The sequence below is a fragment of the Hyperoodon ampullatus genome (assembly GCF_949752795.1).
Source record: "Hyperoodon ampullatus genome assembly, chromosome: 9".
NCBI classification, from domain to species: Eukaryota; Metazoa; Chordata; class Mammalia; order Artiodactyla; family Ziphiidae; genus Hyperoodon; species Hyperoodon ampullatus.
Window position 1 is genome coordinate 38,633,077 of NC_136922.1, and position 144,179 is coordinate 38,777,255.

General features: G+C 36.6%; 1 protein-coding gene across 1 annotated transcript; it reads right to left on the reverse strand.

The window, feature by feature from the left end:
• Positions 1 to 46,256: 46,256 nt before the first annotated feature.
• AHR (aryl hydrocarbon receptor) lies at positions 46,257 to 92,989 on the reverse strand (the record flags this gene model as incomplete). The annotated part of the gene is made up of 11 exons (XM_079711629.1): positions 46,257 to 46,457; positions 48,908 to 50,156; positions 51,329 to 51,470; positions 52,302 to 52,411; positions 53,130 to 53,332; positions 54,741 to 54,871; positions 55,567 to 55,690; positions 58,244 to 58,333; positions 65,356 to 65,459; positions 82,025 to 82,212; positions 92,925 to 92,989. The coding sequence occupies 11 exons, from the start codon at positions 92,987 to 92,989 to the stop codon at positions 46,323 to 46,325; spliced, it is 2,541 nt and encodes an 846-aa protein (XP_079567755.1). The 3' UTR covers positions 46,257 to 46,322.
• Between the last annotated feature and the right edge of the window lie 51,190 nt (positions 92,990 to 144,179).

Here is a 144,179-nt window from a genome sequence, read left to right on the forward strand (position 1 = left end):
ATTGTTGGCCAGATACTTTGCCTTGCATGACTTTTTACAGTAAAAAAATTTAGGTAGAATATTTGGAGAAGACCTGGTAGAAATACTTAAAGGCTTAAAATAGTGATCAGAGGTTTCTTAGGTATATATGATATTTGTATAAAATACAGATTTTATTCCATTTCTTCTTGGCAAAAACCTGTGACATTCAATAAGACACTGCACCAGCACCGACTCTTGGCTTGATGACTTTAGTTTCTTCAAATCACCCCCAATGGCATAACATTTAAGTCCAAGTCCAATTGTAATAGGCTTTTTTGTTGTACTTGGATTTTATAAGACTCTCTAGTGAGCCCTCCACAGTGCACATATGTGATAAAGACAGAGCTCTTGCTATTAAGTGCTTAAATATTTAGAGAAAATAAATATGTTTTTCTTACATTTTGATCATTTTCTCAACCATGCTGCCAAATCAATAAATTGATTAGGGGTTGAATAAGAATTATTAGAAAACCTATTATATCTACTCTTTTAAAGTGAAAGAAAATAGACATGAATATTTCATAAGTCTCTGAAGAAGCAAGGGCTTCCTAGATTTAAAAAGGGTAGAAGAAATCACAATTAAAAAAAGCAAAAGATAAAAATCTTAAACTTTTATATTTCTGGAAATAACTGAAATAGATAGATTATATCTATGTTTAACAGTTTGGCTAAGTAATTCCAGTGGGAATATTATGTTACTTCTTTTATAGAACTGTTTACTCAAGCTGATAAGAAAAATAGTAAGATGTCTAATAAATTAATGTTCAAAGAACTGGAATGGACTTCACAACAGAAGATATAAAAAGGCATTTGCATAAAAGTATTTATCTCTACTAGCAATGGAAGGGACATAAATATATATAAAGATAGGTTCATGAAATTAACCAATTAAAGTTATAAAAAAACTCAGTGTTAGTGATATGTGCTCACTAGAGTACTCTTTAGTGACTGTATCCAGGAACCATAATTTAAAAAACTTTTTTGGTGAACAATTTAGTACTATGCATTATAAGTCTTCAAATAATCATATCTTTTGATCCAGTAGTTCACTTGGATTGTTACTTTATCTTAAAAAAAAAGTCTTGGGCACCAAAATGATAGTTACAGTGCCGTTTTACATGACAAAAATAAAAGCAACTTAAATGTCAATATCAAGAAAATGGTTAAGTAAATTATGGCACATCAACATGACGGAACACTTTGCTTCTACTTAAAAAGGATGCTTGATTCTTTTAGAAAGCAGTGTTCTCTGAAGCCTGACATTTTTCAAATCCCCACTTAGTAGCCATGTGTCCTTGGGCACGTGTCATAAACTCATAACAGACAATGATTGTCTTAGTTTAAAAAAGGGGAAATTATTGAGGCATTTGATGTAATTTAATAACGAAGGACATGATATCTATCCTCATGAAGTTAAGAATTCAACAGAGGACTAAAGTTAAGAATTCAACAGAGGGCTAAAGTTAAGAACAGGAAAAACTGTCATTTAGGGCAGAATGTATTAATTACTAGCACAGAGAAAGTAGGTGATTGATTCAGCAGAGAACAGATGAGATGCTTCACAGGGAAGTAGCATTTGGCTAAGGCCTGACTGAATTAGATTTAAGTACATGGGAAGATTTACACTTTTCAAACGGTGACAACAATGAGGACAAAAGCAAGAATGTAAAAGGAACAGTTGCCGACAAGTCACTTGGCCTGGTTGGAACATAAAAAACTTGGACAAAAATTGAAAAAGCTGTTTGGAATCCATAGTGGAAGGTCTTAAATATCTTCTGAAAGCAATTGGGTATATTCAGGTTTTTATTATCCGCCATCTATTTAGAGAAGGATATAGATGAGGTTTAACTCTCACTGAAATATTATCTTCTACCTAAAAATATTAAACCATAAAACAAACAACATGGCCGCAGCCTTTTGATTCTTCACAATGAATAAATTCTTAGTGAGCTTGCTTACATTAGTAGCTAAAGTCCTCTGGGGTCTGCTCGCATGCAGCTTCCCCACCCCTCTCTGTGTTTACCCACACTTTCAGGCCTACCGTCCATCTCCTGAACAAATACTCCTCCCCACATTTCCAACTGTGGTCAAGAAACCCTTTTGTCATCCTGCTTATCTTTTTTTTCTTTTTTTTTTTTTTGTGGTACACGGGCCTCTCACTGTTGTGGCCTCTCCCGTTGCGGAGCACAGGCTCCGGACGTGCAGGCTCAGCGGCCGTGGCTCACGGACCCAGATGCTCCGCGACATGTGGGATCTAACCGGACAGGGGCACGAACCCGTGTCCCCTGCATCGGCAGGCGGACTCTTAGCCACTGCGCCACCAGGGAAGCCCCTGCTTATCTTTTTGACTGCAGTGCTGATTTATTCCCACACTCAGCTCAGTTTTTCGTTCCACCTCTGCCAGGGCAGTCCTCTGTGACTCTCTCTGCTTGTTCTCTCCTAAGACACATACATTTAGTCTGTTGTGTACTGCCTTGAGATCCCTCAATATTCTGACCATGAGCCTGTGTTTCGGGCCTGGTATTCATTTTTAGGAGTTAAAAGTATATTTGGGTTCAGGGTCATTTGCGATGCTTCTTAGTGTCCTCCATGGACAATCATTTACACCCAGTCAGTGTTCAGCTCATTTTTCCAGTGCTTATTTCTTTGACCCTGTCAATAAATTACTGAGCAGCACTCTGGATATACAAGAAGAGCTAACTTTATGGATCCCATTCTGTTTCTGCTCAGGTCTGTCAAGAAATAGACTTAATTTTCTCATGAAATCCATGTAATTTTCAGATGTCATTAGTGTTTCTGCAATTCTTATGAAGAGTTTTAGATATTTAGCCATCGTTTCCAAATACTGTAGCCAAACCAAATTGGTTTCTAGTCCAAGATTATTTCTACTTGTATGAGTTTTAGATGTAAATGAAGATGAGATCTATATTTAGAATATTACTGGATTTAAATGCATTGGATAATATTTACAGTTTAAAGCAACCCATTTGGAGACAGTTAAATTCAGCTTCAGTTTTGCAACTAATAAAAAAAGATGTATAAAACCGAGAAAAGGTCTAGTTGATAGTGGGAGGATACTCAATTAAAGTCATGTCATGATAAATGCCCTGAGAAGTCACACTGAGACTTATGCCTGATCATTTTTCCTTGTATCCTTGACACAAGCATGCGCATGAAATATTTGTAATTTCAACACAGTTTCACATTAAAAATAGCACTGGCAAGGAGTTTTAAATGACAGAACTCAAGAGATTGGCAAGGGTGTAATAAATGAGCACTTTCCTACATCACTAGTGAGGGTGTCGATTTGTTCCATATTCGGCAGCGTAATTGAATACATGTTGCCAGAAGCTTTAAAAAGAGCATATCCTTTAATATAGCCGTCTTACTTCTAGGAATTTTTCCTAAGGAAATAATTCTGGATGTGCACGCAAATGTAGCTATCAAGATGCCTGTTGTGGTGATCATTTTTGTAATGTGTAGAATATCAAATCACTACGTTGAACACCAGGAACTAGCATAGTGTTGGAGGTCAATCATACTTTAAATACAAACAGACTCGTAGAAAAAGACATCAGATATGTGGTTACCAAAGGTGGCGGGGGGGAGAAGGAATTGAATAAAAGTGGTCAGAAGGTACAAACTTGCAGTTACAAGAGTAAAGAAGTACTAGGGCTGTAATGTACAACACGATAAATATACTTAGCACTGCTGTACGTTATATATGAAAGTTAAGAGAGTAAACCCTAGGAGTTCTCATCACAGGGAAAAAAATATTTTTTCTTTTATTTTGTGTCTATATGAGCTGATGGATGTTCATTAAACCCACTGTGTTAATCATTTCAGGATGTATGTAAGTCACATGATTGTGTTGTACACCTTAAACTTATACAGCACTGTATGTCAATTATATCACAACAAAACTGGGAGAAAAAATGATTCGAAGTGGCAAAAAAATTTAATAATGTAATATGAAAAACACTGTACACTTGAAATGGAGGAATTGTATATTTCATTGAGAGACTAGACATAGATAGGTAAGTGAATTATGTCTCAGTAAAGTTGTTTAAAAACAAAAACAACTGCTATTTGGAAAACCATGGCCCATGGGCCAAATCTGGCCTACCATCTGTTTTTGCAAATAAAATTCTATTGAAACAACAATACCACAAACAACAAAACACATAAAAACCACAAGAAAAAAAGATGCTTATCACTGCATGATTAACATAGTGGAAAATTGGAAACGACCAAAATGTCCTGCATTTGAAATTATGAAATTTTAGAATGATTGATAAAAATAATTTATGACACACCCATACACACCTACATACACAAGAGCCACTGGATATAGCCACTGCATGATGTTCTGGGAAAATATTTTCTGACATGGAAAAATGTTCGTGGTGTGGTCAGTTCCAATTAACAGACCTACAAATACTTCCTGAAAAACAAAAATGTGCTTGACATTGGTTGTAGGCTCAGCTGTTATAAAAATGTCGAGAGACATACTACGACCACAAACAAATGAATTTCAGGTACCGCTATGGACTATAAAGAAAATAAAATTAGGGTGATGTGATAAGGAGTGACAGGGAGGCTGCGGAGGGGCTGCTTTGTCTAGACCTGTCAGGGAAGGCCTCTCTAAGAGGTGACATTTGAATTGAAACCTGAATGAGGCAGGCACACGTAGATCTGGGGAAGAACATTTTAAGCAGAAGAAACAGCAGTGGAAAGGCCTTTGGACAGGAATGAGCTTATAAGGTCTATAAATATGTGTATCAGAATGCTAACTCATAATGGTTATTTCCTACTGGTGAGATTACAGATTAATTTGTACTTTATTGTATTTGCTTACCTGTAATAGTCTAATATTTCTGTAATCAACATGGATTTTTAATAAGAAAAAATGAAAGGTAATCTAATAATAAAATACCACTTTCATCTACATGCTTTAGGTGGCAGTTTCCCAAAATGATTGTCTACAGTAACAAAGATAAGGTCTTAACTCTAGAAAGTAAGGCATGCTTTGCCAACTGTATGACTGAAACGGCCTATTTTACAGGTCATTCTTATCTTGTTGTTTTCTTTGATTGAGAAGTAATTCATTTAGCCTAGTTAAGGTAGTCTATGGAAGCCTAAGGGTAGTGTAGAGTTGCACATTTGCTGAAGAAGCTAGGTCTGGAATTAACATGACGGCCGTACATAGATTGGGGCAAATTTATTTTGGTTCAGTGTTATGATATAGAAAATGCAACTCACTTACCTAGTGTTAAAATCAAATAGGAGTGGGACAGCAATCTTTCACACGCGACTGCCAGTAACACAAATCCACACTTAGATGCAAACATGCTAAATATCATCTTCTGTAGAGGACTTATATAGTACCGATTGCCAGGGAAGAAAAATAAAACATCTGCTTTCTATTGATTCTGTAGGGAGCAACTCACTGAATCATCACATTTCTTCCTAGTGAAATAAGCACTTTGGTCTTTGGTCCATTTTCTGATAAGAGGTTAATAAATAATCCAAAGGAAAATGCACATTTGCATTCACACTGTATAGCGATTCTGAATTGCTTTTTATTTAAATCAGTTTGACTTAATCTCTAAATACTGGTTGTTTGCTGTGGCAGCAGAGAGAAATGTGATAGAACCACACAGCTGGTTAATTCACTAAAGATGCAGAAGGTCTATGGAGAAGGGAACTACTCCTTTGCAACTAATGTAAAGTTAACAATGCAAAAGTTCTTTGGCAAAAGGAGAAGGCTTTGACCTCTACTGGGCTAAATTTTTATAAGCAGTTGTACCACAAAATTGAAATTAAGTTACGTGTGGGATTTGGAGTAAGTACACGTTTGGGGATACAGAAGAAGGGAAGGATGGATGTTTTGGAGGAAGTCCAGGGGAAAAACACTTTGTATAAAATTTTGCTTTAGTTTGGCTCTGCCTAAGGGATTTTTAGGATTTATTTGATCTCTGAATTTCTATCAGACTTTACCTTTTAATGAAAAGCAGGTTAGACTTAGAGTCATAAGGGGCTCACTTGGTAGAAACTTTAATTAAAATTGAAGGTTTGTAAGAATATTTATATTAAACTTTTCAGTCTTCTCATTTTTCTTTCAGATGCATCTATTGTTAAAAAGTTTTTCAATATCTCTTAAGAAATGAGGCTATGGTTTAAACCAGTTTATAAAGCAGACAGAGCTGCCTACTTTCTGTAGACCAAAGGACTTGACAAAGTCTTAGTAGGACAGACAATAAAGAATAGTGTTTGCTTGGATTACATGGAAATCAAATAAAAATGTATCAGATTAATATCTTGAATAATGGAAGAGACAGAACATTTGGTATTATTTTGAGGTGCTAAAAAGGGTTATTGTAGTTATTACATTTATAAATGAAAAAGATTGGCCCTTCAGAGGCATGATAAAATACGGCGTTTTTCAAATAATGGAAATTCCATGGATATCATAGAATCATTAAACAAATTGCTGATTTGAATATATTTTTACAAAGGTTGCTGGGAAAAAGTCAAGTTTCGAAAAACAATATTATTTACCCCAAAAAACTCGTTAGAATTAATAAAAATAATTGGAAAATGTAAACCAGATGAAGTAGTTAAATAGAATAAATAAATTAAACGTCAAATATGAGTCCATTATTGCAGATTCTGTCCTGAATGTGACCAGCACCAATCAATTGGTGCTTATTGCGTGCAGCTATTAAAATGAACAATCCTTTGAGCCTTTTTAACTTTTTTTTTTTTTTTTTTTGCCAACTAAAACCCCTCTGTGACTTTACTAAACGAAGGAGCTCTGGACAATTGTACCCGCAATCGAAAGACAGCATTTATGATGAGTCTTTTGATAGTAATGAAAGGTATAGACAACATTCTTTTAAACACATAAATAAATACACAGAATATGTCCAGGAGCAGCTCATTCTCTAAATTTCATTAAAGGAAGTGCCACCTCCAGGGCAACCTGAAATTGTAGACTATTTATATATTGTTGCAACAGTTACATATTTATGTCTTCTTTTCAGGTTTGTCTTAAAAATGGAGTATTTAAACGCACATGCCAAATTAGATTTTCCTTTAAAGAATTTAAATATAATGAGGTGGTTTGCCCATTGCAAAGTTTTTTAGGCCTTGGAAGAGGTACGATGATACCTTTTTTCTTTTTTCTTTTTAATTGAGATATAATTGACACAAACACGATTGTTTCAGTTATACAACATAATGATTCGATATGTTTATATATTGTGAAATGATCACCACAATAAGTCTAACTCATATCCATTATCATACCTAGTTACAATTTTTTTCTTGTGATGAGAACTTGAAGAATATTTTAAAAAACAGGGAACCTCAAACTCAAACAAGATATAACATTTATTTAAAAAGTTAATAAAGCTCAAATACACCATTTTAAACTGTAAGTTGTAAAGATACTTAGAACATTTCGATAAAACAGATGAGAAACTATAGATGCCTTTTTTTGAACTCTTATTTGGTCATTTTGAGATTTATTAAGGAACTAAGGGAGAATGTCAATAAAACCTTTAAAATTATAACAAAAGCAATAAAGTTGAATAATAAAGTAAAGATAAATTATTCTGACACCTAGAAAAATATTGTAACAAAAAGTTTTCATGGGTAAACTGCAGTTATGTCTCTAAGTTCTAAAAGGCTGTGAAGGACTAAGGATGCTACTGGCTTGTGGAAAGCCCTCAGGACAGTCACGTGTAGTCCATGACTTGTGATTGCAGAAATGCACTAAGAACCCAGGCATTGGTGTCAGACAGTGGATCAAATATTAGTAAAGTGTAGCTTGTTCTCTATTCACATAAACAGTACATTTAAATCTAAGTTCTGATGTTAACTCCCTTTGCTCTGTTGGATCCTTCAGTGCATTTCCTGGGAGGCAAGAACAATGCTTAGAGACTAATGCTCTTAGGTGTTTTCATGCTTTAAAGTTCTAAGATCAGGTCACTGTAACACGTCAGTCCATGACTGATTCATTAGACTCTGATCCAAATAATGTTAATTTTTCATCTGGCTAACATTCCTTCTATGACTAATGATCAATTTTTCCTTAATATGAATACTTAACATTAGACTCATATTAATCCTTTGGTCTCTGGGGAAGAAAAATAAAGATGCTTGACTATTTTGCATGTAATTTACCTAAACACTTCACACTTTTCCCCATGTTTAAAATATTTGGGGATATAGTAACTTATAATTAATAGAAAGACATTATTAATGGAAATATACCACCCATACTGAAAACTGCACTGGAAGAAAGTGCTTTGGGATAAATTTTGGGTTAGAGGTTTTAGCATAAAGCCTAAGAGCTGTGTGATTAAAAATAGTAAAACACAGTCTGTTAGACATGCTGCCCAGCATTTCTCAGAACCGTCTAGTAATCTACTGACCACATTGTTAGAGCCGAGAGATGGGTGCTCATTCAACTGAACTTTGTGATTCAAGTTAATATAGCTAAATAAATTATATTTCTGTAAATGTCCTTTTCAGTTTGTCATGTTAATCATTAAGATAGGCAGTGGTGGATGCATGTAGATATCTAAAAGTATACACGCCTTAATGTTTGGTAGAGAGAAGGTAAGAGTACTTCATTATTTGATAAACTTGGCTAACTTTCTTTTAAATTACCTTTTTAAACTTGACAATTTTAACATGCACTTCAAGGTCGTATAGGTGCATATTCTTGGTCCAAATTCCATGATATTTTAAATAAACCTATAACATTATGCATTACTGCAGATATAACTGTGATTTCTTTTTAATTTTATTATTATTTATTTTTGTCTGTGTTGGGTCTTTGCTGCTGTGCACGGGCTTTCTCTAATTGCAGTGAGCGGGGGCTACTCTTCGTTGCGGTGCGCGGGCTTCTCATTGTGGTGGCTTCTCTTGTTGCAGAGCACAGGCTCTAGGCGCCAGGGCTTCAGGAGTTGTGGGGCACGGGCTTAGTTGCTCCGCGGCATGTGGGATCTTCCCGGACCAGGGCTCAAACCCGTGTCCCCTGCACTGGCAGGCGGATTCTTAACCACTGTGCCACCAGGGAAGCCCTATAACTGTGATTTAACAGCCATTAGAAAAAAATCTTTTGCCTTAAATGCTTGTCATTTTGAGTACGATTTTGATTGTGAGTGCACCTCAAAAAATTGCACACTCATCACCAGGATCATCCTCCCACCCTCCCGTGAAATTTCCCTTTCTATGAGAGTCATAGAAAGTCTCAGATGACATGTTGCTGCATGTAATACTTGGCTGCAGAAGGGGTAGAAATTTAACTCTTTCCTTAATATTTAGCAGTTTTCATTGCTCAATGTTAAACCTACCTTCCAGTTTAAGGAGATCCACTGTTTTGTGACGTTAATCCCCCAAGTGGATAATTATTTATTTTATAATTTGAGGCACAAGATCAAGAAAGTTAAAAAGAGAGCCATGAAGAGGTAGAATATGCTCTGCTACCTATAACCCTGTTATTATTACTATTTTTTTACTTTGGGAAAAATAGCAAATATTCCCACAAATATTAGAGAACAGCAAATAGCAGTTAAGGAAACACCCTTTGCACCACCAGTATAAAAACTAAAGATGCATCATTTCTGGAAATGACAACCAAATGAAAGGTATTCCCAGGTCCTTGGAAGAGAAGCGCCATGAGAGGGGTGGGAGGAAAATAATCTTCGTTGGGAAAACATATGCACATCCACACACACATGGACATCTATACAGTAACCCATGATAATCCACTCATGTTCCTCCACACACGTGTATGTTGGTACCTCTGAATGTTCTCATTACTAAGTTTAGCTGTGTATTTTATATGGGCCTATTCATTTAGCTATTTTTCTAAGTCAACAATTTATACAGAGCTCTTCAGTCTGTCTGAAACACACAAACCAAAGCTCTAGAGCACAGACCATTCACAATTAATAGGTTTCATGCACTTTTGTTTCCAAGCAATTGAGTTGTGCCTTGACTGAAGTTCATTTTAATTTGTCTCAAACCTGTAATTACAAATATTAGAAGTGAAGTAAGTGTAACAAGGAAGAATTTTGCTGTGCCTGTAAAAATTCAGTTAAAAGTTTTGAGAAAGGGAGTCATTAAAAAATGCTTTTGAATTAAGTGTGGGCGGGAAAGTTGTTAGAGATCAGGGAAGAAAATGTTAAGATTCTACAGAGATTCTGCACTCTGCTTTCTTTACAAGTGTCTCTGAGTTCTCATTCCATTTTTAAAAAATGGGGCTAGTACAGAATATGATATATATAAGAATGACAGTGACAAGCTCCATCAGTAGATCTTTTTCTAAAGACAAGGGCTTGGCTCTGTGTCAAGAGATCAATTAAAAGATGCACAATTTTTATGTTTTTAGTTAAAATAAAAATTTTAAGGTGTGTATACATCATATTTTCATAAAACCCTGCATTTAATTGCATTTTTCAACTAATCAATTACCTATTAGCCTGGATCTCATCGTAGAAAAGTGCTTCTAATGTAATTAACTTATGCTGGTACCATTCCACAAAGTACTTGAATCACCTTACAAAAACACAGACAGTCTTATAAAATTATATAAAATTTATGTATGTAAAATGTACATAAATATTATATAAAAGTATAAAGCAAAAGCTGAGATTTTTAAGGAGGAAAGGGAAAAAAGGGAGAGAAAATAATAAAGCCAGTTTTATTTAGTTCTTGAGATTTGGGTCACATTAGTTTTCTAATGGCCAGAGCAAAGAGAGAGATTGACCACAAGATTCATAGCATCCAAATTAAAATAAAAGAAAAATGAAAACAGACTAGTTGCTTAGGGGAAGCACAGCTTTTCCTGACATTGAGAAAAATCTGATAAATAGCAGGTCAATCTGGCATGGTTGTTTGGATACTAAAATATACCTGAAATGAAATACGTTTACAAAGTGCTTGAAAAACCCAAGAGGACTTTATTACCTGGCAGTATTTCAGTGTAAACGTCCAAGATAACCCTATATGAATACCAGTTCATTTCTGAGTCTTTAAACATTACCAGAAACAGTTTATGGCTTGTATGGATTATCTCATTATTCGTCACTGCAATCACAGAGGGTAGGTGGCATCATAGTGCCATTTTAAAGACAGGAATCTGAGGCCCAGAGGCCAGGGTTAGAGGGCTAGCAAGCAGAAGACCAAGCCCCAGGATGCCATACCCCTGCCCATCATAATGCTGACATTTACCTTCTCAAGTATTTTTAGTCGATTCCACTGAACCTAGTCCTTGGACAGCTTCCTTGAGCTACTTTTGCTTGTATTTCTAATCAAAGCTGCTGGCACATTAGAATCACCTAGGCAGTTTTAAAAAATACTTTGGGGCTTCACCCCCACCCCTTGCCCCAGAGATTCTGATTCAGTCAGTCTGGGGTTGGGACTTGGCATTGGTTTGTTTTTTTTTTTCACGGTACATGGGCCTCTCACTGCTGTGGCCTCTCCCATTGCGGAGCACAGGCTCCAGACGCGCAGGCTCAGTGGCCATGGCTCACGGGCCCAGCCGCTCTGCGGCATGTGGGATCCTCCCGGACCGGGGCACGAACCCGTGTCCGCCGCATCGGCAGGCGGACTCTCAACCACTGCGCCACCAGGGAAGCCCTACATTGGTATTTTTTTAAAAATCACCCTATGTTGAGTACCTGTGGAGGTGGGACAAGCATTTCCTTATTCTTAGTGAGAAATGATGCTTTGCAAAGTAAGTGTCCTGATCCTCATCTTCTGAGGTTACTGTCACCTCTGGACATGACATAATCCTCCCCCCCTCCTCCCCCCACCTCCTTCCCACTCTAAGCACAGATGATTGGGCTAAGACAACTGAAGTTATTTCAGTCTCCTCTTTGGTGAGCTTTGCTGATATCTAGCAGTAATTTTCTTAGAACCACCTTTTACCTTGGATTCATCAGGCATGACCTTAGGAAGGGAGGGGAAAGTTGCTTGTTACAAATCACAAAGGATCCATCACAATTCTCCTCTACCTCTTCCCCACCCTACTTCTCTATCCTGTCCTTAAATACCCTGGGGATCAGGGTGATTGTAGACGGCCTATTCTGCTGCTTCTTAGTCTGTGCCTATTTTGGGCAACTCTCATTATAACTGATATACTTATAACACCTTACTTTTCCAGCTTTATGGCTTTAGTCACAATTCTAGGGTAACACAAAAGTTTCATTTCCCATCCCATTATATTAATTTTTAGTCAACTTTGAAGACTTTTCTGGTTATTTATTGCTGTGTAACAAACCACCTCAAAACTTAGTGGCATAGCTCATGAAAAGCCTGTCAATGTCACTAATCATTAGAGAAATGCAAATCAAAACCACAATGAGGTATCATCTCACACCAGTCAAAATGGGCATCATCAGAAAATCTACAAACAACAAATGCTGGAGAGGGTGTGGAGAAAAGGGAACCCTCTTGCACTGTTGGTGGGAATGTAAATTGATACAGCCACTATGGAGAACAGTATGGAAGTTCCTTAAAAAACTAAAAATAGAACTATCATATGACCCAGCAGTCCCACTACTGGGCATATACCCTGAGAAAACCATAATTCAAAAAGATACATGTACCACAATGTTCATTGCAGCACTATTTACAATAGCCAGGACATGGAAGCAACTTAAGTGTCCACCTTCGGATGAATGGATAAAGCAGATGTGGCACATATATACAATGGAATATTACTCAGCCATAAAAAGGAACGAAATTGGGTCATTTGTAGAGACGTGGTTGGATCTAGAGACTGTTATACAGAGTGAAGTAAGTCAGAAAGAGAAAAACAAATATCGTACATTAATGCATATATGTGGAACCTAGAAAAATGGTACAGATGAACCAGTTTGCAGGGCAGTAGTAGACACATAGATGTAGAGAAACAAATGTATGGACACCAAGGGGGGAAAGTGGTGGTGGTGGTGGTGTGATGAATTGGGTGATTGGGATTGACATGTATACACTAATGTATAAAATAGATAACTAATAAGAACCTGCTGAATAAAAAATAAATAAAATTCAAAAAAAAAATTTAGTGGCATAAAATACCACCATCTCATGACTCCCTCAGATTCGATGGGTCAGGGATCTGGACAGGGATGGCTCCATGGTGTGGGCTCAAAGAGCTGCAGGTGACTTGAATGGCAGTGGGCAAAAATCATCTGGAGGCTTCTTCCCTCAGGTCTCTGGGGCCTGGGCTGGAATGACGTGAAGGCTAGCTGCAGCTGGGACTATCACTGGTACCTTACATGAGGGCTCTCCTTGTGGCCTAGGCTTCCTCACACCTTTGCAGCTCTGCCTTATGTGGCGGCTCAGGGCTCTGAGAGCAAAAGTTCTACCTGATATTCAGTGACCTTTCCAGCTGTGGACAGTCACTCTGTATCACTTCTGCTGAACTCTATTGACTGAAGCAGACACAAACCTCAGAATCCAGAAGAGGAGACCAACACCCCACAGGTGCTTTTAGACTCAAGAATAAAATCTATCTTTATGTCTCCCTCAAAGTACATAATGCCTACCTTAATAGGAAGTATTTAAATATTTGTTGAACTAGTACAGCTGATGTCCCATAGTTTATAATGATGTTTTACATCTATTGGAAGATAATAGAACTGAATTCTTTAAAGTACACTTTCTTAGCAAGCAAAATGTCTAAGCAGCTCACTCAGGTAATCAGAGCAGAGTACTTAGTGAAAAGATATCTGCACTATACTCTAATTCCAAACCCTTTTCTTCATAAATGTATAGCATTGGTTATAAATGGGGTCTGGGTAAAAAGAATGGTTCAAATCAAACTAATCAATCTATCTAGAAAATAACTCAAAGCCAAGGTTGTATGGTATTGTTACTTAGCAATGTCTTTGATAAATGGAGCCAAGTTCTGGGTTTTTTGGATCATTTTTTAGTTTTCATTTCATTTCCATGGAACAAGTTACAATTACAGGGCGTCTCAATAATCTTCTCAGGAAGCCTCACTCCTGGGTTTAATACAACACTGAAAAGTCCCAGATGTACATTGGATTAAAATTAATCACTCAGTGAATTTTTTCCAGACCTATTTCTTACTTACTTAGACTGGTTTAGGTAATTAGTTGGATGCCTACCAATTCTTAACTAAGTTTAGTTTGAAGTTTGTTTCAGCATTGTGATAAAATGAATAATAGCCCCCCAAATGCCCAAATCCTAATCCCCAGAACCTGTGAATATGTTACTTTACATGATAAGAGACTTCGTAGATGTGATTAAATTAAGGATCTTGGGATGGGTAAATTAGCCTGGATTATCGGAGTGGGCCCAATGTAATCATGATAGTCCTTATAAGAGGCAGGCAGGAGATCAGATGAGTAGTAGTAAACAGAAGCAAGAGGTTGGAGTGATGTGAAGAAATCATGAACCAAAGAATGCAAGTAGCCAATAGAAATTGACAAAGGCAAGAAAATCATTTCTTCTCCTGTTGCAGAAGCAACCAGCCCCGTCAACACCTTGGCTTTAGCCCAGTGAGACTGATTTTTAGATCTGTGACCTCTAGAACGATAAGATAATAAATTTGTGGTGTTTTAAGCCATTAAGTTTATGGCAATTTGTTATAGCAGCAATAGGAAACTAATAAAAAACATTTAGGACAGACAGCTATACCTTCCATTAGATTGGCCTGAATATTGGTGTTAATATTTGATTCCTACACCATCTACTTCATCACTGTAAAAACATAATCTGTTGTTGGTTTAGATTTCATTGATGACTTGAGAAAATATTATATATGTCCATCTTTGAGAAAACTTTTAAAAGTTCAGAATTAAAAATCAGAAAAAAAAGAAAAAGAAATACTAGGGTTTTATGTATAAATATGATTAATACAATGGACACTTCTGTATGTTATATATGAAAATTGTTGAGAGAAAATCCTGAGTCCTCATCACAAGAAAAAATATTTTTTTCTTTAATTTTGTATCTGTATAAGATGATGGGTATTCACTAAACTTATTATGGTAATCCTTTCATGTTGTATGTAAGTCAAATCATTCTGCTGTACACCTTAAACTTATACAGCTGTATGTCAGTTATATCTCAGTATAACCGGAAGGGAAAAATATTTAATATGAAGAATGAATGAATGAATAAGTAAGTAAATAAATAAAAGTCGTTATTGTGATTCAAAAAAAAAATAAAATAAAAATCAGATAAAGGGTGGCTTGTCATTTTCCCAAAGGATGTCTTGTTTAATCAAAGGCAGATTTATTTTATCAGTCTTAAATATTGAGCCATACTAAAACTTTTCAAAAGTGAGTCAACTTAGAAAATTGCAATTTGCTTCCCAATTTTGGGAGCACATCTACTGCATAAAGGAATCAAGCAAGGAAGGAAGTGATAAATAAAGATAAAATTAGAAATTTTTTTTAAATGAAAGTAATTTTTTTTGAGCACAGAGAACTCTAAAACAGGTTTGACATTATTAGCCTTAATGCTTTCCTTATGTTCCCCAATAGTGCCCAAATATATTGAGTTGTAAAAATTAAGATAAATTTTGTGGAGGTGCCTGGATTAGCATCTAGCATATAGTAGGTGTATAAGTAATATTAGTTGAGTGCGAATAGAGATAGATGGTGTGAAAGCTGCAGGGCAGCAGACTGTTTATTGGAAGGCAATGGATGTCATCCCCAGCTTAGAGCTGAGAGAGAGACCAGCTTTTCCTTTTTCTTTTCAGTAGAGGAGAGGGGAAATAGGGCCCCTTTAATCTGGCTCTGTGCCAGGGCCTTAAGCTATTAACATTATCTACCATAAATAACTTGTGTTGACACTGACACACTTCTAGGCCATCACGTTTTCATAATGTTAGAGAAGCCATGAACATGAAATGAGTTTTTAAATACTTAACATATGTGTTTTACTTCAGAGCTCTCTTAACAGTGAGCTAACAAATCTAATAACAAGTGGTTCTTTTAGTAGACCATTGTTGTTCAGCATTTGCCAAAAGGCAAATGTCTGATTAACTGCTCGCTCTCTCTCTTGCTCTCTCTTTTGTCAATAGTATTTGTAAAACATTTGTCACTAATACTGCAGCAAGAAAACCTCTCTCAGAATCCTGTGGTGCATGTTGTAAGCCGACCTACTGTGGCTGAGTATAAACACAAGCTGCTCCAGAATTTACCTAGCTAACTAGAGGGCTAAGAAGCCGTGCGCAGAGGGTGAGGAATGTTTTCTTGAAGTAATGTTTGTACATTTGCACCTTAGAGAAGACTGAAGACATTTCACACCCCAGCTGGATAGTCCCTGATCTGGGGACATGTTGGCGCCCCCATACAGCTCAGGTCTCACCTTTTCTAAGCTTGTACTGATGACAATGGAGAAAAGTATTGACTCCTTCCCACTCCCTACCATATCAGCAAAGACTCCATCTTGACCTGGAATCTGAGATTTTGCTTAATTGAAGTTTGTACCATTGAAAAATGCAATATTGATAATACCTTGACTTCACTGTTCGAACAGAAAGAAACATGTCCGATAGTAATAACCGTGCTTCTGACTTAAGTTCAGTGTGTGACCCCAAGATGCAGGAAGAGCTCTAAGACTGCTTTCAGATCTAAACTTGTATAATTTTATGTTTTAAGCTAGTTGTCTTTTCCAACATAGTACTATTACTCTTTAAAGCAGTGGTTTCCAGCTGTGGGTGATCTTGCCTCCTACGGAAGGAACATTTGGCAATTTCTGGAGACATTTCTGGTTGTCACAACTGGTGGTGTGGTGCTACTGGCACCTAGTGGGTTGTAATGGACTGTTAGTGCCCCCCCCCAATTCATATGTTCACATACCTTATTCATTCACATACCTAATGTGATGGTATTTGGAGATGGGGCCTTCGGGAGGTAATTAGGTCATGAACCCCTATGATGAAATTACTGTCCTTATAAAAAGAGGAAGAGAGCTAGCTCTTGATCTGCTTTCACCAAGTGAGGATCTGAGAAGACACCTCTCTCTAAACCAGGAAGAAGGCCTTTACCAAGAACTCAATCATGCTGGCACCCTGGTTGTGGTCTTCCAACCCCCCAGAACTATGAGAAATAAGTGCACCGTGTTTCAGCCACCCGTTCTAGGGTATTCTGTTATAGCAGCCTAAACTAAGACATGACCACAGCCCGGAGATGCTGCTAAACACCCTACAATGCACGGGACAGCTCCCCAAACTAAGAATGACCAGTCCCCAAATGGCATTAGTGCTGAAGTTGAGAAACCCGTGAATGAGAGCCTGCAGGAAAGAACAGAGTGGCTTAGGGAAGGGAACTTGTTATGAGCGAAAGCTGGCAGTTTTATTTCCAGGGAAGATTTTGCTAGTTGCAATTTTGCAACGTTGAATGTTACTTAAGAGGAAGCAAAGCATGCTCCGAGTGAGTGGGAGAGACAGGCATGCACTTTCTGAATTATGAGCCTCCTGTGCTAAGGATACTAAGAAATGCAATTTGTGTACTTACACAAATAGGAGACATGTAAATTCATCCATCCTCTTAGTTTTACTTTTTTTTCTGAAAGGAGCACTCACAAGAAATTCTGTTCGCCTTAGGCACAGCAAAATAATTTTCTGATGAGAACTCCTTACCTTACCAGGAAAGAGTTAATTCTCAGTGGGAAGTCTTGCATACCTTTCTGCTGGAGGCTGAGGTCCATCCACACAAGGCCAGGGCGTTGCGTATAAACACTTGATATTCAAAAGTAGAGGCCAGCAACGTGGGCGCCACGGGGGAGCTTGTTAGCAGTGCAGAATCTCAGGCCCAGACTTGACCTACTGAATCTGAATCTGCATTGTAACAAGGGGTAACAACAGGGGTGAGGTGGGGGGTAGATAGCTATGCATGTTCAAGATCAAGAAGCGCTGCTAGATAATCTTCATTCTATGGTAATCAAGCCCTAATTTTTGAGCCTGTGAATAAAATGCATTTTACTCTTTTCAAAGTATAGGGGCATTTGTTTATGACTAGTTCTGTTGTATTGGGTAAATTGGTTCACCTTTTGGGCTTCAGTAATCTCATTTTTGAAAAGAGGGAGTGACGAGGAGTGGATCTCTAAGTTCTTTTCCACTTCTAACATTGTCAGAAATAGATTTTTTTCCTCCAGTGTAAACATCATTTATAACTGCCTGAGTTATCCTGGTGAATGTAAACTTAAGAAAAAGAAGGTCTCTGGCCAGTACATACCATAGATGCACATATGCATAGACCCTTGTCAATTCATAGTCACTGAATTTTTATGCAAAATATTCCACCTCCAACTTGGAAACTGAACCCACTGAAGTCAGGGGCTGCCTCTTGACTGGCACTTGGATCTGCTCTTTGCAGGAGCATTGCTTGCCTCCCTGGTTAAATGAGCATCCTGTGTAAATGAACCATCACCAAGCACCAGCCTTGTGCGTACAAGCAGGCTCTACCTGGGTGTGCCACGTGGGCCCCTGTGCAATGTCTACCTGCTCCGAATCACCCCACTTAAATCCCAAAGCAGAGGTCACCCAGCTCCCTTCTTGCAGTCTGCACCATTTGAAAACAGAAAGCCTGGGTGTAGGAAGATCTTTCAGCACAACTCACAAAGATGAAAAGTGTCTGCAATTCAGCTTCTTTCCAGAGCTACCTCTGGAGTGTGATTTGGGGAGACGGTACTTTGGCTTTTTTGTTTTGCACAATTCAAGAGACCACAAGATCACAAACGCCAGCCCAATCACAGACACCACCATACCTCTGAAGCACAGGAGGGACCGTTGAAGTTCTTTTTCTTCTGGAAAAGATGGAATAATTAAGTGGAAAAGTGAGATTTATTTTTACTATAAACCAGAACATAGAAAAAATATAATAGTTTATTATTGTCTAGGTAGCCAGTGTAAACTGCTCTACAATAGAGAGTTGAAAATAATGTCACGTTTCTTCACTTCCCAAATTAAATTAGAACTGGGTCCAGCTGCCAACCATCGGATGAACAAAACATTCAGTATCAGTGTCCTCTCCCAAGGTTAAGAACTCACAGGGCTGGTGCCTTGGCAGGTAATGAGGTGGGAGGCCTGGGATGGCATCTGGACTGTGGCTACTGCAGACCTAGCAGGGGTCCTCCTGTCTGCTCACACACCGTCTGCCTGGCCTTGCAGCTCACCCACGTGCAGCTTCCTGCCCAGGCCAGTAGGGTCTCCACAGATGGAGTTAGTCCACTTCCACTGTTTCATGAGAAGGAGGTCAGACCTTAGAAAAGGCCAGCTCTTCCATGCCTCAAGAAGGAAAAAATGTATCTTTCTTTCATTCCTTGACACAACCCAGTCTGCCTTCTATCAAAATGGTAAAAATTATAAAATGATTATTAACACTTCGTGCATTTTTAAACACTGTAGCAGGATTTACATTGCTACAATCTTTTCAGAGGGCAATTTGGCTGTTACCTTTCAATATTTTAAATGTACATATACTTCACTGTACTAAGAATTTATCAAACAGAAATATCTCCAAAAGTGTATGAAGATGTACATAGAAAGATTATTTCTTCTTTGTTTGTAAAATAGTTACAAAAAATTGTAAACAACCTAAATTTCCATTAATAGGGGAGAGATTGAATAATTTGTGGCAAATGCATATAGTAAATCACTACCCAAATTCCTAGTGAGGAAAAATTGAGATCTATATACAATCATTCAGTAGACAATGTGGTAAGTGAAAAAGCTTCATACACCCACGCACACACACGAAACACTGAAACGATTGCATATAGAGTATGAAAGTATATACATTCGTGCAGCAGGCCATTAAAAATGACAACCTCTGGAGAATGGTTTGGAGAGGTGAAACTTTCACTTTCTGTTTTATGCATTCCTTTACTCTAAATATTATGCAGTAGCAGGAACTACTTTTGCAAACATAGTTAATATTTGGCTTTTTACATCTATAATCTGAAACAAATAATAAAGATGAACAATTTTTGATTATATAATATTACCAATCCCACCACAGTTTTGTAATGAACATCCTATCAACCCTTACTCATTGTGCATAATTTATTGTCTCAAAGGCCTCTCTTCTTGGTCTCTGTGTGAATAATTGGCTCCCTTCTGATTGACCCTCTCTGCTAGATGATCTGTTACAGCTAGGCTCCACACAGCTCTTCACTAATCTCAGGGGTGCTGTTGGGAAAGAGAAAGATATGAGTTAGGTAGGACCTCTCAGAAACCACCATTTAATTTCATTTCCTGGACCATCTCCAACACACAAAACTGTGTCCTTTTGGAAATCCTCCTCCTTCTATTAGTGGTTTTGAACCAAGGGTGTTTCCCTCCCTCCCCGCCACCCAATCCCTAGAGGCATTTGGCAATATCTAGAGGCATTTTTGGTTTTCACACCCGGAGGTGGGACTGTTACTGTCATCTAGTGGGTAGGGGCCAGGAATGCTGCTAAGCATCGTGCAACACACAGGCCAGCCCTTCCCACAAGGAAGAATTGTCCCAAAATATCAACAGTACCATGAGTGAGAAACCCTGCTCCGCATCAAGATAAACTGGGCATTTTTTTAAAGCTGCTAGGCAGACTCTATGCCTGCCTCAAAAGGTTAGCTTCTACCATTCACACCTATCTTTGCATCACAGCTTTTTTGAGGTATAATTTACAAGTAAAATTTTAAGATATTTATAGTGTACAACATTAGGATTTGAGATATATATATATATACATATATATATATACACATATATATATATATATATGAGAGAGAGAGGGGGGAAAGAGTCCCCTCAAATTAATTAACATAGCCGTATTTACCCCCCTCCTTCTTTTGTAGTGAGACCATTTAAGTTCTACTCTCTTAGCGAATAGTGATTACACCATGCAGAATTATCAACAATAGCCATCATGTTATACATTAGATCCTTAGACCTTATTCTTATAGCTGAAATTTTGTACCCTTTACCAACCCCTCCTTATTTCCCCCATACCTCATCCATTGGCAACCTCTTTTCTACTCTCTTCTTCCTCCCTTCCTTCCTCCCTCCCTCTCCCTCTCTCTTTCTTTCTCTCCTTCTCTCTCTCCCTCTTTCTCTCTCTTTCTTTCTCTTTCTCTCTTTTTCTTTCTTTCTCTCTCTTTCTCTCTCTCTTTTTCTTTTTCTTCAACATTTAAGTGCTGTCATGCAGTTTTTGTCTTTCTCTGTCTGGCTTGAACTTAGCATAATACCCCCCAGGTTCATCCGTGTTGTTGCAAATGACAAGATTTTCTTTTTTTTTAAGGCTGAATAATATTCCATTGTATGTATATACCACATTTTCTTGATCCATAAATTTGTCAATGAACACAGGTTGTTTCCATATCTGGGCTATTGTGATCAATGCTGCAGTGAACAAGGGAGTACAGATATCTCTTTGAGATAATGGCCTCATATCCTTTGGATAAATACCCAGGAGGGGGCTTGCTGGATACTATGGTTGTTCTATTTTTCTTGAGGAACCTCATGCTATTTTCCATAATAGCTGTACCAGTTTACATTCCCAATAATAGTATAAAGGATTCTGTTTTCTCCACATCCTTGCCAGAATTTTTTATATCTTTTTGATAATAACCTAAAAGGTGTGCAGTGATATCTCATTGTGGTTTTGATTTGCATCTCCATGATGATTAGTGATGTTGAGCATCTTTTCATGTGCATGTGGGTCATTTGTACGTCTTAGGAAAAAACATCTATTCAGGTCCTTTCTCCATTTTTTTATGGAGTAATTTGTTTTTTTCACTACTGGGTTGTATGTGTTCCTTGTATAGTTCGGATGTTAACCTTTTACTGGATATGGGGTTTGCCTTTTCATTTTGTTGATTGTTTCCTTTGCTGAGCAGAAGCTTTTTGGTTTGCTGCAGTCCCATTTGTTGATTTTTACTTTTGTTGCCTTGGCTTTTAGTATCAAACCCAAAAAATCATTGCCAAGGCCAAAGTCAAGGGGCTTACCACTTGTGTTTTCTTTTAGGATTTTAAAGGTTTCAGATCTTAATTTCAAGTCTTTAATCCATTTTGAGTTGTTTTTTGTGTATGGTATAGGATAGGGGTCCAGTTTCATTCTTTTGCATGTGGTTGTCCAGTTTTCCCAGCACCATGTATCGAAGAGACTGTCCTTTCCCCATTGAGTGTTTTGGATCTCTTGTAAAATATTAGTTGACCATATGTGCAAGGGTTTATTTCTGGGCTGTCTATCCTGTTCCATTCATCTATATGGCTGGTTTTATACCAATACCATACTGTTTTAGTTACAATAGCTTTATAATGTAGTTTGAAATCAGGGAGTGTGATGCCTCCAGCTTTGTATTTAGTTCCCAGGATTGCTTTGGCTATCTGGGGTCTCTTGTGGTTCCATACATATTTGAGGGCTGCTTTTTTCTATTTCTGTGAAAAATGCCATTTGAATGTTGATAGATATTGCATTGAATCTGGAGATTGCTTTGGGTAGTATGGACTTTTTAACAATATTCTTCCAATCCATGAGCACAGAATATCATTCTATTTATTTGTGTCTTGGTCAATTTTTTTCATCAATATCTTATAGTTTCCAGTGTATAGATCTTTAACCACCTTGGTTAAATTTATTCCTAGGTAGTGTATTTCTTTTTTTTTTTTTTGATGCTATTATAAATGGGACTGTTTTCTTAAATTCTCTTTCTGATAATTCATTGTTAGTATGCAGAAACACAACTGGTTTTTGTATATTGAGTTTGTATCCTGCAACTTCACTGAATTCATTTATTAGTTCTAACCATTATTTGGTGGAGTCTTTTGAATTTTCTTTATGTAATATCACATCATCTGTAAATACAGAAAATTTTATTTTATCCTTTCTGATTTGGATGGCTTTTTTTTTTTTTTTTTGCCTGATTGCTCTGGCTAGGACTTGCAGTACTATGTTGAATAGAAGTAACAAGAGTGAGCATCCTTGTCTTGTTCCAGATCTTAAAGAAAAAGTTTCAGCTTTTAACCTTGAGTATAATATTAGCTGTGGGCTTGTCATATATGGCCTTTATTATGTTGAGGTACATCCCCTCTCTAGCAAGATTCTTGAGATATTTCATTGTGAAAAGATTTTGAATTTTGTGAAATGCTTTCTCTGTGTTGATTGAGATGATTATATGATTTTTATTCTCCATTTTGTTAATGTGGTGTATCACAATAATTGATTTGTGCATGTTGGACCATCCTTGCATTTCTGGAGTAAATTCCACTTGATTATGGCATGTGATCCTTTTAATGTATTGTCGAATTCAGTTTGCTAATATTTTGATGATGATTTTTGCATTTATGTTTATTGAAGACATTGGCCTGTAATTTTATTTTCTTGAAGTGTCTTTGGTTTTGGTATGAGGTTAATGCTCCCCTCGTAAAATGACTTTGGAAGTCTTCTCTCCTCTCCTATTTTTTTTGGAATAGTTTGAGAAGGATAGCTATTAATTCTTTTTTAAATGTTTGTTAAAATTGACCAGTGAAGCTATCTGTTGGATAGTTATTTGTTGGAAGGTTTTTGATTACAGATTTAACCTCCTTATAGCAATTAGTCTGTTCAGATTTTCAATATCTTCATGAATCAGTCTTGGTAATTTGTATGTTTCTAAGAATATATCCATTTCTTATAGGTTGTCCAATTTGTTGGCATATAATTGTTCATAGTAGTCTCTTATGATTCTTTGTATTTCTGTGGTATCAGTTATAATGTCCCCTTTCATTTCTAATTTTGTTTGTTTGAGTCCTCTCTCTTTTTTGTCTTGATTAGTCTGGCTAAAGGCTTGGAAATTTTGTTTATCCTTTCAAAGAACCAACTCTTAGTTTCATTGACCCTTCCTATTGTCTTTTTAGTCTCTGTTTCATTTATTTACATTCTCATCCTTGTATTTCCTTCCTTCTATTGACTTTGGGCTTAGTTCTTCTTTTTTCTAGTTCCTTATGTCGTAAACTTAGGTTGTTTATTTGAGATCTTTCTTGTTTCTTAATCTAGGCATTTATCGCTGTGAATTTTCTCAAAGAACTACTTTTGCTGCATAGCATGAGTTTGGTATATTGAGCTTTCATTTTCAGTTATTTCAAGATATTTTTATTGCACTTTGATTTCATCTTTAACCCATTGATTGTTCAAAAGTGTATTGTTTAATGTCCACATATTTGTAAATTTTCCAGTTTTCTTCTTGTGACTTCTAGTTTCTTACCATTGTGGTTAGAAAAGATACATGATATGGTTTCAATCTCCTTAAATTTATTAAGACTGAGAAGAATGTGTTCTGTGGCTTTTGAATGGAATGTACTATAAATGTCTGTTAGGTCCATCTGCTCTAACATAGCTTGGGTTCATTTTCTTATTGATTTTCAGTCTATGTGATACATTTGCTGTTGAAAGTGGGATATTGAAGTCCCCTAATATTATTGTATTGAAATTTATTTCTCTCTTCAGATAAGTTAATATTTGCTTTAAATATTTAGGTGTTCCTCTGTTGGGTGCATGAATATTTATTAATGTAATATCCTCCAGATGAATGGACCCCTTTATCATTATATAATGACCTTCTTTGTCTCTTGTTACTGTTTTTTTGGTTAAAAGTCTGTTTTGTCTGATATAAGTATAGCTACCCCTGTTTCTTTCTGCTTCCATCTGCATGGAATATATTTTTCCATCCCTTCAGTTTCAGCCTATGTGTGCCCTTAAAGCTAAAGTGAGTCACCTGTAGACAGTATGTAGTTTGGTCTTGTTTTTGTAACCATTCTGTCACTCTATGTCTCTTGATTGGAGAATTTAGTTCATTTCTATGTAAAGTAATTATTGACAAGTATGGACTTACTATTGCCATTTTGTCAATTGTTTTCTGGTTGTTCTATACATCCTCTCTTCCTTTCTTCCTCTTTTGTTCTCTTTGTGACTTGATGATTTTCTGTAGTGATATGCTTAGAATTCTTTTTCTTTATCATCTGTGTATCTACTATAAGTTTTTGCTTTGTGGTTATCATGAAGCTTACATAAAACATGTTATATTTGTAACAGTCTATTTTAAGCTGATAACAACTTCAAATGCACACAAAAGCTCTAAATTTTAACTCTCCCTCCTTGCATTTTGTGTTTTGGTGTCAAAATTTACGTATTTTTACTTTGTGTGTCCACTAACAAATTATTGTAATTAAGTTATTTTAATACATTTGTCTTTTGCTCTTTGTACTAGAGTTATAAGTGATTTACCCACCTCCTTTACCACATTAAAGTATTCTGAATTTAATTATATATTTACTTTTACCAATGAGTTTTATACTATCATCTGTTTTCATGTTACTAATTAACATCCTTTTGTTTCAGCTGAAAAATCCCCTTTAACTTTTCTTGTAAGGCTGGTCTCGTGGTGTTGAATTCCTTTAGCTTGTGTTTGCTTGGAAAACTATTTTTCCTTCAATTCTGAAGGATAATTTTGCAGTGGAGTATTCTCATTGGCAGTTTTTTTCTTTCAGCATTTTGACTAAATCATGCCCCTCCCTTCTGGCTTGCAAAGTTTCTGCTAAAAATTCTGATGATAGGGTTCCCTTGTATGTAAAAAGTTGATTTCTCTTGCTGCTTTTAAGGGGTTTTTTTCTTGTTTTTAACTTTTGACAACTTAATTATGGTGTATCTCGGTGTGGCTCTCTTTGGATTCCTCTTATTTGGAATTTTGTTGGTTTCCTGCATCTGAAAGTCTGTTTATTTATTTAGGTTAGGGAAATTTTCAGTCATTATTTCTTTGAATAAGCTTTCTGCTCCTTTCTCTCTACTTCTGGGATCCCTTATAGTTTGAATATTGGCTGCTTGATGGTGTCCCATAAGTCCCTTAAGCTATCTTCATTTTTTTCATTCATTTTTCCTTTCACTCCTCAATTGGATGAATTCCACTGCCTTGTCTTTCAGTTTGCTGATCTTCTCTTTTGGTTGATCTAGTCTGCTGTTAAACCCCTCTATTGAATTTTTCAGTTCAATTATTATATTATTTTGCTCTGTGATTTCTCTTTGGTATTTTTTAATATTTTCTTTCTCTTTGTTGAAATTCTTCCTTTGTTTATGCATTGCTCTCCTGACCTTGATGAGCATCTTTACCAGCATTATTTTGAACTCTCTATCAGGTTAATTACTAAAGTTTGTGTCATTAAGATCTGTTTCTGGAGAATTATCTTGTTCTTTTATTTGAAACACATTCCTTTTCATTCATTTTCCTCGACTGTCTGTGTTGTTTTCTACGCATGAAATAGAGTAGCCACATTTCCCAGTCCTGACAGAGTGCTCTCATATAGGAGATGAACCTCATCAATCAGTCCAGCCTAAGATCCTGGTTTTCTCTCAAGACTTTGTAATTGACCAAGCTGCCCTCTTTGTTCTTAGTGACTTACAGTAGTTGAGGGTGTGCCAAGACCTGTCAGTGTCCCTAGAGGGAGGATCGCATTCAGTGTCTAGAATGTGGACCCCCATAGGTGGAAGGGAATGTATGTAGTTAAGTCCGTTTCACCGAGAAACCGGAGATGGGTATTCTTCTTCCTGCTTCCTCTGTACTGGATCCATGTGTATAGCTGCAGGGGTTACCTGTAATTGCCATAGTCCTGTTGGACCTGTGAAGGGAAGCCCCACTGGATGTCAGCGCCAGACATACCACGGACTTGCCTCTTGTGCAGCAGCTGCAAAAGCTGGGACACAGACATATGTACAAGCTTCTTCCAGGAAGATACTGGTGACTTGGAGCAGGCTACCAGGAGTCAATGAGAAAGGTGTTTGTTAGTTTCCCTGGTTTCCAGGAATTTCCAGCTATCCCCTGTATGTGTGCTAAATCAAAAGGCCTAAATCTCAGGCAGCAGCTTTCAGAGTATGCAGATAGACTCCTTTTTGGGGAAAGACTAGGAGTTGGGCAATTTTGCTTGCTCCCTCTGTACTGAACCCTGGGAGAATAGCTCTATTGCAAGCACTTGCATACCTGTTAACAACTATTCCTTTGTTTGCTATAGTCTTGCAGATACAAACCTCATTGGCTTTAAGAAATAGATGTTTTAGGGGCCTATACCTCAACTGAGAGTTTTAAAAGTTTGGGTATTAAATGTGGGAGCAAACTCTTTGCTCCTCAAGGAGAATCTGGAAATTAGGATTTCCCTTCCAATAGTATGGTGTTGTGCAGGGGTGGAGTTTATGGCATGTGTATATCTCAGCCTTTTCTACCCATTTTGATGTGGGCAATTTTCTAATTTGCTTGATGTGTAGAAATTGTTCCCTAGTTTCAGATTTCTTTCAGAGGTAATTGCTCTTTGTGTAGCCATAGATTCAGTGTGTACATAGGAGGGGAATTCAGGAGCCTCCTATATTGCCATCTTGGTTGACCTCCCTGTTCATAATTATCTTGGTCACACCTTTAGATACTCACGGATTTTTAACTGAAGCAATTAAGGACGATTGAAGAATTTGGTTCCTTTAATGTGTATGCTAGCACTATTATAAAACCAGAAAAAAATTAGCTACCCTGAACTTTGTTGACATGTATTCCAAATTGAACTATGAATGTTAAGCACTCACCCAGTATCAGTTATATCTGGTATCACTGCTTCTAGTAATCAAGAATTACTAGAACCAGAGTTATTTTTCTTTCTTTTTTTACATTCTTTGTTTTGTTCTTTTATCAAATCATTCCAAAAAGAAAAAATAAATCTGATTAAAATGAGAACACATAAAATAGTATAGCAGGAACAGAAAAAAAAAAAGCAAGATAACAGCAGAGAAAATATAAATTAGAAGGAGAGGTTAACACAAGTTAGAGAGAGGTGAAAATATAACACAAATGTGCAGTCTGTAAGAGCACAAATCCTTGATCTAGTTGTGCCCTGACTTTGCTTTAAGCTTCCTGGTGTTCAGAATAAAAAGAGACTCAATTATAGTTTGATAAGGAGAAAACATGCTGTTTTCCTAGTTCTAATACTAAAAAGTGCATATGGATCTTTGCAAAGGGACTTAAATACAATCTCTACAATAATTGCCATAATATATCTCATAAGACTGCTTTTCCTACTACCCCTCAACAAAAACTAAGATCAAAACCTTCCCAAATAAACTCGGTGAAACTCTTTCTACATATAGTCAAAATAATGTGGCGAAACTACAGAGTTTTTTGATGGTCAAGCTTGATCAGAAGAAAAGCTTAGAATATTTTTATAGGTGATATAGAGAAGAGCCCCTACAGTGAGTACTTGAGGTATAAAAATAACATTAAACTCCTCCACATAGTGAAAAGCTGGATTGGAGGAATCTGTGCACATAGGCAGAGAAATGGCAGATTATTTCAGTGTGGATGGGTACGTCATAGGTATTCCAAACAATATCTGTAAAATAAGGACTCTGAGCCATAGGAACAATCCAAGAGAAGAACCTGGGATCTTTTACCATAGATCAAATTTTCTCAAAGTATTTTCCTTGGCATACTAACATCATGTGATAAGGTCTGAAAATGGTTCCAGTGTCAAATAAGTTTGGGAAATATTGCATACCAGTTCCATCTCTTGGAAAATTAGTAGTATTATTACATGGTAGTACTACACAATACTACACAGCACAGTACTACATTAGAGACCTGTAATAAAGGAATCTGATTAACTTTTCTTTGCCTAGTGTTTCCCAAACGTATTTGATCATCAAATCCACGTTAACATTTGGTGTGACTAATATTCTATAAAACAGACGCTGAAAAATATCTCATAGTTTCTGATGACATTGACTCAATGTTCTTAAGATTAAAATCACTTTAAAAAACATCATTGTGAAGAATGTTCTAGGAAACAAAACAGTAGACATTAACTCAAAGCTCTTGCACACCCACAGCCAGAATAGGATTCTGGTATATCTACTTTAAACAAGTATTAAATGGACATATGGCTTCCTCAGAACCTCAAAAGGCTAATGAAAATTTATATATTGGATGTTTATAACATGGAAGGTAATCAGAAGTCAAAAATCTTTTCTATACTATAAAATCTGTTTGGTAACTTGATTTTTAAATGAATTTTCAAATGCCGTAGGTTTTGAATTCAGGGAAAATATGGGAGTCTGTTTTCTTTGTTTTTTAAGTGAGGTATTCTCATAAATTTTTAAAAGTCCAATTTGCAGCTTAGGACTTTTCTTTGATACGTACACAAATGTAAGACTATATTTTGTCAATGGCCTTTGTGTAGAGGCACATGTTACTTTTCTGGGAACAGTGAAGTTCTGTCAAGAGCAAAGAGCCATCTTGCATGTCCTAGTTGATATGAATGTTCAGTGGGAAACAGTTTCATATCTCACTTGAATCAAGCACAGAAACCTCCTAAAAGATTGGTCAGTCAAATGACCAGATGATTCTTAAATCTGGTTATATTAATTTACTAGACCAATAAGGGGCATTTTAGGTAGAACAACATTGATTATCTCATATTCTAGCTTCAATTTCTTCCACTGTAGGAATTCCTCAGCAGTTTTTCCTCAACAGATTCCACACACGTATTCCTGCCCTGCTATCTGAAGATGAACCCACAGTGTAGCATCTCAACTTCAAGGGAAATTTTAACTGTTTGATGCATGTAGTTAAACCAGTGATTCAATTCCTATTGTATCCTATTGAAGACCAACCTGAAATATCCTTAAAAAAATTTTTGAACTTGGAGGTCAGATGCCTTGAGCACAGTTTTTGATGCTACCAGTTACTGGCTGTACGGTGTTGCATAATCTTCTTGGAGTCTTCCTTTTCCATAAAAACTCACCTTATTGTAGCATGGTTGTTGGAATTAATTCTGATAATGGTTGTGAAATTTCTGGGTAAATAAAGCACTGACCAGATATATGCTGCCCTGCGTTCAGAAAAGAAAAGCTTTCTGACACTTCTGGGTCACTTACTCTCTTTTAATGGTCTTTTCTTAGACCTGTGTGAGACTGTCAATGTCTAATGTGTTTTTCCCCATATACAAGAACCTTAGATGCATAGTTGCAAATAGCATCCTCCAAAAGGCTGTATTAACTTTAAAATAAAAACAAACACTTCAAGCTGTATAACTGACACTGCTTGTGTAATGTCTAACTTACTGTAGTAAAACCATTCTTCTCCTAGGAATCAGGCCAAATTTTTGGGTTATTTGCAAAGACCAGACACATTTATCAGGACCCTTCTTCAGAAACACATGTGGGCTGTAAGCAATGTATTTCCTGGCTTCTGACATGAGCTAGACATCTGGAAAAGGCAAAGCTGTAATGAAACTGTGCATTGGCTGTGTTTTTCCACATTTCTTTGCAAAGGCAAGGCAACGCTGGCTCCCGTAAGGCACCATTCTCATCTATAAAGTGGAGGTTCTTTTGCAGGCCCAGATGTATCTAAGGGTGGAGTGGAGGGATGGGGACTACTGCCAGACCTTCCTGGTCGTCTCCTGCAGAATGGTCAGGGAGAGGTACAGAGAACGACTCTTCTATTCTTCTCTAGACATGATTTTAACAGAGGAGTGTTTTTTTTCCCCAAATGCCTCCCTTGCCTTCTTAAAATCGATAACCAACGTATTAGTTTCCTATTGGTGGTAATACCTAAATTACCACAAACTTAGTGGCTTAAAACAATGCAAATTAATTCTTACAGTACTGGAAGTCAGAAACCCTAAAATCAGGGTGTTGGCAGGGCTGCCTTCCTTCTGAAGGCACTAGGGGAGAATTGGTTTCCTTGCCTTTTCCAGCTTTTAGAGGCTGCCTGCATTCCTTGGCCTATGGCCCTCCATCTTCAAGGCCAGCAGCAGAGTATGTTCAAATCTCTCTCTCTCTTTTTCTCTTTCTTTCTCTCTCTCTCATCTCTCCTTCTGTCATCACATCTCCTCCTTTGACTCTGACCCTCCTGTCTTCTTCTTATAAGGCCCCTTGTGATTACATGGGTCCACCAAGGTAATAGAGGATAACCATTCCATCTCAAGCTCCTTTCCTTAGTAACATCTGTGAAGACCCTCTTGCCATCCAATCTGGGGATTAGAATATGCACATCTTTGGTGGTGGTGGGGGGCATTATTTTATATACTGACACCATGTTGGTTGTTTTGATATCTTTTTAAAATAGTTTCATCATGTGTAAAGTTGGGACAATTATATTCATCTCCTGGAGATACAGAGTTCATGAGATAGGTTGGCTTCAGCATCACAGCAAAGTGCTTGGGTGGTGGCCATTAGAGGATTTACTTTTTGTAAGTGCTCTCAATTCAGAGGTGCAAAGTCTAGATTCTGTACCCACTACCGACTATGTTACCTGAACAGGCCACTTTGCCTCTTTCGCCTCAGTTTTTGCATCTTTAAGTGCATCACTTGAGTTTTCTCATCAGCCTGTGAATAATGACTCAAGTTGCAATATGACTCCACCTATAAAAGAAAGCACTTACAAGCTTCTTACAGTGTCACCTACTTATTTGTAGGAGTGTTAAGGCAGTGTTTTGCATGTATCCACACATCAGTTCTCCCAAGTGTTCCCACTCTGGGCCCTTTTTACTCAGGTCCAGAAAAGTAAGCAGATAATCTGTAGGATAGGAAATAGTTGAAGATATGACAACCACAATGGGGAATATTAGAGGGGTCAAAAAGTAAAGAATTTCATGGACAGTGCAAATAATTTCAAGTTAGCAGTGTCAGAGAGAAGGCTCATGAAAAAATGTCACAGCTCCAGAAAGGCAGACAAGATTGAAACCATTATTCATAGTCATCATCCCTTCATCTTAAGGCTACTTCTATACTGAGCCAATCTGTCTCCTGTAAATGCTCCCAAGTTTAATTGGCCAACTCTTTCTCCAAAAGCACTCATGGATAGCATGCTTCTCTTCAACATTTTTTTCTACATCACTGCATTTACTGATTGCATCTTTATGAGGATAATTTATATCCTACCTAAAAAGAATTTGTGGCAGCTGACATGAAAACTTAAAAGTGGTGACATCTAGAGGGAAGTAACAGATGAAGCAGGAAGAGTAATCAGGCAGAAGCACAAATAAATTTGCCAGAAATAAAGGCAGAGGGAAACTGTTGCACTAAGTACAAAACTGAATTCTGTGCTTCCTGGCAGAGCAAACAGGTAAATGAAAGAAATCATGCAGCACTTTGACAGAAGAGACAAGTCTTTTTTCTCAGTCTAAACTCTGACTTAGTTCTGCATCTCATTGGTGTCATTGAAGAAAATAATGGACAGTGGACAGGGCCCTTAAGAGAAGTTTTTACCAAATTAGTTTGCCTTATAATAATAATGATGGTGGTGATGGTGGTGATGTTTGGCCAGGAAAATCTTTTTCCTGTTGCTCGAGTTTCCATGAGGAAGGATGAGCACTCCTAGCCTCTTGCCTTATTCCTTAATTCTCCCCATGGTAGAAAGCCTGGGTGGGTGACAGCCACTGTCCACTCTCCTCACATATGTGAAGCACACCTATCAGTGGCCCGGGCATGAGGAATTTGGTCTCTTTTCCCCTTTTTCTCTCTCTGGAATGGCAAGAGGCAGTGACATGGGAAAGTAGGCTGGCTCTACTCATTGAAAATATCCCAGAATAGTTTATTCTAAGTTCTAGATTAAGGACTGGGGAATGGAGTGGTCAATCCCCATTTGACTCTTCCAAGTTATAGTTTCTAGTAATGATGACATCTTCCCTGTTTACACTTTTTTCTTATTTCTCAATAGCTTCAAAATTCCGGTGGAATAGAGAAGCGATATTTATTTTTTTTTCTTGGTCCTTTCAGTTGCCCACCAAAATCTGTTTCTTCTTTTTCCACAGAAATATAATTGTTTCTGGGCAGATGGTGGCAGCCAGGTGTGACCATAGGACTAAGTTCATGGGTACCAAATGTGGGCAGAAGGAATGTATGCACCTTCTGACTTAAGCTCTCAAAGATCCTTGGCCTGGACAAGTTCCTTTCTTTCCTTTCTCCTGGTAGGAAGAAGCAGTGGCTGGAGCCTATTGAGGATAGAAGAGCTGCCCCACCAGCCTGGTGGCATTCCGGAGCAGAGCCCACTCATATGAGACAAAAACAACTCATTCTTTGATCTCTTCATTATTGCAAGTTGGTCTTTAGCTAATACACACTCCAGAAACAATAAGAGCTAACAATTCTTTAACACTTTTTTTGAGTTTTCTGAAAATTTTTTTTATTTTATATTGGTGCATAGTTGATTAACAATGCTGTGTTAGTTTCAGGTGTACAGCACAGTGATTCAGTTATACATATACATGTACCTATTCTTTTTCATATTCTTTTCCCATTTAGGTTATTACAGAATACTGAGCAGAGTTCCCTGTGCTATATAGTAGGTCCTTGTTGGTTATCTATTTTAAATATAGCGGTGTGTACTTGTCAATCTCAAACTCCCAATCTATCCCTCCCCTGCACCCTTCCTCCCCCGGTAACCATAAGTTCGTTCTCTAAGTCTGTGAGTCTGTTTCTATTTTGTAAATAAGTTCATGTGTATCATTTTTTTTAGATTCCACATATAAGCAATATCATATATTCATCTTTCACTGCCTGACTTACTTCACTTAGTATGATCATCTCCAGGTCCATCCATGTTGCTGCAAATGGCATTATTTCATTCTTTTTAATGGCTGAGTAGTATTCCACTGTATATATGTACCACATCTTCTTTATCCATTCATTTGTCGATGGACATTTAGGTTGCATCCATGTCTTGGCTATTGTAAACAGTGCTGCAATGAACATTGGGGTGCATGTATCCTTTTGACCTATGTTTTTCTAGGGATATAAGCCCAGGCGTGGGAATTGCTGGATCATATGGTAAAGCTCTATTTTTAGTTCTTTAAGGAACCTTCACACTGTTCTCCATAGTGGCTGTACCAATTTACATTCCCACAAACAGTGTAGGAGGATTCCCATTTCTCCACACCCTCTCCAGCATTTATTGTCTGTAGACTTTTTGATGATGGCCATTCTGACTGGTGTGAGGTGATATCTCATTTTAGTTTTGATTTGCCTTTCTCTAATAATTAGTGATGTTGAGCATCTTTTCATGTGCCTCTTGGCCATCTGTATGCCTTCTTTGGAGAAATGTCTTTTTAGGTCTTCTGCCCATTTTTTGATTGGGTTGTTTGTTTTTTGATACTGAGCTGCATGAGCTGTTTGTAAATTTTGGAGACTAATCCCTTGTTGATCGCATCATTAGCAGATATTTTCTCCCATTCTGAGGGTTGTCTTTTCATTTTGTCTATGGTTTCCTTTGCTGTGCAAAAGATTTTGAGTTTAATTAGGTCCCATTTGTTTATTTTTGTTTTTATTGCCTTTACTTTAGGAGATGGCTCAGAAAAGATACTGCTGTGACTCACGTCAAAGAGTGCTCTGCCTATGTTTTCCTCTAAGAGTTTTATATTATCCAGTCATACATTTAGGTCTTTAATCCATTTTGAGTTTGTTTTTGTGTGTGATGTTAAAAAATGTTCTCATCTCATTTTTTACATGTAGCTAACCAGTTTTTCCAGCACCATTTATTGAAGAGACTGTCTTTCCTCCATTGTGTAGTCTTGCCTCCTCTGTTGTACATTAATTGACAATAGGTGCATGGGTTTATTTCTGGGCTTTCTATCCTGGTCCATTGATGTATATTTCTGTTTTTGTGCCAGTACCATACTGTTTTGGTGACTTTAGTATAGTCTAAAGTATAGTATAGTCTGAAGTTAGGGAGTCTGATTCCTGGCTCTGTTTTTCTTTCTCAAGTTTGCTTTGGCTATTCAGGGACTTTTGTGTTCCCATACACATTTTAAGATTTTTTGTTCTAGTTCTGAGAAAAATGCCATTGGTAATTTGATAGGGATTGCACTGACTCTGTAGATTGCATTGGGTAATATAGTCATTTTGACAATTTGATTCTTCCTATCCAAGGATATGGTATATTTTTCCAACTGTTTGTGTCATCTTCAGTTTCTTTCATCAGCATCTTATAGTTTTTGGAGTACAGGTCTTTTGTCTCCTTAGGTAGGTTTATTCCTAGATATTTTATTCTTTTTGATGCTATGGTAAATGGGGTTGTTTCTTTAATTTCTCTTTCTGACCTTTCATTGTTAGTGTATAGAAGTGCAATGTATTTCTGTGTGTTAATTTTGTGTCCTGCAACTTTACTGAATTCATTGATGAGCTCTAGTAGTTTTCTGATAGCATCTTTAGGATTTTCTGTGTATAGTATCATGTCATCTGCAAACAGTGATAGTTTTACTTCTTCTTTTCTAATTTGGATTCCTTTTATTTCTTTTTCTTCTCTGATTGACATGGCTAGGACTTCCAAAACTATGATGAATAAAAGTGGCAAGAGTGGAGCTCCTTGTCTTTCTCCTCATCTTAAAGGAAATGCTTCCAGCTTTTCACCATTGAGTATGACGTTTGTCATATATGGCCTTTATTATGTTGAGGTATGTTCCCTCTGTGCCCACTTTCTGGAGAGTTTTTATCATAAATGGGTGTCAAATTTTGCCAAAGTCAAAAGCTTTTTCTGCATCTATTGAGATGATCATATGGTTTTTATTCTTCAATTTGTTAGTGTGGTGTATCACATTGATTGATTTGTGGATATTGGAAAATCCTTGCATACCTGGGATAAATTCCACTTGATCATGGTGTATGATCCTTTTAATGTATTGTTGGATTTGGATTACTAGTATTTTATTGAGGATTTTTGCATCTATATTCATCAGTGATATTGGTCACTAATTTCCTTTCTTGTGGTATCGTTGTCTGGTTTTGGTATCAGGGTAATGGTGGCCTCATAGAATGAGTTTGGGAGAATTCCTTCCTCTGCAATTTTTTGGAAGAGTTTCAGAAGGATAGGTGTTAACTCTTCTCTAAATGTTTGATAGAATTCGCCTGTGAAGCTCTCTGGTCCTGGAATTTTGTTTGTTGGGAGTTTTAAAATCACAGTTTCAATTTCCGTACTTGTGACTGGTTCTCTTTAACACTTATTGTCATGTGCCAGTGTCTGTGCTGAGCACTTTGCATGTATTACGTCATTTGGGTCTCATGAAGATCCTATAAGGTAAAGTCATTACATCTTCTTTTTACAAAGGAAGGAATGAAGGCACAAAATGTTAAATGAGCATTTATACTACACATCTAGCAAGGGAGCAGAGTTCAAACCCAGTGCCCCCTGCCCTGAATCTTAAACATCATGGTGTCTTTGCCCTTTACAAGGACTTGGAACAGAGACTTAAAGGCAGGGTTTCAGAGCTATTTCCATGGAAAGTCAGAATAATGTAACTTGAGGATAGAAAATGCTTCAGGTTTGCCCCCCCTCTCAAATAACAATCGTCTGTGTAGTCAAAACAGGAGGCAGTCAACAGAGGAAGGATGAACATTTTACTTGAAAGGGCAAGCAGAGCCCATCAGGGTAAGTGCTGGAGACCATTCTCCAAGGGTCTCTTGTGTCTCCAAGGGTCTGCACGTGTTGCAAGCAGAGGCACTGACTGCTTTTGTTCTGAACCATCTTTCCAAGGATGTTTGTATAGTGAACAGTCTTAGAAGATAGTGACAGTGTCTCCCTTCAGAGTAAAGGGTCAGGCATGTGTACTGCTGTCACGAAAGATTTGGGTTCCCTAAGGTCAGGGTTCCTTTCCTGTAACTGCATGTGGGGATGTTTATCTTGCCTTGTGGGGAACCAACACAAATGCTGACACTGGTTGCTGCTACTGTTATAAGTTATCAAGTGCCCTTTGACTCTGACCCAGGAATCACATGTCTTTCTGCAGCTGGTTAACCTATTGGCTTGAATGTAGGGTAGAATCTCAGACCATTCACAATTTACCTTGACAATAAGGTAAATTTTTCTATCCCCTTTTAAGTGCAATGAAACACTCAATATTCAAAGGCAGCTGGTCTGGATTTTCTACATGTCAGTTGATTGAACAAGGAAGAAGGGAAATGTCTTCCCAGACAATGGAAATTAACATCCTTGAAATAGATATTCATTTAGTCAGAATTCATGTCAACCTAATTCTGAAACACAGAGGTCAGTCTCAGTTCTAAATGTTTATGGCAAAGTCCCCAAATTAGATTTCAGTACCCTAAAATGTCAACAAATATGTGGTTTAAAATTTTTTGAAGATACAACCTGATGGGGAAATGGAGTTGAGATAAATTTTTAGACTTTCCACAAGCATTAGGATATCCAGTTCTGTTGGAAAGGTGGGTGAAAGTATAATTCTGAATAGAAGGAAAACAAAAATTTCATACATAAAGATTAAAAATAAAGTTATTTAAATATTTTGATTTCCCTAAGTGGGGAATAAAGCCAACTTCTTGTGTTGAGGAAAGAACACTGTACCAGAACTCAAGATAGGTGAGATCATTTTATCAACTAATTGTGAGACTTCCACAGGATAGTATCTGGACCTTGTTTTTTCTTCAAGCATAAAACAGGGGGTATGAAATACATCTCAAAGCTCACATCTAGCATGGAAGTTAATGGAATGATAGACTCTCTGAAATAGAAGGAAACAGTAGTGAATTATTTTCTCAGCATAAATTCTAAGTGGTGTTTCTAGAGAGAGGGAGATCATTACATTTCAAATCAGCCTATTTCATCTCCAGACATCTTTCAATAATAGAGTCTTCTTTATATTGAGGTAAAATGTGTTAACTTGTAACTTTTATCGTTGATCCTGGATTAACTTCTGGACCATAAGTGACAAGAATAATCTCTTCCCCCTCACCCTTGCTAGCATATTAGTTACTTGAAGTAGGTCATCACATCAGAGATCACTCTTTTCTAATCTATTAATCCCTGATCCCTATAAATTCTTCTATATATGGGTTTGTGTTCCTTCCTAATTCTGGTTGGTCTTAAATTGTAAGCTGTTTCATGCAGGCCTGTGTACTTTAGACAGCAAAACAGAGTTCTGTCCATTGCTCTTCCTGAAAAAGTTTGCTAGAGGTGGAAGAACTGGTATCAGAAACTGATCTCCAGGGGCTGTGGATCCTGTCCAAGATGGTGGCAGTGGGGTTGGAGATGGGGAAAGGAAGCCAGGGCTGGTTCTGCCTCCTGCAGTTTTAAAAGTCTAAGCTCATCAGCACAGGAAAGCTGAAGGGGCAGACTTAAGTTCCATCCAAGCACATGGTGATATCCTAAAGGTCCCATACCACGAGAGAAGGGCAGTTCACCTAATAAACGTGATTTTACTTGTCAGTTGGGAGCCAGAGGATCAACTGGGATCACATAAGGAACAGTGTAGCCTGGGCAGGCCTCCCTAGTCTAATACTTAAATTGTAAGACTATCCTGGTGGTTTTCGTATCATATCATCAGAGTAGCTTGTTAAAAACAAGATTCTCGGGCCTACAAATTGGATTCAGTGAGCATGGGGTGTCCACAAATCTAATTTTCAATAGCTCTCTCCATAGATAGAGATGCAGATGGCCCATGGACACTCAGTAAAATACACTGTTTCTAGTTCTTCTGACATCAGAGACACCAAATCCTGAGGACCCCACCATAGGTCCCACCATGATGGAGTAAAATAGAGAACTATTCAGGTGGATGCTTTAAGGTCAACCTAGAATGGCCCCCTGTAGGCCTGGATGGCTAAATGTTTGTTGAATGAATGAATGACTCCCTGCTCCTCCTCTGTAACCACTCCCAAATCCTTGTTTGTTGAAACCATTTTTGTTTTCAATTTTGAAACTTCTCTCAGTCCCTACAACCAGTCTCTCCCTACACGTTCCTGTCAGACCTTCGGTAGAAGCTTTTTTTCTTCCCATTTTGTCTTTTCTTACTGCAAGTTGGCAGATCGTTCTTGCTGAGTTCCTAACTATAGTTTCAAGCTAAAGTGTCTTAGATTATAAGTACAGAAGCAAAGAATTCCATTGTCCAGTGGGACTGACTACTGTGGTAATAGAGAGGGCCAGCTGTGAGGATTGGGTTTGAGCTCCTAGAAGATGGAAATGGAGGTGTTAACAAAAATGTTAGGAGAATCCCTAGACTCAGGAGGGAAAATGAGTCATTCAGTTTCGTTCAAAGACAGTTTTAGGTGCTGGTAGGATATTTAAAAGAAAACTATACTATATTACATATTGTACAAAATACACCACTGGAAATCTGGGCCAGGAACTCAGAAAAGAGATCTAGGTTACATATTGAGTTATACACAGTGATTTACTTAGGTGAGATTATAAAGAGAGAGAGGTATGGGGGAGGGTAGGAAAAAGGACACAGAATGAACCTTAAAAAAAAAAAAAAAAAGCCTATCTAGCAATATAGAAGGAGAGGGACCACGAGTAATCAAATCAGGAAACTAATTAGAGTACAGTGTTACAGAAGCCAAGGTAAGAAAGTATCAAGGAAAGAAGATTCCTTGACTTAATAGAACATTTGTACATACAAATTGGTAGTAGTTAAATTCACACTGAAGATTTAAGAAATAAGAGGTCAGTAATGAAGAAAGCAAACCGTAGCAAGCTGCTCTATTCAGATGTAAAACAATAAAAATGAATGAGTGAATGGATGCATGGAAGAAGAAAAAAAAATGAAGTAGCAGTTTGATTTATTGTCCTTAGAAGAAAATGGATGATGCTTGCTGGAGAAACCAACACATTCAGTGACTGAAAATGCAAGAAAAAGGAGTTAAGGAAAATCTGAGAGGATAACTGATAGCAACATAAAAGTAAAAAAGGAGGAAACTGAAAATTATATCGGACTTTTTTGAGCCAAGTTGGAGATAACGTCACTGGAGAGACTGAGAAGATGAAGATACCGTGGGTGGCTGGCAGTGGGGGTGGGATAGATAATAGAATGATGGGTTAACCAAGGCAGAAGTCTATTTATCTCTCATATAAAAGAAGTCACAAGGTACGCAGACAGGGTTTATTTGGTGGTTCCAAACATGTGGCTCCAAGTCATGAGGGACCCTGGCTCATCCTGTTTTCAATTCACCATCCTAGTTTATGGCTTCTATCTTCATGGTTCAAGAGAGCTGCTAGATCTCCATTGATCACACCCATGTGTGCTGGCTAGAAAGGAAAAGGAGAAAAGCAAAAACGGCTCCTTGCAGCTGCATTAGGTCTCTTTCAGCAGCCTTTTTGGAAGTATCACAAAAGTTTTGCTTTCGTATATTTGGCCAGAACTTTTATCAGCTACACCTATTCACAAAGGAGGCTGGAAAATATAGTTTTGTTCCCTCATTGTGACCAGAGGAATGTCAGGGTTCTCTTACAAAGAAGGAAGGGAAGATGCTGGTGGTGTGTTCCGTAACTGTCAGTTTCTGCCACAGACATGGTGAAACATTTGTGATGAGGCCATTATTCCAGGTTTGTCACTTTTTCTAGCAAAACTGGTTATCAGGAAAAGAAATGTTTTGGCCGGGGCTATGGATTGGAGTGGCAGTTTCCAATAAGGAAGTGAGCAATTCCAGGGTACAAGCAAACATACTGCTGAAACCCTGATACTGAGGTCCAGGCAGATGGACTGAAAACGAACAATGGGTACTTATGGGGCTAGAGATCACAAGGAATGCAGAGAGCTAGTTTAATAAAGAAGAAAGGAATGGGAACGTGGACGAAAGATGGTGTGATGAGAAGAGGAAATTTCAAGTTGGCCAAAATAAGGCAGTTACAAATGCTCAAAGTATGAGATGTGATTATTCTTGGCTGGAATGGAAAAATAGGTTATTATATTGATGTGTAGTAGTTATGGAAACAAGGCTAGAAGGATCATTGATAAGGATGATATCAGGACTTTAAAGTAGAAAGCAACACTGAACTAGAGACTAAAAACCTAGATATTCATGACATCAGAAGTAAACAGAATGAGGAGTAGGGTCAATGTAGAGATTCACCTACAACTGAGGAGAGGTTGATTGGAAATCGCAGGGAAATATGAGTCATGGCAGACATGTATTGAGTACTTGCTATGTGACAAACAAAACGGTGTTTTTAATAGAAAAATGATTTTTAAATTAACTATTTAGGAATAATTTTAGATTTACATAAAAGTTGTGAAGATACAGACTTTTCTTTCTTCCCTTCATCCGTTTTCCTCTAAACTTAACCTCTTACATAACCGTGGTACATTGGTAAAGCTAGGAAATGACAGTGGTCATTAACTAAACGTGATTCGGCTTTCTGCAGTTGTTCCACTAATGCCTCTTTTCTGTTGCAGAATGCAATCCCAGATACCCTGTTGTACTTTGTATTTCGTTGTCATGCCTCCTTAGTCTCCTCTGACCTGTGACGTCTCAACGGCTGTTTTTCTTGACCTTAACACTTTAAAGAATACTCCCAGGAATCTTGTGGAATGTCTCTCAATTTGGGTTTCTCTGACATTTTCTGATGATTAGACTAGGGCTATGTGTGTTTGAGAAAATACCACAGAGCAGAAGTGTGCTGATCATATAGCATCATATCTGTGAGAACACCACGACATAATTGATATCAAACTCGATCTCTTGGTTAAAGTGGTGCTTGCCAGATTTCTACAATATAAACATTTTTTTTCCCCTTTCTGTACTGTATTCTTTAGAAGCAAGAGGCTGAGTTTAGCCCACACTCAAGGGGAGGGGTATTGAGCTCCATCTATTGGAAGGCATAGTTACCTATTTTCATGATTTTCCTGTAATGAAGATTTGCCCCTTCTTCCCCATTTATTTATTTGTTCAATCATTTATTTATATCAGGATGGACTCATGGATATTTTATTCTTTGGGTTGTAATCCAATGCTATTATTTTTTTGCTCAAATTGTTCCAGTTTTGGCAACTGGGAACTGTTTTTACATAAATTATTTATTGAATCCTGTGAGGTGCCTATTACTGTTATCCTTATTTTGTAGAAACGGAAGCTCAGGCTCAGAGAGAGTAAGAAACCTTCCCAATGATTCACATCATGTGTGTGTTGAGGCCAGGAGCCTTCAGAGTCTGTGTGCTTAGCTTTGCTATGCTGCTCTTAGAAGGAAAGGATGCTCAACGAAAGTCAATCAGAGATAAGGTAAGGTGTCTTTTATTTCACCCTTTTTCAGAAGTGAGATCACAGATATTGAGGGGATTCATCATAAAGGTAGTAGTTGCAGAATGGATGAGCTTCCAAAGGGTCAGTATGTAGAGAAAGAACCACACATGGTGGTCAGAACTAAGCCTGTTGCCAGGTGGGAGGAGAGGAGAGTAGCTAACAAAGGCAAATGAGGGAATAAACAGGATGCAGAGCAACTGTCATAGAACCTAAGGGAGGAAAAAAGTTCATTGAGGGTGCAGGGCCATAGAGAATCAGCCTATGGTAAGATGGAAGTTAAGTGACCATCATCAAAGCAGCGTAATGGGAAGAAAACAAGATTTCAGGAGACCAACATTACTTTAGAGAAAGGAGGCAAAGAAGTAATTTAATAAGAAAAGGGATGCAGCATCAAGTAATTTTTCTTTTTCCTGGGATAGAGGATGACCGGTACACAGGGGTGCCCATAGGAGAGAGAAAAGACTCTGGAAGAGGGAGATGGAGTAGCTGAGTGTATGAAAACTGGAAAGGAAGGGTGCTTGTTTTTTTATTGGAGTTGATTTACAGTGTTGTGTTAATTTCTGCTGTACAGCAAAGTCATTCAGTTAAATATAAATACACACGTTCTTTTTTACATTCTTATTCATTATGCTTTATCATAGGATACTGAATACAGTTCTCTGTGCTGTATAGTAGGGCCTTGTTGTTTATCCATTCCAAATACATTAGCTTCTATCTGCGACCCCCAACCTCTGGATGTAGAGACAGACTTGTGGTTGCCAAGGGAGAGGGGGTGGGGGAGGGATGGAGGGGCAGGTTGTGGTTAGGGAGAGTGTCCATCTTGGAGGCTGGGGAGCTTCTCCTTCTCCCATGTTGGAGGTTGGCCTAAGAGCAGAGGACAGTGGTATTGTTGAGGTAAATGTACACTTAGGATGTGCTGTGGGGTTTTGATGGTTTCAGTCGTACTAGTGGAACTGGAAGCATGGTCCTCCGCGGACACTAGGAAAAAAACTTGAGAGACATTCCCTAGTCTTGTGAGTAGCTAACATCCCTGGTCAGTGTTTGACAGGCTTGGTGACAAGGGGGCAAGTTGAAGTCATTCATGCTGATGAAGTCATTTGACTGAAAGTAGGGATCAGAAATATTATCTGGATTTTTCTTGATTCTTTCAGATCAAACGGTTAAAACTGAATATATTGTGCACGTAGGCCAAAGACAGTGTTAGTCTTTCTCAAATATTCAGAATTAAGTATGATGCTAATTTGCTATGTTTTTATCGACTTGTTGAGAAAAATATCTAATGATTAAGAATAAATGTAAAATTAATGTAAAAAATTGTTACTAGAATGAAAATTTTTTCCCAGGAATTTTTCTTCAATTCTAACTGCAGAATTCTTGGTGAGTGTTTAATAGTTATGAATTTAACACCAAAGGTTTAACATGGGCAATACCTTTTCTAATCTAAGCATAGAATAGAACATGGGTTGTTTAAATTTTTGTCATAAATATTCTTAAAATATTGGCTATTAAAATGGTATGTTGGATTTTAATCTGAGATACGAACAAATACCACTAGACTATAACACTGATAATACAAAGTTTAAAACAACATCCATTTCAGAAGCATTTTAACACATGAAGTTACTTGAAGTGTGTTTTTTTTTTATATTCCTGTCAAGGCCAAAATATCCAGGGGCAGAACTTTATAAGAAGTTTATGAATTATTGACTTAACCTATCCTTAAATATTGAAGACTGCTTTCATCTAATATAATTATAACACTATACTATAAATACTCACTTTCTTTATATGGACCAGAAAGAAGAATTTGCATTAAAACATATTATTCATACTTGGTGATTATTTTATTACCATATATATTATTGTGTACAATTTTTTGATAATAAGGAAGGATATTTATTATAAATCATATTTTAAACAAAAATGTATTCACGGCATATGTAAGCATTAACATCTTGAAGGAGAGAATACCCATGAAAACATTTACCTCAAATTTAGTAATACTGAAAAACACTAGTTTGTGCATAGCAATGATTGAAAGCTATATAATACATTGGAACACTGGTAAATCTTCAGGTACTTAAGAACAACCTGACATAGGAAAAAGATCAAATGAGGCAAATTCACATCCTCAGAAGTGCACATCATCTAAAAATAAATCCCTCAATACAGCAGTACACAAACCATTCTTCCTTTGTTTGGCACTTAGCAGTACAGACAAAGGTGTATTTGTTTTAATGTGATTTTATTATTCTTAGATAAATTTGTTACTTTTATAGATAAAAATATACAATATTGCTTTAAGTTTTTAAAAAGTGTATACTTGATTGTCATTATATTCACAATTTAAAAAGCCTATTTTTTCCCCCACTAAACCATTCAGTAACATGTGGAAGAGACTAACAAAAATGGTTTATATGAAGACTTTTAGTGAAAGGTTTAAATGTGAAAATGGAATATTAATCTGGATCACTGGTCTAAATCTTTAGTGATACCTCATGCTGGAAACAAATTATGAAATGTTTTAGACAAATTTATTATTTTCAACTCTTAAACTGATTCTACAGGTTCAAGATTTTGTCTGAAAATGCATAAAACTGATGTAGATATTTCGTCTGAAGTCACTTTTATATACATTAATTTACTAAAAAAATTTTTTTAATGTATTTTAAAACATTTCAGTGTGGGATTCCATCATGTTTTTATATAATACATGCAAAGTGTGTCTATGCCTTTCAGATGTCATATTTAAATAAAAGAAAGGCAGATGGTAGCACTTTTAAGTCACCTGAGGATGGTTAAATTAGTAGCCTGATTAATTTGCCTTATTGATAATAGAGGTCATTATATCATAGAAACCTAATATTTGAAGTTAAGAGAACTGCATGATTGTCTTTTTCTTAATACCAACTTTTGAAAGAAGCTGGATTCATTATTTGCTATCTTAAAAAGACTGATAAAATACGTTAAGACCCAAACAAATTATTTACGTGCATATATAAGGTATGCACTATCTTTAAATGAAAGACAAAATATTTTACAAATAATTTTGTTCATTATAAACTATACAATGCACCATTCTTTTCACTCATACCAATACTTTGCACCAAACATTGCTATATTCAATCTTAACACTCCTCAAATACGAGAAAAACAGTTTCCACTGTACTAAGAAGTGAAATTTATAAAGTCAGCATATTCCAACATCTTAAAGGAACATAGATCTACAACAGTTTTTAAAGAATTTATACATATTGAAATGGGTGCTTATTAAAGAGCTAAAAATAAAGCTGCTTCTCTTCATTTTAAGTTAATATACATTTTAAGTTCAATGCTGTTGCATTTAACAGCAGATTCTTTACACTGCAACATTCAACTACTAAGGTGGAGATTTTAGTAAAGCTAAATGGTGGTATATCTCTTACTTCTGAAAACTGTTTAAATTTTAGTGCTGCTGTCTTATTTATATGATAATTAAAAAATAATTTGGAAAGACATCTTCCCTTTCAAACTTTTTCAACATAAGGCACATGGCAACATTAAAGTCTAGAAACAGCTAGATTAAATAATTATCTTTTCAACCATTCTTTGCCCTTTACCTGAAGAAAGTGGGTGAGTAGTGCAGTTAAAACATGCCTGGATTAATAAAAATGACTGAATTTAAGAAACACTGGTAATATTTGTGTGCAGAATGTTATTAATTTTAAAAAGAGAAAGTGTATTTTATATAAAACATACTCCTACAGTGTTATAGGTAGAAAAAATTGTGAGGCACTTACATTACCAAGGAAGGAAGAGAGCACTGAGATTATCTGTTTATAAAAGCACCAAACCGCTCGTTTTAACATGTGAGATAAAAGCAGAAGCTACAAATGAAAGAAAACAGTTCATATTTGGTACACTAATAAGAATGTTGAAGTTCAAAACTCGAAGTATTTCATTTTATTCTGACAGAAATAATTCCAACAGAGAAAATTTTCTTATTTAAAAGTGTCATAATGTCCCCCTGAATAAGTTTTGTATATTCTGTGGTATCTCAGAATACTATAAAGTGTAAATTATTTCACTCCTCTGTGGCAGCATACTTTCTATTTTAATGATGGTAATATATGTAATTAACTCCTCTTATAAAATCCTTAAAATTTGGTTTGGAGTAACAGAACTACATACATCGATGCCTCCACGTGAACTTGCTAACATCCAACAGTGACAGTTTTATTACTCCCTAATGATGTTTCACAAACGAATTTAATCAAAAAACCAAGATGAAGAGTGGACTTGGAATTACAGGAATCCACTGGATGTCAGGTCAGGGAAAGGTCTGGCTTCTGACGGGTGAAGATGGGCGGTGGGCTGAGTGTTATTTATGCTGTTTAATTCAGCTGGATAGGTTTCATTTAAGACTCCTCCGTTCTGAAACTGAAAACAAAAAATTGCAATGCAACTTATTAGAACAGATCCTTCCTATACCTTAAGCCATTAGATGTATGAAAATGTATTTTTAAAATCTTTGTCCTGCACGTTGTTAAACTTCAAATTCCTTTCCTGCTGTTAAATTTCAAATCATTCAGTGAAGACATACTGAACATATATTCTGTATTAGTTGCGTTTACAGCCTTTTAGTTTCTCTATTACATGGTATGGATGAATAATACCATTGTCTCACTGCAGATTTGGCATTCCATACACTGAGAGAGTACTTGATCAGTGAGCTAGCTGCCTTTGGTTTGGATAGGAACTGATGGATCAGAGAGTACCAATCGTGAATCACAGTAACTGTACTCTCTGGCATAAGTAAGTTTGTTTTGACCAGATTTTATCTAAAAGTTCTAGGTACCAATGAATTAATTACATCGAAGATCACTACACTGGACTACAGATAACCTAGAACCTTCTCAAAGGAGGTAAGTTTTGATTTGCAAGAGGTTTCTTAACATATTACACCATGGGTATATGATTGCTAGAACCAAGTTTTTTAATTCATAACATGCTTTACTACTAACATTACTGTCCTAATTATGGAAATAAGTTACCAAAGTAAAATACTTGCTCTTGCCGTGTAACAATGAAATTAGGCTGATTTCCATAACTGCTACTGAAAAAAAGGAGGGAGGACAGAGATGCCTAGTTCTGTAGGATTTTTACAGATTAGAGAGCCTTTCGTATTTTAGAATATAATTAGTGAAAGTAACATTATAATCATACCCTTAATTGCTTTGAATAAAACCTACCTTTCTAAAGCCTATGTAACATTAGGTCTCAGTAATCAAAACAGACTGCTTCTAAACTTCGTCGAGTTTTCAAAGGGAATATAGTAAGTGCCCAGAGAATGGTAGGTTTTTGAATAAATTACTCTCATCAGTCATAATACAATGCACATCAGCAATTCTCTTTATTGCCTAGAGCAGTGCTGTCCACCAGAATATAATGTGAGCCACAAATGGAATTTTAATTGTCTTTAGTTTTAATAACTCCTAGGGGGAATATATAGGTCTAGAATTCTTATCATTCATAAAGAAGTAATACAAAACAGTGGGGGAATATATAGGTCTAGAATTCTTATCATTCATAAAGAAGTAATACAAAACAGTGGGGGAAGAAAATACTGTAAGGAACTCATGCTAATGCAGGCCCTGTTCAAAATGTAATTTTACATAATTAACTTGTACAGTAAACTGTACAGAAGTTACCTACCCAGGCTTACTTCACAGCAGTGTTGTGAGATAGACTGTAACCAATTGTTAAATAACTGAAGGAAGTCAGGAATGAGGATAAGAAGAACTTTCACAGCCATTTTCTATTAATAAGCTCATATATAATCAGACAAACCTCATATATAATCAGACAAAACCACGTGTATAAAAAGGCCAGAAAAAACAATTAGTGAAAAAGATGCAAGTAACATTTATAAACTATTATAATACATAGTCTTATAACCAGGATTCGCTTCAAAACTAAACTTAAATATACGATAAAATGAACTAAATATTTTCTAATGGAAAAGCATAAATGCAAACATGATATATTCCTGGGTGGCCAAAGAGAGTTGCAATCATCAGCAAGCACTTTTTTTTTTAAGTTACCAGGATGCTAGAAGGGTTCGAATGACACATTTAAACAAAGATAAAACATCCAGCTTGAGTCCCCTGATAGAAAGCCAGCTGAGATACACTTTTTTTTTTTTTTTTTTTTTTTTTTTTTTTAAAAAGAATGCCAGGGAAAAAAACTATTCTACCTTAAAGGATAAAATGAGGATCTGGCAGGTCAGGTCACATAGAGGGACTGCCAGAGAACACCAAGGAACCAAGCACTGAATTCCAGAGATCATCTAGGACAAAAGCACTTGAAGGAAGCACAACTATACTGATTTTAACCCAATTTCAACAGAAATAGAGCCAATATTTAATAATAGAGTATAATCTATAAAAATATTGAATCACTATGTTGTACACCTGAAAGTAATTGTAAATCAATTATGTCAGCAAAAAAATTGAGCTTTGAAGAAAATATTTTTAAAAATTTAAATCTTTTTGAAGTCTGAATTTTTAAAAGGCCATATTTTTAAAAATCAAGATTATTCTAAATAATTACTTTTAACTAATTTCACCTGGTCGTCACTTAAGGCCATGTTGCTTTTTTCCTTGATTTCTTTCTCCTTTCAGGTAACTATGATATACTTGTATTACTAACATATTAAAAAAGTAATGGCTTATAAAAAAAATAGATAAAATTAAAAATGTTCTCTCACATGAATGCTACAGATTAATAGATTAAAATCAGTCACTGACATAGAAAATTTATAACTTGGTTCAATTAATAATGTACGAAGAATCATCTAAAGGGTTTATTCAGTTTGATAAAACCCTTACCTTGTTTAAAAATGCCTGCGGGCCTGGCATTGTTGGGTTGTACTGCATCTGAGCCACATGGCTGTGCTGAGCTTCTGGCTGGCACTGGTACATGGACACAGCCCCGGTGTAACATGTCTGAGGAGTTACTAGGGCTGACTGTGGATTGAGTCCGTGCTTTTGGTTTTGAGGAACTTGTAAACATGTGACAAAATCTTCTAAATTAGAAGAAGTTGTAGGGTATGGGGCTGGTTCAAAATCCCCAATGGGAAAGTCTAACTGTGTACCCTTAGAATGTGGCGGCAACACAGATTGACTACAGGGAATAAAGTTCTGTGCGTAAGGCATAGTATCAATCTCAGATTTGTAGGGAAACTCTTGACTGGTCCCAGGTAAGTCTGAAAAGACATTGTACTGCTGCAAGTCTTGCTGAGGACAATTAAAAGGCACGGATTGGTCAGAGTTCCAGTTTGCAAACATGCCATTAACTTGCATATGCTTCATTTTCTGACACAGCTGTTGCTGCTGCTCCACTGCTATGTGCTTCGGATGGTGCTGTAGCTGCTCTTGCTGTTGTAACTGGAGGTGCTCCTGTACCATGCAGCTTGGGTTCAGAGCCATGGACTGTTGCTGATAGTAACCTGAACACTCCAAGGCAGACTTATTTAAAGAGTCTTCAACGTAGGTCAGAATTTCATCTGTTAAGTCAATATCTCTGAAGTCATCTTCACCAGAAAAGTCAGTTCTGAAAAATTCCTCATTCTGTTGCATGTGTTTGATATCTTCAAAATCAATGCCTAGGTGTTTCATAATGCTGTACAAGTCACTATTTCTATTATCTGGAAAGAGCCCTGCATGATCTCCAGAGACTGTTGGGTTCATCTCCTGAGACTGGCCAATCTGCTCATGTTTCAGGATACTGTCACTTCCCATTGGTGCAACATTGTTTTGCCAATTACTGCACTCATTCTGAGAGTCATTGAAAAAGTTTCTTTCAAAAGGTGTACTACTTGAAGCAGGATAGAGATAAATAGATTCATTTTGTTGCATCATGGCATTCAGGAGGGAACTGGGATTGAGGGAATCCTTATTTAGAGTTGACTTGGTAGCAGAATCTTTTCCACCAGCACCATTTTTAGTCCTTATTGGTAAGGGATCCATTATGGGAGGAAAAGGGTTGGTTACCTCATATAAAACAGCTTCTCCAGTGGTAAACATAAAAGGCAACTTCATATTTCGTTTTCGTAGATGCTCTGTTCCTTCTTCGTCTCTAAAATTGTGCACAAGAAAGTTTGTGTATGTTAAGGAGAGTCACACCATAAACATTTCAAAATAAGAAATTTTAGAAAAGAAAAAATAATAGCAAGCAAAATACACTGTAGTTGAGTTTCATAGCAGGGAGCATGAACTTTGAGAGATATCTTTTTGATGATAAGTACTTAAAGTTGTTTTTCAGACAAATTTAATTTAGAATTTGTCTAAAAACTTAATAATACAGTCATTAATTTCACACTCAGGTTCCATCCCTACCTGAAAAATGGATTACAAATGGAATAAAGATCCAAATATAAACATGAGGCTTGTTGAAATAAAAAAATGAGGCTCTTTGAAATAAAATATAAAACCCAGACGCTCTAAAGGAAGATTGACATACGAAAATTAAAAATTTTTGCATGGGAAAGGAATTCATAAATCAAGGCATGGAGAAAATGTCATAGTTATAGGTTCATATGTAGTACACAGAGTGTATATATGTAAAATTTAATATCCATATTAGGTAAAGAGCTCCAATGGATCTCATAACTTCTTAATAACTAATAGAACAAGCAAACAAAAATATCAAATGTATAAAAACATGAACACCACAAACCAGACCACTGATATATAAAGAACACTATACATACAACAGAACATGTATTGATAAGTGCACATGGGATATTTTAACATCGACCATAAAATAAGCCACCACAAATTTCAAAGGACTGAAATCATTCAGAGACTATTCTCTAACTTCAGTGGAATTAAGCTTAAAGTAACAAAGACAACTAGAAAATCTCCTAACAAATAGCACAAAGGATATAATAACACTGTATTTCTAAATAATTCATGAATTAAAAAAAGTCAAAATAAATACTAACAAATATTTTCAATTGAATGATAAAAATAAGACATTCCAAAACATAAGGGTTGTAGATACTCAAAGGAAAAGTGATAGCTTTTGTTAACAGAGTCTGTTTTGTTAAACAGACTCTGTTAACTCTGTTTTCTCAGTGTCCTTACCCTATGCCTTCTACTTTCTGTACATATTACCTTTCAATTGTTATTTCCAGTGTAAATTCTCTTAAAATTTATTTTTAGGTTTTCATGTAGGAGAATTTATAAACCAAAGTGTTATTAAAATAAAAAACCAAAACATGAAATGTTCTAGGTCTTTGTGCTTACGTTAGAGGTCTCTGAGTTGCAATGATATAATCAGGTCTTCCATTCTTATAAACTAAGCGTGCATTTGACTGCACCCAAGTCCATCGATTGTCTTTCTTAAGAAGCCTGAACACTATCATGCCAGTCTCTCCAGTCTTAATCACTAAAACAAAAAAGAAATTATCAGATCCAAAATCAACACAATAATCTCTGTAATATTTCTAGATGTAATTCACATATCACCAAAGATGATAAAGATATTGATGACTTTTAAGCACAGTATATTAAAATGTATCAAAATACTTCTTCAGCATTGCTATTTTTTCCTGTTTCATACTAAATTTATTATTTAAATGGTTCAAGAAAAGATTAAGTCGGACAATTCTCGTAACACATGAAAAGAGAGTATAGAGTTTGGAGGGAAAATTGTTTTCGTTTTAAAAAAAGGGAACATTTCCTACAGCCTAATATTTTACTATACACTTTTTTTTTTTTTGTGGTACGCGGGCCTCTCACTGTTGTGGCCTCTCCCGTTGCGGAGCACAGGCTCCGGATGCGCAGGCTCAGCAGCCATGGCTCACGGGCCCAGCTGCTCCGCGGCATATGGGATCCTCCCAGACCGGGGCACGAACCCGTATCCCCTGCATCGGCAGGCGGACTCTCAACCACTGCGCCACCAGGGAGGCCCTTTTACTATACACTTTTAAAGCATAATCTCTATTAACATAAATTTTAGAATTAAAAATGATGCCATTAAAAAAAAAACTCCTGAGCAAAAACGTGGGCAAAATGGTCATTTTCAGAGTAATTAAACTACTTAATTCCTGTGTGGCAGCTAATAAATAGTGTAACTCAGGCTAATCATAATTGTGTGATACTAAGGAGAAGTTTATCCAAATAGTTTCCTTAAACACATTACATTAGTAATAATTTGAAACACGTACTAGAGCATAAGCTGCTTTCACAGCCAAGCTCATAAGAAACTACAACTTACTCCGGATATGGTACTCAGCACAATAAAGCATATCAGCAGCATGAATAAATTGATATCCTGATCCTCTCATGCATAGCTCTGCTTCGGTATAGCCTAAAACAATTCTTCCTCTGTTTAAAAAAAAGGCAAAATAAGAATGAAATTAAAATATAACAAAAATGAAGTAGCCAACATCAATTCATTAGTTATATGCTAGTTTCTGTATTATGTTGACATTCAGAATTTCACACTAGCAGGTAGAAACACAATTCTGTAACTGCTCTCTTTTGCTTATAGTTGCAAATTTCACTTCTAGACTATTTTCTTCTCCTGAATAAAGACAGACCATGAAAATTGTTGCTAAAGATCAGTCTAACAGAGTAGATTATATAGGTGAAACACAAAATCTCTAATTAAATTCTAGAATACTTATACTACATTTTGAGGGGCAGGGTTTCTCCAACCTGTCTGCATTCCCGTTATTAGGAAGGAGAAAAGTAGCAACATGCTTTGGTTACTAAACATCTAGGGCTAAAAGTCAAAGTTTCTATAATTTAAAAATGTAAAACAAGCCAACAATAAATGTCATCAGGATACTGAATCTTATATAAACACATCATCTGTATAATACAGAAATTGTGTCAAATATTGTAAAATAATAAAATGATTTGTGAACGTGATGAAATTTTATTTTAAAAGGCTATGCTGTAAAGTATGAAATAATAATAGCTACTATAATAATAAACAATACTATAATCAACACCATATAGAAAATATATACATGCTAAGACACACTTACTGCAACAAAATATACATTTGGTAAAATAAACCTGAAAAGGTTTCACTTACTTGGCATCACAACCAGTAGGTGAAAAGTCTAACTTGTGTTTGGTTCTAAAGATGAAATTTTTGGTTCGGATTTCAAGTATGGATGGTGGCTGCAGTGGAGTAGCTATTGCAAACAAAGCCAACTGAGGTGGAAGTATTGATCCATCTTTCCCTTTCTTGTTCTGTCCGTGAAGATACTTCAATCTCCCCTGGAAATTCATTGCCTTAAAAAACCAAAACACAGTTCATTAAGATCAACGCTTTAAAATGTTTCCTTTTTAAAGGCTCCATCAAGGCCATTTCCAGTGTTCTTGATAATTCCATAAAAGTTCATGAGGCTATCAAATGTGACTTGAATTCCTTTCTCCCCAGAAAGCCCATTAAAAATATCCTAAAAGGTAGTATGAGGGCTATCCTCAAGGGATTGGTAAGTGAACCACTCAGTGCTTTAATAGGTCACAAAAGGAAGACCTAATGGTTTTCTGACCTTGCGGCTGCCCTACCATCCACACCTAGCACGGGTCCATGCATACCGCACACTCAAACTCTATTTCCTAAACGAATGAATAGTGATAAAGCCACAAGTACATATTAATTTTCAGATATAGTCTGTGGATTAGTCCACAGCTCAGTATATTTCAAAATTCATGGGAATCTTTTATAGAGAGATAAAACAACTGTTTAAAAACACTAAAATGAATCATAAAGCCATACAAAGAACACACAACTCTATTAAAGAATAATTTTAGAAGACGGAGGAAACAGAGACAATTTAATCATGACTATGATCTGGTTGCTTAAAACAGTACCAGGCCAAGGGATGATTCTGACATCAATATGAGAGCAGCCCAAGGGAGAAAAGGCCCAATTACACAAAAATTCCACCTAGACATACATACTAACTGATGATCAGTACTAGGAACCTAGCTCAAAGCACAGTTCTAATTCTGGGTCAGCAAAACTACCTTCAGGAATAAACACACCAACAAAAATCATCGTTTGCTAATAGATTTGATTATGTTTCCAATTCCTGATAAGTCACAAAAGTCATATGCAACATGCTTTGTCTCTTCTTCTGTACCTGGTGGAGTGCACAATCTTCAAGACACAGGCACCTGACGGGCCAGGCCGTCTCTACTCTTAGTGTCCTGCCTACACTGCTCCCTGGCCATCCTACTCAGGAGTTCACACTGCTCAAGAGCATTTCATACTAAAAGAGGATCCTGCCATCATGAAGACACAACCACTTTTTTACACGGCAGTTATTCCAGCCATGCGGAAAAGGCCGTGATAATTTTTCCATTTGGCAGGCATTAAATCCAAGGAGGGTAAGCAGTCTGCTGCCGAAGAAGTGCTATGTAATTCTCTATCTTATACCTAAAAAGTCCAAAAAAAGGGGAAAGATAGAGAGTTCCCTGTTATTCCACTCAGTCTTTGTTACTGCATCCTAAAGGATAGAGATTTTGAGTTATGGAAGATATTTTTAAAACGTTACTGTCCTTTATAAAATTATTTAATAAAGTAGATTTTTATAACCTAAACTCAAATACATTCAAATTAAATTGGTTTCACTTTTCTTTTTAATTTTCTAAAACTTAATAGTAAATGGCAGTAAAAGATTTTGCACCTTACCAGAAAACCAGATGAATTATCCAGCAGACACCTTAGTCGGCAAACGAAACACCTTTCCATAGACGAAGAGTTCTCTGGAGGAACCTGGTCTGGGTTATAATAGACTGCTGGCTGTGAGAGGCCATTAGCTTCTGTAGAAATAATAGCAACACAAAGTTACTTCCCATTTTGCTGTAAAATTAAGTGTTTGAACAGCTGAAATTTGTGTTAATTTCTAAACCAAAGTCTGTATTTGGATTACAAAAGAAAAATCGCTTTCAGAAGGGGAGCTAGTGAAAAGAATTAAAACTTATTGAATAACATTTTCACTACATAGAACTTTACCTATTCGGCTGTTTTTATTTCTATTGAGCTATCCTGTCAACAATTTCTATATTTTCTAAGCCTTTTTTTCTTTTTAACATTTTCACAGATGTGTGAAAACACTGCTTGCATTGAAAGAAGGTTTTTTATCCTTGCATATGCTAGTCTGCTTTTATATTTGGTGCATTTTAAAGACAGAACAATTTATGCACACTCCAGAATCAACCTTGTACATTCCTTCCCCCTTTTCACAATAGTGTAAGAGTTCTTTTTATACAATATATTAGTGAGTATATGGCTATACTTTGTCACGTGAAATTCATCAATGGCTGTCATCTGTCAAAACCCCCCTTAGGTCACCAGGCTCCCTGTGACCTGCCTCTGGCCCACAGCCAGAGATTCATGTCTTTCCCCTTCTTCCCAACCTTCACCATGGAGTTCTATGCCCCTAAAGGTTCTCTGCCTTCTTTCACAGAATTATATCAAAAAATCCCCAACACTATCTTTTGGTCAACATTCTTACCATCAATTTTTTGTCCAGAGTCTGGACACTGTGGAGGGTTTAATGCCCAGTGCAGCTGGCGCTGAAATTCAGCTCGGTCTTCAGTATGGATCAGTTCATACACACTCTGATGGATGACATCAGACTAAAGAAAAAAAGTACAAGGAAATTAACAAGTACTGATTTTTTAAAAACGTGGCTTACTAATTTCAAACCTTGCTAGATTAGTGGGTGCTTGTTAGTGGTGATGAACGCAAATGAAATGATTGCAAAGCTCTCTAGGAATCCAATATAGGAAAAGCTAGAAAAAGACTAGCACTGTAATTGACAAGTCAAAAGTTATTTGCCATCACTTCCCTGTGTGAATGCTTTTCAGTGAAATAAGTCACCTTCCCACGCCTTAATTGCAGCACATTAAGTTCTGCTGATTTTTATCTATTTACTGATCTTTTAAAATCCTCCTTCTTCCACAAAACCTTGTCTGAACATCCAGCTGCATTTGACTTCTCTAAGCTTGATAGTATTATGTATTTCCTTCACTGCTCTCTAATAGTTTTCCTTATATGAAATTTTTACTTCTAGAAGATTCCATAAGAGTAAGGGATTATGCCATTACCAGGTCAGAATCCCTCCTTCACCTCTTGCTTCTCAGCATTTACTACAGTGCTGAGCCCTTAGCCCTTCCACCAGAATTGCTCTAATTTTTTTTATTGCAACTCATGGCAAGAAATACATTTTCTATCCATCGTGTGTGTGTGTGTGTGTGTGTGTGTGTGTGTATACACACGTGGAAAAAAGTTTCACAGAACACTTCTTTTATGTGTGACAATATTTTTTAAATTTATTTTTATTGGTGTATATTTGCTTTACAATGTCCTGTTAGCTTCTACTGTACAGCAAAATGAATCAGCCATATGTGTATATATATATATATATATATATATATATATACACACACACACATACCCTCTCTTTGGTATTTCCCTCCCATTCAGGTCACCACAGTGCGTTAAGTAGAGTTCTCTGTGCTATACAGTATGTTCCCATCAGTTGTCTATTTTATACATAGTATCAATAGTGTATATGTGTCAACCGCAATCTCCGAATTCCTCCCACCCCACCCCTCTCCCCGCTAGTATCCATACATTTGTGTTCTATGTCTGTCTCTATTTCTGCTTAGCAAATAAGGTCATCTCTGCCATTTTTCTAGATTCCACGTATGTGTGACAATATTGTGTTTTCTATTTCATTTCAAGCAACTAAAAGGAATGATTGATGGTGATCCACTATATCAATTTCATAACCCACTAATGAGTCACCAGATGCAGTTTTAAAAATGGTGCCATAAACCACCACCAATGTCAGATATGAATGTTTTCTTAAAGAATATCCAGGTTATATGTATATACGAAGAAAAAAACAGATTGGGAAACAGCTAATCTTTCTGATTTCTTAACTGTTATGAATCACATCAAGTAATAATTAAACTAGTTATGCAATTAAGTTGCAAACAGGCTTTTCCATGGACATTAGTATATTTTCTTTAAAGTTCAAAAATACTTAAGTTAGGCTTTGTATCAGTAGCCAGATTCCACCACTTTAGCTATCTGGACTTAAATCTTCCTACGAACTTTATCTTCTAGCATGAAGTCATCTCTATGCCATCCATTACAAAATGCCAGAGTTATCTTCTGAAATATAGATTGGAGCATACCCGTTCCCTTTAACAAAAACATTTAGTGGCTTCTATAGCGTGTATGACATAATTTAAACTTCAGTCTATGTAACAGTGCAGACGGTGCCATTCAACCATCAGTCTTGGCATCACCTGGGAGCTTGTTAGAAATGAAATACATGGGCCCCACTCTGACATACTGAATCAGATTATATGGGAATGAGGCCCATCAATTTTATGACATCTTATGAAGTTCTTCAGGTGATTCTTATGCACATTAGAATGTAAGAACTACTGATACATAAGAGTTGTTAGGATTCAAGTGTACTTACAAACTTCTCAAGTCATATTGGATGTTCTTGCCCCTCAAATATGACGAACACCTTATTACTCCATTTATTCACTATACACTCAGTAACATTAAACCAAACACGCTCACCTCCTTCAAGGCCTTCCAACCTACTGTCTACAGTACGTCTAGCTTTTCTTCTCTGTGTTCCCTCCACAATTGTCCACCCATCGGATCCTACACTTTCTTTAGGTTAGCTTAAATACCATTTCCTTCAGGAAAACTTCCATAATCCATACAAGTCGGAATTAAAGGGAGAAGCCATAGTATTTTGCTCATACCTTTACATATCACCTCATTCATTTCATAGTTGTCATATACCTTCCAGTATCCATAACTAATTTGATGGTAAATATTCTGTCTGCCCCTGTCCAAACCCTATCTGCCCCTTACCCTAAAGTTTTGTATACATAAGAGTTCTTTATAAGTGAAAGAAGAAACACAAAATCCATGACTCACATATACCCTTAAGGAAATTATAATGCAGTAGATTTTTAAAAGTATAAAAATATATTAGCTGCAAACATATACTTTTTTATTCTATAGCATCTGTATTTTAATTATATTTTATATATACAAATTATTGCTTGTGTCCCTAAGTATAAGATAAATTAAAAGTAGAAAATTAATTTTCAAAAAAAATTTTTTTAATGACCTAAGAAAAATATATTTACCTGCTGAAACCCCAGGTAATCTTGTATAGTAGAAGAAGCATAAAAGACCAAAGCATCTGTAGTGACAACCAATACAAAGCCATTCAGTGCCTACAAGGAAAAAAGTTACAAAATTAGTAATGTGACTAAATAAAAATATTATCATCCATAAATACTGACTTCAGTTAAGGCTGTTACTTTTATTGATGAAAAAAATCTTTAAAATGGTTAATATTATTACACTCCACAAATGCAGAAACACCACACACCCCAGTAGGGAGAAGAATCTATTCACACCTTTTGATTCTGCCAAAGAAAAGCTTAGAAGTAATTTAATACTCAATCACAATAACTTTAATATTTATTTCTTCTTCTTCCTCATGCTTTAGATTTTGTTTTAAATATACTGTACATGTTTTTTAAATATAATTGTATACACATCATTTACTGTAATCTGTCACACTGCTTTTAAAGGAAGATAGTGTGTAAATATGTTTATTAGAACCATAAAAAAATTTGATAGAAGAAAAGCTCTGTGCAAAGATAGTTTAAGCACTGACACAGTTTGAAATGTGGATGCTCTCAAAGTATCATAAAACTTTAAAAAACTTTTTATTAGAAAAGGAATACACAAATGGACTCTACATAAAATACACATGTAGAACAAATACATGTAAGACAAGTACACAGCAAATATAGTCCATTTAAATTTAATATAATTACTAATATATTTAGGTTTAAAGCTATCATTTTATAGGTGTTATTTTTATCAGTTCCACATATACTATGCTGCTTTTTCTTTCCATATTGCCTGCTTTGGGCCAATTATTTTTTATTACTACTTCTTTCTTTTAGTTTAAAAGTTATCCTCTCTTTTCCTATTCTTCTAGTGGTGGTTCAAGTCCAATGTTAATATCTCTATACCCTAAGGTAATAAAAGTATTTAGATCAAATTAAACATTAATTGTGATCACATATTTTAATTCTAAAGCCCTCATTATTTCCTGCTTGAGTTTAATTCCGTACTTGTTTTACTCTATGCTATGTGATCATTGTTAAACCCTCCTGAGACACTCTTCTTCATGTAAAATGAGACGTGGAATGGTCTAGTTTAAGAACCACATAGTTTGGAGTCAGAATTTGGACTGGATTCTTTTGTTTCTTACTAACTGTGTGGTTTTATTAAGTTATTTACCCCTTCAAGCTTTAGTGTCATTGTTTGAAAAACAGGCACTGTACAGTGCCTGGTAGAGAGCTGGCACTCAATTCATGTAAGGCACCATTACTATAATATGAGGTTGTGGAAATGAGCAGATAAAGATTTACATGATCATGCTTTGTGAACTATAGAGAGATATATAAACGACAGCAAGTAGTTCATTCAACACTTAATGAAATATTGCATACCAAAGAGGATGCATGCTAAGTACTGAGATTCAAAACTGAAGAAGCTACTGCACCTGTGCTTATGATGCCCACACAGTCTTGTAGATACCCTCACTGTTAGATGAGGTAAAAGAAATACGGTGACTGTCTTGCTTTTCCCTCAAAGTCCTTTCACCTTCAAGATCCCTGTTCTATATTATACTTCTGAGAACTTAATTATGCAGACAACAAACAGCACCTACTATTTAACAGCCACCTTCTAAATGCTTTTTATTTAATGTATTCAAGTACTTTAATTCCCTCAGCAATCCACTGAAGTAGGTGTCATATTCCAGTTTTTAAATCGAGGAAACTGAGGTAAAGAGCTGCACAGTAACTTGCCCACGGCCATACAGCTAGGAAGAAGCTGAGCCAGAAGGTAAACTTTGTCTAGCTCTAAAGCCTGCACACTTAACGTTATATCATGATCTACTGCTTTTATGTGTTACTGATCACCAACTGTTGCATGCCTATAACTCATGTAATCACAACTGGGATCTAAGATCCTTGACTTTAGATATTATGCCTTATAAAACCTGGCAATTTCCCCAGGATGAAAAATGGCGATGGCACCCACCAAGAACTTAAATGTTTAATGATTTACACCCCCAAAATTGAGTATTATTAAGTTTTAGCTGGCAGTAATAGTATATATCCATTACCGCATTTTTTTATCTTGCAGATGTCTTCCTTCTAGAAAATAGTATCCATTGATCATATGCATATTATTTTGTAGAATATCATGTTTTTCGAACAGTGGAATGAATTTAGTACTGTACAATAAGCTCATTAGTGCATGCCAGGTGACACAAAGATAATTTAGGGTATGACAGGTAAACACTCTTAGACAAATGTTAGTTGTCAGATATAAAACAAAAAGACTCTTAAAAGAATATATACATACCAATCTTAAAAGAATATATACATACCAATTATATGGATATTAAATGATCTTAAATACCATGTGGAGCAAGGTTATTACTTGTACTGAATTATTATCTTAGTAAATTAAAAGAAGGAATTAATTTGGTAATTACATATTAATAAAAGAGATTATTATTCTTTGGTCTAAGTCACAACTATCTCTCTATCTGAAAATCATGTTGAGCTTCACTTACTATTTAATAAGAGAAATAAACTGCAATTAGTACTGTTATTTATAATTTCAACTGCTGTTATCTCAAAAATGAAGCTACAGATTTTAATAAGCACAGTATTAAGTAGCAATGGATAGAACATATTTAAATATATGAAAATAAACAACTAAAGCAAATAACAGATAATGAAACGATACAAAAAGTTATTTTATTGTTTTATTTTTATTCTTCATAAAACAGTAACAAATTTAAGCTAATCAAGAAAATAAATATTTTAACCTTTCATTAAACATCTTGTAACATTTTCTTCATGTGCCTCCTTTGTTAAAACCAAAGGAAAAGATTTCGTTTCAAAAGTTTCAAGCCAAATGGTATACTGTACCTCTGGAAACATCCTCTGCATTTAAGTGGTAACTAGGTGATAACCGCACGTTGGAAATATAAAGTAAGATGCCATTATGGCAACTGTGTATAATGAAATATGCCATTTTCACATGTCTACAATGTGCTTAGCTGCTTCATAAGAGATAAGAGGTTATGGCCCTAAGCAAATTGTATAGTGTGTGATGCTTCCTACTATAGAGGAAGCATCACATACTATACAAATGGCATCCAACAGAATTAATGACAAGACCATTTATTTTAAATACCTAAATATTTCCACTCTTCAGAAAATTAAAAAGTTAACACTAGTTTTGCAACAGTATATTTTTATTCTGGGTCCTTGACATAGGATATGTTTACAATTTATCTAAACATTCTAGGGGAAAAATAAAAATCATGGGCCCAGATATCACTGATGAACATAGATGCGAAAATCCTCAACAAAATACTAGCAAACAGAATCCAACAGCACATTAAAAGGGTCATACACTATGATCAAGTGGGATTTATCCCAGGAATGCAAAGATTCTTCAGTATATGCAAATCAATGAATGTGATAAACCATATTAACAAACCGAAGGATAAAAACCATATGATCATCTCAATAGATGCAAAAAAAGTTTTCGACAAAATTCAACACCCATTTATGATAAAAACTCTCCAGAAAGTAGGCATAGAAGAAATTTACCTCAATATAATAAAGGCCATATATGACAAAACCACAGCCAACATCGTTCTCAATGCTGAAAAGCTGAAGCCATTTCCACTAAGATCAGGAACAAGACAAGGTTGCCCACTCTCACCACTATTATTCAACATAGTTTTGGAAGTTTTAGCCACAGCAATCAGACAAGAAAAAGAAATAAAAGGAATCCCAATCGGAAAAGAAGAAGTAAAACTGTCACTGTTTGCAGATGACATACTATACACAGAGAATCCTAAAGACGCTACCAGAAAACTACTAGAGCTAATCAATGAATTTGGTAAAATAGCAGGATACAAAATTAATGAACAGAAATCTCTTGCATTCCTATACACTAATGCTGAAAAATCTGAAAGAGAAATTAAGGAAACACTCCCATTTACCACTGCAACAAAAAGAATAAAATACCTAGGAATAAACCTACCTAAGGAGACAAAAGACCTGCATGCAGAAAACTATAAGATACTGATGAAAGAAATTAAAAATGATACAAACAGATGGAGATATATACCATGTGCTTGGATTGGAAGAATCAACACTGTGAAAATGACTATACTACCCAAAGCAATCTACAGATTCAATGCAATCCCTATCAAACTACCAATGGCATTTTTCACAGAACTAGAACAAAAAATTTCACAATTTGTATGGAAACACAAAAGACCCCAAATAGCCAAAGCTATCTTGAGAAAGAAAAATGGAGCTGGAGGAATCAGACGCCCAGACTTCAGACTATATTACAAAGCTACAGTCATCAAGAGAGTATGGTACTGGCACAAAAACAGAAATATAGATCAATGGAACAGGATAGAAAGCCCAGAAATAAACCCACGCACATACGGTCACCTTATTTTTGATAATGGAGGCAAGAATATACAATAGAGAAAAGACAGCCTCTTTAATAAGTGGTGCTGGGAAAACTGGACATCTACATGTAAAAGAATGAAATTAGAACACTCCCTAACACCATGCACAAAAATAAACTCAAAATGGATTAAAGGCCTAACTGTAAGGCCAGACACTATAAAACTCTTAGAAGAAAACATAGGCAGAACACTCTATGACATAAATCACAGCAAGATCCTTTTTGACACACCTGCTAGAGAATTGGAAATAAAAAACAAAAATAAACAAATGGGACCTAATGAAACTTAAAGCTTTTGCACAGCAAAGGAAACCATAAACAAGACAAAAAGACACCCCTCAGAATGGGAGAAAATACTTGCAAACGAAGCAACTGACAAAGGATTAATCTCCAAAATTTACAAGCAGTTCATGCAGCTCAATATCAAAAAAAACCAAACAACCCAATCCAAAAATGGGCAGAAGACCTAAACAGACATTTCTCCAAAGAATATATACAGAATGCCAACAAACACATGAAAGGATGCTCAACATCACTAATCATTAGAGAAATGCATATCAAAACTACAATGCGGTATCACCTCACACCAGTCAGAGTGGCCATCATCAAAAAGCCTACAAACAATAAATGCTGTAGAGGGTGTGGAGAAAAGGGAACCCTCTTGCACTGTTGGTGGGAATGTAAATTGTTACAGCCACTATGGAGAACAGTATGGAGGTTCCTTAGAAAAGAAAAAATAGAAATACTATATGACCCAGCAATCCCACTCCTGGGCATATACCCTGAGAAAACCATAATTCAAAAAGAGTCATGTACCAGAATGTTAATTGCAGCACTATTTTCAATAGCCAGGACATGGAAGCAACCGAAGTGTCCATCAACAGATGAATGGATAAAGAACATGTGGCATATATATACCATGGAATATTACTCAGCCATAAAAAGAAACGAAATTGAGTTATTTCCAGTGAGATGGATGGACCTAGAGACTGTCATACAGAATGAAGTAAGTTAGAAAGAGAAAAACAAGTATTGTATGCCAACACATATATGAAATCTTAAAAGAAAAAAAATGGTTCTGAAGAACGCAGGGGCAGGACTGGAATAAAGACACAGATGTAGAGAATGGACTTGAGGACACGGGGAGGGGGAAGGGTAACCTGGGATGAAGTGAGAGTGGCATGGACATATATACACTACCAAATGTAAGATAGATAGCTAGTGGGAAGCAGCTGCATAGCACAGGGAGCTCAGTTCAGTGCTTTGTGACCATCTAGAGGGGTGGACTAGGGAGGGTGGGAGGGAGACGCATGGAGGAGGGGATATGGGGATATATGTATACATATAGCTGACTCACTTTGTTATACAGTGGAAACTAACACACCATTGTAAAGCAATTATACTCCAATAAAGATGTTAAAAAAATAATCACTGGCCCATAATTTAAAGCAGTTTAACAAGTGTTAAGCATGCCACATTTGTCTATTTTCACTTGAGATAAAAAACTTCCTTATTACTTGACTACATAAACTAAGATGCGTGCTTAATCACATTAAGCAGCAATTATTAGAATGCTTCGTGTGACCTGAATAAGGGGTCTTTACGTTTCAGCTAATATACATAAAAATCCTCAGCTAGAGGCAGGAGGAGGACGACTCATGGTTGAATATATTTAATTTTTTCTAACATAATGGAAGCAAAAGTTAATTTTCGGTATCAGGGATTTGAACACAATTACAAAATTATAATAAAATCTTATAAATTGTTAGGTTACACTTAAGCATTTACTGAATGAATGGAGTTACTGAAACTTACGGCTACTTTTTGTCACAATGGCAGATTAAGTTCTCCACTCAGTTCACTGGGAAGAACTGAAAATTATTATGTAATAGTAATAGCGCAGATTATAGCATACATCTGTTCTGTTTTGTTTTATTTTATTTAACGAGTTTCTTTTTTTTTTTTACCATTTTTTAAATTGAAGTATAGTTAATTTACAGTGTTGAGTTAGTTTCAGGTGTACAGCAAAGTGATGCAGTTATACATATATATATATTCTTTATAGCACACATCTTCATTCTGTCTTTCTTTAATAAGATAAATACCTGAGAATTTTAACTGAGAATCAAGCATTGTATCAGATCCAAAAGAAAGAAAAATTGGAAAAGATTTAAAATACTTTTATAGACAAATCTACTAGAAACTCTCCAAGTTCTAGCGCATCTGTAGCAAGTTGATAAGTCACACATAGATGCTAAAAGAAAATATAGTTATAAGAACACATTGAAAAAAATAGACTTCAGGTTAAGAACAATTTCAAACTATTTAACAAATAAAATTATTTTAATGGAGCTATATTCCTCAAAACATATACGTAAATCCAATGTCTTAAATGAGAACCTTTAAAATAATCTAGGAGTTCTTGCTATTTAAAGAAATGCAACACAGAAAGTGATAACTAGACTTCTAATAAATATACTTCATAAAATTCCATTTTTTCATGTACAATACTAACATTATACCACTATTGTACTTCAGATGAAAGTGGTATGAAACGCTGGGTGAGTCCTAAATAAACTGGGGATAATTAAAAGGCTGTTAATTAATTCTCCATTTATAATTGTCCTAATGAAAACGAACTATATTTACTACAATTTACCTGCAGTAAGAATTCTCCTTCCTGCAAGTTCAGGCCTTCTCTGAATTTTGTTCTACAGTTGTCCTGGCCTCCATTTCTGTCAGCTGGGGTGGACTTTAATGCAACTATGAAAAAAAGGGAAAAACAATGATATAGTATACGTGGTTTTTAAAATAAGCAGTTTCAAAGAGCTATAATAAAAACCTCTGTACACCAAACACAGAGATAATTTGAAAAATTGGTATCTACTGGTACTACAGTAACTAAGTGAACAATCCTTTGCCAGTGGGTGGTTTCCAGTCAGCTGACAGATTGTTTTTTTTTTTTTTTTTTTTGGCTGCATTGGGTCTTCGTTGCTGCGCGGGCTTTCTCTAGTTGCAGCGAGGGGGGCTACTCTTCATTGGTGTGCAGGCTTCTCATTGTGGTGGTTTCTCTTGTTGCTGAGCACAGGATCTAAGCGCGGGCTTCAGCAGTTGTGGCTCGCAGGCTCAGTAGTTGTGGCGCACAGGCTTAGTTGCTCCGCGGCATATGGGATCTTCCCGGACCAGAGATGGAACCCATGTCCCCTGCGTTGGCAGGCAGATTCTTAACCACTGTGCCACCAGGGAAGTCCCTGACAGGTTCTTAAAGATAACTTTTGATGAGTTCACTATATGATTTTTGGCATATTACTTGAGGAGTTTCAAAGAATTGCCATGACATTGCTATAAACACTCCTCCAGTTCTTATCTATTTAGGAGAATAAGGTTCCTCACAACCTAACCTATAAAAATATTTTTAATATGTCTCTACATATTTATCTTAACAGCTGTGAACTACTGGGTGGTGAGAAGAATCAACCAAATGCCTTATTAAGAAGTATATGTCCACTGAGGTTAGGATCCTCTTGTCTAGTTTTAAGGTAAAAAAACTGTTAGTAGTATTATTAAGTTCACGTTAAATTTATAGATCAATTCATGGAGAATTAATGTCTTTATGATGTTGAATCAATCTGAGAACATGTATGTTTTCCCATTTGTTCAAGTCTGTATTTTTTGTCCCACTAGAATGTTTTGAAGTTCTCCACAAAAAAGTATTTTTATGTCTATTCCTAGGTATTACACCTTGTAATGTGGCTTCTCTTTCATTATCATCTTCTAGTTGCTTATGGATTGCATATGTGAACGGGAGTCTGACAGGATGGTGGGATGCTTACTATAGAGGGTAGCACGCTGTAATGCTGCATCTCCCCACCTTCCCATCTCTCTCCGCATTGTGTGTGTGTGCATGCATTTATAGTCTGGGAGGCAGCACAGCTGAACAGAAATAATAATTGCTACCATTTACTTATTTAGCATTTTTCCAAGCACTCTCAAATGTTTTCTCAGTTAAAACATGTGGATGGACATTGGTACCTGACAGAGCTGAGTTCAAATCTCAGCTCTGCCTTTTCCTAAATGTGTGAGCTTTCTGAGCCTGTCTCCTAATATGTAAAGTAGTAATTGAAAAAGCAAACAAACAAACAAAAACACCCTGCAGGGCCGTTGTGAAGAATAATTAGAATATATGTGAAGTTCCTGACATAGAGCAGCTCAATATTAGTTGGTAGCTTTAATTATTAGCAGTATTTCCCAAAGCTCATAGATTGCCCTGTTATAAAGTTTAAACTTTTAGACACTATTACACCACCTTTCTATTTTTCTGATCTTTTTTTAACCTGTGATATTTAAAATAAGAGAAACCATTAAGCCAAACCAACTGTGACGTTCCTTTTAAGATTTCTTATTTCATTAGATTTTTAAGCGCTAAGGATAATCTGGCTCAGTGATAAGCTGGAGATATATTAATAACCAGATTTTTCTCTCAGTTTGAGCAAAGCATCACATATAAAACATTTTCATGTGTGAAACATATTTTCTGGTAAACCATCAGTGCATGTGTCACACTGGACTCTTATGCCAAGTCCTTGCCTTTGCAGAACTTGAAGCATATCTCTTTGAAACAAGAAGCCAAAAACCTGGCATCTGAATATAACAATTCCAAAAGGCCACAGAACAGATTTCCTTAGGCCAAAATATAGTTTGAGGTAAATTAACTGATCTAACAGTTAACCAAGACCAAAGGAAAGGCTTAATCTTTTCTCGTTGAAAGGTAAAGGACAGAGAGGGCTTTCCTCCCTTTCTATCCTGTAAGCTTTGTTGTTCCTTGCTTTCCAGTGGCCACAGTTGCTTGAACACATTAAAACCTCACAATGTAAGCGTTAACTACACTCTCCTACTTTTCCAAAAGCTCCAGTACGAGGCACAATTTAAGAGTTATACCAAATATCAGTAAGATTTGCTATTAGAAAGAAAACAACAAAACCCAAACCCTGACATTATGAAAGAAGCAAAGTCATCCTAAAAATGGATAGATATTAATTGTGTCAAATTTACAATGTCTAAATTTTCTTATTAGGAATCTTTTAAAATTAACTTTTTAATCAGTGGAATGATGTCAGTTTCCACTAGAGTTACTGGACCACTGAGAAGCTGAATAAGAAATGAAAGAGGCCATTCATCTCAGTAACTTACAATTTGTTTCTGGTCTTGTATTGGGGATATTAGCCAATGTAATTAGACATTAGACAGACTCTGACTTTAAGTAGGGCCTATAAGCTATGGAAATGAAGAACTAGAAAAGAATGTCAAAAATATTAGTAAAGAATGTCAAAACTATTAAGTACCAGGATGGAATTTAATTAAAGTATTAGAGGAACTTAAAAAAGAATGAATTCTTTCTAAACAACAATGCTTACAATTCTAAATGTTAGAAGGACAATATTTTTTTTTTTTTTTTTTTTTTTTTTTTTTTTTTTTTTTGCTGTGCGTGGGCCTCTCACTGCCGTGGCCTCTCCCGTTGCGGAGCACAGGCTCCGGACACACAGGCTCCGCGGCCATGGCTCGCGGGCCCAGCCGCTCCGCGGCATGTGGGATCTTCCGGGATCGGGGCACGAACCCGCGTCCCCTGCATCGGCAGGCGGACTCTCAACCACTGCGCCACCAGGGAAGCCCCAGAAGGACAATATTTAATACGTATGTATAACTACTGCTTAAGTAGGAAAAGTGGTAAGTGCATTTGGGGGAAGCATCACTGGAGGGTTCTTCCAAAAACAAGCAAACAAGTATTTCTGTTGCTCTCTTGTTTAAGGCTAATAATTAATCAGTTAAGAATTTAAGTAAATATTGTGCAAAGATGAGTCGAGGAAGGGTGCACTCCCTTCCCATTCTCATCTAAAAAATACTAATATGACTTTTTAGAAAACTTATTTTATGTCCTAGCCACCTGACCCAAACTATGTAATTTTTGCCTTTCCATGAAGTTTGTCCTCTATTTCTTGATCTCATACCTACCACCTCTCCCTTCTTAAAGTTACTGGAAGATGTATTAATTAATACTACTCACTTTCACATGTACATTTCTTGCCCTGATCAGAAAGCAATAGAAGAGTAAGAAGATGATGTGGGGATATGCCTTCCTACCATCTGAGTGGCCTTAAATAATTTCCTTCATAATAATATGTGATACTTAGAGCCCACACTGTATGCCAGGCAGTCTCCATGTATTACATCTTATTTATTTAATCTTCATAAGAGTTCTATGGGACTGGCCTTACTGTCCTTTCAGTAGATTAGGAAACTGAGACTTAAGGAGGTTAGGAAACTTTCCCAAGGTTCTAGCTTTAAGTGGTAGAGCCTAGATAAGAACCCAGGTAGCCTAATCCTAAGTGCATGAGCTATTATTAACCACCTACCAGACTTCTCTCCCATGCTAACCACCTTTGACCATTAGTTTCCTCATCTTTAAATTAGGTCAGTGATACCTCTGGAGACAAATTCTTGTGAGAGCTAAAGTAACATGTAGAGTACCTGGGTTAATGCCTGAATCTATAACTGACAGTCAAGGATGGAGAAAATGGGCTATATGCTGAGTTCACCCACCCTCAAACCATTATGGAAGCTTACACTAAAAGTTGCAAACTAGGGATAATTGAGTGTTTTCTCATCTCTAAACAGGGAGTATTAATGAGTGTCTAACAGGACTGCTATGGTGACTGTGCAACATAAGTTTGAAGGTACTTCAAACTTGTAAATTGTTATAAAAATTATATGCATCATCAGATGCAGAAGACACTTTAATCATTACACCCCTGGAATTAAATACATGGCAGTTCATAGAAACAAAATATAATATCTGAAAATAAGTCATAAGCCAGTTCTGCTACTCGGGAAACACTGGCCGTACTGAAGAAACATTTGTTAAAATCCTCCCCATATGTGCAGGAATGGCACACCTTCCAAAGTGTAAGGCTCTGACTTTCAGCATTCAGCAGAATATTAAGATAATAAACCATCAAAATATTTCAACTATTTGCTCTTTGAGAGATCAATGATGCAATTAAACAAGAATTTAATTGATAATGGAATTTAGAGTGTAAATATATCACAGCATTATCAGATTGTAATATTATCCATATAATTAGTACCAACTGATTCAAGTCTTTTTCCCATATTCAAGTGTTATTCCCACATGCATTTAATCATATCCATGTTTCCTAATATGGCACTTTCCTTCCTTATACATCTAAGCTCAGATTTCCCATTTCTCCCTACAAGCCAAATATTTCCTCTTCAAAAAACATGCTCTGAATTTTTCAAGAGAGAAATTCACGGGGAACAAATATTGGCATGTGGTAAACTATACTTTGTATTTTGTTACTGTAGTTGGCATTTAAACTGAAAGATGACATGGTACATGTTTTGCCAGGAAAAAGCATAAGCCTTTTTAATCTCTAATTGTTGATATAAGTTCAATTTATTTTACAATAATGTTTATCATCCCCCTTTATTACTTCTGGTAGGAAAAGTTAAATTCCATTCCCACATTCATATAAGCATAAAAGAGAGCAGAGCTATCATCCATTATGAAATTCAACCAACTACATCTATAAATCAGAAAGTAGTATTTCTTGAATATAAGGAAAAATCCCCAGTCTAGTATGGATGAGTATTTACAAATAATTTCCAATCATATATAAGTGTACCTAAAAAGAGTTCCTTCTAGATCCTTTGAGGTAATAGATATTTCACTTCAGTAACATCAAGTTTGTTTGTTTGTTTGTTTGGTAAATGAAGCATTGTCCTTTTGAGGGAAAGAAGGAAGAAACTGAAAATCTTTTTTAAAAACTATGTTATATTCTAAGTTTTCAGGAGACAAAGATAAGGTGTACACAGTTCAGTGCTTTCTGATGATATTCACAGATTTTTTTCTGCCTAGAAGTTTCTACTCACCAAGGCAGAATAAAAGTAAATTCAGGTTTTAAAAAGGCACATGTTAGTTTATATCTTTATGAATGAATGTAAGTTGCATAACTGGTGGTTACTGTCTTTTTAGCAAATCTAAAGAAACACATCATTCTAAAGCTGCAAAAATCCTTAAAAGTTAGATCTATTCTCACTCTCGATTAAGTGGGAACTAACTTCCAAAGATGTTACTCAACATTTTTCCAGTTTTACATTTAGTTACATGCAATTCTACTGTAATGATATGTTAGGTCTCTGAATTAATGAAACCAACTAGAGCAATTAATTTACCTTTTCAGTGGGGAATGAGTTGCATTTAGCTTTCCACATAAACAAGAGTGGAATTAAAACTGCATTCTAAGTAGGAAAATTTAATCAGCCAGAGCAGTGATTCTCAAACTTTCATAGACATTAGAATCATCTGGAAGGCTACTGAAACACATTGCTGGACCCCAGCCTCTAGAATTTCTGACTCAGTAGGTCTAGGATGGGGCCCCACAGTCTGCATTACTGACAAGTTCCCAAGTGATGCTGAGGGGCAGGTATCACATTTTGAGAACTAGTGACTTAGAAAATCAGGATTTAGGAAATAACTCACAAATGTTCTGGATCTCATTCCTTCGTACTTTCTAAAATTATCTTTCCTCTGCTTAAAGAGTTCATTATTAATATGCCTTCAGGAGGTAATTCTAATCCCAATTTTATAAAGATGAAAGTAGAACCACATAATTTACTACTGAAACACAGGGCAATGACAAAAAATTCTGTATGTACAGTTGACCTGTGAAAAACATGGGGTTTGAATTGGGCAGGTCCACTTACATGTGGGTTTTTTCCAGTAAATAATACAGCACTACGTGATCGTGATTGGTTGAAACCATGGATGCAGAACTTTGGAGATGGAGGAACCATGGATATGGAAAGCCGACTGTAAAGTTATACGCCAATTTTCGACTAACCCTTGTGTTGTTCAAGGGTCAACTGTATACAATTTAAATTTTATAACTGTGGTTCACAAAGATCTTACTTTTTAGGATAAACCCACTACACACTTAAAACATCAGACAGGCAAGCATTCTTACTGTCCATGCTGAGAAGATGAAGACTCTGTGGAACAGTGATGACAAAGGTCTAATCTAAAGCCACAGGGTTAGTAACCAAACTACCCCCATGCCCCCTGCCTGCTGGTGCTCCCCTTACATGACAGTCTCCCTCTACTGGGCCAGGACAAAGAGAGGGAAGCTGCCTCTGTAACACAGAGACTAGACACTTGAAACTAGACACTATCAAAAATGCAGGAGGCAACAGAATATTCTGTATAACTGACCATAAAGGCACTCCCACATCATGTGGGCAAATTTAAGGCTAGAAGAATTCGATACAGACAATTCTAGGTTCATTAAGTTGATCCAATTTGACTGTCTCTTCTCTCAACCTCCCACTGCTGACACCTGAATGGCTTTATGTCTTCTATGGACAACGAAGAATCAGAAATTACCTCCTCTAGTATTATTATTTTTCTGTAGACTTTAATTTCACTTTAGTTTACACTTTCACGTGCAATTTTCTCTTTGCCCCTTTAAGAACTTGAAACACCAAATGAAGTCATCTTTGAGCAAACTCATTATCACCATAGCACAGTTTCATATTCCACACACAGAGATGTGCTTTCCTCTATCTCTGGCCATCCTTAAAGCATTTTATCTTTGGTATTTTCCCTCTTATTCTATATGCTTTCCCCAGGAATATTTTATTCACTTTCATAGTTTAAAATACTATTCCAATGACATTATGATGACTCCAAAATCTAAATCTCCAGCTACAAACAAATAAATGAATTTGAACTACTGATTAAAAATGACTGATCAAAAAGTCAAAAAGCTATAAGAGCAGTATTAAAAAATAACATAAATATAATTACTAAATAAAAATGATTAGTGGTAATATAAATGTGTTTTATTACAGACCCTCAAGTGATTAATTTTACATTGCATGTGAAAATAGTTTCTAAAACACTATAACATGGCAAGTGTATATTTCCATTAACCAGATCAGCAAAGACTCAAAAAAGTCAAACAATTTAACTACAAATATTTAAAATCTGTCCTGGGGGAAAAAAAAAGAGAAAATTGCTGAAAGTTGGCTGGCTTTAATATTCCCCCAATGGTAATCTCTGTTTAAAAAAGAAAGCTAAGCCCATAAATTTATGACCAACTGGAACTGTTCATGGCCAAGCAATTAAGGATCAAGGATCCTAGAGTCATATAACACTAGGAAATGATCAAAGAGAAAACCTATTAAAGCAGTAAATTTAAAAGAGACAAGAAAGAAGCAAAACATATAATAAAGGATATAATGAGTGTAGGTTCAGTTTGAAACTCTGTTATAATATTTGTCACTGTTTTTAAAAAAATACTTGTCAAAGCAAAGGAAAACACTCAGAGATAAAAGTATCCTATGTAAAATATCATAAAATTATTTTTTCACTTTACTTATTCATAGAATTTGACTCTTCTGCTGTAAGTTAGTATATCTGAGGAAAAGAGATTAAATTCCTGATCCAAAGAGGCCATATTATTAACTATAAAAGCCAGGATTTGAATACCATGATACCCTGACTCAATAAGAATGTCCTACCATTCTTTTCATCCATCCATGTTTCAATCTGCATGGATTTGATTATATTAAGTCCATAAATTAAAATTTAAAAGAATCTCTAAATCTTACAGTTTTAGTTACGGAAGGTATCATGAATGTTAGAGTTTCATGTTTTCAAATGTAAATTCTGGAAAAAAACACATAGCTAAATTACCATCTAAAATGGATAACATCATGGGTTAATGAAACAACACTATTTGATGATTTCAAATGTGTTGATCTTTTAGGCATACAAACCTACTTTGGACATTTCTAGAATTCAGAAATCACAATTGCTGCGATACTGCAAGTTTTGTAAATTACTTGACATACAGTAATTAAAAAAAAAAGCAGATAAAGTTAGTACCCAAACCCTGTGAGTGTAAAAAAAAGCGCACATACAAACACCTTAAACTCTATAAAACATCAACCCTTAAAAAGGCTTTTTATTTAATTCATTTTTACTGCTTGTTCAAGCTCATTCTTCATATATATACATGCATATATATTTGTTTTGCAAGATAATGTTCTGAAATCCAGAGAAACACATAAGCTGAAGATGAATAAACACAATAGCTCTTTTTTGAAAACCTAATGAACTGGAAATGAACTGTTAAAGCATCTACAAAAGGAAGACCAAGAAAAGAGCACATATAATTTTAATGTAAAATAAAGTCAAAAAAGATCCATGTAAACAATGAGGTTGAATAAATTTTAGATCATCACATAAAGTAAGTTAACTCTCACCATCCTCTCCTCTCACAGCATTTTTAGACTTGGTGAATTTAAAATACTCCAATATGTAAAATATTTACACTTAATACATGCTTAAAATAATCACCATTTTATAATGATTCATGACTCACTGCCCCTACACTGCCTAGTTTTAAAAATAACCAGAAAACTATTCCCTATGACAGTTGCAAATGCAGAACTTTGGAATTAGAAACTCAGATCCTCAAGCTCACCTCTGTCGGGCTTAACGCAGCCTACACAAAAATCACCTTTTTTTTGTTTATAAGTTTTCCTTTCCACAAATTAAATTTGTACATCTCAAATATAGAGGTGTCATAAAGAGTAACTCATGACTGAGATTAATGAAGGATGCAAAAGATTTCACAGTTAATGACTATATTTTAATGGTATAATAACTACATGAGTATTTTACAGAATTAACAAATACTACATACCCTTGACATTTACTATTGTCTCAAAGAAAGAAAACTTTTCTGCCTTTTTTTACCTCATTAGGTATTTGTGTCTCAACAAAGAACGTGGATTAGTCATTCTCATCAATTTTGGGGATTGCTGTCGAAAAGTAGAATAATTTAAACAATCCTTACATGATGATGAATATTTTTAAAACTGATAATGAAATCTAATTCAAAAATTTTACATGTTGAAATTACTCTTGCTAGGAATAAAACATTACCATACTGATTCAGACTGGTTAACAAGCACAATGTCCACTGTTTGACCCTGGCATTAAGAGACACAATATAGGAGGAAACAACCCTTTCCTTTCACATCAACCAATTTCAAAGACTGGGTTATGTATAACCACCCAAATCTAAGTGTCTCTTAATAAACTATGACTGATCATAGTCATTAAGTAATTTAAACTTATTAAATATTTTCCATCTCAAAGGTAACATGATATGTGAGTCTAAAACTCATTTTATGACTGGGGTCTTCTTTTTATTCTCTACTTTTCTTTTTAAATTAGAAAGGGATAGTTTAATTTTAACAATTTGAAATTTGATGAAAAAGCATGAACGTGATGTTAAAGATTTTAGGCTTTCAGTCTATATTTCCAAAACCTAAGTCTGCACTGACTTGCCAGGTCATAGCTCCACTTCGTCATTTTCTGTCTTCAGGCTCCCCTCAACTTTGATTTAATCTATCAAGATGCAAAATTTGCACTTTACTATGTTTAATTACCAACATGAGAAAATAGCAATTTTGAATTTTTAAAATTTGTTTCCTAAAAATACAAAAGACACTACAGAAGTACTTCAAAGATACATAATTTAGAAAAGTCTTTAAACAGTTAAAATAAGCAGGGAAGAATAGAAGGTAACACAGAAGAACAATGTTACTGAGGAAACTGAAGAGAACTTAAAACACCTTCTACAATTTCAATTAATCTATTATTAATATAGCATTGTTATTAATCCTTAAACATGTTTAAATGTGTCCACTGTGCAGAAATTAAAAATAAAGTATCACCTTGTTCTGGAATTTTTAATCTATCAAATTTACAAAGGGAGTGATTTTTTTCCTTTAAATCCAGAGACCTATTTTTCCATCCTATCTATACTGACAAAACTGAAAAACACACCAAGATTGCCAGACGACTGGGAAGTATTAATACAACAGGAACATGCAGCAAAGAAGAAAAAGACCATAGGCCCAGGAACAAGATAATGAACACAAAGTGAAGGCAAAGGAGCAAAGAGGATGGCACAAGGACGTAAGGGGCAGTACTGAAAGCACCAAGAAAGGGCACAGTGATACAGGTAGTTCAAAGAAGATTGAATCCTTAAATACTTCTACACGTTTCACTGTATGATCCAGCCAATCAATTAATTAAAAGCCATGTAAAAAATTTCTTACTGCTGATTCCTTAAAACAAACATTCCTTGCATTTGTACATTTAGAAATACAGAAGAATATAATTGATAGAACCAATAATTATAATTGGCTATTAACAGAAAGCTTATTTGGAAATAGCAAAATATTAACGTCAAAAACTAAGCCCTAGAGCCATATTTCTAAGTATATAATTTAGAATTTCCACATTGTTTTTTAGATATGTTAATACAATTAAGTTAATAAATAATTATTGAGTGCTCACTCTGGGTCAGGTATTGTCCTAAGTGTTTAAGGTGTAACAGTAAACATATTGATAATATTCTCAAGGACCTTCCATTCTAGTGAGAAAAATAGGCAATAAATGGCATATTTAAGTGCACCAAAAAAAAGCATATTATGAAAATGAAAATTTTATAATCATTGCTTCATCATCTGTAAAATAAAGAGTGTACAAACTGAAAAACAATTCTCTGAGCTTTACTGTCTAGAATACATATAGTTCAAGAGTTTTCAAGGATTAAACGTTCAAAGGTTCCCACTGTTCCTCAGTTGAAACCAAAACTAAGAACTAATGAAACTTCTAATCCTTTTCCCTCCCTTGAAAATGCTCCCTAAATGTTGCATTATAAATACTTAATGTGCACATTTTTAAAGGATTTCACATACAGTATTTGTCACAGTTTCTGAGATACTCAACCTTGAGCTATTAGGGGGCAGAAGCCTTTTTTCCCCTCTTTCTTCTTCATGAATTCAGCACAGTGCACACTATTTAGAATACAGCACAATCTCGAATTACAAAATGTATTAAAAATGATTTCAGTTTAATTATGTCAAAGAAACACTTTCTAACTTTACCACAATGACTGAGTCTTGTTCAAGTACTTCAAAGTTATATTTTATCTTTTTTTTTTTTTTTGCGGTACGCGGGCCTCTCACTGTTGTGGCCTCTCCCGTTGCGGAGCACAGGCTCTGGATGCGCAGGCTCAGCGGCCATGGCTCACGGGCCCAGCCGCTCCGCGGCATATGGGATCCTCCCAGACCGGGGCACGAACCCGTATCCCCTGCATCAGCAGGCGGACTCTCAACCACTGCGCCACCAGGGAGGCCCCAAAGTTATATTTTAGAATGTTTTGATTAATTAGAAATGGATAAAGATTAATGTTGTACTTGAAACTTAAGTGCTGCTTTTCAGACAGTCTTAGAAGTATAGTAGTCATGGCTCCAAAGTTTAAGAAGATCCCATCCAAGCTGGATTATTTAAACTCACAATAAATAGATGTATTTTCTTGGAAAAATATCTATTGTTACAGTAAAACTTGAGTTTCCTTTCTAACAAGATTGTATGATTACTCGTTTATATTGTTCTTTCCGCAGGAATTCACACACCCCCTGTTTGCATCCTGTTATTCACTTAGAGCTTCCCTTCACTTCGCTCTACTCTTTCCCTAATAGTGGGAGAGTGGTTTTAACCGCAGACAAAAATCCTAATCACTGTCCGCCTGCTCCAAGTCTCCTCATTTGCATTTAGTACTTGTTCAGGTCATAAGAATTACTTGCAAATTTTATTCTCTGTGTTTTTTTCAAAATATTGCATTGCCTTCCTAGAGAACTGATGGTCTGGGGAAGACTTTGGGATTTTTCACACATTATTTCCCTCATCTTCCATCAAACTCTGTTCCTGTACTGAACAACCCTACAAAACTGCTTAGAATACACACTACCCTGAAATCACACTTATAGTCTTTCTAAAACTTTGTACATTTGGATTTGTCTTTCTAAAGGCAAAGAAAAAAATTTTTTTAATAATTCAGGACATAATCAAAACCAGGTTAAATCACTGCCTCAGACTTATCTAGAATGCTTATAAAAATACAGATTCCTGGGTTCTACATAAACCTACAAAGAATCAGCATAAAAAGAGCATGTGCTAGAATGTGCATTTTAACAGGCTTTCGAGGTTATGCTGATGCATACTAAAGTATAAAAACCAGTAATTCAAAGTACCTAAAATTAAAGATAATATGACCCAACAATCCCAACAAATCCCAACAAACTGGGCATATACCCTGAGAAAACCGTAATTCAAAGAGTCACGTACCACAATGTTCATTGCAGCACTATTTACAATAGCCGGGACATGGAAGGTACATTTGGTAGTCCCTAAGTGTCCCTAAGTGTCCATCAACAGATGAATGGATAAAGAAGATGTGGCACATATATACAATGGAATATTACTCAGCCATAAAAGAAACGAAATTGAGTTATTTGCAGTGAGGTGGATGGACCTAGAGACTGTCATACAGAGTGAAGTAAGTCAGAAAGAGAAAAACAAATACCGTATGCTAACACATATATATGGAATCTAAAAAAAAAAAAAGAAAGGTTCTGAAGAACCTAGGGGCAGGACAGGAATAAAGATGCAGTCGTAGAGAATGGACTTGAGGACATGGGGAGGGGGAAGGGTAAGCTGGGACGAAGTGGTAGAGTAGCATGGACATATATACACTACCAAATGTAAAATAGATAGCTAGTGGGAAGAAGCTGCATAGCACAGGGAGATCAGCCCGGTGCTTTGTGTCCCCCTAGAGGGGTGGGATAGGGAGGGTGGGAGGGAGACACAAGAGGGAAGGGATATGGGGATATATGTATACATATAGCTGATTCACTTTGTTATACAGCAGTAACTAACACAACATTGTAAAGCAATTATACTCCAATAAAGATGTTAAAAAAAAGATAATTGATGAAGGAATGACACAAATAGGGTAATAAGATCTTACTGTCGAATACATTGAGCCAGAATAAAAAATAAACTTATTAACGAAAAGCCAAGAAAATACTTTTTAACAAATGAGAATTCCACAATGAGCCCCGCTACACTATGACATTCTTTATAAGGTAGATTTGGGAATCGCTTTTACTTGAGGTATTGAACAGGATACACATCTAATCATGAAATATATATATATATATATATATATAGAGAGAGAGAGAGAGAGAGAGAGGGAGGGAGGGAGGGAGGGAGACTGCTTTTTACATTAAATATACATATATTAATGTATATGTATGTGTATGCATGTGTGTAAGCATATACACATACTCACACACATAGAGACAGCCTAGAAAGCAGTAAGTATGTTAATACTGAAATGGCGCACTGGCTATTCTCCAAGCAGCTTCAATTCTACTCCACTGCTTCTAAACAGGGAACAACCCATACATTTGTTTTCTCTTTTTAACATATAACTTGATTTCCCATTATAGAGGAGAAGGAAACGAAAAGGCAAAATGATCATGTCAATACATCTTAACCAAAGTCAAGGAATAGTGCCTCCTTGGCTTCTCGACTATAAACCCTCTAACGACAGAGACCATATCTTACATGTCACGGAACCCTCCATCATAAGGTCAAACAGCACAGCATGTGAATAAATGCTGAAGATCAGGACTGTATTCCAAGAAGCTGGGATTGACCTTGGGGTTACAGTCTACAACGGGGGCTCCCAAACTTGCCACACCACCAGAGTTTATGATTCCATTGGTCTAGGGTAGGGCCCAAGATCTGGCATTTCTAACAAATGCCCAGGTGACACTAATGCTGACTGTCTAGGGTCTATACTTTGAGAATCACAGATCTAGGGAAAAATTCTCAGGATTCTGCTATATATATATGGTTCCCAGAAAAGAGAAGTAACTTAGATATGGTCAGCAAAAACAACAGAGGGAATGTGGAAACCTAGTTCTAGCTCGATCACAAAATAAATATACAGCTGATACATAGACACACATATATATATATACACACACACACACACACCACCACTGAACATCACGTGACTCACCTAGAAGATGAAGGGTCTGCTATACATGAAGATTGAAAATTCAAAGGCTTTTTATATAGATCAGAGAAAACATAAGTGCCTACTATGAACACTTAAATATATAATCTTCCCTGAAGTTATTATCCTCAAATCAGTGTATATTGCCCAGATCACAATGGTTAAACTATACAATTTTTTTAAACATCTTTATTGGAGTATAATTGCTTTAAAATGGTGTGTTAGTTTCTGCTTTATAACAAACTGAATCAGCTACACATATACATATATCCCCATATCCCCTCCCTCTTGCATCTCCCTCCCACCTTCTCTATCCCACCCCTTTAGGTGGTCACAAAGCACCTAGCTGATCTCCCTGTGCAATGTGGCTGCTTCCCACTAGCTATCTATTGTACATTTGGTAGTGTATATATGACCATGCCACTCTCTCACTTCATCCCAGCTTACACTTCCCCTCCCTGTGTCCTCAAGTCCATTCTCTACGTCTGCGTCTTTATTCCTGTCCTGCCCCTAGGTTCTTCAGAACCTTTTTTTTTTTTAGATTCCATATATATGTGTCAGCATACAGTATTTGTTTTTCTCTTTCTGACTTACTCCACTCTGTATGACAGCCTCTAGGTCCATCCACCTCACTACAAATAACTCAATTTCGTTTCTTTGTATAGCTGAGTAATATTCCATTGTATATATGTGCCACATCTTCTTTATCCATTCATCTGTCGATGGACACTTAGGCTGCTTCCATGTCCCGACTATTGTAAATAGAGCTGCAATGAACAGTGTGGTACATGACTCTATTTGAATTATGGTTTTCTCAGGGTAGGAGCAACAAAAAGCCAAGTAACTTCGTAAATGGATTATATTAATCATTTAGTCGAGCAGTTTTTGACCAAGAATCAGAAACCCAAGGAGTACATTTATTGCTTTAGTCTGCACTCCCTAAAGGCATTTATTACTGTACTACAGCTTTGTGGTAGTCCATTATTCTCCTTTTCCTTTTTGGCTCTTCAAAAACTTGAATACTTAAGCTCGTACATGATCTTGTGTTTTGCTATCCTTTTTACTGTAAAATGCAAATATTTTAAGGGATATTTTGACTCTAAATATGATAAAAGAATTTATCACCTAAAAAAAACTATATAATTTTTAATCTAAAATGAAGAGCATGCAAACAAACCGATAAATAAAAAAGATGCTCAGACTAAACACAGCGAACCATCTAAACATAAACCTAAAGGGAAGTAACTGTTCTGCAATATTCTACACACAAATCGCAAATTCAAGTATCTGTAAATATGTCAAGGGCAGCAGTATCAGCATCATCTGACAGTTTGTAAGAAGAGCAAAATCTCTGGCTACACCAAAACCTACTGAATAAGAACCTTCATCTTATCAGGGTCCCTATGTGATTTATGAGCACGTTAAAGTTTAAGAGCACTGACATGTCACTGAGATTTTACCATTAATTCTTTACTACTATGGGTAAAATGACATGGTATATTTAAAAGACAGAACAGTTCCTAAAATATCTATTTCTGACATATAAACAGACAAAAAGAGAAATCGAGGAATTATTTTACATGAGAAGACACACTGAAGCATTATTTTCAAACAAAAACTTCCATTTAAAATAATTTATGACTATGATATACTGTGCAATTAAAGTGTAACAAATATCACCTAGTTCAAATCCCTAGCTTAAAGCAGAGTAAACTGATGCTAACATGTTAAAGTCAAATAGTTGTCAGTGGCACAACGGAGACTGAAATCCACCTCTACTGACTCCAGTGACAAAATGCTCTTTCCAATGGAAAAAAAAATTTAATTACATTTTCCTGGAGCAAACATATAGTTAATATAAAGCAGTAGAAGTATACATAACTTTGAAAGGATAAATAAAATGATGTATCTGTGAAACATATTGAAGGAAATCCAGCAAAAATATATCATAGTAGTTAATATGTGTTTTATTCTTTCCATTAAAAAAAAGACCTTAAAAAATTGAGTAGAAAGGAGAAGAACCAGAAAGTGTCCTTCTTAATATAGTGTTATGATTTTCAAAGAATGACACCACATATTATTTAAGTGGCAGCATATGTTTGATGAATCAATCTGGAAAACTGATTTTAGAAATATTAAAAATTTGGCTTTGCTACCTAAGTTTTACTATCCAGCAATAAACAGAACTTTTTCAAGTAAGGCTCATTTTTGCAGTTTTCAACACAGAAGCAGAAACAGCCGTATTCAACGTAAGTATTTTGTAAGCGACTGTAGAAAAATTAAACCCTTCTGTCTTACCATCAAAGAAGCTCTTGGCTCTGAGATAACTGACACTGAGCCTAAGAACTGAAAGTTTGTCCAGCTTATTAATAACATCTTGTGGAAAAGGCAGCAGGCTGGCCAAACGGTCCAATTCCGTATTAAGTCGGTCTCTATGCCGCTTTGAAGGATTCGACTTGATTCCTTCAGCTGGGACTGGCTTGACACTAAAAAACAAACAAAATTCCATAAAATACATTAAAATCTATAAAGAAAAAATTTTGATCACATTATAACATCTCCTCAACTATTTTTCTAACAAAACAAACATCTAAAATCTACTTCAGGTTTACATAAATCCTTTCAAAATGCTCCCTTCATATCTTAATTAAGAAAAACAAGGGAATGGGTAAACTCCTTCATAATGTTTTATTAAAAATTTATGAACCCATCACAGGAAAATGCTGAGTACCTCTTATATATCTCATACATTTGTGGTACATGATTCCCAATTAACAAATCTATTAGGAGTTTTTCCCCTTCACACACATCTATTGTTAGGGGGAAGAAAGAAATCTGCAGTAAGTTATGTGAAAATTATGCCTCCTTTGCTATCCTCCACAAAAATCATCTTGGCATCATTTATGTTGCAAATAAATAGGAGCGACCCTAAATAAAAAGCTGTTCTTCATCATCCTCAGCTTCCTATATTTAACACTTTCCTGTCAGTGACAACTTCTCAAAGCCATTGTGGCATCTCCACAGGGTCCTCCAGCCATCTAATGGGGTCCTCCAATATTAAGGCGAGAAAAAATTTGACTTTAGTTATTGATATTTGTTGATTGTGACAAATATTAGAGGTTAACTGTTTACCAGCAATTGCCAGCAAATTTTGCTTTTATGACTGGTCAGTAATCCTTCTTAATTATTAGCCATCATAGTTTGTGTCTCAATTAGAAAATCCAATGAAATCCCAACATTTAGCATGATTTTCATCTGAGAAAAAAGATACTTATGGTTAGGAGTAGAACTTGAGTTCAGAAATGAGAAACTGAACTTCACACAAAAGCCTTAGCCAGGATTTCATAACAGAAATTAATTAAAGTGGATTTACAGATCATCAGACACCTAATGTTGAAATATAAAAAGAGAAGATATTAAAAAACTAAACAGGGGCTTCCCTGGTGGCGCAGTGGTTGAGAGTCTGCCTGCCAATGCAGCGGACACGGGTTCAAGCTCTGATCTGGGAGGATCCCACATGCCGCGGAGCAACTGGGCCCATGAGCCACAATTACTGAGCCTGCGCATCTGGAGCCTGTGCTCCGCAACAAGAGAGGCCGCGATAGTGAGAGGCCTGCGCACCGCGATGAAGAGTGGCCCCCGCTTGCCACAACTAGAGAAAGCCCTCGCACAGAAACGAAGACCCAACGCAGCCATAAATTAATTAATTAATTAATTTTAAAAAAAAACAAGGTAATTTTTAGATCATGTCTCTGTACCCCACCATTTGCCAGAAAAATAAAGAATTAGCCGGAGCATTCTTATGATGAAGACTTTTTTCCTCCAGTTTTACTGAGAAGACAAATACATTTTTGATAATTCAAATTAATTACATCTGAAAGAGCAGAAATTGGCTTGAGTATAATGCTGTTAATTTGATTCAATCAAAACATTTCTAGACAACATGTTTTCAATGTTATATGAACATGAAGAAGTAATACTTTATGCCAAAAGATAATAGAAAGTAATATGAAAACTTAACAGGCTTTTTTCAATGTCCCTACCCAGTAATTTCTTCAGAACTTGTCTATTTCTATTTTTTTCTATTACAGTTCATGTTATTTCTACAAAAAATAAGAGTAAGAAACTGGTAAAGTGGCATATATACAAAATAAGTCAGTAGATACTTCCTCTAGACTATGCGTGTAACTACATACTTAACAGAAATTGGTGAGCATATCTCTAGCTATTTTCCCTGGTCACGTGTATACTCAAATTCAAGTCACACCTAATTACTGCATCTCTCCAATTAATCAACTGAATCTCAACTTTTACCTATAATGCATGTCTACCTCACTGAATAACTGTCTACTGACTAATCACCTGTTAAAGCAAATATTTATTTGCACCTACGTCCTGGGTGGTCCAGGAAAACATTCTTCTCCTATACACTCAAAAAGTGTGACGGGAGCTGAGTACAGTAGCAACTGCTTGAAGAAAGATTTTTATAGAAAAGGTGATATCTGAGCTACAACTTGAAAGGTGAACAGGATTTCAGGAGGCGGCATAACTGAGGCACGGTGAACTGTGAGAGGGCCTATCTGTGAAGCACAGGGTAAAGAGAGAGACGGGGAAGCTGGTTAGGGCCACCTTCCTTCAGTAAACAGTGACCACCCAACACGTGCTAAGCACAGAACACTGAGCAGTGAACCAGCTTCAAAGCGCTGCTCAGTTAGATCACTTTACTGTAGAGTCTTCCCTGACCTACTCCCACTGGATTCCTCCCAGGTGACTACTGTACTTTATGTATCTTATGTAAATGCCTCAAGCACCATTCCATTGAGAAATATTCTGTGCAGACAGCATTTCCCGTAATTGAAAATAAAATCTAGTCGTGCACTCTTGGTAGCTTTCCAGTAATGATTATAAAACACTGGGGAGAAGACAGTAACACAAACAAGGAAGCAAGACAAGCTGCTCGGACACAGAAAGAAATAACAATAACAGCAGGATAAAGAGGTTTAGAGGTGTTTCTCCATGTGATATTGCTGCCTGCCTTGCACTGGCTTTTTGCAGTAGTCAACCCTGCACTAGATGAGACTATTTCCATACACAATGCAACACTGTCCACAGCTCTAATGTATTATTATGCACATTATGGAATATTTAGCTTGAGATTGAATTTCCTAAGTCAAGTGTTATGCAACCTATATTGCATATATTTGTTTGTTCTCTTATTACAATATCAACTCAATCATTTTGTATCTCCAGTGCTCAGCATAGTACTTGACACAGAGTGGACTCTCAATTAATGGTTGCTGATCAGAAGTGTCCAGAAAGGAAATGATTGGAGCCTGACCACAGGGAGTGATAGTGGGACGATAACAAGTAAGGCCTGGCTTGAGATTCTTAAACACAGCACTCTGTACCTACCACAAAGCTCGGTACATAGCCAGACTCAAGTGTTCACTCAACTAAACTGACGTGCTGACTTCCTAGGTATAGGAATGTGGGTTCGTGCCCCGGTCCGGGAAGATCCCACATGCCGCGGAGTGGCTGGGCCTGTGAGCCATGGCCGCTGAGCCTGCGTGTCCGGAGCCTGTGCTCCGCAACAGAAGAGGCCACAATAATGAGAGGCCCACATAACGCAAAAAAAAAAAAAAAAAAAAAAATGCACCCAGTTATTAAGGAAAGTCAGGCCTGAGAAGTGCCCACTGGACTTGGCATTTCGAATCCACTGTTGTTAAAGCTGAAGTAATAGATTTGAGACACCCTGTCACCGATTTTAGGAGAAATATTCAGAACTATTTTGTGAAAATACTTCATACTTATCCACACCTATTAAAGATGCACCAAGTAATTAAAAATAGAGAGTAATTCTACATCAATTACACTTGAGTTATGCTGGTACTTTTACTTTTGTATTGTCTTTAAACTTATGCCAAAACATACTGCCAACCATCTATTTAAATAAAAGGCTACATCTGAAATGTAAATAAGTGTCCCCACAAGATTGGATTTGGGATATATGGAATTCAGACATATCCTGAAATAGAGAGACTGTAGATATCGATCAGGGAAAGGAGCAATTTATTTTTTTTTTAAACCTTAACCTCAAAAATCTTGTCCCAACCTGTAAATCAAAATTGTTGTGAAAGCAAGACTTGAGCTGACTACATGCCATGCTTCTGTTTTAGAAGCCCTGCATGCCATAAGTACTGGCAGTAACAAGCCCAATAGCATGTCCAGTGCCAGCTTGCATGCTCTCTTTAATGCCTTTTTAATATCCCAGGCTAAAATGTCTCTTAGGCTCATCACTTGTGCTCAGGGTTTGAAACAAAGTTGAAAAACATAACAACCCAGTTTAATCATAAATTACTGTAATTGTAAGTGTTTATATTTTCATGACATTTACCATAAAACCTCAAAATGACACGCAAAGACAAAGTTTCAGTAATCCTGAGATTAAGGTGGCATTTTCTAACGAAGATTACCTATCACAGTACTGAGTTTTTTGCTCTATCGGCTTTTTCCTGTGGGTGATTTAATCTACTCTCACTGCTTCAGTCTACTTACCAGTAACTTGTTTATTTCCAGTCCCTGTACCTGAATGTCCTCACATTCATATTTTTCAGAAGTTGGGCACTGCTTCTCTGCATCTATTACGGTATGACTCTCATTCCAACATCTAGGAAATTGAAGTATTTCTCGATAAATCTCTCTACCATACCACGTACACCCCATTAAGCCCAACTCTTAAACCCATTCATTCTTCATTTCCTCCCCATGGCTTCAGTGCATACTTATTTATCTCTGAATATAAATGTTGAATGTTTATCATCATAAATTATATACTTAATGTGATATTGGAGAGGAGATCTGTGACACAAGTTAAGTCAAATTTCACTGTTACTCTGAATACAGCTGGATATTTTACTTCCCTATGTGAGGCAAAAACATGTCTACAAAAACTTCTGAGAATTCTGGCTGGCAGTTACTTGTAAGGAGTCTGAATTCTTCAGTCGCTCTCCTGCAGCCGCTCTACAATTGTGATGGGTTCTTCCCTTTCCCTCTTTTGCTATGCTTAAGGAGTGGTGATGAGGTACAAACAGCATATAATCTTTAGCACAAGACTTTAACAATGAAAACTGGAACATGAAATATGCCTTAGAAATCACTGTTACTTCCAAAATCCTGGAAAAAAATCATTAAGAATGTTCCCTTTTTCCTCTTCTTTTTTAAATATACACTTTTTTTCTTTGTATTTCCCTTGGAACCCACATAGAATACATCACTAAAACATGAAAATTTTTAACTGGTGGCCAATTGTTAAATTAGTAAATGTTCTCAAATACCTACTATGTATATGGTACTAGGAAGCTCTGGTTGCTATAAAGGCAAATAAAAGGTAGACCTATCTTTACAGAGCTTGTCTTTCTTACTAGGAGGAGATACATTCTATAACAAGCCAAAAACCAAACATAATGTATTGCTCAATAATGTAGATGCCATAAAAGTGATGCTGGAGAGTTCAGGAAGGTAAGAGCTCACGTACAGGTAGAGTAATGGGGGAAGGATTCCTGGAAATGTGGCTTCTACATCAGGTCTTAAAGATAGGTAAATCGCTTCCAGTTTCATGGTGGCAGAGTACATGGCTTTCTGCAACTACCCTTCTCTCTGGAAGATCATGCCAAACAAAGAAAACAGAGGTAGACACACAAAATGTGTCTTGGATAAACCTAAGACACAGCTAAACCCAGATATAAATAATATGAAGATGAAAATTAGGTAAAAAGTGAAATCAATGACAATGGAGAACAGAAAGGAAAATGTAATCATAGTATATTACTTAACTCAGCAATAAACAATACTTACAGTTAAGGAAACACTGCATGTGAATTTAATCCAAAATTGTGATAAAATTATATGGGGAGGATGAGGAGAGAGTAAATAGCACTAATAACCATAACTATCACAATAAAACATCAACAGATAATGCCTACTATGCTAAACTTAATATTATACACATTATTGACTTTTTCATGTGCATGTGTTATTTAAAATGAATACTTTTCAAAATAGTATTTCATTAAAAATAAGGTAAAAGAGCAAACTGAAAAACAAATGAGGGCTTCCCTGGTGGCGCAGTGGTTAAGAGTCCGCCTGCCGATGCAGGGTACACGGGTTCGTGCCCCGGTCCGGGAAGATCTCACATGCCGCGGAGCGGTTGGGCCCGTGAGCCATGGCCGCTGAGCCTGCGTGTCCGGAGCCTGTGCTCCGCAACGGGAGAGGCCACAACAGTGAGAGGCCCGTGTACCGCAAAAAAAAAAAAAAAAAAAAAAAGAAAAACAACTGAAAAACATAAGACAAAGAAAATCAGTATGTAAAGGACATCTCAAGTAGAAAACTCTGCAAACATACTCACTATTATTCCACACATACAATCCCAACATAGAAGTTCAATTATCTACCCCATTTTTTTTTTGCTTATGAAGTTGACAATTAATATTTTTAAAGCAAAAATGCAAGGATATAGGCACTCCTACAGACTACCAATAGGAATGGAAATTTTTTGCAGAGTAATTTGACAGCATGTTTCAGAGCATAATATTTGGCTCAACCGTAAAAGTATATCATATCTTTGTACCCAAATTTCCACTTACAGGAATTTTTCCTAAGGAATGAACTAAAAATTTACATAGAAATTCACATATCTCAAGGGTATTCTCTGAAGTACTAGGTGAAATAGTTAAAGATTGGAAATAACCAGAATTTCCGCCTCAAAATAAATGACAGAACTTTAACAGAAGGGAGTACCATGCAGCCACTGAAAACAATGTTTTAAAGGAGGGGAGGTAGCTAGCACATCAATGAAAATAGGAGGAAAAGACTCTAAGAAGAAAGGGCATGAATGCAAGTATGGAGTCAAGCAAGCACAAATCATGTATGGGCAAAGGGAAATAATTTATTTCAGAGCACTATATGAGAAGAAACAGTGAGCGTTAAGGAAATCCCTAGTATATGGGTGTACCATATGCATCACTGAACTTACCTGGGCAGCACTGTGAAGTTGGAATGAACGTAAGCTTTGGAGCCAAAAGACCTGGAATCTGATATTAAAACTCATCCTTTCATTTACTACCTAACAATTTTGAATCTGAACCTCAGGTCCCTATCTGGAAAACTGAAATAACAATACCTTTTCATACTACTATTATAAAAATGAAATAAAATGACGTCTGTAAAGCACTGTGCATGCTTATGTCACAATAAGTACTAACAAACAGTACTTTTTTGTTATATAAAACCAGTATGCAAAAATATCAATTTTAAAAGAAGAGTGGAAGTAGAAAGGTACTGTTGTTAAAGATTTGCATGGTACTAATCTCTAAGTAAGTGTCTAAATTACATGCACCAATAAGCATGTACTGTGTAAGTTTTTTCACCAGTGGAGTAGCACATTTCATTACCCACAATTGAGAATGCAATCATATACTGCCTCTTACTGTTTCACAGGAGAATTGATTCCTCTGTGATAATGTAAGCTGAAATTATTTAAAAATAGAATCTATATTTCTGTTGGAAGTCTTTACAGCTTATAAAATACTCTTCTTCTGCTAATTTTAGTTGCGAGAGTGGCAATGTAGGTGTTGACTGCCTGCCTTATTGGTCAATCACTTGCCCAGACCTATACAAGTGAGAAAAGTAGACCTCATCTTTTAGTTTAGAACTAGTACTTTTTCAATTTTAGTTTAGAACTAGTGCTTTTTCAACTAGTGCTGTTTCCTCTTTACACCATTTATTTTTATAAATGTTACCAATAACTAATCACTTTCACTTACTTATTTCATAGGTCCAATATGTGAGAGCCTTTATAGTCACTATGTATAAACTATCTGAACAAAGCTTATTTGAAAGAAAAACAACAGTGGAGAAACAACTATGTAACTAAAAATACCTATATTTTTATTTTAGAAGCTATTTAGGAAATTTTATCATAGTATGTTTATATCAAACATTTTCAGTAAAACATAATTTTATTCAACTAAGTAGGTATTGTGTAAGTGAGGTTCATTAGGTTTCAATAGAATGAAGAGCAATTTAGCAAACATAGCAAGGAAGACACTGCTTTTATACTAATGTTATTAGACTGTTAACAAAGTAAAAAGGGTCAACTAAGGCTGAGAAGTTATTTCTAACTCTGACACTTCATGATGGCTGGCTTGATCACCACCACTGCTGATATCATTTTTAAGTGTAGATTTCATTTACTCAACACCTATTATTTGCCAATATTCAGCACTAATTTTCTAAAAATATCGTAAATTGAAGTACCACTAAAACTTTTTATGTATTAATAGAACTTAAAAACTACAAAAATACATCCAAAGTTATTATCATTAGGGGAAAACAAACCCAGACTCTATTTAATTCAATAGTGTGCTTTTCACCTATGTTCATGCAGCAAAGTAATTAAAGAAATGTACAAAAAGGCTTTCATCTCCAAAGAAAATAAAACAAGAAGAGGATTTAAGTAAAAACAAATTGTTTTTTTCTTTCTTTCTTTCTTTCTTTTTTTTTTTTTTTTTGAGCAGGGTTATTTTAAGGAACATGTAAGGAAACAGTAGAACCTATTCCTAAGGGTATCTTTGAAAATTTCTTTAGGAACATGGATCAGATGCAAGGTTCCTTCATATCCTTTAATCTTCTAGCTTTCATTACTCCGAAAAGAAAAGAAACATTTACTGAGTGTCTACTATATACTTTAGTGGGATTAAATTTAACACGTTTAAAATATATTTCGTACTAAGATAATTTGCAACGTTGGACTTTGCCACTAGGGGGCGTTTATCCCGTTTAATAAATTCCATTGAAGATTGGAAGAGCTTCAGGTTAAAATTATGTCACCCACTTGATTCCAAAATTTTATGGAATTGTATATTTAAATGGCCATCTTATTAACAGTCCTATAATTATGCTACAACATATTTTCTCTTTAAGTAAGATACAATGGCTGACTTAAGGGGTCAAAGTTAAATAGATCTCAATAACATTTTCAGCTCAAACAAGATGAATTTTTCTGACAATGTGCCAACATATTATAGAGCCTATTAGCCACAAACTAGTAATTTAACTAAAAAAACACATTAAACTTAATATTGGGTTTATGGCCCCATTCTTAAAATGGACTTTGATTAACTGCATTTTAAGTTAACCATTTTTTCATTCTGGTAAAAACAATTTATAAACAATTTCATGTGATTCTGTAAATGCCAGCACTAGGCTTTTCTTATGGAGCAGTGACATTTTAAGGCATTTATATGATTAAAAGCAACGTATGATGCTCAATAAAGATCTGATAAACATTTATACTAACTAAATAAAATAAGGGTGAATGTGGAAACACTTTAGTTGTATTGTATTAAAGATGATTAAATACAAATATACTGGCATCTTAGAAAGTATATTAAAATGCTAAGATAAAGTAATAAAAGGTACATCTTACATAAATAAAAGAAAATGTACAGTACTATGTTTAAAGGAAAAATCTTTAATAAAACATTAACGAGAAGCCAAAAATGTTAAACTTTATGATGAATAAAAATTAAAGCATTCTATTAAAGTCATCTAGGTCTTTCTGTAACACACTGACTGAAATGCAGTAACTTAAAAATCCATCAGGGACATCTTCAGGTTTTCTGACCATATACATAAAACCTATGATAACTCTATTATATATAATGCCAAGTATACTAGTGTATTAATAAATACATAGAAGTGTTTGTGACGCCTCTCAATTTTAAATAACCACTAAGGACAAAGTCAAATGAGACAAATACATTTTTATATAAGAAACCACTCTGTAAAACGCAAGTATTGTAAACCAATGTCAACAGAACTGCCAAGACAAAAACTGCTGACTCGGCAGTATTCCTAATGTCGGCCACACTGCAGGATAAGTCTTCCAAATATTAATCAGTCTATTTATAGATGAATATCCTCTGTTAATGCCAAGTCTAGATCTGAAGACCTATAATCACTGAAATTCTAAAAGGAAATTAAAACTCTAGAATAATTTAACTTTTAAACTGGTCTTAAATATTAATCTTAAACTGTTATTTTTCTGGTTTGGATTAGTGACCTAAATTAAGTTTTAAGCCAAATGCACACTTCTGATTTGTTCTGAGTAACTGTTTAATGTGTTCTGAAAATTGTTTATGAAAGTTTGAAAAATGTGAAGTAAAATAACTCAGGGATAATAATTAGGAATAAACACATGAATACTGCCAATTCACAAAAGTAAATCTGTCTCAAGCACGGATTTTTCTTTCTTCTGAAAAAAAAAAAAAAAGTATTTGCCATCTCACACAAATACCCCACCAAAACAAACAAACAAAAAATCTAAGTTTGTAATCTATCAGAACTGACTAAACTTGGAAATAGAGGGAGAAGGGAATTAGAGAAAGATGCTAAGAATGAAAACGTCTGTTTCAATAATTCCAGCTCCAAATCATTTACAGACCCTAAAACCACCTCCAAAGTGATAAGAAAGCTCCCCCAAAAGGTGACTGAAAATACAAATCCGTTACTGTATTCTGGCTACTACACTCACTCAAAACTGCTACCATCTCTATACATTGTACCGAAGCGTTCACGCTGAGCGCTACAAAATTACTGCCAAATAAGAGTGCAACGGAAAGCCAGTTGCACCGGACTAAAAAATACCTTCAGAAAAGCACTCATTCCCTTTCCTGCAGACAGCACGTGTTTAGCTCTTAAAAGCATCTCCCCGCATCAGGAGTGAGAATGGTGACCGTCCTCTAACCTAACCGAGGAGGATATTAAATGTGAAAGGGGATTTCAAGACGGGCTTAGGTTAACTAATCCACCAGCCCCACAGGGCAGACCAGAGCTGTCAACAAATTAGGACCACAGCACAGTGAACAGTGCTACAAATGGGGGGGGGGGGGGGGTGCGAGGGTGCGCGTGCCCTGGAGACTGGGGAACGGGGGGCACAATTTTTTAAATGCAATCTTTAAACACGGAAAAGCCCAAGGCCTGGGTTTCTCGACCGGCCTCCAAATCGCGATTCCACGGACTGCGTGGGGAAGGGACCTAATCCCCAGGCCGCGGGGATGTGGGCGCGGGTGGAGCGGCCTCCCGCACCTGCGCGCCTGAGCGCCCACCCCCGCGCAGAGGACGCGCACCAGACACTCACGTTTTCTGCACCGGCTTCCGCCGCTTGCGACTGGCGTAGGTGATGTTGGCGCTGCTGCTGTTCATGGTGCCCGGCTGGCGGCGGCTCCTCCCCGGGCGCGGGCGCGGACAGCCCGGTTCCCGGGACCCGGCGGCGACCGGGACGACGGCGACGGCGGCGGCGGCCGGCGCCGGGTTCCACGCAGCCGCGCCCGCTCCACCTGCACCCTCCCCGGGCGGTGGCGAAGACGCCGCACCCCAAGAGCCTTGGCTCCCGCAGCCCCGAGTCCAAGTGCGCCGCCCGGGCCTGGCGCCGGCGGTCGAGGGGCGGAGACCGGTGAGCCGGGCGACGCAGGTGCCGTCTATACCAGCGGAGGCGGCGCAGCGCTGCCCGCAGGTGAGGCGGCCCGAATGGAGGAGGAGCCTGGGCCGCCTGTTTGGAATCCCAGCCTGGGTCGCGCGCTCTGGCGCCGCGCCCCGTGACCGTCGCCGCGGCCCCTTGGGTAAGGGAGGCGACGCCGCGCTGCTCCCGGGGCTTCCCCGATCCCGGGTACTTCCCGCCTTTGGAGCTCGGACTCCGGCCGCCGCTTTCGGTGCCACCAGCTTCCGCTCGACTACGCGTCTGCCCCTGGTCTGAGCCGGTGGTCCCAGTGACGCTCTCGGAACCTAGCGTCGAGGGGACTCGACAGGCGCTGCCTCCCGCCGCCGCTTGCACCGGCTGAATGGCAGAAGCACCCCCGACTCCTCTCTGGCCCCGCCCCGCCCCGTGGCCCCTCCTCTCTAAGCCCCGCCCCTAGCAGCCCCGCCCCATTCTACTTGACTCCGCCCTTCCTTACAGTTCCCTTGAGGGCCCCACCCTCTCGGCACGTGATGACGCAAGGCGTAATGACCCCCTCCCCCACCCCCGGTATCCATGTTCTTGAGGTCAAGGGAAGGAATCTGTGGACACATTTCCAGCCCAGAAAGATGTGAGACAACAAATTATGTGTAGCCAAACGCTTTGTAATTAGACAGTCTCAAGGATAGAAATGCCAAATAGTGAGCTTAAATTCACCTATGTAAGAGACAGTGACGCAGCTAACTTTGGGCTAAGAATTACAGTGAGCTGGCAGATAACCAGTGGAACTATAAATTTTCCTAGAGAAGAAATCTGCAGGAGGCCACATCTGAGTTGAACTTGAAGGCTAGGCGTTTACTTGTCTTTTTGTTTGGGTTTGGTTTTTGTCTCCATACTAGTCAGTATAGTATTTTTTCCCCAGCCAGAATAACTTTGTTAATCTGTAGTCAGATTTCAGTAAGGTAGAAAGCAAGGAAGAAAGGCAGCAGGAGGCATTTGAGGATAAGTAGTCTGGTATGGTTGGAGAGAGGAACTGCAAGTGAAATTCAGGAATTCTAGGATCAAATCATAAAGCTTTGATCAAGAGTCCAGATTTTATTCTGCAGTCAATGGAAACATTTTAAGGATCCACAGCAGGAAAATGACATTCTGGTGTCTTGGAAAAGTCACTCTGGAATGAAAGTGCAAACTGGATTACAGGAGAGCAAGACTGGATGCAGGGAGAGTAGTTAAGGAGTTGTTGAATTAGTCCAGGTAAAAGTCCAGGGAAGTGACAGTGGGATAGAGAAAAAAAAAGAAAGAATAGATAATAAGGAAATAAATGACGAGAGGAGTATGTTTTGCTTGTCAGGAGCAGAAGGGCAACCAGACTAAGATGTCTAGATGAAATCTCACACCATATCCATTCCTACATTTTAAAATGTCATCAAACCATTTCCACCTGGTGAGTTTGCTACCTCAAATTCAGAACATTGATAAATTGAACATGAATTTCTTTAGCTGAAACCTTGCTCTGTCATTGGCTCAACCATTCTCCAATGAACCTATGAAACATCTTCAACTCCCCTACCACTTACATCTAAATATTCCAGCAAATACTATTAAATTTTGTGCTTAGCAACACCCCTAATTCATCTTCCTCCACCTTATTCTTCAATAATAACACTGAGAGTGCCCAACTCAAATGCCATATCATTTGCAATTCCTACCCAAATATTGTGGATAATTATCCCCTCCACACATTAATTCAATTAAGAGACATTTTGAGGGTAATGCCTGTGTGCCAAGATTGTTCTAGTACTGAGGAGACAATGGTGAACAAAAACAGAAAAGTACCATACTCTCAGGAAATACTGTAATGGAGACGTACACGATTCAGTATGGTCTCCTAGTAGAGAAATTTGACCTAGTCATTGAGACAAAGATAGGCTTTCCCAAAATCATGACAGTTGAGTTGCGGGCTGAAGGATAAAGTCTTAGGAGAAAAGAGGGGAAGGGCATTCCAAGCCAATGAAATAGTACAAGCAACATCTGTTTAGTGGGAAGGAGCCTGGTAAGTAGTATAATGGACTAAAACAAGTTCAGGATGAGCAGGGGAGAAGGGCAAATATGATCAAATTTGTGTTTCAAAATATCACCATATCTGCAGGGTATAGAACAGATAAAAGAGGGAGGAGCAGAAAGGAATGGAAATGATACTCCTTAGGAAACCATTAGCAGTAGCCCAGCCAAGGGGTGACAATTACTGATACGAGGGTGGAGGTGATAGTGTACATGGAAAAAAAGTGAATAGGTTCCATAGAATTTGAGGAGGTCTTGAAAGATGGAAAGGATGAATATATGACAATGACGGAAGAGGATGTGTCAAAAACACAATAATAGCTTTTTGGACTATGTATCAGGCTATGTAATAATGGCATGTGCCAGTGGGAAATTATTAGTTTAGCTTGGATCTCTTATGTTTGAGGTACCTTTGAGACATCAAAGGGGTCAAGTAGGCCGTAGGATATATAGGTTTGTAACTCAAAGGTGTGTGAGCTGGAGAATATCTCAGAAATCATTTGCATTTAAGTGACAAAGAAGAGATTATGAAGGTTGTGGGGTGCAAATATATGGTAGAAAAGGAGGACTGGGCACCAAAAAATTTCAGTATGTAATATCTAATTGCCGGATAGAAGATTATGGTGCTGTAAAACTGAAAAAGATTTGCTAGAATGGTAACAAGAAAATGAGACTTTTGTCATGGAGGACAAAGTGGAAAAATGTCAGAGTGGTTCACAGTATTGAATGCTGTTGAGAGGTTCAAATAAGATGAGAACTGGATATGTCTTTTTGGCTTCTCAAAATGGGGTAATTTGTAACTTTAGTGAACACCGTTGGTGGGCTAATGGACCTACAAATCACACGGAAGTGGGAACAGAATTGAACTGGAGATGAGGAGGTGACATCGGCAAACACAGACAATTGTTTTTTTAAAAAAGTTTGTGGGGCTTCCCTGGTGGCGCAGTGGTTGAGAGTCCGCCTGCCGATGCAGGGGACACGGGTTCGTGCCCCGATCCCGGAAGATCCCACATGCCGCGGAGCGGCTGGGCCCGCGAGCCATGGCCGCGGAGCCTGTGTGTGTCCGGAGCCTGTGCTCCGCAACGGGAGAGGCCACAGCAGTGAGAGGCCCACGTACAGAAAAAAAAAAAAAAAAAAAAAAAAAAAAAAAAAAAAAAAAAAAAAAAAAAGTTTGTGAAAGTGAGAGACCTAGGATGGCAGCTAGGGGGAGTAAAGGGTTAAATTGGGATATATATATATATATATATATATATATATATATATATATTTTTTTTTTTTTTTTTTAAGTGGGTGGTACTTAAGCAGATGAGAGAGAGGTGAGAGAGAGATTGAAACTGACTGTGTAAAAAAGACAAAGAACATTAAGAAGAAGAACTGATACTAAAAATAGTAAAGGCAGGAGGGAAAGAGTGCCAAAGCAGAAAGGGAGAGTTAGGATAACTGTAGTTTAGATAAATAACAGAAACAGCTCCTCTAGTGCTTTACTCTTCGAAGTGGTCCACAGCTTCTCATGAGAATTATGAGAAATGCAGAATCTCTGGGTGTCCTTACTGACTCAGAATCTGAATTTAATAAGATCACCCAGGTGATTCAAAGGTACATAAAGTTTGAGGAACATTACTCTACAGAAGCTGGGGGACAGAAGAGTGGTGGGTGAGATAGAGTAGGCTGGTAATTTTGGATCGGAAAAATGAAGAAGGTGTGATGAGGAGGTAGCATGACCTACAAAGGGACAGGTGTGTTTTGTGGGTGATGGTTTTTGTTTTATTTTAATTTTACAAGACTGTAAGGTAAAAGTGATCCAGGATGTGGCAATGGGGAACTAGGTGGACATCAACACTATATCCTGTATACGTGATGAAAGAAAATAATTAGGCACCATTTGGGAGCTGATAGCCTTGGGGAGAGCTAGATTTTAGTTTAAGGCAAAAGGTGGAATGAGTTCCCAAAGAAGACAGTGCATACAGAGGAGTTTGCTGTTTATGGATTAGCAATTCCAGGGGCACAGAATCAACCATCTTTATCTTACCTTCTCTTTTATTTCCCCATCTCTGTATTATTATCCATAGCCATTCTGTCTAAAATGTATAAAGTGTAAACAAATAATTTCCTCCTTGCATAGGAACTTTAAGGGTGAAAAATGCATAACAAAACATAATTTATCGATTCTGTACCTTAAAGTGCTTTTTCAGAAAAGGGATATACTAAATGTACAAAATCCCATAAATCAATCTTAATCTACTGTTTTAAAAGTCCACCCTTTTTAAGGTTGTTAGTTATTTAATACAATCCTTTGCTATCTTATTTTGTCCTATTTCCATATCCCTATTTCCTGTTTGACTTTAGGATTCTGTTTGACTTTAGGATTCTGTTTGACTTTATTTTACTAATTGATCTTTATACCAGGATTAAAATAGAGTATCAGTAAGATTTTCAGAATTCATTTCATTTTAATAGTGACATCATGCACTTCACTTAAAATTTGTGCTTACTATGTCAATAAAATCAGGCTTTGTAGTAGAATGCCATTAAAAAAAAAAAGAATGAGTTGCCACTTTCTAGAAACTATCACCTTCTACTTCTAATATCACCACTGTAGAACATGGTTCTCAAAGTGTGGTCTGTGGCCTTTGCTAAGATTTTAAAATTTTCTATGAGCAATTTTTATGTAATAACATGGCTTTTTCTGCTACAAAGCTACAGTAATCAAAACAGTATGGTACTGGCACAAAAACAGAAATATAGATCAATGGAACAGAATAGAAAGTCCAGAGACAAACCCACACACCTATGGGCACCTAATCTATTACAAAGGAGGCAAGGATATACAATGGAGAAAAGACAGTCTCTTCAATAAGTGGTGCTGAGAAAACTGGACAGCTACATGTAAAGGAATGAAATTAGAACATTCTCTAACACCATATACAAAAATAAACTCAAAATGGATTAAAGACCTAAACACAAGATCCGATACTATAAAACTCTTAGAGGAAAACATAGGCAGAACACTCTCTGACATAAAGCACAGCAAGATCTTTTCTGATCCACCTGATAGAGTAATGAAAATATAAACGAGGTCTTCCCTGGTGGCACAGTGGTTAAGAATCCGCCTGCCAACGCAGGGTACACGGATTCTAGCCCTGGCCCGGGAAGATCCCACATGCCGCGGAGCAACTAAGCCCGCGTGCCACAACTACTGAAGCCCACACGCCTAGAGCCCGTGCTCTGAAATGTGAAGCCACAACAATGAGAAGCCTGTGCACCGCAACAGAGTAGCCCCCACTCCCCACAACTAGAGAAAGCCTGCGTGCAGCAACAAAGACCCAACACAGCCAAAAATAAAAACAAATAAATAAATTTAGTTTTAAAAAAAGAAAATATAAACGAAAATAAATAAATGGGACCTAATTAAACGTAAAAGCTTTTGCACAGCAAAGGAAACCATAAGCAAAATGAAAAGACAGAACTTCCCTGGTGGCGCAGTGGTTAAGAATTCACCTGCCAATGCAGGGGACGTGGGTTTGATCCCTGGTCTGGGAAGATCCCACATGCTGCAGAGCAACTAAGCCTGTGTGCCACAACTACTTAACCCGTGGCTCTAGAGCCCATGAGCCTCAACTACTGAAGCCCATGCACCTAGAGCCTATGCTCCACAACAAGAGAAGCCAGCTCAATGAGAAACCTGCACACCTCAACGAAGAGTAGCCCCTGCTGCCCACAACTAGAGAAAGCCTGCGTGCAGCAACAAAGACCTAATGCAGCCAAAAGTAAATAAATAAAATAAATAAATAAGTAAAATTTTTTTAAAATCATGAAAAGGAATGTTTAAAATAAAAATGAAAAGACAACCCACAGAATCGAGAAAATATTTGCAAATGAAATGACTGACAAGGAATTGCCAAAATATACAAACAGCTCATGCAGCTCAATGTCAAAAAACAAACAACAAAAGAACCCAAAACAAAAAACCCAATCAAAAAATGGGTGGAAGATCTAAATAGACATTTCTCCAAAGACGACATACAGATGACCAAAAGGCCCATGAAAATATGCTCAGCATTCCTAATTATTAGAGAAATGCAAATCAAAACTACAATGAGATACGAAGTCACACCGTTCAGAATGGCCATCATCAAAAAATCTACAAACAATAAATTCTGGAGAGGGTGTGGAGAAAAGGGAACCCTCCTGCACTCTTTGTGGGAATGTAACTTGGTACAGCCTCTATGGAGAACAGTATGGAGGTTCCTTAAAAGACTGAAAATAAAGCTCCCATATGATCCAGCATTCCCACTCCGGGGCATATATCTGGAGAAAACCATAATTTGAACAGATACACGTACCTCAATATTCATTGCAGTACTATTTACAATAGCCAGGGCATGGAAGCCACCTAAATGTCCATTGACATAGGAATGGATAAAGAAGATGTGGTACATATATACAATGGAATATTACTCAGCCATAACAAAAGTGAAATAATGCCATTTGCAGCAACATGGATGGACATAGAGATGGTCATCCTGAGTGAAGTAAGTCAGAGAAAGACAAATATCATGTGATATCGCTTATATGTGGAATCTAAAAAAAATGGTACAAATGAACCTATTTACAAAACAGAAATAGAGTCACAGACGTAGGAAAAACACTTATGGTTACCATGGGGGAAGGGTGGGGGAGGGACAAATTGGGAGACTGGGATTGACATATACACACTACAACTAATAAGAACCTACTGTATAGCACAGGGAACTCTACTCAGTACTCTGTAATGACCTATATGGGAATAGAATCTAATAAAGAGTGGATGTATGTATAACTGATTCACTTTGCTGTACAGCAGAAACTAACACAACATTGTAAATCAAATATACTCCAATAAAAATTAATTTAAGATAAAAATAAAATCACACCTTCCAAAAAATGACTTTTTCATATAAAATTAATTTGCCTCTAAGAGTTTATGAATATTTGACTGCCTTTTCCAAAGCAACATTATCCTTTTATTTAGTTTAGGCGAGATTACTTTCTGAGGTTTACGATGCAGCTTTATATCTGTGGGTTCTTTTTTTCCTGCTAAATGTTATGAGAAAAAGAAATAAGTTTTAGGAATGCTACTATAAATAGCAGCTGTTTTACAATAAAAAAGAACTGAAATGAATGCTGACCTTATTCTGTCAGAGTATGTGCATTTATTCATTTCATCCAGCAAGGTTTTAGCTTCTATAATATACCAGACTGTGGGATGTGGTGCTGGAACCAGACATATTCCTAGCCTCTTAGAGCTTACATTCTAATGAGAGAGAGAAGTTATACAAGTAGTTATACAAATAAATATATAATTGCCACTATGATAAGTGCTCTGAGATGAGTACTCTGAGAATGTGTAATAGGTGAATTTGCCTTGGTTAAGGGAGGCTGCCCTGAGGCGAATTGTGAGACACAGGTAGGTATTTTGTAGGTGACATGGGGAGGGAAAGTGCACCCCAAGCAGACAGACATTTATTACAATTTTTACCTTCTTTTCAATCCTGCAGTTTCTTACCCCAGGGCTTCAGAATGATCTATTTCACTTATCCTCTGCTTCTACATTTTACATCACATATTACATTTACATTAAATATTTTAGAGAGCATAGCCCATCCTTCACAAACTGTGTACTGGGGCACCCCAAGGGCACCACAACAAACTCAAAGGGGCACCTCATAGAGCTTACATTCATGGGATATTTAAAATTTTCAAGGCCAACACAGTGACATCAGTTGCACACCATACAAAACACTACCTCCAATTAGATAAGACCTTCAACATGAAATTGTACTCAGTCCTTTTTTTTTTTTTTTTTTTGCGGTACACGGGCCTCTCACTGTTGCGGCCTCTCCCCTTGCGGAGCACAGGCTCCGGACATGCAGGCTCAGCGGCCATGACTCTTGGGCCTAGCCGCTCCGGGGCATGTGGGATCTTCCCGGACCAGGGCATGAACCCGTGTCACCTGCATCGGCAGGCGGACTCTCAACCACTGCGCCATGAGGGAAGCCCTGTACTCAGACCTTTTGATGACATCTTTTGAAGCAGTGTTTTGTAAGCTGCTGTTATAAAACACAAGAACCATGGGAAAATGCCTATGGAACAGGAAATGAGGACACTGGTTTCCCATCCAATTCCAAGGTTTCAGAATTTGTAAAGTACCCTATAAACATGCACACGCCATTAAGAACGTAACAAAAAGTTTAAAAAATGTATGTGTATTATTATTTTTTAATAGCAACAAAGTTGTTAGGACAGACATACATAATAAGTTTGGACCTAGCTACTTAATAAATGGAATTGTTAGGTATTTCTTTTAGCCTCCACACCATGAAAACATTTCTGAGACAATAAGAGAGCCATGGACTGGGAAAGTCTGAGAATCTTTGGCATAGCTAAACCCTTCATTAACAGATGAGAAACCTGAGATAAAGTACATTGCTAATCAAAGCCTAGAATTCAGGTCTTGTGGCTTCTATTCCAGTCAAAAATATATAATTTATCTCACTGTGAACTGGTTTGATTCATTTCTTGAAAAATAATCAGTTTACGAGTTGCTTGCTCTAACACAAAATAACAGACGTAAGTATCTAAGGGCTATTTCTAAATGCATAATGCCCTCTTTTCTTGCTTGTATATGCTACACAATGTCATAGTCAGAAGCCAAAAAAAAGTAATACCTTTTTTTTTTTTAACATCTTTACTGGAGTATAATTGCTTTACAATGGTGTGTTAGTTTCTGCTTTATAACAAAGTGAATCAGCTATACACATACATATATCCCCATATCTCCTCCCTCTTGCATCTCCCTCCCACCCTCCCAATTCCACGCCTCTAGGTGGTCACAAAACGCCGAGCTGATCTCCCTGTGCTATGCGGCTGCTTCCCACTAGCTATCTATTTTACGTTTGGTAGTGTATATAAGTCCATGCCACTCTCTCACTTTGTCCCAGCTTACCCTTCCCCCTCCCTGTGTCATCAAGTCCATTCTCTATGTCTTCATCTTTATTCCTGTCCTGCCCCTAGGTTCTTCAGAACTTTTTTTTTTTTAGGTTCCATATATATGTGTTAGCATACAGTATTTATTTATAAGTATTTCTGACTTACTTCACTCTGTATGACAGACTCTAGGTCCATCCACCTCACTACAAATAACTCAATTTTGTGTCTTTCTGTGGCTGAGTAATATTCCATCCTATATATGTGCCACGTCTTCTTTATCCATTCATCTGTCAATGGACACTTAGGTTGCTTTCATGTCCTGGCTATTGTAAATAGAGCTGCAATGGACATTGTGGTACATGACTCTTTTTGAATTATGGTTTTCTCAGGGTATATGCCCAGTAGTGGGATTGCTGGGTTGTATGGTAGTTCTATTTTTAGTTTTTTAAGGAACCTCCATCCTGTTCTCCATAGTGGCTGTATCAATTTACATTCCCACCAACAGTGCAAGAATGTTCCCTTTTCTCCACACCCTCTCCAGCATTTATTGTTTGTAGATTTTTTGATGATGGCCATTCTGACTGGTGTGAGATGATACCTCATTGTAGTTTTGATTTGCATTTCTCTAATGATTAGTGATGTTGAGCATTCTTTCTTGTGTTTGTTGGCAATCTGTATATCTTCTTTGGAGAAATGTCTATTTAGGTCTTCTGCCCATTTTTGGATGGGGTTGTTTTTTTGATATTGAGCTGCATGAGCTGCTTGTCAATTTTGGAGATTAATCCTTTGTCAGTTGCTTCATTTGCAAATATTTTCTGCCATTCTGAGGATTGTCTTTTCGTCTTGTTTATGGTTTCCTTTGCTGTGCCAAAGCTTTTAAGTTTCATTAGGTCCCATTTGTTGATTTTTGTTTTTATTTCCATTTCTCTAGGAGGTGGGTCAAAAAGGATCTTGCTGTGATTTATGTCATAGAGTATTCTGCCTATGTTTTCTTCAAAGAGTTTTATAGTGTCTGGCCTTACATTTAGGTCTCTAATCCACTGTGAGTTTATTTTTGTGTATGGTGTTAGGAGTGTTCAAATTTCATTCTTTTACATGTAGCTGTCCAGTTTTCACAGCACCACTTACGGAAGAGACTCTCTTTTCCCCATGTTATATTCTTGCCTCCTTTATCAAAAATAAGGTGACCATATATACGTGGGTTTATCTCTGAGCTTTCTATCCTGTTCCATTGATCTATATTTCTGTTTCGGTGCCAGTACCATACTGTCTTGATTACTGTAGCTTTGTAGTATAGTCTGAAGTCAGGGAGCCTGATTCCTACAGCTCCATTTTTCACTCTCAAGATTGCTTTGGCTATTTGGGGTCTTTTGTGTTTCCAAACAAATTGTGAAATTTTTTGTTCTAGTTCTGTGAAAAATGCCATTGGTAGTTTGATAGGGATTGCAATGAATCTGTAGATTGCTTTGGGACGTATAGTCATTTGCACAATGTTGATTCTTCCAATCCAAGAACATGGTATATCTCTCCATCTGTTTACATCATCTTTAATTTCTTTCATCAGTGTCTTATAGTTTTCTGCATATGGGTCTTTTGTCTCCTTAGGTAGGTTTATTCCTAGGTATTTTATTCTTTTTGTTGCAGTGGTAAATGGGAATGTTTCCTTAATTTCTCCTTCAGATTTTTCAGCATTAGTGTATAGGAATGCAAGGGATTTCTGTTCATTAATTTTGTATCCTGCTACTTTACCAAATTCATTGATTAGCTCTAGCAGTCTCCTGGTAACATCATTAGGATTCTCTATGTATAGTATCATGTCATCTGCAAACAGTGACAGTTTTACTTCTTCTTTTCCGATTGGGATTCCTTTTATTTCTTTTTCTTGTCTGATTGCTGTGGCTAACACTTCCAAAACTATGTTGAATGACAGTGATGAGAGTGAGCAACTTTGTCTTGTTCCTGATCTTAGTGTAAATGGTTTCAGTGTTTCACCATTGAGAATGATGTTGGCTGTGGATTTGTCATATATGGCATTTATTATGTTGACATAAGTTCCCTCTGTGCCTACTTTCTGGAAGGCTTTTATCATAAATGGGTGTTGAATTTTATCAAAAGCTTTTTCTGCATCTATTGAGATTACCACATGGTTTTTATCCTTCAGTTTGTTAATATGGTGTATCACATTGATTGATTTGCGTATATTGAAGAATCCTTGCATTTCTGCGATAAACCCCACTTGATCATGGTGTATGATTCTTTTAATGTGCTGTTGGATTCTGTTTGCTAATATTTTGTTCAGGATTTCTGCATTGATGTTCATCAGTGATATTGGCCTGTAGTTTTCTTCCTTTGTGACATCTTTGTCTGGTTTTGGTATCAGGGTGATGGTGGTCTTATAGAATGAGTTTGGGAGTGTTCCTCCCTCTGCTGTATTTTGGAAGAATTTGAGAAGGATAGGTGTTAGCTCTTCTCTAAATGTTTGATTGAATTCGCCTGTGAAGCCATGTGGTCCTGGGCTTTTGTTTGTTGGAAGATTTTTAATCACAGTCTCAATTTCAGTGCTTGTGATTGGTCTGTTTATATTTTCTATTTCTTCCTGGTTCAGTCTCAGAAGATTGTGCTTTTCTAAGAATTTGTCCATTTCTTCCAGGTTGTCCATTTTATTGGCATATAGTTGCTCGTAGTAATCTCTCATGATCCTTTGTATTTCTGCAGTGTCAGTTAATACCTTTTAAGCTAATATTAATCTTAACACTGATAGGGAACCTACAATAAAATGTAGGAATAATTTGTTGTTGGTCAAAATTACTTCTATTTACTTAGGAAGAATGCTTTGTCGTAAAAAAGTCAAGATTTTTAACAAATGAAAAATGTCATCTGTTAAAATATTAACATGTATTAGGTTTAGATTCTGACTTTTGCTTGCTGGACCTTTTATTCTTATAACATGACATTTGATTATGAAAAAGTTATTAAGAAGCTTTATATTTTACATGCTAAGATTCATATCTGACAGTTTATTAAATAAGGTATATGTATAAATATCTTGTGCTTAAAGTTATTTAGCTTTTGATATAAATATATTTAAGATTTACATAACAATACATATTTCATGCATTTAAAATCATGATATAGAAGATACTGAAATGAAGTTCAAATATATTTATATTAGATAAATATTTAAAAAGAAAATTATATTAACATGATAAGAAAAACTTAAGGAAATATAAATTATTATGACACTCTGTCCTAAAATCTATAATTTAGATCTGCTAAACTTTAAAAGACTAGCACATTCTTATGCATTTTAAAAAACAAAAACGATGTATCCTTTGTTGAAAATATTTCACTTGAATTTAATCATTCTGTAGACAATGACCCTCAACTTTTATTGTACATTGTGATCTCCAGGGAGCTTTAAAAAATATTGATGCCTAGGGCCCTTTCAAGAGATTTTGATTTAGTTGATTTAGGTCGTGGCCTGGACATCAGGACTTTTAGAGGTGATAATTATGTTGTGGTTGTGAATGAGATCTCAGGAAATGCATGCTGCAACATTTAAGTATGAAATATCCGGATGTCTGCAACTTATTTAAGAAAAAAATGTATATTCACATATATATGTATATTTATATGTATACACAAGTGTGAAGGGAATATAGGTAGTTGTTGTGTTAGTCTTTAAATTTTTCCATATGTTAAAAGTGTTCACAATAAAAAGTGAAAAAAATAAGAGCAAAACAAATAGCCATTTACCCTCAAGTTTAGAATTCCCAGACAAAATAATTCTTTGAGACCTGATAACTGTTTCAGTGAGACCAGGACTGATATATTACCCACCCAGCTCTTACATGAGATAAAGCATTGGAACTTTCTCTAGCCCTTTATATTCCAGGAAACAGATGGAAGATAAGTGAAAGAAGACACAAAGGAAATTTCTGCACTTCTCTGGTTTGAGAACAAACTTAGACGCGGAGATTCCCATTTTGCACCATCTGTGGACTGAAGGATGTATGTGTACAGTAGTTAGTTGTGCATTTCAAGAACTTAGCTGATTTACGTTAACAACAAATTATTCATTTTGCTGTATCCACCAGTTACTTACATATACTAAAACGCTAATAGTTTCCACTACCTTACAAATATTTTTCACTGGTTCTTGTACTATAAATTTGAAATGTCTTCATTATCCACTTTTTTGCTTATACTCCCTGACTTGCGTAAGACTTTACAGTGCATCAGTAATCAGGATTTACGTCTGTAAGGCTTACATGCTAAATTAATAGCTTTTTAAAAATCTTTTGGGGAAAATGCTAAGTTGCACCCCAAGTTAAATCTTTTCACATTAATGCTATGCCAAACAAGTATAATAAGTAAGGCTCTCAGGACCCTCCTAAAGCAATCTCTATAGCAAACAACAGAAAAATCTGCCATTACCTGATTGGTAAGTAGATAATGATAAAGGAGATCTGATTACATAATTAATCAAGGGAATGTAGCTGCGGGTGGAGTGTCCTGTGTAACAGTGGGTTCTCCACCCTTCCCTTCTAAGGCAGGGTGAAAGAATTTCCCTTGTAAAACTGTAAACTTCAGTTGAGTTGCTTTCCTGCCTGAACATCGATCGACTTCCCATCTGCCTTTAGAGTGGCAAGGATTCCTGATGGGAATGGCTTAAAAGGATTCAATTTATTCCCAGCTTTTGGATAAACCTTGCACATTCTTTTTGTACCTGCTTCAGGTTGAATCCATCCTGGTTATCTGGGTCTATAAATAAAGAATCACATAAAGCAAATGTGTTTCTGAAAAAAAGCATGGAAATCAATAATTGTTTTGGAATACATTGGTATTTGATGGAATACCAATTGGATTATTTTATAATGTAAACAATCCTTATCTAAACTCTTCAGGAAATAGGATTTTCAATTATTTAATTTATTAAACATTATAGTTTTCCATATTTACTTATTTAAACTAAGATTTTGTGATCTAAGATTTATGTCAACCTTTTGCATGATTCTTTGAAGCAAAGCATCACTACCACCAGCACCCAAACATACACCTGTGTTAATCAAAATACCAATCTAAATCCTGCTAGGGTGTTTTGACAGTAGATGAAAAGCATATGAAAGATAAAAAATGCAAACTTTAACTCTTTTTATTCTTGAACAGCTCAGAGTTAAATGTTAACTTGGGCAAGAACTGAATGATTTTTTATGTAGTAACATGAATTTAACCCCTTCTTTTAATTTTCACATAGTATTATCAAGACTAAATATACATGTTATCTAGTAATTTATATTTTTCTTTTAATGTATAGATAAGAAATTTCTGTACTTATATCATTAAATGTGCATATAAAAATATGTTCCCAAAGTTGCTGTAAAAAGCATTTGGAATGAAAGTTGTGATTTAATTTATCTTAATGAGATATTATAGATACATTAAAAATTTTCCATTTGTCCAAGTATTTTATTTGCATATTCCATATTTTTAATTTCAATATTGAAGTATACACTTAGGAAGATTTCTCAAAGAGAAGTTTCAGTCTTCTATTTTTCTTTTATGCATGATTAAAATTCAAGAGGATTTAGCACCCCATATCTTTTCTTTTTAAATGTTTTCCTTGCACCGTTAGCAGAAAGTGCAAATTAAAATAAAGATGAGGTACAAATATTGCCATATTGGCGGTCTTACCCAGCAGAAAGACAGCCACTAATGTATTCTAATGATGTCCTTTCCCCCATTTTAATAAGAAGGTTCGTGTTGTTCTGACATTAAATGGATTAAGCAGCAAGCCTGCTGAGAAAAATACTCAAAGGTATTAAACCCTTGCTGTGTTGGTTAAACTGTAAGTACTGTAAAATAAGATTAAGTCTTAGTTTGGAAGAACAACTAGATTTGACATAAGACTAAAAGGTAACAATATTCACAGATGCCTGAATTAATGCTTCATTGAAAATATAATTAGCACAAGATTTGAAAATATGTCTCCTTTGGCAAATGTCTTCACAGAGTAATGAGTGCTGTAGAGTGATGTAGTGGAAAGAGCACTGGGCAAGTGGCCAAAAATCTTTGAATTCAAGTTTGTTCCTCTAGCACTTGCTAGTTCTGTGATCTTGGGTAAGAAATTTCTAAAATCTTCAAATCGCGTAAGGTGGATGTGGCCGGTTGAAACCATTGTCCACTTTGCAGTGTGCATCTCTGTACTGCAGAAGCTTGAAGGCTAAAAACTGCACTTCCCAGATTCCTGCGCAATTAAAGTTGCAGATGCAAATTAGGTTCAGCCAATTAGATGCCCTTGTTAAGATTTAGAAGGCAGAAGTCAAGTGGAGGTCATCTTCCTGCTGCTTGCACTGTTTTCTACTAATAAAGATTGTGAAGACGTGATTTTTGTGTGATAGGTTCCAGCATCCAAGTTCTGCGTTTCATGGGTTTTGAGAGGTTGTTGCAGTGGCAGCAGTGGTAGTTTCCTGATTCCTTACTTGTAGCTACAGCGGTGCGCGTTTGAACTCAAATTCTGTAGTGACTTCCGGATTCCTCACCTTTCTGACTGAAGCAGAAGTAGTGGTTCCCCTAATAGGTCAGTTCTGCCATGTTCTGGAAACATTTCTGGATGCCCAGCCTAGAGCCTCCATCTCTAGCCTTTCCAATTATTTTGTAAGATTTTAATGCCCTGTATTTAGTTTCCATCTACTTAAAGAACCTGGAGCTTATTCTGTTTCCTGTCCTGATACACACGTATGCAAATTTCATTCATACCTCATAGGGGCATTGAGAAAACCAAGCTGTACTCTCTAAGTGTATTTAATATTGTTTCCTTTTTTTTTAAAAAAAAAGGGTATTCATGACATGACAAGTGGCTGTTAAAAATGTCTCATGGTATTTTCCTGTCATTAATTTTACTCAGATAATATTGTTCTAAACAAATTTTGTGAAATATTGGTTTTGTTGGGTGAATAACACAGGAGCAGCAATTGAACATACTACAGGTATCTAGACATTCTAAGTCTCTAGTCCTAAGAATGCCCACGAGTTTGAATGATACCTTTCTTATAAGTGAAATGAAAAATCTTCACTTCAGTTTTATATTTTCCTGTTATTGTTACATTTTTATCATAATAATTAGAAGCACTATGATGATTCTGTAAGTGGAAACGGACTGACAGACATAACTCTATGTCTGTCAAGATTCTGAGCATATTTGGAAAAATTTTGCTCTGTGCTCTCTGACCTCATACTTTCGAAAGTAATAAAATAATCTTTTTTATCATCTTTTTCCCCCCAGAAACAGTTTTTGTTGCATCTGCAGAGCCAAGAGACCTTTTATCTTTAAACCAGCCCACATGCCAAACCACCATTAAGGCACGAGTGTTCTTTCTTTTTTTTTTTAATACATCTTTATGGGAGTATAATTGCTTCACAATACTGTATTAGTTTCTGTTGTACAACAAATTGAATCAGCCATATGCATACATGTATCCCCATATCCCCTCCCTCCCACCCTCCCTATCCCACCCCTCTAGCTGATCACAAAGCACCGAGCTGATCTCCCTGTGCTATGCGGCTGCTTCCCACTAGCTATCTATTTTACATTTGGTAGTGTATATATGTCGATGCTACTCTCACTTCGCCCCAGCTTACCCCTCTCCCCAGCCCCCATGTCCTCAAGTCCATCCTCTATGTCTACGTCTTTATTTCTGCCCTGCCACTACGTTCATCAGTACCATTTTTTTTCTTTAGATTCCATATATATGCGTTAGCATATGGTATTTGTTTTTCTCTTTCTGACTTACTTCACTCTGTATGACAGACTCTAGGTCTATCCACCTTACTACAAATAACTCAATTTCGTTTCTTTTTATGGCTGAGTAATATTCCATTGTATACATGTGCCATATCTTCTTTATCTATTCATCTGTCGATGCACATTTAGGGGAGAACTGGAGAATGTTTATCATAATTGAGGTCCAAGTGAATGAATTTAAGTCATGAGGGATCAAAACCATTCCTAGTTTCATCTATATATATATAGATGTATAGGTGTGTGTGTGTGTCTGTCTGTCTGTCTCAAGGGCACAGAAGGAGACACATATAGAAATGGAGATGAGTCAGGAGCCAGGCTGAAACCAGAGTAATGTAGCAAAGTCAAGAAATGTGTAACTGATTTGAAGAATATTCTATCAATCTCATAAAGTACTTGCTTGTGCCATGTGTTTGTTCCTTAACTTTTTAATTTTATCATATTATTTATAATTTTTTTCATTGATAAGCCATAATTCTTATGCAATTGAAAACCATGTTGGTGAAATGTTAAGTGCTTAATCAATATGTGTTTGAGTTGAATTTGTATACTTAACACAACATAGCCTGAACATTTGATTGTTGAACTTAAACAACCTAAAGATTGCATTCATGCTATGTTTAATTATTGATTTGGTAACTGTCAAGTTTTCTCAGCTACAATGTTTCTTTTTTTTCAGATGTCAGTAACAAGTTTGATATATTGCTTGTAATTCGAGATAATCTAGGTAATTTGGTTTATATGCTGAAGCCAGATCATTTCATTAATTGTACAGTATAATATTTATTTGATAGGCATAAAGGATGCACTCATTCAACAAATATTTAAGTACCTGAGCGCACTAAGTAATGGGGATAGCATCAAGAATAAGACATGGTCCTTGCCTCGCTTTCAGAAAATATACTGAGTATTGGGGTGAGGGAAGTGAACAGGAAATCACAATGGAGTGTGATGAGTTTGAGGATTATGGTAAACACAAGGTACCCTGAAAGCACGTAAAAAGGATGCCCAGTCTAACCTCAGGGGTTCTGAAGTGATATGCTAACTGCTGAAGACCAGGCATTACCCAGCAAACAGGGCTTGAGGAAGTCAGAAAAAACTTGGGGCAAGGTCTGAAGACAGTGAAAGGAAAGTCTTGCTAGGTTCGTGAAAGGTTCAAAGACAGAGGCAAAATTATTTAATTACTTACATTTTTCTGCTGTTATATTCAGTTCTGATTCAGATTTCATTTGATTCTAGCTCGTATCTTAACATCTAACAAAATTACCTCAAACCAAAAGCACATACTGGGAATAATATATTTAAAAATAATATTTCATTGACATTTATTATTTCTAAAATGTTCTCAAGGGAAAAATTCTTTTCCTTCTGTTTTAGGGCACATTTTTAAGAGCTTTTACAGAGGGAGTGCTCTCAGGAGAAGAGGATGTGAGAAGTAGGATCGGAAGGTGGGGGGACCTAGGCAGGAGAGTGGTCGCAGTTGGAGCCAGCCTGGGATGTGAACTGTATCACAGAGTCGGTCCCACCTAGAGGCAAGAAGCCTGGCTCGTGTCAGGGAGGAAGGAAGGAAGGATGGATAACCTCCTGGATGCAGGACATAGAGGCTTCCATAAAGCAGAGGGAAACGTTAAGGAGAAGGGAAAGCAGTAAGCCTGGTCAGCCAACACTCAGAGCATCTGGGGGATGGGTGCAGCTGCCTGCAGTACCTGCTAAAGGGGATCTGGGTGAGGAACCAACAGGGCCTTCTAAACGTTATTTCTTACATTTCAGGAATTCTAAGTTCTAACAGCAACAAAAAAGACTTGTTCAAATGTCTAGTATACGTTCACGTATCATAAAACTTAATTGGTTTTGTTGATTTTTAGAAAAGTAAGGGGAATAAAGAATTATGTGCTATATATGTAGCCTAAGACACAGCTATATGACAGTATGATCTCAGTCTTGGTGAGGTCAGAGTCATTTCTTCTCAGTTTTATTATATACTAGAAACCTGCCAAAACAGACATTAGCCATTATGTTGGAAAAGAACAGTCACACTGTCATGAACTGTTTTATAGTTGTTTTTTTAGACAAAGCCTTAGTTTATTTTCTTTAGTCTTTCTTCCTATGATTTTTCTTTTGTCTTTTTAAATTTATTCTATTTTTCCCTTTACAAAATTTTCTCTCTCCCTTTCCTCTCTCCCTTCCCTCTTTTCTTTCTTCCTTTTTTTTTTTCTTTCTTTCTTTTCCCAGTGTTATAAACTGCCTGTCATAGAATGAGCAAAGCTAAACCTGGAATCAGAAGAAACACATTGTTTTAGGAAATTAAGTATGTTCTTATTTTTTTTCACTTTGCATTCACCTAAAACTTTGTGAACCATTTCATGATTGTGGTCTTCTCTGAATTTTAATCTCTGATATACTTCCAAAGTACCTCCTCAATAAATTGAATAAAATTTATTGTGTTTCATCATCATTCCACTTTGATGAATTTATAGAATGTTCTTTGAAACGATGTTCTTGAGAAAGGTAAGTTCCTTGGATATCCCATAACCTAGGGAGCAGTATTTCCTAAAACTTTTGTACTTAGCTAAGTTGCTTACCTATCTCTGTATGGAGTCAACTTGTCATCAAAACAAAATTAATATTGCATTCTCCTTTGGTCAAGAACACATAAAACATTTACTGCAGCACACACATCTTTCAGGAATGTAGAATCATAAATAATTAGTTATATACACTTCTTATGACATAAGGTGACTTTTACAATGTGCTGTGCTACTGTTTAAGTGCTCACCACGAGATAGTGCACCCGTGGAGACATTACAGGCTGGCCTAATTTAGCTCTAATAATTTTGAACTTTTTTTTTTTTTTTTGCTACAGGTAGTGGCTTCATTGATGATGATATAAAACTCTGACATGATTATTGTGATTACATTCTATTTTTCAATATCTGTTGTGTGATGTATAGCAACCAAAATATTAGTCATAATGGGAATTCAGTAATTGGTTTACTCAACTGTTGGATGGGGTGTTGTGTGTCCATCCCTAGGCCCACGACCTGTCTTTGTTATCGTGATGAAACTTACAAGGAGCATGAATAGCTTGATGCGTTCATGTTAGTACAAACTGTACTAGTCAGAAAAAGGCTGATTAAATGGCCCACTGTCTTCCTTTGGATTTATTAGCTCTGTAAGAAGTATTTTGATAAAAAAGTTTTAATACTTTCTATATAGCATTCACTTTCTCTATAGCTTTTGTAAACCACAATTGTTTTCAATTCTCAACAATGAATAAAATCTATCTTTTCCATTTAATCGGTTTTTAAAAGATGAAAATTAGTGTTTATCGGATATAGGCCCTCAGCATTTTACATACTTCCTTTCATTTAGTCTTACCACAACCCTATGAAACAGGTGTTTTTAAAAAAAATATTGAAATAAAATTTACATACCATAAAATTCACCACTTTAAAGTGTACAATTGAGTGCTTTTTGGTGCATTCACAAGGTTATGAAACCATGAATTCTATCTAATTCCAGAACATTTTCATCACCCCCAAAAGAAACCGTGGACTCATTAGCAGTCACACTCCCCCCTCCTGCCAGCTTTTAGAAAACCACTAGTCCACTTTCTGCCTCTAGGGATTTGTCTATTTTGGACATTTCATATAAATGGAATCATACAATAAATGGCCTTTTGGATTAACTTCTTTCATTTGGCATAGTGTCTTCAAGGTTCATCCATGCCCTACGTGTATCAATATTTCATTCCTTTTTATGGCTGAATAACATATTGTGTTGATATATCACATTTTGATTATCCATTCATCAGTTGATGGACAATTGGGTTGTTTCTACTTTTTGTCTATTTTGCATAATGCTACTATGAACATTCACATACAATTTTTGTGTGGACACATGTTTTCATTTCTCTTGGGTATATATCTAGAAGTAAAAATGTTGGGTCATAGAGTAACTCTATGTTTAACTTTATGAGGAGCTGTTTTCCAAGTGGCTGCACCATTTTACATCCCCACCAGCAATATATGAAGGTTCCAGTTTCTCCACATCCTTTTTATTACTGCTCTTTTTTATTGTAGCCATCTTAGAAAATATGCAGTTGTGTTTCACTGTAGTTTTGATTTTAATTTCACAATGACTAATGTCGTGAGGCATCTTTTTATGTGCTTATTGGCCATTTGTATATCTTCTATGGAGAAATGTCAATTCAAATCCTTTGCCCATTTTAATTAGGTTACTTTGTTTTTGTGTTATGGGAGCATTTCATATATTCTGACTACTACACTCTTATCAGATATAAGACTTGCGAATATTCTCTTCCAGTCTGTGGGTTGCCTTTTCACTATCTTAATAGTGTCCTTTCATGCACAAAAGTTTTAAATTTGGATGAAGTCCAATTAGTCTATTTTTTCTTTTGCTTCTTATGCTTTTGGTGTCACATCTAAGAAACCATTGCCAAATCCAAGGTCATAAAGATTTGCCCCTGTATTTTTTTCTAAGAGTTTCATAGTTTTAGATATTACACTTTGGTATTTATTTGATCCACTTTGAATTAACTTTTGTACATAATGTGAGGTAAGGGTCCAACCTCATTCTTTTTTTTTTTTTTTGCGGTACGCGGGCCTCTCACTGTTGTGGCCTCTCCCGTTGCGGAGCACAGGCTCCAGACGCGCAGGCTCAGCGGCCATGGCTCACGGGCCCAGCCGCTCCGCGGCATGTGGGATCTTCCCAGACCGGGGCACGAACCCGTGTCCCCTTCATCGGCAGGCAGACTCCCAACCACTATGCCACCAGGGAAGCCCCAACCTCATTCTTTTGCGTCTGGATATCCAGGAGTCCTGGCACTTTTGTTGAAAAGACGATTCTGTCCCCCATCGAATTGTGCTGGCATCCTCCCTCCAGTCTAAGTCATTGTCTTCTTTTTAAATGGACTTACATGGGCTTTCTCATATCACTTCCAAGACTACTCTTACTTTTTATTTAGACATTTCTGAAATCTTATCTCTTGCACAAAACAATTATCATACCAAGTAAACAAGTTAAGAAATATCATCTTACACATATCCCCTTATAACAATCAATTTTCCCTTCAGATCTGTGCCAGCTTTTCAAAGAGTTAAAGGCATACTTCAAGAAAATAATGTAATAATAGTAAATTTTAAAGTTTTAAAATAACTATATTTTGTGGAGCATTTACATGATATTATTTAAATTATATATATGCAGAGGGAAAATGGCCTTATGAAATATATGTTCTGTTGTGGTTTCTTCTGTATATAAAGATGCTTAACCTCAAAGGCAGATAAAGATTGAATACCATTCAGTACACAAGCATTTGTTGAATAGCTAGCATGGCACCAGCATCACTGATGCTGGGAAAACTAACACAGCTTCTCTCCTCAAGGGACTTAGCTAGGAATGGAGAAAGATCAGTAAACATACGATTACATTCTAGCCCTGTGGTAGGGGCGCAAGTGTTGGAGGAGAACAGGACATTTGTTTTGTCTCGGGGAGTTACTTAGAAGGTAGCACTCAATGAATAGATCTTGAACATAAAACAAAACTTTTAAGAAGACAAGAGGGACGGGCAAATGATTTTCCAGCCGACTGAATGGCATACAAGGTAGAGAAGTACAAGAGGAAAGCATGATGTATTGAGAAAAGGATCAGTAGTTTGATGTGACTAGATGCCAGAACGTGTTGGGAACGTGGTGACAACCGAGGACTGAGAGGCAGGGTAAACGGGGCTAGAGTGTGGACTTGATCCTCTGGCCACTGGAAATCATAGAGTGTTTTTAAGTAGTAAATGATCCTGTGCTTATCATATTTTATATGTTATTGCAGTGATCTGCTTCCAACGCTAAACTGTTATTATACTATAATAGAGACTGTGTAACCAAGTAGTCCGAAACTTGGATCCTAGAGACACATAGGCCAGTTCAAAATGAGTTTTTCCAACTACACAGATACGTGATTTTCAGTAGGTCATATAATCTCTCTGAGACTATGTCTCTTCATCTGTAAGCCTCACAGATTTATGATGAGAATTAAATAAAATAATACAGGTGAAACCTGGAACATATTACATGCTCAGGAAATGACAGTTATGAAAATATAGATAAAAATGTCTTTCAAGACTGTCCTGTCTTTCCAGGGCCAAATGCAGTCAGTGGGACTTCCATCAATATTTTAGAATGACATAATGAGTTTAAGGGGTCAGCATTTGGAAATACAGATCTAAAGCTTGAGAGTGAGTTAGGGCCTGGTAGCTAATGGCTATGAATCAGGATGTCATCCAAATAGAAATATGAAATGAAGCTCTGACAGTTGTAAAGCTTCAACAGAGAGAGCAGAAAATAAAAAGATTGCTCAGGAGGGAATACTGAGAGGAAAGCAACTTTCCATGGAGCAGTTTTTCATGGTTTAGGAGCATACAACCTTTGAAAAATTTGTGAAAACTCTGCACCCTTTTCCAAGGAGAATATGAACATTTGTAGAATGTTTTGTTTGCAGTTTTAGGGATTTAGGGACACCATAAACTTGTCCCAAGGACCTCTGGTTTAAAAAGTAAGGAAATAATGAAGAATAAAAATATGAGACTTGGAAAGAGTAGGTAAGGAAAAAAAGTCCATACTGGGATATATATTAATTTAGATTGTACCTGTGGTGACTATTTAAGAACCTAGAATCTTTCCTGGTGATGTGGAATAGGAAATCAGAACAATTGTTCAGCATTTGGATGGAGATCCTTATTTATCGATATAACCAAGTTCAAATCAAATACCTGGCAACCTTAAATTGGGCAAGGGAAATTCTCCTGCAGTGTTGACAACTCCATGGTCAACATTTCATGGATCTCCTCCGACTACACTGCTAGTCAAATACAAAGAGGAGACATCAGACAAAGTATATTGTTTCTATATTGTTTTTCAAATGCATGTTTCTCATCATCATTAGAATGGCAAGCCTGTAGCATGTGCAGAGAATGTTTTCTACTTCTCAAGTTTATGAGAAAATCCTATTTAGACCTAGTGGTTTATGTACAGTTAGTGATAGAAAAATCTTTTGTGAAGGCATGTTTCTTTCTTTCTGCCTAATTTAAATCTGTTTTCCATGTTTTACAGCCTAATCTCCTTATCTCTTTTTAAAAGAAATGGAAAGAAAGGTTAGAAGGTCCTTAAAGTTGTATTTCTAACTAGCTCCTATTGATGAAATGAGGATATTCTTATAGATTAATTGGATTCTGCTCATTTCTTTAGGCCAGAATGCTTTAGTAATTAACCAGTTTAATCCATTGTGGACATTTTAAATCTTATTTTAACTGGTAGTAAAGACTAAGCCTGGACCTGACTTTTGTTCTGCCCTTTATACACAACTAAAATGAATTAGTCAAGGAAGCTGTGGTGAGGGTGAAGGGATACACTAGAGACAGATATGTGTTTTCCTGTGTATTTCAATAATTGTCCAGTCTTTATTAAGAACCTCCTGTGTCCTAGGAAATATGTTAAGTGTTAAGAAGACAAAGATGAATATGGCACATCTCCTGTTTTCAAAAGCTCACTCTTAATCTAGTTGAGGAGTCAACATACAGATAATTATAATTCACAGAGGAGAACAAGTTTAGCTTCCTTGGCATTATGGGGATGGAGTGGTATCATGGAAATCACAAAGAAAAAGTGACACCTGAGAAAACATCTGAAAGATGAAATATGAATTTACATGAAAGACATGAAAGGGGAAGAGAATTCCAGGTAAGGGGAACAGCATGTTCAAAGTCAGGGTGGCATAAATAAGCACGGTGTGTTCCTCAAATTACAAGAGGTTCAATGTTGTGGTATAAAAAGTGGGAGAGAGCATAAATGGGCTGCCAAATACTCTGCAACTTACAAACGAATTCCCATGAGTTTATAGGTAGGTACTTGGAAGCAATAGTTGATTAATGAAAAATCTGAAGCTATATCCTTGTTCATGTGAAAGTCTGCTGTGATTAATTTGTGATGTTTGTTTGGAGCTCGTGGTCTAGAAGGGGCAGTCTGGCTTCAACAAAAAACAACTTTACTTATCCTGGGGAAATCATTGTCAAATGAAACTGGAAAAATAGTCTGGGAGCAGAGTATAAAGGGCCTTACAAACTGTGGCAAAGCTTTTTTGTGTGTCTATGAGGTCCACGGGTTTCATTTTTTAAAATAAGACTATTTTTTTCGAGCAGTTTTAGGTTCACAGGTCCATAGATTTTCACTAAGTAGTTATTAATGAATTCCATGATATTGTACAAATTATACTTGGAAAAATAACTGGTAGCATTTTGGAAATGAACAGGAAAAGACAAGACCAGTTAGGAGGTTATTATAATACAAAAATAAAGGCTATTTGGAATTGTTTTACAGGACCACACTTCAATGTTATGCCATGGATTTTTTTACTGAGAAACACTTTTAGAAATAAACATAAGTTACTGTATATGCCTCTGTGTTTTTATGAAAAACTGGTATAGATTTTTTAATATTCCATAGCTGGAAAATTACTCCTAGAACTCTGTACCAGGAAAAAAAAATTCTTCTCTTGAACTATATGATTCCTCAAATTAGATGAGTCGTTTATCAAGTTACAAAAGAAAACAGTCATATAGACTGTGGTCTATCTAAAGCCTGTGCCTTATCCTAAAATGGAGAGCAGGTGACTGGAGCTGTTCTTGCTGGCTCAGGGTTAAGAGGTCCTGGTCCTGGTTGTTGGTCTTTAACCTTCCTTAGGGAGGACCAGTTTGAGGGTCATTGTTCCAAACAATGAGAATGAAGCAATCATGTTTCTCTTTTTCCCTTGTGAAGTAGGAAGCTCAGAACTAAGGTTTGTGTCTTGTCTTATACATTTTCCTGTCTGGGATTTCTTAATGTAGCATTTCTCCTCTTCCTCTTTGTTTTCTATAATTATTTCAAGTTAGCATATCCGGGCTTAGAGTGGAAACAACCTCAAATTCATTAAGTTGATTGTATATACATTAATCAGTCAATCGTTTGTCCTCTCAATTTGATGAAAATAGACTCTCAGTTACAGTTTCTCCAACAGTTAGAGGCTTTCCCTAGTTGTTAGAGGCAACTAGGAAATGACACAGGACAAACAGACCTCTATCCATCTCAGATAGCCTCAGCGGGACTCTGGGATCTAAAATGAACATTCAGTAATGTGAAAGATTATATAGGTAAAATACAAAATTGCTTGTGAATTCTGAGTTTGTGGAGCAAAAATGAATTGGTGCATTTTTTTAAAAATGCAGTTTGAGAAAAACATTTGCCCACACCAGTTTCTATACCCCAAACCAACAGATGACACATATAAAACTGAAGCTAATAAAACTAATGACAGATATATCTATTTAAGACTATGGATTGTGACTCTCAGCCAGCTATAGAATGATTCACTGGAACAGCTGCTAAATCCAGTAGCTGCCTTTTTTCATATCAACATTACAACAACTGGCAATAACTGTGTCTACGAAGCATGAGCTCGGGAAACTGGCAATGTCATGTCCCAAAGCTAGGTTTGTAAAGGGCGCTACTCAATGTTAGATCAGATAAATGCCAACCTGAAAATTCATCTATGTGACAACTAACTCTGGAACTTCCAATTCTCTTTAAATAAATCTGTAAATTTGCAGTAGGTACTTATTTGAAGGATGGAAAAAAAAGAACTTACAAAGTAAATCTCTTCAGCCTTAACAAATGTTCAACAATTATTTTTGTTGAGAACCTAACATTTGCCAGACACCATATTAAGAGACTCAAGGTTTACAAGATGAGCAGGACATTTAGATAATATATAGACCTTTCATGGGAAAAGTAAGAAAAAAAAAGCAAGAATGCCAGAAGTTAGGATTTATTTTATTTTAGCATTTATTTTAGCATTGTTCCTCATGTTAGCATTAGAAATGCACTATTCTCTTTCAGTCTAACTGTACAATCCACAGCATACATGGTTTTGCCAGGGAACAAAAGTAGGCATGTTGAGGAATACACTGATATGTTAAGTTATTAAAAACTTGAATGCTGAGAATTAAGAAAAAAAGACTTTTAAAAAATTTAAAATTTAAGAATATAAATGAACACAGTAAAATGGTGTTATAACATAAAATTAATGTTATTTTATTATTGCAGTTAACATTTATTGGGTGCTTACTATGTGCCAAACACTGTAGTAAGTGTTTTTTTTTTAAATTTAACCTCATAACTAATCTGCAAAGCAGGTATTATTATTGGCCACAACTTTACATATGAGGAAATGAGCCTTCAAGAGGTTAAGCAACTTAATTGAGACCTCACTGCCAACAGGTAGTGGAACTGAGATGGTAATATTAATACCATATGCTTCCACAGAACTCGGTACTTCCCTTATCATGATACTCCTCATGCTTCCTTGCAATTGCTTGTTTAGTATTTGTTTTCTCCACTCTATGAAGGCAGAGTCTGTGTCTATCATATTTAACATTTTATTCTCAGGACCAAAGTACTTGCTATCCAGTATTAGTAGCTCAACAGTATTTGTCAAATGAATGAATCTACAAGTTGAAGAATGAATAAACCCATGAAACAACACGACTTAAAAATTATAGAGAAAAATAATTGATTACTAACATTCTTCAAGGGTTACAGTATAGATGCTTATTCCCTGACATGATTACCCATACTTGACTTTTAAAACAGATTGCAGCTATAAAGACCACAGAGTGACACATATGTTTGGCACAGAAGCTAGCCTTTCTAAGTAAAGCAGCCAAGTGCTATGTTGTTGGAAGCTGAGCTGCGTGAAAGGCAGTAACTTTTTGGCAAAATCTAGAAATGACAACTAGAGATTGTGAATTAATAGCTCTTAGGAGTAAGGATGACCTTGGTGTAGGACATTATTAGATAAACTGTAATTGTGGGAGGATATTTTTCTCCACCTTCTTAATTCCTCATGGAGTTACTCCCAACCCAAATAAGAACCAACAAAAGATAGATTGGTTGCTGTTGGACTGATCCTACCCTTCTGTAACAGAGAAGACAGGCGGGCACATGGTGATTGATTTAGAGAAGCCAGGTTAAAGGTAGGTGAGGATTAGCAGTTCTACTGAGTGGAACTGCTTAATGTACTCAGGACTACTTAATCAACTGAAACCACTGAAAACTGGCATGGAAGTTTCTTGTACAGACCATTTAGAAGTAAATTTGTCTGGAAGAAGATTAAATGGGGGATGATGGTAGGTGAAGAGATGGGTGGATTCAGGTGATGACAGCAGGCATAGAAATGAAGGCATTCACTATGAAAACACAGAATAAATAATCCAAAAAAAAGTCATTCTTCAAGTATGTTTTTAAAGTAGGAACAAAAATATATGTTTGAAATGTAAAAAATAAGAAATTTGTATTTTTTTGTAATTTTAAAGGTGTTTTGGAAAGGGGCACCATTTATTCAGTGGGATGACGAGTTTAGTTTTACCAGATGTTAAGTTGGGATATGGTAAGAGATCTAAAGAAGAGCAGCTGGGATTACAAGATTAGAAAGCTCATTTGAGATCCGGACTAGAGACCAAGGTTTGGGGATCATCAACATAGGTAAATCTGTTGGCAGATAAGAGTAAGAAAACCTGTGAGCCTTAGCAATATCCACAGAAAACAGACAGGAGGATGAAGTGTAATTGGAGGGGTGGTCAGGGGCGGTCAGGAAGTTTCTTGTTTAGCATTCTAGAATTCAAGTGATGAAAGAGTTTCAGGAAGGCCAGTAGTCAAACTTGTATAATATGACAAAGAATTCAAGAAGGAGAAGATTAAGAAGAGACATCTGAATTTGTCGAGAAGTCCCTGATACAGAGAATATTGGTTTATGGAAAGCAGCCAAAAAGCAAATTAAGGGGTGAGAGGTAAAGTAAAGGGAGGTGGTAAGCATACACTTTTCATGTAAGGACTTTGGTATAAAAGGAAGGAAAGAAGTATAATGGAGGGAAATGTTAGGGGCATTAGGTTAACAAAATAAAAGGGCACTGATAAAATAAAGAAGAATCTCCCCGAATTCTAAGCTACCCCCTCCTGGTAAATTAGTAGCCCTGGGAGACTCATTAACTCTGCGAGGGCACAGGGGTATTGTTCCATGCATTCTAGTTGCAGCGCCTGACAAAGGATAGAGGCTATTATTCATGGCTTTAGGAAAACCACTTCCCGTCACATTGGAGAGACTCCCTAGGAAATAAAGATACCATTATAAGAAACAGAAGCAGCAGTGTCTGCTTTTCTAAAAGGAAGATATACTTGAAGATAACTGTCAACTCCTCTAGCAAAAAGTTCATCTGTCATTATCAGATTTTAAATCACTGGTTTAAAATCATATTTACGGCTTTCCTGTATCATCTTTACATCTCAGTTTCTTTCTGTGAAGTAAGAAGTTTGGAGTTGATGAACTGTAAGAAAACTTTTAATTTTCAAAATCTACGTTCTCTGATCCTTTATTGTCTCAGACATCACCTGTAAGGAAAGGAAGGGTCTCCATAACTCAAAATGCAAAGAATGAACAGAGGAAGCTTCTATCTATCTTCTTTTTCTCTTCCTCCTTCTCTCCATTTTCCTCCATTTTGCCCTCTTTGGTTTAAAAAAATGCATTGACTTTTTACATATTTTACCTATTATGTAGCTTCTAGGATTCTTATAAATAGTATTATCAGTTGTAGTATCAGAAAAGCAGTAATAATAAAACTTACCATCACAATGTTAATTTCTTTGCCTTAATTAAGTTTTGAAAACAGAATGTACAGTATGGAAATAGATTTCTCATTTGTAGGCTTCCAACTTTCAGATTTACTTGGAAGAGTGTGACAATTCTACTGTCCTCCGTAACCCTATGTTGTACAAACTTTTAATGATGCATATTGTAAATACTGGAATGCTTCATACAATATGGAATGTTTCAATTCAATTTGTCACACATTTGTTGGAAGCCTGTTACGTGAGATTTTGGAGAGAGCAAAATCAAGTCAGGGTAGTTACCTACAGGAGTTAGGTATCTAACAGGGGAGGAGAATGACCACATTTATAATAGCTTTCATCCAGATGCTAATTTACAGTGTAAAATATTCTTTCACTATCGTTCGCATTTGACCCTGACAGCTGCCCTGTAGGGTAAGCGTGCATCTTAGTTTCCTACTTTTCAGATGATGAAATCAAGAAAAAGAGAGGGAAAGTGGCTTGCTCCAAGTCAAAGTTAGTAAATGATGGACTAAAACCTGAATCTTCCCATTGAAAACATCAAGTTCTTTCTCCTCCATATGGAAGCAGCAGGATGCAAGAAATGTTTGGACACTTGCAGTTAGAATAGACATATTGGGGTGAAATGGGGAGAGGGGTATTATTGCAGGAGATAATGCTAGAAAGCAAGGCAAGAACTATTTATTAAGGGAGTTTAAATCTCAACCATAAGAGGTTTGGTGATAGTATTTACGGATTAGGAGCTAATTGAAGAATTCTGAACAGGGGAAAGACAAGGTCAGATCTGATTTTTAGGAAAAGAGCCTGATGGCCATAGACTGGTGAAATGAGCAAAACAGTGGAAGCCAGGGTATAGCTCTTGCTACTTGATCCAAGAAGGGGACAAGGAGAGCCATCGCCAGCACAGAGGGAATGGGATTGGAAAGGAAGCAAATGGATGCGGTTTCTCTAACAGGAGGTTCCTGTTAATCCAGTTTTGGATTTATAGGAATGTTACCAGGCCTAGATTCAGGGCATATGTCATAGTACCCATCTCTGAAGAAAAGTATTTACTCTTTCAAAAAATATACTGTACAAGATAGGGGACTTAAAGATCACTTCCTGTTACTAGAAGCTACCTGAGGATTTCAAGGGATTAACTTGTTCAGCAAGCTTTAGTAAGACTGCATTTCTTTTTTTTTTTTTTTCCTGACATTCTTCATAATTTCTCTCTATACCGGGTCAGGATATGAAATCAGCTTTTTGGTTTAATTTCTTGAATTTCAGCCTCATCACAGTTTACTGGTTCCTTCAAAGCAGAAATCCTATTTTGGTGATATCACACCCATATGATGTCCTCTATCCATCCCAGTATAACATCCCAAATATAATTCAGTTCCATTCTAGGGTTTGTAATAAGGATGTATGTTGCTCTAGACATAATCCCACACTGTAACCAATATTTACACCTTACGAGATGGTAGACCACAAAATATATTTTGATTTCCCTTAAGTACTTGAATTAGAACTACTTAAACCTCCATTGGTTGAATGTAGGAATTTAGCCCCCCAACCCTGATACTCCACCCCCAAGTATCCCTCTGATGCCTAAGGATGCATTTATATGCACTAATCAACAGATCCTTCACCTTCTCCCATCCTGCCTTCTCCCACAGTGTCTGCTCTCAGCCAGTGACCATCACAGCTACCATCTGTGGTCTTGGATGATATTTTGGCTTTCTGCCAACATGGCTAGACCAGGCCCTTTTCTGATTCTCTACACCTGAGACTAGCCTATAATGTTGAACAAGAAGGATCAGAGATGATGGGAGAGAAAAATATGTAATTTACAATTGTTTCTTCTACCCACAGCCACACTCAGATATCCATCAAGACCAGACTCTCCCACAGATACAGCTCCCCCTGGCTTCTAGGAAGGCCTCAGATGAGCTTCACTAGTGATGAAGCAAGTCCAAACTGATAGATGTTGAGACTAGGGACTGGATGTGAATTTCTCTTTCAAGATGTTTGGCTGTCAACGTATGTATGACTTGTAGAGCATCAAAGGACCTAATATGTTTCTGTTGTGTGTCAAGGCATGCCTCACCCTGACAGTTTACTCAGTAACTTCAGGAAATGTTGTCAGAAAGCCCAGACTGAGACAAACAACTAAGCAAAAGTCTATCAAACTGAAAGGGAATTGAGGGGAAGTTTTCTGCTTTCTTGACTCCAGAGAATGTGACTGCAGAATTGTGTCATTATCATAAACTTCTTCAACTGAGTTTTCTTTTGGGGGAGAGGAAGGGATGGAGTACTAGTTTTCTGCTGTTGTATCAAATTACCACAACCTTAATGGCTTATACGATACAAATTTATTATCTTATAGTTCTATAGGGCAGTGGTCCCCAAACTTTTTGGCACCAGTGACCGGTTTCATGGAAGACAATTTTTCCATGGACGGGGGAAGGTGGGAGACAATGGTTCAGGGGGTCATGCGTCCGATGGGGGTGATGGTTCAGACAGTAATGAGAGCGATGGGGAGCAGCAGATGAAGCTTCGCTCGCTCACCCGCCCACTGCTCACCTCCTGCTGTGCTGCCCAGTTCCTATTGTATTGGACTGGTAGCGGTCCAGGGCCCGGGGGCTGGGGCTCCCTACTATAGGGTATAAGTCCAGCACAGGTTTTCCACTGGGCTGAAAGTCAAGGTGTCAGCAGGGCTGCATTCCTTTCCGGAGGCTCTAGGCAAGGATCTATTTCCTTGCCTTTTCCAACTTCTAGAGGTGCTCACATTCTTTGGTTTATGCCCCGCACCCACCTCCATCATTAAAGCCAGCAATGGCAGGGCAAATCCCTTTTAAGTAGCATCTTTCTGGCCTTTCTTCTATCATCATATCTCTCTTTCTGACCACAGGCAGGAAAGGTTGTCTGCTAAGGACTATGATTAGATAGGCCCGCTCAAATAATCCAAAATAATCTTCCTATCTTAAAGTCAGCTGACAAGAAACCTTAATTCCATCTGCAACCTTAACTCCCTTCTGCCCTGTAACATAATAATGTACTCACAGACTCCAGGAATTAGGACATGGGCATCTTTGGGAGGCCATCCTTCTGTCTGCTATGGTTGGCTAAAGACAAGGAGAGCTAAGGTTCTTGAGACCATTGTGAAGTTGATAAAATGTTAAAGAAAAGAGGAGAAAAAAAGTTTTTCCTAAGTGAGAGAATATTCATTTAATTTTCAGTATTTTATTTATGTATAGTTCAGGAAAAAATAACGTGCCTTAATTGTCCCCAGTTTCTGGTGCTTTTGTCTGTTTCGTGGGGTAGTCCAGACTAGCTTGTTTCTGTCTCGATATCCTGTCTGCTAAAGAGATGCTCTGCTGGGAGAATAAACATAGGTCTTAGCACATAGTGGGCCAAGTTATGGGTACTACTTCCTCTTGTGTGGGGCAGACCCCTCCCCAACATTACCCATGGTGAAATGTTTCCCAAAGTTACCTCAACCATTTAGGTTGAAGATTTTTCTACCCCCTGCTGTTCATGGGTGTAAAGTGTAGCACTTAAGTGGTGGGGATTTGCATGTTGTGGTCCGCTGCCATGGACACAAGGTGCTGCTTTCTAGGGGCAGGTAGCTCCAAAACATGACGGAGTTATGTCTGAGTAACTGGGGAGCAGTGGCATCCCTTTAGTGGAGCACTAGAGTTATGAAGAGTGAAGCTGTACCTCCGGTGTGGAGCTTGGCCTCGTGGCCGGGGCTGGGTCCTCTGCTCTGCCCATTATCTTGGGTGTTGGCACTCATTCAGGTTTGCCAAAAAGGGGATTCTACATCACGCTTGGCAGGCCTAAATGAAACCTTTCCAGCAGGGGATGCTATATGGGCCCAGATAAATCAGAACTGAAAGAAGTCCTAACACTGGAGAAGGATCGAGAAGATCCCTGGGCACGTGCCAGTTAGTGGCTTGATTGCAAGGAGGTCTACTGTTTCCAGGAAAAGGAACAGGGAAAATAAAGCAGGGAGGCAGCAGTATACCAACTGTATTGAAATATTTATAAGTTAACAACTGATATGGGCATATCAGCTGAAGAGCAGCCCTAATTTTGGTCCAGCCAAAACACTAGGCAATTTTTCTTTTCAATTCTCAAAACCCAAAAGGTCCTCTCATACTCCTCCCCCAGGCAAACAACAGCTTCCCATCGAATCTACCCTTCTAAAGGATGCTACCCTTGGTGATTCTAAAAGAATTTTGTGTTCTCAACCTATGAAGAATTAGCCCTTTTCTCACTAAAGAGAAAATATACGCAGGCTATGCCTTTAGTATACATCCTTCTATATCATGCTCATCAAAATATTTCATGAAAAGTGTTTTGGATTCATAATGTATTTTACCACTGGATTCCAAACTTAAAACTTTCTAAAGATGGGGGCCCACAGGAGTAGCACTGGGTAAAATTAACATTCAGTTTTCCAAACTTCCATTTTAATCGCTATGACCATCACTAACAGGTTTATTCATGCTAAATTGACTGATTTTCCCAAAAATTCTCCCTCAGAGTTAAGGAATATCTTACATTAACATACACTGATTTTCTTATAAAACAAAAAAATCTGATAAAAGTAACATTTATATGATTATTCATAGCTCTCCTAATATCTGCTGCTTGATAAAATAGGATAACATTGTGAAAACCAGTGACAAATTCCTCGAAGCTATCAGAAATACTTACGGAAAAGACTGAAGAAAAGAAGAGTTAGATAAAAATATCAGAGGTGCAAATACTATGGCTTTCCTGTAAGTCCCTTGAGGTCAGTATTTATTCAACAGATTTTTACTGAAGCTACTAAGGCAGGCATCACAGTACATGCTAGAAATATCAATAGGACAGGCAGAGATTATTTTAAAGATATGAGGTTTACTGAGGAGCAGTTGTTGACAAAAATGGTAATAAAAATGGTGGGAATGGAAAGGTTTAGCAGAGGAAATGACTAGTCAAGATTTTGTGGGTTTAAGACTATAATATTTGTATTTGCATAGAACCATTTTACACCTACATCCTCTTTCTAATGATACCTAATCTTATGCCAGAGCTGGTGTATCAGTCATTAAGATTGAAATGTCTAGACGAGACATATTCTCAAGGCTCTTGGCAGAATGACTCACTTGGGTATGAAACCACATATACACAAAACAATCTCACTTTGGAGTCCAAGGTGATAGTCTGGCATTTCTCGACATTTACAATCTTAGAAGTGAGTAACCACAGAATGGCAAGTTGCTGTACATGGTAATTTGATAAAACAGTTAAGGAAGATACCCAGAAATTAAAATGAGATTTTGTCTATACCTCCTAGTTCAAACATCCTTTCCCACTGATATGACTGTACTTATAGTCAAAACAGCGTCTACCACTTTTAAAATGATTAAATCAAACAGTTAAATTTTTGGTTCACTTACTCTGAAGCTTGCAGTGCATAACCTCAAATTTAAATTTTTTCCTTTGCCAAAAATATATCTATAATTTAATTCAAGAGTTTAAAAACAACTAGAGTAGAACCACCAACTCTACCAAAACGAGTTCAGAAAAAATGAACCACTATAAACATTCAGGGATGTTGTCTCACACTCAAAAACTCAATAGGTAAATGTAATCAAACACCAAGGAAAATAAAAGCCATCTTAAGTTTGTAGGGACCATCAAACAGTGTTCTATGAAGAGGTACAGTATGGATTGTAAATGGTAGAACTTGCATCTTGAAAGGCAAATATTTTGGATTAAAATCACCACTGTGAACTGAAGTGCCATAAAGAAAATAAACGAACATAATGGAACTCAAATGGGGCATTTAAATGCTAACACATTTGGTTCAAAACTTTTACAAACGCAATTAGATTTTACCTTTAAGACGTGGAAATTAATATGAAAAACTTAATAAGTAAACACTGTGTTTTTAGAATATTAGAAGACTAGAGAATGTAACATTAGTTACCTAGAAAAAAAAAATACAAATATGGAAAAAATAAGCAAAAGGGCATTCTAGAGCAGTGAAAATACTCTGTGATATTATAATGATGACATATGTCATTACACATTTGTTCAAATCCATAGAATGTATGACATCAAGAGTGAATCCTAATGTAGACTATGAACTCTGGGTGATTATGATGTGTCAATGTAGGTTCATCCTTGGTAAAAAAAAATATATACCACTCTGGTAAGTGATGCTGATAATGGGGGAGACTGTGCATGTGTAGGGGCCGGAGACATGGGCAATCTCTGTACCTCCCTCTCAATTTTTTGTAAACCTAAAATTGCTCTAAAACTTGTCTTTTTAAAAAAAAAAAAAAAGGCATTAAGATTTTAGAAGTCAAACAAAATTTCGCATTCTTTAAAAGAATTTCCTAGAGCATGGAAATATAATCTAGATATTTTCTTATTAGACACAGAATAGCATTATATGAGATGAGACACAATGGATATAATATTTTGAGAGATGTAATGTGCTTATGTTTTTTCACTTCCTTGTGGATAGCTGTTTCCTTAGACAGCCTTGGGAATTTAAGGGAGATTAGGAGAGTTGCAGCAGAAAGGAAGAAAAAAAAAAAAAAAGAAAAGAAACTGCCCAAAGGCAATATGCAGACAGACAAGAGTCTTGAAAGCCAGACTTTGAGAAAATGTTCTAAGTTCTTTTATTTCTCCTTTTAAAAAGTCTAGAAGCTGGCATAGCAAGATTGATCACTAAAAAATAAAAAGTTTCTAGTCAAAAAGAAAGAGGAAGAGGGAAAATCTTACCCTTTTGGTCCCAAGGGGTTGATAGGAAGAGAAAGGGAGGGGCAGGTAGAAGCCAGAGAGATATTTACAGCTAGATCTCCCCTTTCCAGGCTGAAGTTCTAAAGGGACAAGGTGTGTAACACGGGACAAGTTGCCCTCAAAGGCTCCATATCAATCTGGACCCCATACAGCAGAAAAACTTGGTGGTGGAGAGTGATTAGGCAGAGAGAAGACTCAAGTTTGGTTTCCTTCTACATTGCTTCCTGTGTGTCCCAGATCAGACCCACAAGGGTCTGTGTGCTCTGAGGGGGACAGGTGGAAGCTGAGAGGCTGGGGAGCTCTTCCAGGGAGCTCAGAAGTCAAGGCTCAGCACCTGTGTAGTCAACTACCTGTGAAGCTTATGGTGGGACTGAGTCAGCAGGAAGATGACTGTGCCCTGACCAAGTCCAGGGTGTGCAGACCATAAGTTCCTCAGCAGATGCCTAGACACGGATCAGATGCTCAAGGAGCCCTTCCACTGCCACTTGGCTGAGCTTCAGACCAGTCAGCCGCTTCACAACAGAGGCCAAAGAGATTACAGAGGCTACTGCTTCAACTGCCTCTACAATGTCAAATAAACCGCACACTCCAAACTGTAAAAACCATTTTGGACAAGGGCAAAGAAGACAGCCTCTAAGACACTGCTTATTTTACCAGAGATTAATATTATAGTGGATTTAGGTTTTGGATGGACCAAACTTTAGATTTTTCTTCTTACCTTGTAGATGCATATCACGAGGAAGATCTGATTGTTACAGAGATAGGAAGAGGCTCTATTTTCTTTTCAAATTTGAATGAGGATGTGAGTAAACTTGCAACTCCATTACATGCACTTTGTCATTATTTACTTCTTCAGAGCTTTATAATCTTTTCCTTGAGACCCAGATTACCTTTCCCCGTTTTCCAAATAAGAATCTCTTTCCTTGGCTCTCATGGCACTGGCCTCCTCTTTCTTTCCCTGTCTGTGCAGGATCTGCAGATCTTTAAACTCAGCCACTTCTCAAGGTTCAGTTTTTGGCATCACATACTGATTCATTCTGTTTGATGTTTTGTTTCACAGGAAATAATTTTATATACTACATGGAAGAAACTATTTTATAAATAATTTTGTTATGACCAGTTTATTCTATTGTCTATAATTGTGCCTTGGATACTTGTTTTTTCACTTTCCTTAAATGAGTTCATGTGTGTATGGTTGAGCTATATTAAGCACATATTGACCATAACTCAAGAACAGTGACTCTCATCAACAGGATATTGCTCAATGCTGTATATACCATAGATATTTACTAGAAAATTCAGCTGCTCTGGTTATGATGAGTAGACTAAAGGTACATACAAGAGAAGTTAAGAAGATATTTTTGCTTTAAAATAAGAAACAAATGGCCAGTGACTAATTTCAAAGTAAAGCAATAAGAAATGCATGCTTCTTAAAGAAAGATAATGGACAAATAAAGAAATATTTGTCCAGTCACTCAATTTTTATATGACCTCATGTAGTAGCCATGTTCAATTTTAACTTTCTGTGCCCACTTTCTTAATTCCAAATGGATGGAGCATTTGAGGAAAAATTACAATGAAACAATGGTTTGCCAAGTCCAGTGAGCAAGAAAAATCAATTTTAACGAATTCAAATCAGTAAATTGCAACATAACCAGGACTGACAGAGCATGTACTATATGACTGATAAATATAAAGAGGAAGAAAGCACGACCTTGTCCTCAAGGAACTTTCCATTTAGCAGGGGGGACAGATAATTACAACTAGGCAGAACCTCAGTGCTCTGACAGGTGCAAAAAAGGGAAACTTTTATTATTAGGTAATGGGAATAGCTCCTATAAGAAAATGGTCAATGAGCTGGGCTGTGAGGATGGGCAAACCTTGGGAAATATTCTGAGCAGAGAGAACCATATGTGCAATGGCATTTCCACAAAGCTTATTTCCTGCTCCATTGCATTTATGAATAATAATTAACTGTAGTATTAAATTAATCCTTTAAACTGAAATACAAATGTTTCAAAATTGTTTACCAATGCATGTGATATTTGTAGTAAAAATACAATTTCCAGTACAAATTTAAAGAAAATTTCTATCATTATAGCCTTTTTCTTCATTGAAGTAAAATTCATATATAATTAACCATTTTAAAGTGTACCATTTAGTGATACTTAGTGCATTCACAATGTTGTGCAAACATCTGCTCTCTCTCTCGTTTCAAAACTATTATAGCATTTTAAAAGAATGACTGAAATTATCTGAATGATTATATATTTATACAATTTAAACTCATTATCATCCTGTCTCTCCCAACACTAACTGGTCCATGATAGAGCCAGAGAAAGTATTTATCTGTTAGAAACTACTTAATTTAGTCTATATTTTTAGGATTTGACACCTTCAAATTATTTCATGCAATTCAACAATTCAACTTTGAGTTTTCAGTGTTTTTAGATAATATGTCCACACAGCTTGTGTTATAATATGCACATTAAAAGTTCTTATCTGTGGCATATACATATAATGGACTATTATTCGGCCTTAAAAAGAAGAAAATTTTGACATATGACCCTAAGATGGATGAACCTGGAGGATGTTATAATAAATTTAAAAAGTCAGCCACAAAAGGACAAATACCGTCTTATTTCACTTACATGAGGTAAGTAGAGGAGTCAAATTACAGACACAGAAAGTTGAGTGGTGGTTTCCAGGGACTGGGAGGAAAGGGAAAAGGAAGTTATTGATTAATGGGTACAGAGTTTCAGTTTGGGAAGGTGGAAAATTTCTGGAGATGCATGATGGTGATGGTTGTACAATAATATGAATATATTTAATGCCACTGACCTGCACACTTAAAAATGGTCAAAATGGCAAATTTTATGTTATGTATATTTCCCACAATTAAGAAATTAAAAAAATCTTATCTGGATAGTCAGAGATAAGTTGTCCCACTAAGATACATTGAATAAACATTCCCATTGCTATGAGAAAACACTGGAGTAAATGTCTTTATTATGCTATCATATCATATCATACCATGAAGACATATCATCTTCGTGGTTATATTTACAGCTATGGGTCATTCCAAGGGCAGAAAAATCCATGAAATTGATCTAACCAGTAGGAACACAGTATCTTTGTGATGGGGGTCAGCTCACATGAGGAAAGCCAGCTTCTGTTAAGAGGGCTAAGCCTTCCATTTATTGGAGCTTCCTGTTCTAAAACTGCCCTCGTGAGCAAAGAGATCAGCATATCCTAACTCACTGTATCTTTGACAGTGTGAAAACACCTGAATGATTGTCTTTTAAGAAAAAAAAAAAAATTTCTTGCACAGCCCTCTAACTATAGAAAATTATTCCAAATGTGTACTACTCCTGGGGAAAGAAACAAAACTCTTTCTGCTTTTAAAAACAGAAGCTAAAACAAATATTTATGTGGCAGACACATTACATATATTATCTTGTTGACTTTATATTTCTATTGGATTATAGTTATTGGACTACAGTTACACTAGGGAGCCATACTATAGATTCGGGCATTTAAAAACATAGTTGGGCATCTGTAGAAATAACTGACTTAGAAGACATCTATTAATAATTCAAGAAACTGAGGACTAAGATAAAATGCTATAAAATTATAGTCTTTTAAGCATTATGTTTACATTAAAACTCTTCAAAGGAAAAATTATTTTTTAGTGATTTTTGTTTATAACAAATATTATCATTTAGTATGGCATATTACAAGTACACAAATTATCTGAGTCATGAATGATTAAGAATATTTTTTAATGGATGTCTACTTTAAAGTTAATTTTAAATGCCTTTTTAGAACTTTCGGGAAAGATGATATCTTGAGCATAAGTCCATTGAAAACTACCTCAAAATAAAAAGAAATATAAGAATAGATAAAAGTATTTTTTGGTTTTTGTTGGTGGTGAAAATTGGGGAATAAAGAATTCCTTATATCTAGAGCAGCTCTTTTTTATTTGGAGCCGCATGAGCCGTTTGTAAATTTTGGCGACTAATCCCTTGTTGGTTGCATCGTTTGCAAATACTTTCTCCCATTCTGTGGGTTGTCTTTTCGTTTTGTTTATGGTTTCCTTTGCTGTGCAAAAGCTTTTGAGTTAATTAGATCCCATTTGTTTATTTTTGTTTTTATTTCCATTACTCTAGGAAATGGCTAGAAAAAGATATTGCTGCGATTTATGTCAAAGAGTGTTCTGCCTGTTTTCCCCTAAGAGTTTTTATAGTATCCAGCCTTACATTTAGGTCTTTAATCCATTTTGAGTTTATTTTTGTGTATGGTGTTAGGGAGTGTTCTAATATCATTCTTTTAAATGTAGCTGTCCAGTTTTCCCAGCACCATTTATTGAAGAGACTGTCTTTTCTCCATTGTATATTCTTGCCCAACCCAATCAAAAATGGGCAGAAGACCTAAATGGACATTTCTCCAAAGAAGACATACAGATGGCCAAGAGGCACATGAAAAGATGCTCAACATCACTGATTATTAGAGAATCACAAATCAAAACTACAATGAGATATCACCTCACACCGGTCAGAATGGTGATCATCAAAAAATCTACAGATAAATGCTGGAGAGGGTGTGGAGAAAAGGGAACCCTCTTGCACTGTTGGTGGGAATGTAAATTGGTGCAGCCACTAAGAAGAACAGGGAGGAAGAGTGAGGGGGGAGGGATACATTGGGAGTTTGGGACTGACATGTACACACTGCTATATTTAAAATAGAAAACCAACAAGGACCTACTGGATTGCACATAGAATTCTGCTCAACATTCTGTAATAACCTAAATGGGAAAGAATTTGAAAAAGAATAGATACATGTTTATGTATAACTGAATCACTTTGCTGTACACCTGGAACTAACAAAACACTGGTAATCAACTGTGCTCCAGTATAAAATAAAAATTTAAAAAGATAATAAAAAGGCAATTTGTTAAACTTAAAAAATAAAAAGAGCAGCTCTGTTTATAGTCCACGAATTTTACATTATGGAATTTCTGCTTATTCTTGGACTTCCCAAGGCCACCACATCTGGATGCTGTTCTACACTGGCAAAGAGGTCTCCAGTGAATACCTACAAGCTGTCTCTTACCCCATTTTTGCCTTTCCAAAGTAGGCTTCTGCCTTGCATTTATGGCATTTCTTTCTTTTCTGTTCTGTTCATGGACTTCTCTTCTATCCATCCCACAAATGTTGGAGTACCCACTGTTTGCATAATTAACAAACCAAGAATGCCCTTGATAAACTCCTATTTCTCAGCTATCAATTTCATATTCAGATAAAATAAAACCTTAAAATTTCATTTGAGATTCTTCCTGCAAGCTCCAGATTAGGATAATTGATTTGTATGTTTTTCTAAGCCCTAAGCATTTTGCATTACAACGAGACTAGGATAGGAATGGTTCAATAAATATGGACTATGCACGAGCTTTGTCTATCCGTGTGTTGACAATAAACTGAAGTCATGGTTGGGTGCTGACACACAGACATTGGTAGAAATATTAGATATAAATCAGTCCTAGGAAAATATTTTTATGCCTGAATTTTAAGTAGCAAAGCTTTAGGTTTGAAAAATATTTTGCTTAACAAGAATTGCACTAAATACACATAGTCAGGAAAAAGGGTGATTGTTGGCTATTTATGTTAACAGTGTTGAACATTTGTTATGACTATTTTATGTTCTATACGCCTTTTTAGCCATACATTAGGCAGTGTTTCCCAGGAGGTAAACAGCACACCAGCAGGTGTCTTGACCTGTGGAAAGCATGATGTGATTCTGTAAGGTGTCAAGTAAAAGTTTTAAACCTTGAGTTCACCTTTGGCCTGTGAAGTATGAGTGAATTGTTCAGAATCTTAGTCTTAAGTGTCTCATTACACAGCCTGAGCTGGCACTGGAAAGGTAAGGTCAGATGTGTAAACAACTCAAGACAGATCACTGGCAAGTTAATATGGAGATCCCACACCATTACACTTTCATTTTATTTTGTGTTTGTGTTTTGAAAGCTGTCTTTAGGCTCTGAACTTATGTGGTCTAGTCATGAACAGTGGGTATGTTCAGAGAGGAATGTTGAAAAAATTCTCACCAAACAAGCGCAGCAGTTTTATTCAGAATTAGCTAAAGGGCATAACACTGTAAAAGAGAAAATGAACCACTCATTTGCTGTCATCAAAAATGAGGAAATGGCTCTAGGCAATAGCTGAAGACTCCTTTTGAACTTGAGAAGTTCACTGACTTGGCAGTGAGGAGCATCTTGTTTGTCCTGCTAGTTCTAAAGAAGTATTTATCCTCAAATAATTCCAGTAAGTAAGGCCAAGGAAAAAATCATCAATCTCATTTTTTCTAAATATCTCTCATATTATTATTATATTTTACATCACATCCAAAATATGGCCTTTGTGGTCGTTTTTTTTTTTTTTTTTTTTTTTTTTTTTTTGTGGTACGCGGGCCTCTCACTGTTGTGGCCTCTCCCATTGCGGAGCATAGGCTCCGGACACGCAGGCTCAGCAGCCATGGCTCACGGGCCCAGCCGCTCCGTGGCATGTGGGATCTCCCTGGACCGGGGCACGAACCCGTGTCCCCCGCATCGGCAGGCGGACTCCCAACCACTGCGCCATCAGGGAAGCCCGGCCTTTGTGTTTTATATAGATCTTGATATATGCTATATCTTTCTATTTAAAACAGATGATCTCTTTAAACTAATACCGCAAGTAAGACAGATACATAATATAAAGTTAAAGTTGTTTTGAAAAATGATATATATTTGATGTCATAAGAAGTCAAGGCAGGGCTTCCCTGGTGGCACAGTGGTTAAGAATCCACCTGCCAATGCAGGGAGCACGGGTTTGAGCCCTGGTCCGGGAAGATCCCACACGCTGAGGAGCAAATAAGCCCGTGCGCCACAACTACTGAGCCCTTGTGTCATAACTACTGAAGCCCGTGCGCCTAGAGCCTGTGCTCTACAACAAGAGAAGCCACCACAATGAGAAGCCTGCACACCACAACCAAGAGCAGCCCTCACTCACCTCAACTAGAGAGAGCCCACGTGCAGCAACGAAGACCCAGTGCAGCCAATAAATAAATAAATAAATCGATATATTAAAAAAAAAAAAAAAGAAATCAAGGCAGGACAATTTCACCACGGTCTCAACATTCTTATCTTTAGTGCATTTCCACCAGCAATTTATGGGCTGTTCCACATGCTCACCAGCATTTAATATTGTAATTTTTACTTTAGCCATTTTAACATGTGTGTAGTGGTAACTCATGATGGTTTTAATTTGCATTTCTTGAATGGCTAACGATGTTGAATATCTTTTCCTATGTTCCTCTGTCTTCTGAATATCCCCTTTGATGGTGTATAGTAGTTTTTTCACATGCTTTAATTGGGTTGTTTTCTTACTGTAGTATTTTGTGAGTTCCTTTTTTATTTTGGTGCAAGTTCCTTGTCAAATATGTAACTTCCAAATGTCTTCTCTGAGTTGCTAGCCTGTCTTTTCATTCTCTTAGAAAACTGATTTTTGACAAAGATCCAAAGGCAATGTAGTGAAGAAGGGATAATCTTTTCCACAAATAATCCTGGAATAAATGGACATCCATGTCCAAAAAATGAACTTTGATTCATATCTCCCCCCACCATACAAGAATGTTAACTCAAAATATATCAGAGACCTAAAAGCAAAATTGAAACTATAAAACGTCTTGAAGACAATTTTGAAGAAAATGTGTGTTCTTGCATTAGGTGAAGATTTCTTAGATGAGACATCAAAAGCATACTTCTAAAAGAAAACAAAAATTGCTAAACTGGACTTTATTAAAATTTTAAAAGTCTGCTCTTCTAAAGACAGACTATTTTTAAAAAATGAAAATTCAAGAAGTTGGGAAGAAGAGGAGGAATCAGCTAAAGGCGGCTACGGAAAAACTCAGGAAAGTATGGGGTCCTGGAAGCCAAGTGAAGAACTTGTGTCAAGAAGGAAGGAGTGATCCACTAGGGTCAAAGCTGCTGATGGGGAATGATTATTTTATTTTGAATCAGGGAGTAAACAGAGACAAATGTCCCTGGACTCTACCACCTCTGGCTACTGTTGTCTTCCTAATCTTGACTCAACCATACCACCAAGGTAGGGGTTATAGCGATGGCCTTTGCCCATTATCTAGTGAGCCGGACTTAAATTTGGTGCCATAGGCTTTGTATCTGGAACAAAAGCATTGAATTTAGGTTGATGTATGCTGAAACTCAGTCACTATTATGTCTGCATTTATTCATTCACTCCTTCAATGCTTATCGAGCTCATTTTCTGTACTCAACATTGAGCATATAGTGACACTGGGTATACTCTAGTGATTTAAAACAGGCCTAGTACCTGATAATATGGAACTTAGAGAATGGAAGAGATAACAAGCATTAATCAAATAGTCACACTGGTTAAAACTATGATGTTTCTCTCCACTGCATTAGAATGATAACTTCATTATTGATCTTAGCATTTTAAAGTATTATTAATCATAGTATTATGAGCATTATGTTTGGAATTACTCTGTTGCTACTGATGGCATGTTTACATCAGTTTTCACATACTGTGAATGTGACTTTTGGTGTGAATAACCCAGAGTGTTTCAACTCATCTTTATGTTTCTAAGTGAGATTTCTTTATCCTTCCCCAAATTGAAGTTGCCATACACCTTAATTCCATTATTAGTCCCCAGATATCTCTCCTCTTTTTATTTGATTCCTGTTGAGTAAATAAGCCAGATTTAAATGTGAGGACTAGAAAAACATTAATCATGAATAACTGTGATGAATCTGAAACATATGTGGAATTTGTATAATACACAAATGTTTATAGGTTTTGCTACCTCTGGGAAATTGCCAATTAAAAATGTATTGGCAATAGAGGTGGAAAACATATTTTTGAAAAAACTTCTATTTCTGCAAGTATCTTCATTAGATAGATTTTCATTACTAGAAACCACATGTTTTTGTTGTGAGTACTTTTCAAAGATCAAAGAGAATATAACATAGCGGTTAAGAGCACAGATTCTGAAATTAAAATGCTTGGGCTCCCAGTTTCTATACCTACCAACTGTGTTAATATGAGCATGTTAACCTCTCTATGCCTCAGTTTTCTTATCTACACAGAACACATAATATTTGTGCTTACTTTAACAGTTATTATGCAGATCAAATGAGTTAATTCATACAGAGCATTAGAAGAGTTGCTGGAACATAGTAAGCTCATTATATACAGAAACGGGGGTGGGGGGAGAAAAAGCAAGTGCCTAGCCTCTGAAGTGAGACAATTTGGGTTCAAAGCCTGGTTACACTATTTACTACCTATATGACCTTGGGTAGTTCAATTAACCTTGTTGTTCAATTAACCCCTCCATGCCTACTTAACAAAGCAGGACTCATAATAGTAATACTCATTCTTCATAGAGTTGCCATGAAATCGTTCATGTGAAGCAATTAGCACATGCAATTAGTATTAGCTCTTCTTTTATGACTGGTGGTGAGGCGTTTCCAAAAATATAGATGAAACCATGTAAATGAAACACAATCAAATTATTTATGATATACTCAAAAACTAAAATAAGAAAAAAAGAAAAAAAAGTAGGGGAAAAATATAACATATATTTGCCTGGGTTCTAGTCATTCTGAGTGAGTGTGGTAACTCAGAGAATTTCCCACAGATAGTAGTACCTTAAATCCAATAAGAACACGGAACATAAATGTTAACTGAATGACTTTAAGGCTACCAGAGTAAGTGAATGGCCTGTCATTAACTGATGGTCTATATCTTGATTTACTTGCTGTGAATATGACAATTTATATCTGAGAGAACGCTAAATACTTCACCACTTTTGATGGAGTGTCTATATGCAATAAATGCATGTCAACGGTTATCCAGATGGTTGTTCAGTGAGCTAAAGAGGAATAGCCTTAAGTACGGAGGTAGGAAAACAAATACACTTTTTTGATGCTTGAGGGTGAGCTTGTAAAGAAATATAGAGAGCTGAGAAACCACTGCAGCCTACATACCAGCTGACAGGCAGTCATAGAAAAAAGCAGAGGCTGGGACCACTGAGCATTTACAGAACTGGATTACCTGTAGCTACAGACTCTGAGTAACAACCACAACAATCAAAGAACAATCTACCGGCATAAAGAACATGAAAAGCACTATTAAGACCACATTAGGTTTTCCTGTGACACCTGCATGTATAAATGATATCCATCAATAACCACGTTGCCACCTTCTCAACCAACACAGCACTACCCTCATGGAGAGAGCTAACTTTTTTTTAACCAAAATAATTGAACTGTTCGCACTCTGTAAACACAATTTCATTTCACCAGGGAAACCAATATAGGCTTTTTCACATATTCTTTTCTACAGTGGGCTCTTTTGATATATTATAAAGCTATCAAATGGGAAAAACGGGCTGAAATTTCATTTTAATTATGTTTCTTTTTTGAAAAAGACTACTTCTATTAGTAAGTTGACAAAAGAAAAATATGAGGAAGTGTTTAAATAAAGGAAGTTATGACTTTTTAATCCACACTTAGAAGTTTCCTGAGATACCACAGGAACCTTTCTCCTTAAAACAAGGTTAACTTAAGCATGCCAAGGGGATGTGTTTGTGGCTAAGGTAATCTGCTTTCACACTGAACATCCACCTGAAGATAAAGATTATATTCTCTGACTTGGACCAAGTGATGGCAGAAGCTGTATTTGGATTTTGACCCTCAGTCATTGTCCTGACTATAATTTAAATGAGCAAAATATTTTATATCAGTGGAAATATAAAACCCTTTTAACAGTAAAATTCCATAATATTTACTAATTAAGAATCGAAGACAGGGTTTCTGTATTTCTCATTAAAAAGTAAAAGTAGATATAAGTATACAGTTTTTAATAAAAACTCATATAGACTGCATTCCTGAGAATTCTTAGTATTTCATTGTCAGGCTTTATTGCTTGCCAGCTAATGGCTATTACTTCTCATCTAGAAATTATTCTTAGAATGAAAGTATTTTGTTTTGTTTTTAACAACCATTAAATGTTGCCAATTAAGCCTGATACTTGTGTATAATTCTTTTTTTTTTTTTTTTTTTTTTTTTTTTTGCGGTATGTGGGCTTCTCACTGTTGTGGCCTCTCCCGTTGCGGAGCACAGGCTCCGGACACACAGGCCCAGCGGCCATGGCTCACGGGCCCAGCCGCTCCGCGGCATGTGGGATCTTCCCAGACCGGGGCACGAACCCATCTCCCCTGCATCGGCAGGCGGACTCTCAACCACTGCGCCACCAGGGAAGCCCTATAATTCTTGTAAGTTAGTACACAACCGAATAGTTAAAGGTTAAGTAGATAGTTGAGCAATTGTCTAGTTAAAAACAGTAAATATAGTCACAATCCAGCTATACCATTTGGGATCCAAAAAGTTCTTTATAGGCATGGTGAGTTATTTGCAAACTATTCTCTTTCTTCATTTAGGGACAATGTCACATGAACAACTTCTGTGTCACATTTACTTTACCAATTCTTTTAAAATGTACAAGGATTAGTGAGTTCTAAGTCTGGAAATAACCAGACCCACATAATAGCCAAAGTAAAAATGAGTGTCCAGTTCAAATAAAATATGAAGTTTTCCGGACTTTCAGAAACTTTTGAACTCTGTGCAGCTTGCCAAACTTAGTTAAATTTTAATTGTAGTGTAAATATTATTTATCTTAGAATGAAAAGGAGAATTAATCCAAATCTTTTTAAGTAGGCAGAAAGTATTTTACATAACGTTTTGTTAGTTATGTATCAATAGGGAATAAATACCGTTTTGCCTTATAACTTCATATATCCCATGCATTTTACTTCCTAATGCTTATTAGGCACTGGTCTTAACAGGTAGTTCTTAAAACTTGGTGGTGAAAAGGTCATGGTGCTAACGAGATTAGATTCATAGCCAATCATCTTCAAAAATGTGTATGAAAAGTAGGGGAAACAGAAAGTCTGTGCACTGCGAAAATCAAGTTTCCGGCTCTCTAAAACCCTGTGAGCTGAAAGGTGAAAATAAAACATCAAAAAATAAAATGTCTGCAAAATTGGGTTTTGTGTGAAACACTTACCTTAGTCAGTTCCATTAGCAGAATCTTGCATTCAGGTAGTGGAAGGGAGGATATGAATGCGCACAAATGTTTTTGTTAGAAGCAGCATAACCCACCAGAGACAGGAATCCCGTGATTGCATTTCATACTGTCCAACCGATTCTTCCTTTCCAGGCACTAAGAAATATTTCCTATCAGTCCAATAGACTTCTTTAGCAATTTAGGGCTTCGTATCCGACCAGGGCAATTGGGAGAAAACCATGGATCCTAAAAAACAAAACAAAAAAAAACCCAAAATTAATGAAGTGAATGGTACTGGATTTTTTCTTCTAGTTTTATTTTTTTGAATTTTTATTTCTCCTCTTATTTATTTATAACATCTTTACTGGAGTATAATTGCTTTATATTGCTGTGTTAGTTTCTGCTGTATGACAAAGTGAATCAGCTATACGTATACATATATCCCCATATCTCCTTCCTCTTGCGGCTCCCTCCCACCCTCCTGATCCCACCCCTCTAGGTGGTCACAAAGCACCAAGCTGGTCTCCCTGTGCTATGCGGCTGCTTCCCACTAGCTATCTATTTTACATTTGGTAGTGTATATATGTCCATGCCACTCTCTCACTTTGTCCCAGATTACCCTTCCCCCTCCCCATGTCCTCAAGTCCATTGTCTATGTCTTCATCTATATTCCTGTCCTGCCCCTAGGTTCTTCGGAACATTTTTTTTTACACTCCATATATATGTGTTAGCATACGGTATCTGTTTTTCTCTTTCTGACTTACTTCACTCTGTATGACAGACTCTAGGTCCATCCACCTCACTACAAATAACTCAGTTTCATTTCTTTTTATGGCTGAGTAATATTCCATTGTGTATATGTGTCACACCTTCTTTATCCATTCATCTGTCCATGGACACTTATGTTGCTTCCATGTCCTGACTATTGTAAATAGAGCTGCAATGAACATTGTGGTACACGTCTCTTTTTGAATTATGGTTTTCTCAGGGTATATGCCCAGTAGTGGGATTGCTGGGTTGTATGGTAATTCTATTTTTAGTTTTTTAAGGAACCTCCATACTGTTCTCCATAGTGGCTGTATCAAGTTACATTGCCACCAACAGTGCAAGCGGGTTCCCTTTTCTCCACACCCTCTCCAGCATTTATTGTTTGTAGTTTTTTTGTTGATGGCCATACTGATGTGAGGTGATACCTCACTGTAGTTTTGACTTGCATTTCTCTAATGATTAGTGATGTTGAGCATTCTTTCCTGTGTTTGTTGGCCATCAGTATGTCTTCTTTGGAGAAATGTCTATTTAGGTCTTCTACCCATTTTTGGATTGGGTTGTTTGTTTTTTTGATATTGAGCTGCATAGTGGGGATAGTTCCCTGTGCTGCACAGTATATCCTTGTTGCTTATCTATTTTATACATAGTAATTTGTATCTGTTAATACCATACCCCTAATTTGCCGCTCTCCTGTTTGATAAACACAAGTTTGTCTTTTATATCTGTGAGTCTGTTTCTGTTTTGCATATATGTTCATTTGTATTGTTTTTTTTTGTTTCTACATATAAATGATATTATACAGTATTTGTCTTTCTCTGCCTGACATATTTCACTTATTTTAATGTTCTCTCGGTAAAAAAATAAACAAAGAAACAAAAAAACCTAAGGACTACCATATGACCCTGGGTACTGGATTTTGAGCATAATTAGAAACAGCCTTTTTCTTAAGCCTAGAAATAAAATAAATAGTGTGATCCTGCTTAGTGTCACCCCTTTGAACTTAATTCCAGTTTCAAGTGACTCTTGTTCTTCCTTTTCCCAAAGAAGTGTTAAATCTTTTTGAAACAATAGAGTTCATTAAAATGTATAACATTTGCTCCAGGTAACATGTTATGGATCGATGTTCATAGGAATGAAATATTATGCACTATTCAATCTCTATTCATGCTGTGTGCTCTAGTATGCAAGGCTTTTTATTTTCAGGGAATAAATATTGTATCTCTCCTGAGTATCCAAGGAACGAAAAAGGTAGCTAATCTATAGTACACTGAAATAACTGAAGAAAATGAAATTTATAATATTAGCAAAGACTGAAGAAAGTATGTCTAGAACTGATTCAAAATAAGAGTATTACATATTAAACCTGTGATTTGTGGCCAAAGCTGTACTCAGAGAAAAATTTGTCATTTTAAATGTATTTATTAGAAAATTAGAAAGATTTAAGATAAAAGAACTAAGCAATCAATACAACAATCTAAAACAATTACAAAAATAAATTTAAGAAAGGAATTAAGACAAATATAAAAATTAATGAACAAAACAAATAGAAATAATTGACATGATTCAAAAACAAAAACTAATTCATTGAAAAGTTATATGAAAGGTCAATTTTTTTAAAGTTATGATTAAGAAAAAACAAAGCACAGCTTAAAAAGTAAGATTATGTAAGACTATATCTACAGAAGGTTAAAAA